Source organism: Calonectris borealis, chromosome 9 (assembly GCF_964195595.1).
Source record: "Calonectris borealis chromosome 9, bCalBor7.hap1.2, whole genome shotgun sequence".
Taxonomy (NCBI): domain Eukaryota; kingdom Metazoa; phylum Chordata; class Aves; order Procellariiformes; family Procellariidae; genus Calonectris; species Calonectris borealis.
Window position 1 is genome coordinate 10951151 of NC_134320.1, and position 143996 is coordinate 11095146.

A 143996-nucleotide genomic window follows, 5' to 3' on the forward strand; every position below is an offset into this window, starting at 1 on the left:
CTCCTTTGAGATTATGTACCTTTTGACTTTTGCTACCATATGACAGAAAAAGTTTCTCCACCCACAACTTTTCTATCTAAAACACCCCTGTGTTAATCTGGACACAATTTTGTTCACTTGGAACACTGGTTAACCTTTCATTGGGCTGTCATATCTCAGGCAAGCTTTCATACTCACTTTCCCTGAAAGCCAAACAGGCAGGTCAACACAGCTTTAGGACACTTGAGAGAGAGCGATTGCTAGTTGTGGTTCTGCCCTAACGGTCCTCTCAGTCAAGAGGTCTCCTCAGGCCATGGTGGCCACTTATAACCAGGATTTGACTTCAGTCAAAATTATGCAAGTCACTTAAATTTTGCGAAGAAAGCCAAAAAAATCACCAATGCTTCAGCACAGCTTCCAGCGAAAAGACACGATATCGTTGCAGCATGAGAACAGTGAGAAAAGCTCCTTGTCAGCAGTACAGAGGTGGGGAACAGCATCCCTGCCAGGGCAAAGGCCTCCACACCTCTGGCATCTTCCCTCAGAGAAAATGTGCTGTAAACTGCAATTTCAGAACTGACACATCCCACCCTTTGTGGTCCTTCACCATTTTGCTGGCTACCTCATTTCAATGTCATACTAGCTACGTGCCAGCAAGTAGGGTTGAAAGTACCCTTTGACCACTGAGAACTGCTATTCCACACAGACTTTACACCAACACAGTCCTTGATAGAAGCTGCTACTGCAAACTGAAGATAGCTCCTCCAGAGATAATAAGGAAGAAAAGCTACATGAAAAGCAGTGTGCAGTTTCTGTTTTTATAACGAACAAACAACAGGTTTGATTAGATATTTTTTGAAGAGACTTGCAGTCTTTTCTGCATGCTTTCCTACTCTTCAAGCAAACAGACTCTATGGCTGTAGAGGAAAACCCCTGAAAACTGCAAGCTATGATCTCCTACCCTTACGAAATAACAGAACATCAGAGCATTGCATGGTCCCTGTGTTTTCATAAGCACAGTTGTACAGTTGATTTACAAAATGTCAAATTAAGCTCCGTTGGGATTTCTTTGTTTTTAAATGACAGAATTTCCTTTGCAAGTAACTCTAGAATAATCAAGCTTCCAGAGCTTAGAAATGGCAATTCTTCTGCCAGTTTTTTCACCCTCCAAGACAGTCTCTCTTCAGATGATCAGGAGGACTGTGTACTCATTCCTGGACAATGTTATCTTTTGGGACACTGACCTGTTTTGGTCCTCTGGGCAAGATTGAATCTTCTATGCTGTAAGAAACAATCCAAGCCCCTGAATGTGTTGCAAGGCAGACAGGTATTTCTGAAACTGTTTAGAAAATTCTTCCATCCTGTACATATTTTCCTAAGCAAATATTTATTTAACTTACTAATGTATTAGAGATAATCACTATAATTTTCTTTAAAGACATAATTTCAATTTCCATTTAAAACCACTTTATTAGTTCACCATTTAAGACATACTCAGCTGAAGCATCACATAAAATTGCTAGTGTAAATGCAAATGTCTTCTTCTAAAAATTGCCAGATAGCACTGATTTATAATACAGATACATCAAATAAAGAGTGGAAGTTAGTAGTTTCAAAGTCTTTTTTAGCATGCTTTCTTAGCAACAAAATTTGTTTTATTCTGAAAACTAAAAAATGTCAAGTATTTAGTCTTGGTACAGTGGCTTTTGTTTTTATTTTTCACACTTTTTGCATGTATGAAAGAGATCTGTTACATAGTATTTCAAAACATTAATAATATCTCTTCCACAAATATCAATAGCACTGCACAAGAAAATCAACCTTTCCTCTGAATTGTATTCACAGAAGTTGTACAAACCTAGTAGGAAACCTACTGATCTGTCTGAGACTGAGTGGCTTTTCCAACATTTCCTAGGACACCAACAGTTAGTACAACAGAACTAGAAGGCTATTATTTTTCAGGAGATATTCAAATACAAAAGAGGTAACATGCTGTAACTGCACTAAGTCTGAAGGATTCAAAGAATAGAAAAAGCAAGTGAGAAGCAAGCGAAGGCAACTGATTCCTATCATCAACCCAAGAAAAAAGCCAATTACAACATACAGTATTCATTGCACTATTCACAGATCTGTTCAGTTAGAGAAAAGAAAACAGCATCACAGAAACAAGCATTTTCCAAGGGAGTTTTAAGTCATACAGAAGCCAATGATATGTGGTAGCAAGAAAAGGCTCCAAAACTACAGGAGGACCTGCTGCTGATTATATTAACAAGGAGTTAATTTAAAATGTGAGAACAGCAGACAAGTTATTTATCCAAGATCTTTTAACTCAGTACCATAAGGAATAGGAACATAGAGTACTCTGTCAGGAGATGTATTAGGTCCAGCAAGGAATTTGTTAGTATTTTACATCTAAAGCCTCAATTTGGAGGATTGCTCTCTTTGGCATCTAGTAAAGTCATGAATACAATAAAGTTCAGAACTTTACTGAAAAATCAATTTACAAAATCGCAACAAGAAAATCCATTACGCGGTTTAAAAAAGAGCTAAGCACCTCCGCTGCAAGCATGTGATAAACAGCAAGGTATCAAATTGGGTCTACTGAGATTGCCAAAGTAGCAATAAAATAGTTCAAGTCTCCTTTAACTCTCATCTCTCTCAAAGAGAATATGAGGCATCTCTTAACATTTGCAGTGGGTAAAAGGCAGGGATTGCAAACAACAACAAAATCTGGCCTTGTAGTAAACCTTCTTAGGAAACACTGGCCCTTTTTCTCAGAAAAGCATCATGATAGTTTAGTCTCTGTTCTTCTAATGTTCTGTTTCCCAAAGCTAAAACAAGGAAGAGAAGGCCCAAACTGTCCATGAGGACCAGCTTCTTAAAAAAACAATAAATATTCTAAGACCCAATATTTGGTTGAAAAAACAACCTTGATAGAAAGTGCTTAATCTACCTCATAATACTACTGAGGCACTCAATTTCACTCAGAGGTACAGTTGTGCAAAACCTGAGGAAAAGCTGAACCAATCACACTCAGTGGAAATACTCAGTGAGAGTCCCAAAGCCTGCAGTGCCTAAAGATGCTGCACATGCAGTATGAGCTAAAACCACAGATTAATTTGCTCTCGTAATGTTGACGCTACACACACACCTTTGCCATGTGAGAGGATCAGCTGAACTGGAGTAAACACGCATTCATTCCAGGAAGATGGACTGGATGGTCTAGCCTTTAGCGCATGTCAGTCTGCAGCATGGTAATGTGGAAACATTGCTCCCCTGTCAGTGAAATATTTTTTTCTTAAAAACGTTCAACACAAATGTTGATAACACCACCTACATCGCCAATAAGCTCATTCAGAACTGTTGGAATAGCTGTCCATAAAACAGGACAAAATCACCCCCAGCAGAAGCAGATGGAACTTTACTGAAATGGTGGCAAGTGCATCTTACACAGTAGTTACAGAACTGATTGCCTCAGGGATTATACATTTGCTCACACAAATCCTACCATAAACATATGAATGGGTTGTAAAGATCCAAGGCGAACTAGATCATTTCATTTCAATCATGCTAATCTTCCCCTGCCTAAGTTTGGCTCCTTTCTCTCAAGTTTGCCAAATTCAGGCATTTTCTAATAACTGTAGAATATAAGCAAGCCTTTTGGTAAGAGGTGTGTTCTTCAAATCCCAATCTCAATGTTTGAAACTGTACAATCCTAAAGCTTCAATCCTACAAAGGACTCCATGCTGTATGCTTCAAGAATTCTACTGCTTCTTAAGGAGTCCTTAAAAATGTCTTCATTGTTTAAAACACCTTTCCTTGTATTCTAATTTCTTTACCATGCTACTGCTGTCTCTACATTCCAGTAGAAAACTGCTCTCTATATTCCTCTTCCAGTGGTGTGGAACCTATAACAATTAGCAGTTTCTGCTTGTCTCTGCTCTGCCTCATTTTTTTCTCCCCTGCCAGCTGCTGCTTATAAAGTAGATACCTGTCCAATGCTTAAATCAGTTACTCAAAAATAAATTAAGTGCTATTTTTTAATGGGCATTCATTTGATGAAAAAAATCATTGCATTGTAGTATGTTTCATTTGATGCAAAGCAAGAGTATTTTAATAAATAATTCATATTAACAGAACACAAAATTTATTGGCCTAATACTTTTAGAAACATGAATACAATGAGATAGGATGTACGCACACACACATGTACTCAGCTGTATTGTATTTTCAGATTCCCATTATTACAATATTCCTTATCATCTCTGATTTATGAAAGTTCCTGCCTGCACCAGGATAGAAGAGAGATTTCTTGCTAATGTATCTCTCAGTAAATTAGATAAGGAAAAGCAGAAAAGAGCGCACTATATACTCCTCACTCTGTAATTTGGTCAGTTATGCAAATACACCAAAACGTAAAGACTTATGAAAAATTACCATCTGCAGTTCTGTTTCTTTTTAATTTACCCTGAAAAAAATTAGGATCCATGGAGACAGAACTGCAGGAATGGGTCTATATTGGGTATATATGTCCAAACAAAACCTGCAAGTTTTCTATATGACTACAGTTCCAAAGCACTGTCCAAGAGAGAAGGCTGAAATACAGGCAGTCCACAAACGCTCCTAGCACAAGCAAGGATCCTTGCAACCTACAAAATACATAAGCATTTTATAGCATTTAAAAATCATAGTGATAAATTCAGTATTTGTGGAAGTATAAGTCAGTTCCTGGGTACCACTTGAATTCTGATATTGGGCAACAAGATAAGTAAGGCCCACAGGCAGAACAAGCGTGCAGAGAAGAGCATCAGTGAACATGGGCCTGGAAACAGGCTCTGCAAATGAACATGGTGCTTTGAAATCCTCAAGATGCTGCTGAGTTGTGAAGCACATGCACTCTCCTCCCTACCCCCAAAACATAAAATGCATCACTCATTTCTAGTACTCATTTGGCCAATGACCTCAGTGAAAAGAGCGTTAAGTCCCTGTTGAAAATGCAGATTTGCTACAGAAACTCTATAAAAAGTAAATTAAATTAAAAAAAAAAAAGGAAAGAAAATCTGTAAAAAGCAAATGTTTCTTTCATCTGTTCCTGTCTTCCTTATTATTTCAGTGTTGGATGTAGAAGAGTAAATAAATCTCATTTTATATCTGTGACACAATTCCCAGCTGTGGTTTCCTCAAGTCCTTCCAAAGCAGCTTTTTGGCAACTTAAAATGATTTGGCACCATCATAGTCACAGAAAATATATTTTATTCCTGAAAGGATTATTCAAAGTTTAACTGGCTGTAAGAGCGCCACATCTGCTGAGACTCTTAGAAATTGAACCCTGAGAGAACTGATTCTCTACTGCCTGATGCACACCCCTCACACACATTACGGAAATTTCCTCCAGTATCCTCAGTTTGGAAACTGTCAGCTTTTTAAATTTTCTTCCACCCTACAAAGCAATTATCTCAGTGAGAGAGAGAGCTGGAAACCAATAGCTTGTCCAAGTCACTTGATGAAATGACGGAGAAGGTATGGGATTTCTGCAATGGCTGTGGAGCACAGGCTTTGCCCTGCCAAAAAACAAAGGTACAGCGATAGGTATTGTGGCAGTTTTCACGACTGGGACGCTTGTTCATGGGAACCGTACTGAAACTCCATTTTTAAGTCTCACTTAGGCTCAACAGCTATAATTCAGCTCCGAGTCTGGATCCTCCTACAACTGAGCCCAAACCACTGCTATGGGGTGAAATCCATTAAAATCCTCAAACAGCTTTTCCATTGAGACTGTGACACAAAAGTGTTTCCATTTCAGTATCTCCTGAATAAGTACCATTTATTTTTACAGTGCACCTCCAGCATGTCCCACACATTTACCAGCTGAAGAGAGAAATCCTCAACCCCATCCTGAATTCATCATCACAACACCTGCTCTCTGTCAAAGCTCACTGAGGACCCCAAACAAACCATTGTCAATGGGCCTCCAACCACTTTGCAATTTTGTGTTGCTTTTCAGCATGCCAGGCATACCCCAAACAGTCTAACCCACAACCAGATGGTCAATACACAGGGGAAGACACCCACAGACTTTAAAAACAAACAAACAAACAAACAAATAAATCAGAATTACCAGTATTTAGCGTCTGGTTGTGTTGCAGCATTTAGGCCAGGACCTTAAAAAAAAGCCTGAGAACACATTCCCAATGTAGGAACCCGTTCCCAACCTAGAGTTTATTTCTGCCAACAGGTTAAGTGGGGGGCGGAGGGGGGGATAAATCTAAAAAGCACTTCCTCCCCCCCTGCTCCACAAATGCATTATTCATAAAAGACGAGGATTTTTTTTATTACCTGGGGATTTCATTTTTATTATGTTCAAAGGATTGTTTCAGTGAGCACTCAACTCCCCTGCAGGCAAATATGCAGGCTTTTTTTACACTGCAGTATAAATTACAGTGAATATCTAAATAATACCGGCAAAACCTCAACAAAATCAAATAGCCAAAAACATTAGGGACAAATTGCCCTTGCACAATTTATTCCATTGTTTGCTGGAACTCCACAGAGAATCTGGGGCCCCTGGTATACTGGATCTAAATTGATTTATTTTTACTATCACAGGGGAAGTCCATAAACTACTCCTTTGCAAAAGTTATACCTAAATTAAAAAAAAATCCTAACAGGCTACAGAAATGGGTATTTTTCCTTAACTCCTGAACAGAACAACTTCTACAAAAAGGTGAGGGGCATTAAGATATATGTAGTTATTCTCATAAATCTGATTAGTGAAGACAAGGAATAACCACAGTTTAAAACAGAGAGAGAGAGAAAACAATGCTTTTTTTTTACTCTCAACAGAACATATTTCTGATGCTACCTCTGCTTGTTGTAATCACAGTTCCAGTCTGAATCACAAATACTCCAGTAATCTATCTTGTTCTGAACAGCCAAAATATTTATTTTTATTTGACCTCCTACTAGGTGCATTCATGGGAAAACAAATGGATTCTACTTGGGGCATGTCCATTTGTGCCTGTATCCCAGAAACCTGAAACCAAGCCAGCATTCTTCTGATTGAATAAAGCTGAGTTGTCTGGGTTAAATCTGTTGTCAATATGCCTCGCTTATACAGTGAAATAGTTTCTTGTTAAGCGAGACAGAGATTTACTGTAGGCAAGATACAGACTTCAAATGCATCAGCATGGAAGGGAAGGATAGAAATGTATTATTCTTCAAGAAACACCGGATAAAAATACTGTATACCTTAGCAGGAAGGCCTTTTTCTATGAATAATCATGGTCTTGAGTCAACAGAGTTTGCCTACTTAAGCTATCTCTCACATCAGAATCCAATTATAGCAAAGCCTACAGAAAACAGGTTTGGCACACTTTAATATTTTGGTATTGATCTAATTTAGCTCTGGTTTCAATTACAACAGGGAGCATTTTATTAAGAGATAGACTTTGTTTGTTGGACTTTAAATTGCTTTTTTCCTTATTGTCTCTGATCTCACTATCTGAGTATTTTTGCCACGCTTATTGCTGCAGTTTTAGAGGTTTCATCCATTTTACTATGAACTTCTTTACAGGAAAGAAATCAAATCCAGCTTCTCTAAGTAAAAAGGAGTGAACTCAATACATTTAAAAACTGGGCTGGGGTTTCTGTAGCAACCATTCCACAGTGATGCAACTGAATTTGACATCAAAGAACAAATGTACCAAGTCATCCTGACAAGTGAAATACTTGCTGTAAGAAGAATGCATACGTATGTCTGGAACAAAGATGGATTATCCTAAGTAAAATGAGCATTTTATTTAATAATATATGTATACCATATCATCGTGCTTGAGGCATCTTTTCTCCCATCAACGTGCATAACTGCCACAAAAATTAGCTGAAGTTATCCACAGACACTGAGAGGAGAATAGACCTCTTTATTTAGTTTTCAGATGTACGGAAGAATTATCTCATTTTCCACTTAATGACATACAGAAGATATATGGAAGTAATTTTCTTTCTTCCTGCTGAATTTGGCTTTAAACTCTGCAGCTTTACTTCTTACATTCATTGAAGGGAATGTCATCTCTACAACCCAAAATACTTACATATATGTATAAACTATATCTAAGAACTTACCCCTGGTTAACAAAATGCACCTTTCAGCTACGAAACCTAAAAGACAACAGGAAAATTTTGTTGCACTGTGCTCTTCCAAAATACAAATTGCATATGTTGATAATCTGGAATGTTTGCTGAATTAAAGGGGGATTATGAAATCATAGCAGTGATTAGAATCATACACTGCTGAAGGCAGATAGCTGGAGTGTTGAAATTTCTAAAAAGGAAGCTGTCAAATAGTAGGAAGCAATTTGCAATGATCCATAGCTTTGTGAATAAAATCACAAACCTAGTGCTCTGTTAAGCTCCAAGAAGTGATAAAATTTGAATTCAGAGTTTATAACTCCAAAACGAAGTCCATTTCATGGGCTGCCACAACTTCTAGGAAAACTAAGACTTCACAGAGATAAAGAAACATTACAAACTCACTGTAACTGAAACACAGTTGCTAGTGTTTCTTCAAATATGATAAGGCGTGACACTCAGGGGAGACTGCTTTTTAAAACTCCCTGTTGGTATTGCTACATGTGAGATACAACTGCTCTGCCCAAAAGAGAAACATGCAGTGCATCCCTCTCCAGTCGGAACAGCAACAAGAACTGTTCAATTTTTTTGCTCAAGGTAGCATATATCTGCCACTTGCCTCTGATGTGGAAGAAGAAAACTGCACCTGAAAATTGCAGCTTGTGCTCTTGGGACTATTTGTTGACAATTTTTCCAGGTAAATTTTCAAGACCCTCCCCCACCGGAATAGTCTTGAAACACAAAATAATTCAATTGCTAGCATTAAAGAAAAAAGCAACGAATACTCATTTTGCAGACACAGGGAACAGCCCAAAGGCCTCACACAAACTATTCATGTTTAAAGATCACCTGAATTTGGGGTGTATGTAAAAAAGAAAAAATAACATTTAGAATGCACTTAGAAAGAAACCCAGTTCAAAATAGTTCAAGTGCTTTTCAAATGTCATTAAAATAAAAATAAAAATTTCCTTAGGCTGCAATATGCCAAAGGCCTTGTCAACTACATGGGAAAAATGGATGCTCTCCTGTATAATCAGTGCACCTGACCTTAAGGCTACGGTCCTTCCAACACAAATAATAAGATGTCAGGTGAGCATTAGCCCAAAAGAAAAAGCTTATTCTATTCACAATGGTCATTTGTGCACAACCCAATCCTAACAGGCTTCTGATGAGAGACATCACTTAACGATTCAAATTTACAGTTTTAGTATTCCTGCCTCCTGAACAAGGAAACACCTTTAAATTTGACCCCCAAACTGAAGAACTTGAGCTGCAACAACAGTGAGAGTGCCACGTCAGCACGTGCAAGGCTTCACCCAACAAGCAATTATTTCCCTAGAGCAAGATAGCAGGCACTAGCTATAGTGGGGGGAGCTAGAAAGAGGCCAGAAAACATGCTGCAGCCAAGGTTTCTGACTCCAGTTTTTACTATTATATATCAGCCCAGGCAGCTGCTTCTTTCCCGGCTGCCTAGCTTCTCTGGATTGTACTGAGTCAAGGTGGGCACCCCTCCCTGTGACATTAGCGGGGGCTGATGAACCCCTCTGGAGCCTCTCCTGGTCCACATGGAATTACCCTGCCATCAGGAACATGCTGTAGTGTGTTTGTGCCTGATTTGGCCCACAAGCTCACATCTGCAAGGAAGCTCAGGACAGACCTATCTCATTCCTCCTAAAGTCCTAAAGGATAAAAATCTCAGTGACTCCCCAACTGCATGCTCCTCAACAAACTCACATGCATTGAAACACAATTCATCTTGCTCACCTGAGGCTCTGAATTGCATGAACTCTGCCACCTAAGGTATTGATTCACTTTGTGAAGTCTGTTTGTTTTGAAAGGCATGGGTCTAGACAAGGCCTAAATGACCTGCGGGGAAAAAAAAAGTAAGGTCACTGTAATAAAAAATGCTCTGTAGAGTTAGGACACCTAAAAGTTTAGTTGAACAAGCTTCACACAGGTGATCACAAAGCCTTCTAGTCCTCCGCCCTACACAATTCCCTCCTACCACTGATTATCCCCTTCTGCTTTAGCTACAGCTTTGGCTGCTAGTGCCTTAGCTGGCAGGGTGACTGGGTTGCAGACAATCCCCTCGCTCCTCCCATCATCTAAATCATGGATGGCTGACTTTTGCAGAGAGAAAAACTTCTGTGTCCAGCTAAAGAGTCAGTAGGCAAGAACACCAGAGGACATGTCTGGGCTATACTACAGTGGATGAAAACCGTCATGCTGCCAGTGTGCTTATCTTTAAAAAGAGGTAGAACATGACACATCACCTCCTGAGCCCCTTGAAGCATTCATGTGAACTGGCCAGCATTCCCAAGAGCCAGAAAAAAACACGCTGTGGCCTGGTTCAATTCCTGGACCACCAGTTGGCCATCCCAGATGTGAAACATCAGACTCTTAGATCCTGTCATCCGTCCAGGATTTGCTGACCTCACTTTCCACTAACTCCATCAGCACAAGGCCACCAGGTGCTTTCTGTATGAGATTTGTCCTGTCACAGATCCACCAGGGACTACTTTCCAGCAGTGAACCAGCGCTATTCCCAAGTATAAACATGGCCTTGATAGGGTTGTCCCAATTTACGTAAGGACGTCAAGCCGCTCTCCCTAAGTCGGTGGTGTTTTAATACTTCAGCAAGTGCTGGATGCTAAGAGCCAGGATCCTGCAAGGTCTCAGGCAGTCTCAGAGCTTCCCTGAGCTGTGAAGGGGCATTCCCAGCACCTGGCTGGCTCTCTTACACTTGGTGTGGTTGTACACGTACAAGGAGGGAGAGACTTGCCAAGCTTCCCTTGAGTTCACGTTTATTGCTGCCATGCCCCAGGTAATGCAAACGGCATGTAATTTGAGCATTTCTGTCCTTATTAGTTTATGTTCCATATGATTTCCTTTGCACAGCTGACATCTTGGGTAGCCTGAGGCCTGCTTCATGCACCGGCTTTATACCCCTATAACTAACAGTGTGAGGTGCGTGGCTTTTTTATTTTAAAGCAATTCATTCAACACTGCCTCTCAGACGGACCCAGCTACAAGGGTGCCTTGTAGCACTGCAATGCATTCCTCCTCCCACAGAGGAGAACCACGCCATCACCTTCACGGGGCTGCAGCTGCGCGTGCTGGGGGTGCGCGGCCCCTGCTATCTCCGCACTTTAAAAAGCCACAGCTCTTGCATCGATAAATCCTTTTAAACTGCACGCCCATAACCCCACACCAAAATACGGCTGTGACATTTCCTTTTGTTTGCCGGGAGAAATCCCGTTGTGCCTTGAGGGGTGGGAGAAACAGCTTTCAAAAGGCGGCTCCCCCAGAGCCGGCCAGGCCTGCCGCGGGGCCGAGCGTGGCCCCAGGCCCCACGCCGCCCCCAGGCCAGGCAGGGTCCCCGCGGCCCGGGCTCTGCTCGCCGGAGGCACGCACGCCGCCGGAACGGGAAGGCCCTCATTGCACTCAATTGTTTTCCTGAATGCCTTTATGAACAACAGCGAAAGGAACTATTACAGCCTGGCAGGCAGCCAGGGGCCTTCTCGGTGCTGCAGCGTGGGGCTCGGAGCAGCCAAGGCAAACATGCTCCCAGCGCCGCCGCGATTTTCGCCTGTGTTTCAAATTAACCGCTGCCTTTCACAGAGCGCTCTCCGGCCCCTGCCTCCAGGCTGGGGAGGACGCGGCCCTTTTGTTTCTAACGCGGCCAGTTACTTACAGCACTGCTGCTGGCGCACCTTGGCCGCCCAGGCACCCACCGCCGGGCCTCTGTGCTGGGCTGGCCCGGGCCCCACTGTCCCTCCGCGCCACACTCAAGGGTGGGCATGCAGAGCTCAGCCCCAGCGCGGCAGGGCCATAGCAACCAGCCGGGGCAGGGGGCAATGGGGGGAAAGTATTTGCCCCTCAGACCTGCCACAGTGCTTTCTGCCCGGCTATGCGTTGTTTCACTTTGAACAAAAACCTCTCCGCAGTCCGGGAGGTAGAAAAATAAAAGCAGTTTCCCCTCCCGTAAGTGCAGTGGGGCTGTGGAGCTGTGAGAGGGAGCACCCCAGGGCACACCGAGCCGTGCCTGGGGAGCCACCATGAACCCTATTGCCCAGCTCCAGCAGGATCAGGTCCTGGGAAAGCCAGGCAGCAAGTGTGGCCTCCCGCAGAGGCCACTGGTTCTTAGTGCCGGGGGAGAGGAGGACGAGAGCAAGCCAGAGGTCCCACCGTCGCCTGGGCTGCCTCTGCCCGCTCGCCCTCTGCCCCACTCCCAGGGAGTTGTAAAGAGCAAGGCTCCAGGGTGCCCCATCCGACCGCCAGGACCCCCCGGTGTCCTGGTCACCGGCCGGCTGCCCATGGGGCGAAGCTGGGCTAGGATTTCGCCTTTTGAGATGGGCACGGTGGGAGCACATGTGAAAGCAGTTAACTGTGCAGCTATTTGGTCACAGGAATTTACATGCTCAGCTGCTGAAGCAGGAGGTTGTATGGTTAACTGGAGATGTTTAATAGATTTGTAGCAATGGGTGGTGGGGCTTTTAAGAGCGGCAATCTGTTTAGCTCCAGACCAAGAAACGCACAGCAAGTTTGTATCGCTAAACCCGTTAACTTCAGAGCAAGGGCAATGGGGTGAAATCCGGCGTAGGGCAGAGGCAGAACCAGCCCTGCTTTACTCTCAAATCCAGTCATCGGTGGGATCGGAGCAGCACACAGGACTGCAGCTGACATGTTGCCAGGAGATCGGTTCCTCCCACCACCATTTTCCAAGCTCCACAGGCAAAGTTTGGGAATCACCATTTTACAAGCGTCAATAACTTGCAAGAAATCTTCCAAGCTCTACTAGCAACATGTTTTGAGTTTGCAAGAGGCTCCGTCACAGAGAGAGCTCTTTAAAAAGTAAAAATTAGGGGGATCAAGATAAGAAAATAAATACTGCTGACCTAGCATTCCATTCCCGGGGTGAAACACAGGCAAATCAGGCATTTCCTACAGCTCTTTGCTAACGTTGCTTCTTTGGAGGCAGGATGGATGGAGCAGTGGACTGGGGCTGAGCACACCTGGACTTCATTCCCAGCTGAATCACTTATCTGCTGAGTAACCTTAGGATATCACTGTAAAATGACACTGAAGTCCTCAAAATCTATGAATGAGAAGTGCGCAGGAACTAGGCTCTTTCGCCATCTTCCCACAGCACTGACATGCAATCCTATGTCACAGCTGGCATTTCTGTCACAGCTTGCTTACAGTCTTAACCCTACAAAGGGAACCCTCTGTGGAAGGGGTTCTAATAGAGCAGTTCTGTTTGCCAGAAATGAGTCCAAGAGAGGTATGTGAAGCCAAAAGCATACTTCTACCTGGATTTTTTATAAAGTTAAGATCCATGTTACAAATTAAAATCCACAGGACCAGGATAGCATTCCAATTTCAGACATATACTCTGTGGCATTGACATTATTGCCTCTATTTCTAAAGTCCCATTCAAAACTGCAGCAAAAGAATAACGACAGGTGATAACTAGATCTGTTCAGTCAGACAAAAGTACCAGTCAGATTCAATTTCTGTAGACCCCTAGGATTTTTATGCCATTGAGAACAGTATCCATATGGCTGTAACACCAGTTTTCCGTATTCTCAGGTAAAAGCTTCACAGAAACCAAAATACAGGAGAATCTGTTCAATCCTGCCATGTGTTATGTGCTAGAGGACACCTGTTTTCAAGTAAATCCTTAGCTGAAGCCAGTGAGTCGATGTGCCTTATACTGTAGGGCTGAGGCCTACATTTTAAAATCTCTAAGGGATACTTAAGTGAACTTTATCATCAGGAGAGGATCAGTTTAACATCTGAATCTCCCAGGAGCCATATACATGATTTATCTGTCTGAAGGCTTGGAATCCCATCCAGCCTAGGAAATGGAACCTTGGACAGGCCACAGGACATATATCTTGCCTTAAGGTTTGTAAAGTGCCCATCGCCAAGCTCTCTAAATATTGAGCTTCAAAAAGATCACTCAGAAAAACCTAAGAATCACACGTATCTAACCCAGCAATATCAAATCCTTCATGATGTCTACCAGAGCGGAATAATCAAACGCTTTTGTGACAAAACCTTTTTTTCTCTTCTGAAACTAATTCAAGTTTTTCATAGGTTTAGAAACTGCGGTTCTGGCCAAGGTAGATAAGTGACCAAAACAGCAATGAGGGGCTATGTATACAAATACATTGCATTGCAGATAATTTTATCTATTTGCACAAAGTTATTTATTATCTGAACATCACTGGCATGTACAGACTAGATCCAACTAAATCATTTGACGATTTTTTTTCCACGTCTTCAAGTTGTCCGCACATTGCAAAATTCTCAGATGTATCATGAAAGACCATATAGGTCTACATCTCAAACAGCAAAAAGTCAAAATGAATGTCAGGTATGTGTCTTCAGCTGCAACTCCTTCACTGTAAGAGAGGACGGGTGCATCACTCATATTGTGTTGGTAAATTAAATGAGCCTTTCATTCAAAAGCAAACTTTAAGACTGATATGGCTCACAGAACACAAATGCTGAAATATATATATTCACCAGTAAAATTATGGGTCACAATTACTTTTTATATAAATGTCTGTCCTGGTGGAACTTAAAGAAGCAAATACAAAGAAGATCACACACTGTAGGCATAGAAACGTGCTCAGTTCCTTGTTTGGGCACTGTACAGGGCTTTGCCAAAGAATATACTCACACATGTGAGGCTGACTACCTGGAACCTCTGAGATCTACAGCTCCGAAGCTGGAAACAGCACCAAACATAAGGAACCCGGCTTCCAGAGCACATCCCCTAGATGGGCCGCTCCTCTGCTGAGTTCCCTAAGTCTCCTGATGCAGGGCAGGCCACTACCGGTCAGCCTGAGATCTGAGGCTCCAAGAGGCATTGAGATCACGTTCCCAAGATAGCCATATGCCAGATGCAAGATTATATTCTTTAGCAAAGCTGCGGCAATTCAGCAAAAATGCATGTAATTCCAAACATTTCAGCCTCAACAGATCTGTGTTTGTAGACCCTGGCATCACTGGAACATTTCCAGACAGTTCCACTCCCATTGGCTGTGTTCGTCCCAAATCTCTGGATGGTACTACACCTCTGACACACAGGTACACACAAGATAAAGAGAGCACATTGAATGAGGTTACGGCCCAAAGCTTCAGCAGCATGAAAGACGGAGGCGAATGATTAGATCAGACCTGGATCCAGCTGCGATGTTCAACAGGTCCTGGCTGACACATTGTACTGAGAAGTGCTAATAAGCACAGGCAGGTGGAAGGGAGGGAGAAGAGGGAACTAATAGACTCCCTGGTGAGGTCATGAACAAATCACCAAGGCCATCCCTGTTTGTGGCATATCTGGAGACATCTAAAATAAGATTATATGAAAAAGGCTAAGATAGAAGGAGTTTATGTTTTATTTGGAGAGTAGTTACTTATAAAAACAAAATAAACAGGCAAAGGGCCTTGTGGATCTGCTGATCAGCTCTGCCTATCAAAATAAAAAGGAGCTGTGGATGTTTCAAGCTCAGATTAAGAAACATCTTTACCTTGAGGCATCAGTGCTCAGCCCCAACAGGGCATTTCAAGTCTCCCCTTAACTACCAGTATGAAAAGGAAGAGATATTGATGAGAACAGATGTTTTTCTGTTTTCACATCCCAATAATGGAGCAAACTATGTAATCTTTACTCAGGTGGGAGCACAGGCTTTAATTCTGCACATCATGGTAGAATGTGGTGCAGTAAAAGAAAATGCTCCTGCTTTATTCTGAAATGACAATCTGGACCTCATTTGAGAAGAGAGTAAAACATGATTAAAGAAATAAATTTTAAAAGATCATGAGGTAACCCTGCCTCTTGTCTACTGGAAGAAAAAAAGGCTGCATGTTACATTGCAGATAGTATTTCATCTAATAAAAAGCTTTGTTGTTAGCCCACAAATACAGAGAATGTCATGGAGAAACAATTTGTTTGGCTTGCCAAAACTGGTAGCAAGGAATAGAAGGAAGGAGAATGAGTTGTTAAGCAATTGGTTTGCTTCTGTCATTGCAGGAAGGGAAGAATTGCCCAAGTCAGGGATATTTCCTGGTACGGCACAGGGACTTTGATAGTCAGCTGGTAACATATTTACCAGCTATCTAGTTTTCCCAGAAGTGTCTTGACCTGAGCTGACTCATCTGTGTCCCAGGAGGATGACTAATCATTCTGATTTATTACGTTGTGGCCTGCTAGCCATTTCAGCTCTGTTTACACTGGTGCCAGTACAGTATTTTATACAGAGCAAACTAGGTTCTATGTAGGCATAGCTATTTAAACTAGATTCAAAACCAAGAATAATTCATCACCAAGCATCCACAAAATTGAAATAAGTATAAAATGACACTCTGGGCAACATTTGGAAAAAAGCTGAAACTTAAAAGGGCAGGCAGAGTTACAAGACAACCTAATAAGCTAATTAAGCCTGAAGTTAGTTGATAATTGTAGGCATCTTCCAATGAAATTACAAAATTCTGAGGACTGCATGTAACCTACAAAAAACCCACATGATTATTTTTTACAAGGAAGCAGTGGAGCACTGTGTTATGGGAAACAATCTCAATCCTATTAAATTAATAGCTCTTGGTGTTGAACGTATTAGAAACCATGCTGTGGTATCCAGCAAAAAAAAACTCTTGAAAAAGTTTGGAGAGTGTGAGCCCATATGCCTTCATTTGTGCCAAAACCTTGTTCTAAATGAAGCTCTACTGCAAAAAAACATACTTGGGATGGGCATCACTGCCCATATGTTGTTTTTGTGTGATACTGTTATCACCTGCAGGCAGCAATCAAGGAAACTTCCGTTCATGAGACTAAAGTAGACTAAGCAGAGGACTCAGCAAAGCATGAAAAAAGAAGTATACCATAGCTGACAAAGAGCATTTTCCAGAAGCAATCTAAAATCCACATGCTCAGATATACAGCAGTACCTCACTAACTACAATAGTTTGGCTATTCCCGCTAGAATTACACTTGAGTTTCCACACTGTTTGTATCTTACTGATTTCCACATAAATTGTGCTCATTTTATTTTATTTTGCTTGCTTTGGAATCTCAGCTTGGGATCTGAGAATCATTCTGGCAAATTTCTTTCTCCATCTCAACCCATAATAATAGTTTGTGGGACAAATAAAGACACTGATTACATCTCTGCACCGGAGTACCATACTGCCAAGTTTTGTGCCCCAGGATTTTGCCTAGAAATGGAAGGGAGAAGATGATTTTGCTTGCCCAGAACTCCTTACGTGCACAAAGTGTTCTTCTGAAATGGCTCTGGGCCCAAGGCGGAGGAATAACACGGTGTACTCCACTCCCTCCCCGGCCCACCAGGGTAAGAAGGGTTGTGGGAAGATGAACAGTGGGAAAGGGGCAGAGAAGAGCTTTGAGTTTCTGGTGCAGGTGGAGGCATAGTGGGAGGTGGGGATAGGGAGGTCTCTGGAGCAGGAAAAGTTGGAGGTCAACATGGGCAGTTTCTGTTGAGGCACTTCTAACCAACCATCTGGTTAGGTGATGGGCACATATGCACAAGACTGTCCAGCCAAGTCTTTTCACACATCACTGCGAGGCCCCTTCACACACCATGTCTGATTCTCTCTTCCCAGCATACCACATCCCATCAGAAATGTGCCGGCCGAGTGCCTCAACACCTGTATGCTACGCTCTCAGTAACATCCAAGCAATCTCAGGCCGACACTTGTGTAACTGGGTGAGACTTTGTGTACAGTTCTGTGCAAGTTGCACAAAATGGCACTGAATAGCACACTCTTTCTCAAAGCCAGGCTCTGAACACTTCCTATAGAATTAATAAGTAGTAGAAATGTCACTGTCATGAAAATCAGCAAGATTACAAATACAAAGATGAGGCATACTGGATTATCACTTCTCAGAGGAGAAGCAGAACTTAACCCAACAGTAAAAATTCCTTCAAACTGGTGGGAGATGTAACAAACACCACACAGAGAAAGGCACAGCACAGGCAAACACTGATTCCTCTGAGTGGCCATATATTTCAAATACAAGGTATTGTAGGGCTGACTCTTCTGCTCCCTTTGAACGTATGAGTCAGAAGTTCTCTCAAAATCATCTGAGTAGGAGTTCTTAAAGTCTGCTCTCTGAATTTGTCCTAGGGAAGAAAAAGAACTTCTGGGAATAAAAATCTTCCTTAAAAATTGGGACAATAAAGAGTAATAGCACCAAATCCTTACCCTAACCTCAAGCCAAAGGTTTTTATTTTATTTTGTACTTGTTTCTTTGAGGTCTGCAAGGAATTTCTTACCATTTTTTTTTTCCTGTTCATTTTTGTGTGCCTCTCCACTTTCTGGTTCTGGCTGACGGCTACTAACATACTTCTAGAAAGGCTTCCTTCCTCATCCTACCTCTTTATTTCTGGCCAAAATAGAAGCAAGAATTTTCAAGCCCAACAAATTCAGAATAAGAGTTTTTTTTCTTATACTGATCAACACTTCATGTTGTTCACACAATCAAACTTTTTACACAATGTTTATAGATACTTTGCATAGTCAAAAAACTTCACAAAAACATAGAGATTTTTCTTAGCAGATCTCATTTATAAATTAAAATTTAAAGAGAATAACAAATTGCTTATTTAAAGAATGTGCCCAAAATCTGTAACCTTACACTCATTTCTGAGAGAACTAGATTGCTTATAGTGGCTTCCATGTGAAAAAAAATTGATGCAAACAAATGTCTGCCAGCTGTGCATGAGAAACACTCCTTTTATTATACTGAACTTTGTATTATTAGTGGTGTTTCTAATAGACATCTTCAGCCACTGATAAAAAATATTTTGTATTTTCTCAACTCACTCTCATGAAATGGTCTTTTCAAGTGGATCTGTCATTGTGGTTTCCTGGATTTCTTCAGCCTTGTTGGAAAGCTTGTAAATTCCCATGGCTGATAGTACGCTAAGGAAGGAAATAAAAAATAGTAAATACCACTTCAGTGGTGTAAGCCCTTTTCTGCTCTTTTTTGGCTGAGAGTGCATTTTAGGAGATTATTATCGGCTTTTACACAAACTTCAAAACAGTTCCAGCTGGGAATCCATCCGTATGTCCACTTTGCACCCTCAATTAAACTCCCTTCCACCAAATCGGTCTTCACTGAAGATATATACTGGTGGACTAACGTTTGGCTGAATGAAGAGGGTCTGGGCAGCTAGTTTATTTTGCAGGAGTGCTTGGCAATATCAATACAATAAATGGATGAAGCAACAGGAAGGAAAATCAGTCTTTAATATCATATTACTTCCTACAGCTACAGAGCAGAAAGTGAGAAAGAAAGAATAAAATAAAACAGATGATCTATTTCCATGTGCAGTGACCGGATATTTAATATCTGATATCTTTTGTTGTTGTTGTTGTAGATGTTTTAAACACCGAAAACAAAATGCACATAGAATATTTTTACTACACAGACGAATGACTGCAGATCGGGAATACCAGAGCGCTAAATGCTTTCTCAAGTTATACCTCTTTTTGCACTCAGATCATGTACTAAAACTGCTTGTGCTACTTACTATTTGTATTGCTGCAGATGAGATCAGAATGCAGTCCAGCACAGTTGCAGAGAGCATGAAATACACAACAAGGACTATTAGTTCCTGAGTCCAGTTTTACTTTTCATAAAGCACCTAACTGTCTCATATGCTGTAAACAATCCCATGACTCCTGGAGAACATGAATAATAGTGGAAGGATCATGCCCTCTGAACAGAAGATCCCAGATTTTGCTGCAGTTGTTCCAAGAGAAGACGTAGGAAGAAATTCTGACTAGCATAATGCTGTTAGAGGAATATTGACACTGAGTTGACCCGGTAACAGCACTCAGAGCTGATGAAGAGATTTAAATGGTGCATTCTGGTGAGGGGTTCAAAAGTCAGAAGTCATAACCCAAAATAATTGTGTATACCGGAAATTCAAACTATTTCACTCAGGGTCAGAATAATGAACTCATGGAATTAGTTGCCAAGTAAGAACATGGAAACAAGTACTGCAGTCTAAGTGGCTTGGAGACATCTTGGCACTTTTATGAAGAGAGAAGGGATTAAAGGATATAGTGACAAAACAGAAAACTGGGGGTTAAGAGAAACTTAAGGGGGGACAAGCCTGTGAGGTCAAGTGGCATTTTTGTCTCCAGACGTTTCTTTTATGTCATTCTTCCCAAAGACATCATGTCAGATTGAATAAACAATCACTAAAGTTTAGATGAGGAATGGACTTCTACTGGATTGAAACAGGGATGAAGCAGCACTATCTTTTCCTCTGCTCCATAATAAAACTAACTGCTAACAAACAAGAATAGACTTCTTTACCCATATACAATACCATGCATTTGACCCACTCAATCTAATGTAGCACATAAGGTTTTCTCGTATCAGCCTCTTCCTGTAACCTTATCTTCTCCAGTCCCATCAGAATAACACAACTGACCAGATAAAAAAATTAAACTGAAATAGCTTAATGTCAGAACACAACACAGCTGTCTAATGTACACTTCATTGGTGACACACTTCTTAAAGACCAGTAGTATTTCTATACTATCCAAGACATCTGCAATATTAGCATGGGCACATCATATGCAATTGCAGGAAGCACATGGAGCTACTCCATCATTGTTTTAAGTGACGAAGCACTAATAAAGGCACTATTTTAGACATTTTTATCCTGCTCTCTTTTTAGAAGAAAACCTGTTCCCATTAAGAGGTTGCATCAGATATAAAACCATTTCAATTGGTTTGAAAAAAAGATATAATAATATCTTAAATATATCTAAAATATAAAAAAGATGTGTAAAACAAGGTGCATTTTTAACGTAACATGTCAGGTATTAAACCAAGACTGTACTAAAAGTTCTTACTATTTGACTTTTTCAGAAATTGTCCCTACAAGTGAATTAATTCTTTTACATTTTAGCTGCTTTCCTTTGCCTCTTGCATGAGTTGACACAAACTGCAATAGTTGAGGCGCATAAAGGCTTCTCTAACCAGCTTTGTACTGATCTGTCCCCAGGACATGTGGGATACTCAAATATTCTGTGACACTAGCTCACTGCATTGTGCTATGTCCCAGTTTGTTGAGTTGGGCTCTAACTTCTTGGTCTCCAATGTACCTGCAAAAATAAGGTCCAAGGTAGATTTTGTCAGGGGTGACGCTTATCATAGAATTATGAGTACCCTGATAAAACTCTGTTGGAACCTGACTTTTCTCAACACCATAAACCAAACATTTTCCAGAGACAGGTCCACCTGGATACATATCATCATATAGTCACCCAGCCACTTCTTTTCCAACAGGTGTGGGGCAGATATTCTGTGAAACACACGGTTGTGTCTCAGCAGACTCAATAATGCTTAACTGGGTTGTCTCCAAATCTTGCTTGCTGACAGGCAAGAGGCACTGAATAGATTTGGTACCTTTCTAATGCTGAGGAAAGTCCCTGAGTGTGCCTGATACGTGGCAGCAGCCTGTCAGACCAGACGGCAGAGATTCTTCAAGCAATACAGGAGCTTGAGTGGGAGCTGATTCAGATCAGGAATGAGTCAAAGCAAGAGAGCATGGGGCAGACTTGCATTCAGGCAAGGAGATTTGTCCAGAGATAAAAAAGAAAAATTTCCATGGTTTTCTGAATTGCAGGGGGTCTAACTGCAGCAAATCTTTGAACTTTTGGAGCATCGCAATCACTTTACCAGAGGTCCAGTCATTTTTCACAAAAGGCATAAAAAAGATTGTGTCTTATGCATTTTGCATAGAAACCAGCTTTGTCAGCTCAGATCCCGGGATGTGGCATTAAAGAACATTCCTCTGACTCTACCCACAGAGACAGCTCTGTAACAGCAATTTCCCAAACCCCTTCAGCTTTCAGTTACCACTAAAAACTGATGTCAAAATCTTTGCAGACTGTCTTATTAAAACAGGCAAACGTTTGTTTGTTTTTCCTCTCTCATCTTCTTAAAAACATTATAGAATCACGCTTTCTTGAAACATCTCTGAGTTGCCCTAGAATTTCAGCTAACCTACATTTGTTTCTATACAGTGTCAATCTGACATCCTTTACCTATCTCCTCTGAACCCCTATACTATTATAATGCCTTCAATAATACTATATAAAATGCCTTCAAAACTTATCTAGGTTTCATGTAATAGAGAAACTTGATATTTTGGGACTGATAAAAAGATAATTCAAATTATAATTATAACCATTTACCCCATGTAACGCTTACCCCTTAGAGCATAAAACCATTTTCTCAAATTTGAATTTTGTTTTGTTAAGCCTAATTTGGCTTCTAATTTAATCTGCAATTAATTACTTTCAATAGTCTGAGATCTTAGGACATGGAAGCTCCCCCTTAATTGAAAAGAACAATTAATTATAGCTTAGTATTCAATTAGAAGCTATGCATTAGTAATATTTTTTTATTCTGAGAGACAACAGTTATACATACAGAAACACATTTGTGGACGGATACTTCATAAAAGTAGATGCAAGACAGAGTTCACCTGTCTAGAACTCTACAGTCCTGATTCTAAAAAAAATTATACACGGACACCCAGACAGGGATTCAGCAAGTTGAAGAAGGCAAAGTAGGATTTTCATCTCCCTCTCCTTCCACTAGTGTGTTTAGGCGCAACACATGGGTCACAGACCCCACACCTCCCACAAGTTATCTATCTGACAGCCATAAGGCCAGCATAAGTGCAACACGCAGGACGCACAGCACATCGCTCCGTCCTCACCTTCCACGCACAGAGCCTGCCCAGCACCCAGGGTGCACGCGATTTCCTGTGCCTGGGTAGCCACATGGGCAGCATCTGCACAGGGCTCATTGCAGTGCAAGAAAACAGAAATATGGGATTTTGCTCTGATTTCACATGATGTGTTTGGTGTCTTACTGCTGCATTGGTTCGCTCCTACCCGCTCCATTTTGGTCCCAGATTTTGTCTGCTCTGTAGAGGTATGTCTTTAACGGAACAACTCTCATGAGCATTTGTCTACGTACAAGATCAGTGCTCAAGCAAAACAAGTTACTATCCTCTCTGAGTCCTCCCGTACCATTGCTATGTTAAAGTGATTTGTAACAGGATTTGAAGCTCATTATTCAATAATGGGTGTCATTCAGATTTCTAATTCTATCTGGTTCTGTTAATTACATGTCAATTTTTTTTTCCCTCCTTTTCCAACAGAAAAATAAGGTGCTGCCACTGGCAGTCTGCATGAAAGGTTCAAATGTCAGGGCAGTAATTTTGAATGGAATGAATTTGACTCAACCCATGCAAGATTAAAAATAGCTATTAGAGATTCCCTGACAAGTTGCTGTGAAGGAAAAAGCTTAGAACTGCTTTCACCCGCCTGCCTGTATGACTTTGGCTTTGTCCTGAACGGTACAGCACAAAATGCAACACCAGAAGAATAAAAAACCTCACCTAAAATCTCTGTAGCTTTTCCTGCGGCCAGGACTAATGGTTCCTCCTTTATTTTCTCAGGTAGGGATTGACAAGGGAGTATCACAGCCTTGCCTGCGAGGCCAAGCACTGAACACAATGCACACAGGGACTGGGTGCGGTGGGCCACAGCCAGCAGGACATGGTACTCCTGCATCAGGAAGGAAGCCCAGGAAGGGCAGTTCTGCAATTAGGAGGGAAGAACTGCAATTTAGATAGAGTCACTGCAGCAAAGCACGGGGGTCAGGACAGGGCTCCGATCATCTTCCATTGAGCAAGTTGTCCCTTGTAAGAGCACACAACAGCAACTCAAGCTTCTGACAACCCAGCTATTTATCTGACTTCAGTACCATATTGATGATTTAATGCACCTTCTATACTTATCTTCTACATGGTTTTTAACAGCTCTTTCTTGTCCAGGTTATATAAAAATAAATTTCAAACACAGGAATGATTCTGCACTGGATAGTTAACACTACTTCTGGTTTGCTACTTCTGGCTATCAATAAAGGTCTGAAGATGGCACTGCTTCTTATCCCTCCTGAAGGCTCAGGGACACACCAGGAAAGCAAGCAAAACCGCAAAAAATAAAAGACGACCAAAAAAACAGAAGAAAGAAAGAAACTTTAAATGCTGGAAATATGCAGAGACCAAAGAGAAGGCTTTAAGCGGCTGGATGTTATTTAGCCCAGACAATTCAATATCATACAACTTCAAGTCGTATAACTTCTCCCATACACAGAAATAAGTGTCCCATGGCATTTCACTATAACAGCATTCAAGAAAAGTACAGCAGATGAAGTATCCCCAGGGGGCCAGTTCCCTCTTAAACATGTTCACCTTTTTCAGCATCTCTTTTACCCAAAAATTTATAAGGACAACATTTAACCTGACCTGCCTCCAAAGAGACCACAGTTTGCAACATGTTAGGTGGCTACTTCTGATGAGCAGGAGAGAAGGGGTGAGGAAGCTTTCTCCCCAACTCTTCTGGTACGGTGGGCAGCCTCTGAAGACTTCCTAGCAGAAACCTCCACTCAGGTACAGCAGAGGGGCCAGAATGAATACGATCACAGGGTCAAGGCTATTTTGCCTCTTTGGACTGCACCTTCTATACTGTAAAATAAGAAGAGCCATCTTGACCTTCACTGTAAAGCGCTTAAAGAGCTACAAATTAGAAACAGTAAATAAGAATTAGCCATCATTAGTCAATGAGGATTCAAGGAAAAGGTGAAACTAGGGTCATAGAGATAAATGAGATGACTTTAAAATTCTTCGAGAAGACTGCCCCAGGAGAGGGATATTTGAAATAAGGGGCTCTGTATTCTCTCCTTCCTCCCTCGGGGACAATGGCATCAGGAGGTAGGAAAGATGCTGATTCCTCCTCAGACGTGCGTGTCTTCACTATAGCAACTGGTAACTAAATATTCTTGAATTAAAAACAGACTGGGACAGGTATGTCTCAATAAACACAATATAGTCATGCTGTTTGGTCATTTTGTCAGCCACTTCATATTTCCTTAATACCATTAATCGCAGGCTGCCTGAGATCTTTAAATAAGCAGCTGTGAAAAGCACCACAAAAATAAAAATAGGACATTTAAAGGTTTCCTGGGAAAAGTATGTAGCTGCGTGAGACCAGCTCATGTATCCAGAACTGTCACATGTGTAAAGAAGGTCCTTTAAATATTGAAACTCTGTGTCCTGCCTTCCTCCATTATGCGTTTTACTGACCTTTTATGGCTGCCTTCTTCTGTTTATATGAATCTGTTTTCCATCTACCATTATCAAAAATTCTTCCCCCATCAATGTTTTCAGTTGTCCTGCCATCTTTCAAGACTTTTGCTCTAGCCAAGCTGTCATGCTAACCTGGCTTCTCTGAAGGCACTGCCTGCAGCTAATTCTGTGCAGAAAAGCCACCAGCCTGGAAAAACAGCAGGGAAGGTTCAATTAAAGGCAGTACAGAGACATGCTTCATGTGCAACCTCTCTCCTGCTCTCCAATGACATATCAGCCTCCTTGATCATTCCTACAGATAACAGCAAAAACAACAAATGACACAAGAGAAAACGACTTGTCAAAATAGATGATGACCTGTGCCACCAATTTCCCTATTAAAGGGATATTTTTGTTTCTTACTGGAACATATTTTCTGCTAGGGACTTACCAAGGCTCAAAATTCTCAATCTGTTTCTGTTGTCAGGCAAGAGATCACTCTTTCAACTTTTATTTCTGTGGTGGGATACAAGATTAAACACAAAATTAATGACCAAAATCCTTTTGTCACTTGAAAGGACAAAATTTGCTGTTGAAGATTTCCAAGATCTTTGATTTACACCTTGTCCTCCCAAAATGTGGTTTCGCTTGCCTCATTTGGGTATCTTCAGGCTTTTCCAGGTTCTTTCTTTCTCTGCTGTTCTTTTTTTCCCCAGACATAACCATAATTACACAAAGAGAGCAGCATAACACTGTTCCCATAAAAATGAAAGCCCTAGAAAAGTGGTATGTTTAACACCTTTCAACCGATCTAAAGAGCTTGAGAAGATGGAGAGAGAATTCTCTGTCAATGCACATCGTTGCAGTATAAGGAAAATCACCTAATGACTGTCAATCTTCCAGCTTACTTGCTTTGGTTACAGGCTTATGCCACTAAGGTCAGAATCCTTCTGCACCCTTACATGGTCTTACTCTGCCGAAAGGGACAGCCTCTATCTACACGTCCATACACAGATTCCCTGTACTTGGCTCTGTACACAGAGTCCTAAGAAAGTCATTTCAGGAACAGTGTTCTAGATTTCTTAAACAAACAGTATACATTGGAATACTTACTGCCAAGGATTAAAATAATGCCAAAGTGATTTTTTCCAGGCACTCAACATCCAACAGCCTTTCATGTGACACTTTTATATAAAAATGTTTACAGGAAATAGCAAACTTTCCTTTTGTTCTTCAGGTTACATGTACCCCCATAAAATGCAAATGCTGAGTGAAGTCATTGAACTACCTGACACTTAAAAATGAACACATCTAAGTATCCTGCTCAAGATCAAATGGTGGCTCCCAGCAGCTAAACGGATATTTCAAACATTGGATAACTGATTTTCTTCTTAGCCTCCAACTGCCACTTTTAATGAGGAGTTACACAGTGAATCTTTATTAGCAAAGACCGTGGGCATTAGGGGGTCAAACAAAGGTGGTTTCCATTTGCACTTGCGCAGTGTGATGCTCAAGCCTTCATCTTTGTGCAGACTTTTAAAACTTGAAATGAGGACTGGGGACTGTCACAGAGACAAAACACATCAAAGAACACAGAGTCCTGCAGCACACCAGAGTCTGTGCGCTTTCTACCAGACCTGTAAGAAAGTTGGCAACAGCTGCTGGGGAGTGCCAGCCAAAAAATCCACTTCTGCAAGGGCTTTTCCAAAGAGATTAAAATGTTTCAAATCATCAGAGAACCTTCAGGATTCTCTCTCTCAGCTGAACAGTTCAATAATGATGTAAAAATGTCTATTGCATTCAGTTTTCCCTTTCTCCCATCCTCTCTCCAAAGTTTTAGGAGGGGTGTTTTTCCACAAAAGTGAAAACCAAAAAGCCAGAAAGTCTCAAAACCAATTCACAAGTAATGCCTTTACCAGCAGCACGTACAGAGAGGCACACTGAGCCTCTGGCACAACAAACGTGAAGTTCCCAAAGCTGAACTCAATGGACATTGGCTGGTGAGGCCTACAATTTCTGTGGTAGATGCTCTGATTTCCTCCTGTGCTGGGCAAAAGATAACACGAGGCCCTCCAGCTGAGTGGGAGCGACTCATAAGAAAGCAGCAAAGCTTTCCTAAAAAGCAGCCTTCCTAAAAAGGACCTATCATTTTCCTCTTTCATTCTTGGGGGAGAGGTGTCAGGGCTGTGCTTGCCCTCCCTCTGTCCTTCCTTGCATACGGGGCTTTTTTAATCAAGTGATTCTATCACAGTCTTCTTTCCTCTCATTAAAGAAAAATGTCCAACCCTTCAGCATACTGATTGCGATCATCTGCGAGAACAATGAGCAAGAGCAGTGCTACTTGGCCAACGGATGGGCTACTTGGGCTACGTTGGTTGCCCAAGGTGTGCTGAGTGTGCATTTTTGCTCATGGCTAAACCGCCAGCAGCCACAACGCTGCAGCTCACCATGCCAGGGACACAGGGATACCTAGAGGGATACAACTGCTTGTGGGGTAGCACGTGTACTGGCTCTGTGACATGATGCCAGCTAAAAACTTGGGGACAGGAACAATCTGTTGGGGCAGGAATTTCTTGTGTGTCCTTTGCTAGCGGAAGAAATCAATCACGAAGCTACACTTTGGGTACAAAGAAGCTTCAGGCTCTCTTCACATCTGCTCCCTCACTGCCCACTGCGGGAAGAGAGCCATTGCTGCTAAAGAAAAGGGGTTCCATATTTTGCCATGTTCCTTGTTATGTTTTTTCCCCCCTAAGCCATTATCCCAGTTACTACAGAAGTAAATTGGCAGTTAAGAAATGCTGGCAATTAGGAGTCCTATTGCCGTAGGACTGCTTTGTTTCTCAGTGTAAATAGACAGTATATTTTACGTTTACCATCAGAGCTGCAGTCAGCCACAAAAGCTACACTTGCAGCCTTGCAGCTGCAAGGGGAGATACCACAGCCTGTGCAGAGGTGACTTTCTGGAGGGGATGCTGAGGTGCCTTGAGTCTTCCTGAGCACACCCAGGGAAAAGACAAGGTTTCCAAACAGCTGGGGCAGAGTCTGGTCTTTTGCACAACAAATCCAATTGACCAGCAGTATGAAGTATTAGACATTTTAAATTGTCAGAATTTATCCAAAGAAAATGCTGTTAATTTGAAATACCTTGTTCCAAACCCTCTCCAGGTCAGAAGCCAGTTGAGCCAGGACCCAGCCTAGATTCCTGCTTCAAAGCTGATGATCCTAAAAATTGAGGTCCAAAACCAAATTAAAAACCACCAACAATAAAATTTTCTACAAACCAGAAACTCTGTTTTCCACCACCTTGGAATGTGTTTCATTGAATGCGAAAATGAGAATCTTGGCAAAGATACCAGAATTTTATCACTTACTTTTTCCAGAGGAGTCCTGCAATATTTATTACCTGCATAGGATGAGCATAACGGAATTCATTCTAACATTTCATCCAGAAGAGAGTTCATGAGAAAGTAAGAACGTGGTTTTTAATGAGTAGGACTAAGAGAAACGTGATTCAGACTTGGCCAATTCAACTTTCTTAAAAGCTTATCCATTTGCAGTCATTGTAAACTTCATTTCCTCACACTCAGGATGTGCACCTGACAATCTGACCACACAACCATACTGTACTTTGAAGTAAGGGTGGGCCTGCAATCACACAAGGGTGAGCCTGCAATCAGACAAACAAATTGCTTCAGCTTACATCTCTGGTTTTGGCATTTTTGTCCTTCTCCAAAAAACAAGTTGGATGAAAGCAAATCTCTTGAGGGGAAAAATATGTTTCTATTTAGTGAGGGACCATCACTTTATCCATCCTCAGACTGGCAAACGAGTAGCATTGAGCAGTAGGACAAGAAAAGGAAAGCACAAATGTTGAACTAGCTGATGAACAGCATTTCTATGGGAAGGCAGGAAGAGTCCCAAATTGCAAAAAAATAACCTCTGCAGCCCACATGAGGTGTAGTGCATGGGGTTTTCAAAGAAAGCACATCTTGGGTGTACAACAGGAAAATCATAATTCGTTTTGAAATAATTCCCAAGAAAACTGACAGCACTTTTAGAACCAAAAGTCCCACTGGGGGAGGAAGAAGCACCATGGGTTACAGGAGAGATTCAGAGAAGCCAGGTAGTAGAGGAAGGGACCCAGCAGACCTGTCTGGATTCTAGAAGGCACTGTCATATTTAGTCACATATAGTCACCTGCCCTTTCAGAATCAGCCCCCATTCCCAGCTAGAAATAGACCTCTGGGATGTAAGAGGGGAAGGGGCAGGCAGAAGAGGAGGAATTACCCTCCCCCTAGCCTGTGCTAGCTTCGTCTGCAGGCACAAGCAGGCCACAGGGGCTGTGAAGCAGGACGATACACGACTAGCTGATGACGTGGCATAGCTTAAAAATAACATTGCTGATTGGAAAATGTCAGTGCCCACTATGCAGGACACGCTCTTGGGGCTAACTGCTAAAAGCTTCAGAAGTTCTCTGTGGGGGGAGTCTAGATCTTGAAAGGTGGATAGCAACAGCAGATTACTTGGGGAAAAAAGACAATTCCCAGATTTATTCAGTCATCCTCAGGGTACTCTGAAACTGCCTGCTACATCAGAGCTGCAAAGGGAGAAAACGCTGAGGTCTCCAACATGTGCATTTCTACAGATAATTAGACCTTATTAAAGTGTTTAACTATACAACAAAGGAGCTCAGGAGAGCCAGAGTGTTCAGGATTAAAATTGTTCCAGAACTTGGGCATGGATATGGCTGAAGGAAAAGCCACTTCTACACAATCCAAAATAAGTTGTAATAAAATAGTTTAGGAAATATCTTTGCATGCACTGAATAATGGGTAATTTCACAACTTCCAATGCCCATACTTAAGAGAAGCTTTTACAAACCAAATTCAATGAGTTCTGCTCAAGGGACTCTCTTGCAACACTGTGGAACATGCAATATCCACAGGTATTGCAACATCTAATTGCAAAATAAAGGCTGTTTTCCTCCAAACCTCCTCACGCCCTCCTTTCAGCCAACGGTGACAATGTTACATGGGGATAGTTTTCTTTTGGGTTAGTGAGTTGAATCAGCTCAATAATCATCTGACAGGCGCTCAACACATCCAACTCAAGGGAAATAGCAGAATTGCAAGGCCAGGAGCTAAGAAGGGGAGTAAGACCTCTCCTGCCAGCAATACTGAGCTATTAGCATGCTATGTCTGACACTGCAGTGCTACTCACAAACTGCTCAGCTGTCCCCTGGGTTAAAGGAGAGAGTTCTGCGAGGCAGCACTGTGCCCAGGAGCTCCAGCATGGACAGGAAAGCCATGCTGCACTCACCACACGCATTGTGGCCACCAGTTATAAAGATCAGGGAGAGGCAAAGTTGTCATGAATGTACATTGGCCCAGAAAAAAACAATTATCTGTAAGTGACAAGCTGTGCTGGTTTTGGCTGGGATAGAGTTAATTTTCTTCATAATAGCTAGTATAGGGCTCTGTTTTGGATTTGTGCTGAAAACAGTGTTGATAACACAGGGATGTTTCAGTTCCTGCTGAGCAGGGCTTACACAGAGTCAAGGCCTTTTCTGCTCCTCACCCCACCCCACCAGCGAGCAGGCTGGGGGTGCACAAGGAGTTGGGAGGGGACACAGCTGGGACAGCTGACCCCACCTGACCCAAGGGATATCCCATGCCATATGACGTCATGCTCAGCACATAAAGCTCGGGGAAGAAGGGGGAAGAGGGGACATTTGGAGTGATGGCAGTTTTTCTTCCCAAGTAACTGTTACATGTGATGGAGCCCTGCTTTCCTGGAGATGGCTGAACACCTGCCTGCCGATGGGAAGGAGTGAATGAATTCCTTGTTTTGCTTTGCTTGCACGCACATGGCTTTTGCTTTACCTATGAAACTGCCTTTACCTCGACCCACGAGTTTTCTCACTTTTACTCTTCTGATTCTCTCCCCATCCCACTGTGGGGGAGTGAGCGAGCGGCTGGGCGGGGATTAGTTGCTGGCTGGGGTTAAACTACATCACAAGCTAACAAAGGGAGCTTTTAAATACACAAGCTCGGAGATCAAGCACAGCAGTTCATGACCGCTGACCAAAGAACAGTGACCATCTTGAAACAACTTACACAATGCAAGATTTGCTGGTACCTCTTCCCTTTCCTCCATGTTCTTAGTTGGTCTCTGTGCTCTGATCACCTTTTCAATGCACACTCCCTATTTTTCCCCTATATACTTTAGCCAACTTCTACCTCTTCCTCCAACTTCCATGTCAGAATCACTGGGAATGAAGCATCACTGTACCTTGTTATAGGAAGACAAAATGTGGCACGGAAACAGTTTATGTGATAAAGTGAACTTAGCTCCTGGTGCTCATAGGAGAAAAACAGTATCTTCCAGAAGAGTTCAGAGCAGGACCCACTGAAGGTCAAAGGGCTCTGGGGGACCCCCCCAGTCCATGGGTCAGTGACGCAGCCAGGCTGACCTGCCGGCTGGCAGCTGCAGATGGAAGACTCCTGTTCCCCCATGCTGTCATTCCCCTCTCCCCTGTGCCTCCCACTGGTGCCACCTGTGCACCCCAGCCCCTTCTGTGGCAGGAGCCCTACTAATTATCCAGTTCAGTTCATTGGCATGGCAGAAAACTTAACTTCAGTTAAGTCTTACAAACTAAGCAGGTTGAGCAAGCCGTTGCGGTGCACCAGAGCTGATGCAGGGAAAGCAGCAGGAGAATGCAGTGGGGGACAGGAAGGTGGCAGGAGCAGGATTGCACCCTCTCATCTGATAAACTGAGCAACATCATCAAACCGTACGTGACTTCTACCGGTGGAGCATGTACCGAGTCTCTCTTTATATCTCTGCATAATTCTGTCATTGGGCACTCAGGCACTCTCAAATAAGAGTGAGAGGAAGAGGTTACCTGATCAATCAAGTATTTCCTTCAGCTGCAGTTCTTTTTCCTACAGGAAGCCCTGGCTTGTATAAGCCACTTAAGAAGCAAACATCAAAGGACTCCGCTATCACTTAGTCAGGGTAATAGACTGTACTTGAACTCTACTCAGTGAAATGAAACTTCTTAAGCTGAGAGCTGAAGTTAAATTTGTTATTCCTGGCAAACTGCCCAAGAGGAAATGGATCCAGGGCAGAAGTTTGTTTGTTAGATAGCAGTGAGGGATTGACACTTTTATAATAAGCCACAAAAGCAGGGAGAATAGAAAGAGTTGCTGAAACTACTGATTGTTCTAAGATCTACTCTTAATGCTGTATTTGTTACAAGACCTCCTTTTAGTAATTGGCAAATAATGGAAAGCAGAAAGTGTGAAACATCAGTAAGAAGGAGTTTGAGCAAAGATTCTGCACATGAGGCTGATTCAAAAGAACAGGAGGAAAAAGCACATAATCAGCCACATTATGTCCTTTGCATACAGTAGTTTTTACTTCACAAACAGATTTGGATTAAAGATGCTCCTTCACTAAAGACACAAGGTACTGACTGCCAGTTCTGTTCACACTTAGCATTTCAGATCATTGTGTGCCCATACCCTGCCCACCAGTGTAAAAAAGGTGGTGCAAGGAGCTCTCAGTTGTTTGATAACACACACTACAACATACAGCTAGGATCCCACTCCAGTGTGCTGTCCTGCAGATCTGCTTGCCTATGTGCCTAGAGATACGTAAGCTCACGGACCCTCTGCCATACTGTGGCAGATAGCCTCAGTCAAGCTAAGCTCTAGAAAGCTAACAGAAAACTCGGGCTTTGGTGAAGAGGCAGCAAAAATGGTCTCACTGCACTGAAATTCCTTGCTATGTTTCTCAAAACAACCAATTGCACCTAACTGACAGCCACACCTTATGCAAAAACATCACATGAACTTTACCCAGTCATCTCCCAAGTGGAGCTCTTCTAAATAAGAAATCCAAAGTTGCATTTTGACTTTTGGATTAATGAGGGTTACCTCTTTATTATATATTAACAGTAAAAATATTCCATGCTAACATGCCATGTTGGAATCTCCTTTACTGTCAATAACTTATAAGCTGCATTAAGACAGACAATTCAAACTAATGAAACCCCCCAACAAGAGCAAAAGCAGCACATTTACCGAAAATACCAAGAGACTTGATCTCTGTGGGCATTTTTTTAATATTTCTTTCCACTTCACTATGCCTGGAGCATAGTTTAAAGAGCTGATTAGGTATATAGGTTTAAGAACAACTCCAAATATGAAGAAGTGCTACTGTGCACGTTTGGTAATGATTCATCCAAAGTTTATTGAACAGATTTTGCAACATGGAGGAATTCTAAATATTGTTATATCCCATTCCTTGGTATTTTGTTCTTTTGGTAAAACATTTTATTTGGAAAGACTTTGTCTAAAGGTTAAGCAGTCCCCATGTAATCTATGAATGAAACAGAAAAGCATGCTTAGATGTCTGGTCCCAACTGCCAGTGTGCCATACCTGCCACAACTCCCAGGCTGCATGGACACTGGCAGCTCCCAGAGTACATTTGCCACCTAGTCCTTTCCTTCCACGTGGACAAGGCAGACTGGGATCCAACCATCAGATCCTCCACAGACACAGAAAAGAGTTTTCAGTTGTTTGGACCATGAGTGCTGACTACAGACATTCCTGATCTTTCAAAAAAAAAAAAGCAAAGCACATGGAAGCATCCTATGGATCAATCTGAGGCCATGAGCTGCCAAACTGACCCATATGGCTCTGCCATACACCACAAGAAGAGATGCAACTTGAACACTGTCCAAATACATTTCCTGTAGTTTCTGCCTGGGCCTTGGAGAGATTGTCTCTTGGGAAGGAAAGATTCATCAGTAAGCATTTATCCATAATTAAGTAAATAGGCTATTGGACAAATTTAACAGCAAATAGCTAATGAATGATTTTTATATCATAAGACGACAAAAAAAGAAAAAGAAAAAAAAAGAAAAAAGAAAAAGCACCCTAAAGAGAAACAGGAAAGCATGAAATCATATTTTGGCTTTCTGCACAAGAACTACAGAATAAATCATATGCTGTTGATACATTGCTTTTGGATTCTCACCCAATAGCTATTATGATCAAATCTACAGCAACTCTGTATGTAAACACAGAGGAACAGGGCTGGTGGAAACTGTTTTGTTCTTCAAAGCCAAGATAGCTGTAAACAGGTAACATCTTTACCTTTAAATTAACAGTTTTAGCTAATTGGGCTGTCACTTTTCCAGCTGCAAATCACTAAAGCATTTGCCTCCTAAGCTCAGGGAAAAAGCCTCCAGAGACCGTGAGTCAGTGAATGAAAACTGTTTTGGGTCCCATGGCAAAGAAAGTACTTTGCACTCAAAAATAGATACATTTCTTGTGGGAAAAAACAGCCCAGCTCCTTCCTCTCCCATAGATAATAATGCAAAATGTCAGACACCTCCCAGGCTCCATTCCCAGGAGATCAATAACATTGCAAGGATTACTTTGGTGGGTTTTTTCCTTAAAGGTTAACTTGTATCTAATCACAAATCATGACCCAACAGCCACCAAATACAGCTCAGTGCTCATGGGAGGATGAGGTGTGGAACGTAAGGTTGCCGCTCGTGTTGAACTGCTGCAGCTGCAAAGAGCAGCAGGATTCGGGCACTTGAAAGACACAAAGCTGGGAAGACAAGGCCAGGGGTGGGAAGGCAAGGCCAGGAGACAGGGAAAGGTTGGGTGCAGGGCAGTGAGCAGTGCCTGCGTTCAGTGCACAACAGCGAGGGGCTCCAAAACAATGTGGAGGAGCTCGCGTGCAGGGAAAACCTACCTGCACGCTTGTTTTGCAATTACGCAGCAGAAAGCCCATGGGATTCATTTACTGTGTTGACAGTATGTCCTATAGGTTGGGGGCTGTACAGAGTGACAGTGGATTTCTGCGCTGCTAAATCTGGTTGGCTGAATTTGGGCTGAAACAGTAGAGTAACATAGAGTGAAACCCCTTTACTCAAAGATAATATTCAAGGGTAAAAAGTATGCCACGTACACCTTTTTAATTCAAAGGCTTTCAAGCAGTGGGTTCAGTGACTCTAGCACAAGAGCACTTGCGACCCTTGCACCGTAACAGCTCTGACAGTGCCACCAAGCCACAAGACCTACGGTGCTGCTGGCCTTCCTATCTGCTGCAGCGCAAAGCAGCACAGGTTAGCCTGAGCCCGCTGGAAAACAGCGGTCCCAGCACAGCCAAGCAGAGGGTCTGAGATCATCGCACAGTGTCGTTGCAACACATTGCATAGGGCCACGGTTAATCAGGAGTCGCTACTCACCCTCAACTCTTCTGGAGCCCTCGGCACTGCACGTTACACCTGTATTAACTTTGTGGTGAGTCTGCAGACAGTGATCTCTGGGCCAGGGACAGAAGCATGGACAGACGCAAGTACGCTCCCCAGAAGTTATTCTGGTCCATTGTTCTCATTTCACTGAATAATTCCTACATCAAATAACCCCCCAAAAAAGAAAAAAAATCCCAGACAGGCAGTTAAAGTGAACTCCAGGCTGTGTGCTACCGCAGCAGGCTCTGCAAAGCTCTTGCAGTCCCAGGGGAGTTAGGAAAAGGGGGAGGAAATAACACCAGAGATGCCTTTGCTTACTCACATCATTGGCGCAGACACACTTGTTTACATTTGATTGGCCTCATCTAAACTTTGCTGGAGGTTGACCATAATATTTACAAGCTAAAAGAACAATTATGTAGCTGAGAGCAGCTAAATGGAACAAAACAAAACCAGAGAGGCAGAAATCATGCCATTTGCGAAAGTCAAAAAAACAAACTGAGCCATCGGACCACACATCTTCCCCACGCTATATAAATTTACACCATGGCACTATTTGTGCTGCTTTACTGCAGTATGGATGTTCTTTGAGTTTATAAACACTTATGGTGCTTATGGGCTCCATGTACTGATTTGTACCATAAAAATTTATATGAAAGGATATTTCCTATGCCTCATCTGTTTGTTTACAGAGTCCACCTTTAAAAGACCAATATTCTTTCCTCTGGGGCCTGTTTACAATCTGCACCTGTGATGGTTTCTTCAGTTTGAATCTCATGGGCTGTATTTATTACATAACTGTTTTCCCTCTTTTAGACACCATTAATCACCCCTCTGCCAAGATCTTCTTCCCACACCAGGCTTTACTGTACATTCCTTGCATTTTCTTACCATGATGTCAGTCCAGAAGTGGAACAAAGATAAGAATGGCTCAACATTTTCCTTCAAATGATCCCTTTTCTACAAAGCTATATATAAAACAAAAACCTAATACTCACCATGGAATTCAGAAAGGACCAGGTTTGAGAATTTGTGACCCTCTCATATTCCATATCCTTACTTCCTGAAAACTAAGAGAAGATATGCAAAATGATTTTGGAAAAATGACTGCAGAAATACAGAGACCAAAGCAAGCGCAACATGGCTTTCTAATCAATGGTAAAGCAACTAGGCAAGTATGTAAATTACACCCGCAAATGTTTTGAAAATAGTGTGTCAACTATGCTTGAAAAATTATGAAATTTTTTCACACTTTTCAATGTTTGGGAAAGTGAGATTGTTGCATATATTTAACACTTTTTTGCCACTATAAATGACTTTTTTATGTTTCAGAATAGCAAGAAGAAAAGAATGCTGAGACATAATTTCCATTCATTTGCATGTTTCAGAGATAGGATGGACTCCAAATTTTTAATTATGATCTTCAGTTTATGAAAGAAATAAAACCCTAATAATCTGGCAAATCACTATTCTTGGGCAAACACTCATCCTGCTGTGGTTTTATTTGACTCAAGTACTCAAAGTAGGTAGCTTCCAACTAAGTAAAGATCCCTGCCTTATTTTGTTATAACACGAACATCATCAAGAGTATAGACTCCACATAACATCATAGCTACGTATCAGAAGAGCAGTGCTGTAACATGTCTGGCTGTCTGATATCAGCCTATAAAAATACCTAGGCAGCTCTGTTCTCTTGGAGTAAAGAAGAGAGCTGTTCAGGCAGAACAATATTTGTTTTATTGACAGATTTTGCTGTTATCTGTTACCCACCAGTGGGTTCCATTTGCAGTTTTCATCATAGAGTAATTGCTTATTAGAGACATTAGCAGGTTGTTTATTTGAAAACTATTATGCTAATAAGGAGCAATCATATTAGCAAGGTGTGCTCTTTACAACTTTATTTGTTTATCCTCAGGGACTAAACTTCTGAAACCCCAAACCTTTTGTTACATACTGAAAAATTTGAAAGTAAAATGTCTGAAGTTTTTTTTCGTGTCTGAGAAATTTGTCCAATAATAATCAGTAGTTTTATTGCCGTCATAAATAACAGGAGCTGTCTCTGACAGAAAGATATTCATAGCATTGAAGGCCATTCTGTACACAAGCATTTACTTGCTAAGCAGCCTGGAAAAATTATGTTGCTGCTGCATTTGCATATTTTCTTATTATAAATGTTACCATAGCTATAATATATACCAACTTTAGTATATTATTAAGCCCAAAGGAAAGGAAGAAACTAATTGTAGCATAACTTCTAAGGCTCCAGGAAAGCACCTGTTTCCCTTATCCTTTGAACCTTAGGAGGTTTCTGACCTCGGACTCACCAATAAACTCCCTTTACGATAATATAGATGGGATTAGTTATATTTACACATCCCAAGATGTCTAACAAACCAAGAAGTGCTTACAGCACATCTGCACTCTTGCAAGAAAATGCTTTCACCATTGGCACAGCTTAAAGTTTTTGCTATGCTGTTGCTGTGGGTTATTTGTGCCGTACACAGCGTAACTTTCAGGCAAAATTTAAGAAAACAGTCCTGCAATGGGTAGTGCCCATAGCATAGTAGAGCTGCAGTGATTCCAACCTGACTGCATGCCAACGCAGCAATGCTTATTGTTATTTATATAGCAGTAGCACACAGACCCAAATTTGGGATCAGAGCCCAATACTACTAGGTGCAATGTAAACACGTAGCTGAAGAACCTCCTGACCCAAGAAGCTCATAATCTAAAATGATGACCAAAAAAACCCGCAAACCTATCAGAAAAAAAGAAAGCAAGCAAAAAAGAAAGAAGAGCAAGCAAACAGCAGTGCAGGGGAAGAAAAGAAGGAAAGAGCAACTTGCATGGGGACTAACCAAACACAACTCAGCTCACCTCCTGCCTGCTGGCTTGCCTCAGCAGTAACGAGTGTAGGATGAGGCTTTGGATTAAGAAATCAGACAAGTCTGTGTGAAAATGGAAACAGAATAGGCTGGATTTTGTTATGCAAATATATAGATATTAAGCACTGTAAGTATCATAGTGTATTTCCTATCTCCCTGTTTCCATGTACATACAGATCTGCGTGTGTGCTCATGTATGACTCATGTCATAGTCAAGCTTAATTCAATCTTATTGCAGTACAACCAAAACACTGAAAAAGGAGGTAACAATGCAGAGAATCAGACATGTTGTATCAGAATCGCATACGTCTGTGGGCTGGAGTCCAACACCAGCAATCCTGGTGTATTTTGGAAACTCAGACCAGAAATTGAGTAAGCACACCTGGATAACTACCTGAACTTTCACTTCACTGACTTCAGATGAGGAACAAAGGGCAAAAGCAGATGAATTTTTACAGCAAAACTAAAACTCTTCTTCCAGTAGTCTTTATAACAGTAACAGCAAAGGAAAGAGAAATACATAAAAGGCACAATCCTTTGTTCTGAAGCCTCAGCCACTCTTCAGGAAAGAGACCGATCACTCTACATAACACTTCACGAATCAATGTTTGCTTCAAAACACGTCTATTATAAACAGTGAAACTTGCAGATCTGGCAGTCTCCCAGTCCTAGTGCTGCTTTCGTGCCAGAGAAGTCTCTCTGAGTAAAGGTTGCTTTACTTCATAGTGAGTCCAAAGAGTTCCTGGGGCTGAAAGCTCAGCTAAATATCTGTGTGCTGGGTGCCCTTCCAGCCAGCCCCCTGCTCTGCCAGGTACTCAGCCCCCCTCGGCTATGCCGGGGGATCCCCTTCTGTGCCAAAGGACTACCCTGCATCTGGAGCGTCAGGACAAAAGCCAGTTTTAGACAGCTGAGAACACACAAGAGCATGCAATGTAGTCCCGTATTTTGGGAGGTAATTTCAGGAACCTCTTAAAACAGGTCTGTGCCCATTAAGGTTCATCCTTTAAGTCTTTACTGTACATTGTGTGCCTGTACATACACTTCTTGCATGTACTTCAGGAGGACATGTGGCTCACAACACATGATCCAGCAGAATCGGGAGCAGGACAGTCCTCTCTGCTTATCCTCCCCTGCCCCGGATTTTGCAGGCTGCTGTTTCGCCCTGCCAACACACAAGGGTGGCAGCCTAGGGGCGACAGCTTTCCAAAGTCTTCCTAAGATACTTACATCAGCCAGCAGAAATTCTTCAGAGATGGCAAGAGGGCTAGATATTTACAAGTGGTGTTTATTTTTCAGCTGCATGTTCTCTTCATCAAAAAGTCTTGTGATCTGAATATCCTTAAGCTGGTCTCCTGTGTCTCTTGTCCCTCTTGATCATATTGGGAAAAAAAAAAAAAGAACAAAAAAAAAAGAACACTGCCACTTTATGGTGTGCTCTTACAAGCACAGTCTTGTTTGTTAGCACATAGTGGGAGTACGGGATGGCTTTGTGAAGAGCTATCTGTTCCAGCAGGTTTATATTTGAAGGTGACAGTAATGAATGGGATCAGCCTGTTCCATGCTAACAAGAGGCAAGTCTCAGGCTGAGACAGCCAGTGCAGTGAGGCAGATTTGTGTCCACTTGCGCTCCAGCACTGCAACTTCAAAGCCCTTCTCTTGGACTCATCCTGGCTCCAGGTTGTTGCTAAGGGAACTAGCACGTCGGGGGTTGTTTGGTTTTTCCATCTATAACCTACCGATTGTAGCTCTGGTCAAAGCCTAACTTTGGAGGAGAGCTGTACTGGTCTCATGCACAAATAACTACAAGTGAAAAAATATCAGCGATGCCACAGTAGACAGGAACAAATGAGCTGAGACTTCATAACGCACTCAGAAACACCTATCTGAGGGAAGCGAAGCCAAATTCAGGCAGCTCCAAAGACCCATGTTCCGCATGCCTGCCACCACCTCTTGCGACCAGGGTGCCCGGGCCCTGCTGCTCTTGCACAGGGCATGACAGAATGGGAACACCTCCCCACATCACACAACAGAGCCGGGCATGCTCTGCAACCATCTGCAAAAGCAGCTACTGGCTCCTCTGCTTCATATCTGTGCAGCTGTTGGATGGAAAGGCAATGCCCCACCAGAGGCATTGTTAGTCTGACTGGGAAATTCAAGGTGTGGAGGGAAATGGGAGCACGGCATATCTGAACAACTGCAACGAGCCATCGTGGCATACCTCAGAAGTTCAAAATCACCATTTTAATTTTTCCCCAGTAAAGTAAAACTTCCACAGCATACACTGCTGAAAATAACACTTTCTCTTTTTCCTCCATGCTTTCCAATTTCTTTTTTCTTCCAGTTTTGCTTGGGTTTTTTTTAGGTCAGTTTTAGAGTGCAGCAAGAACACTAGAGGAGCGGAGAAGGTGGCGATTTTTCTAGCCATTAGACTGGACCAACCTCCGTAGGGCAGCCCCCAACCCCTCAACTCTGGCTTTGCTTTACTGCCCTGCCTTCCTCTTGGGCATCAACTCAGTGGCAGTGTTTGGGTTATGCGCTGGATATAGAATCCGTTCTCCTCCATTCTTCTGTTCTTGCAACTCCATTAAATTTCCACTGGGTATTTGAAAATAACATCATATATGTATATACATACATACACGCATACACATAAAACAGAGTTCTTAAGAGTTAGTGTCCTGGGAGGAAGCCAGCATTGATTTGTTTAAACTCAGAGTGACTCCTGACTTATGAAGGAGTTCATGTGTCTGAGAAGCAGCAGTGGAAATTTGTCTTTCAGTGTTTCCTCTTATCACTCATCAAGGTTCTGGAGTACATTCACATCTCTGTAAGGGCCCTGAAGAGGCTTTACTGAAAAGCCTTGTTCCCATTAGCAAATCTGTGAAATTGTCTGAGAGACTGACATATGGGAATACAGATAGATGTATCACGTTCGTTGATCCTTGCTACCCAGCTTCCTAGCTGCAGTGTTTAGCTCCCATACAGCATCACTAGGTGTTAAAGCTTTGATATTTTATCCACTCTTTCACTTGCCACAATGCAGAATGAGTCTGTGAAGTATTGATCTTTTTAAGCAAACACATGAGCTCCAAGGACTGAGGAGGAATCTGGTAAAGGTGAGACATGACAGTTTGGGTGATGGCCTGATCTACCGAAGTGGTGGGGAGCTCAGGTAGCACACACACAGCAAACCCGCAAATGTGCTGCTAATGTCCAAGAAAGAAAGGCTGCTGCCATAAATCACCTTGTCTGTGAAATATTCTGAAATGACATCATCATTCTCTATATTTGGGAGAGACTATCCAGTTTCTTCAGCCTCCCTCAAACTTTATCACAGACACAAAGAAAAAGGAAAGAGAACGAAAAATCTATCCGAGAAGCCACCTATTTTTATCTGCCTGGACCTCTGGGACACAGTTCATGCAATTTCTCCTCAGCACCACTCCCCTTCTTGGAGGCATCACATTTAGGCAGTAAAGTATCTAGTTTAAGTGAGTGTCGAAAAATTGGCAACTCCTACATTTCTGAAAGAGTTGAATATGGTGTTAGGGCTAAGCCACAAATTGGCACCCAGGTTAAAGTTTTTTTTTCAAGGTCAGAATTGATTAAAGGGGGCCCCTAGAGATGGAACACAGAGATACTTGACCCAAAGAAACTAGGATTCAAAGAAATATATTCAAAATATACCTGGATGAGGCTTGGTTGATAAACTCCCAGAACAGAAATGTCCTTTGCTCTTTGCATTGAGAACAAAAGGGCAGCAATAGGGAACAGGGACGTTTACATTCAGTGAGCGATGGCACACAAAAGCAATTAGAAAGGTTGGCTTCCCCTTTACTTGCTTCTACTACTGCCTTTAAATGTCAAAGTTTCAGAGGAGATAGATCCTTGTCCTGTTGTCCCAAACATCTGGGGCTCACGAGTAAGAATCTGCATTTTGTCCTGGGCAGCAGAGTGGTTTTCAATGTGAAACACCGAATGCTCCCTGGGGCAACCTCTGGTCACCAGTTCTGCCGGCACCTGCCAGAAATGTACTGGCCCCTGCAGAAACTTCTGCAAACAAAACCTCTCAAACAGCGACAGCCAAAAGTGAGCGTATTATAAACGGTAAAGAAACACTGAAAGGTTCTTTTCTAACCAGAAAAAGGCTGTTGTCAAGTGATTTAATTTCCCTGCTAAATTGTATAGTAAAAAATAAATTGCATGTAAAGACCACGTGACTGGGAACGAAAAGAAGCCTCTCGTTGAAAGCTCCCGTTTGCCCTTTATCACACTGTTTTGCTTCATATTCCATAAATAGCTCATGTGCACTGTTTTTCCTTTTGGTCTCGTAACACTGAACTTGTTCCTTACTGGCTTTAGGGAGTCTGAAGAAAATCTCCAGAGAATGCTGTAAGCGTATTTGATAGAAGCTCACAAGTGGATTAATTTCAAAACAGGGCTCAGTTGGCACATTTTAAAATTTGTAATAATCAGAGCTCTTTGTAATAGATTCATCTCCTTCTGCAGTAGAAATCAGGAATCAGGGTAGCTTGGTTTCTGCAATCTGATTTTAGTTACAGTTAGGCTGCAATTTATTTTTAGTAACAAACTGTTTCCCTGAGACAGATTTGGCTGCTCGTTAGCATTGGGAGTCTTCTCTACAAAAAATATATTGTGAAATTTCCTTTTAGCTCTGACGAGACCTACCCATTAAAACACAAACTTAGTTCTGCAAAGAAATAGAAGATTTTACTATCCATCTTGTCATTGATGGAAGATAAAGACCCTGGAAATAAATTGTCCCTCTTCCCTAAATTTTTTGCTTAGTATCAGCACACAGTTTCCTTTTAAAAAGGCGGGAAAATCTGTTAATCTGATACATGCATCAAGAGCTTAAGGAAAAGAAGCATAATTGAAAAAAGGTTTGAATGAAAAACAGTAAAATACCAGTTGTGTTGAATTTGTGATTTTATACCACTTATCTACTTCATCAAAACAGAGGCTGGGGGAATCCTCTGCAGCGACTCCTCTAGATGGGTTAATAGGCAGGTTGGGATCCAAATCATCACCTTTACCAATTGTTCTTTCCAGAGTGACTTTAATCTGCTTTGCTTCCCATTTCACCACTGGTACCAGCCCCCGCTGCTGCAACAGCAGCCTGTTTTTACATATTAATCAGTATTTTCCAGGCCTTTTTTTTTTTGCAAAACCCGTTCAGGTAACCTCCAGGCACCCAGAGTTCTAACACTCTGATTTCCAGCACCAGAAGGGCCAGCATGGGTCAGGCCAAGGGCCCCTCTAGCCACCCTCCAACAGGAGGAGAGCTTGTAATCAGCCAAGACCATGGTGTTTAATAGCTATGAACGCCTACTCTACAGATGTGCTGAGTCGTGCGTATTAGCTCTTAAAAGTTACCCACAGCAAGCAGAAGAGATTTACTTTAGCGCACCCCTATGGGTGCTGAAAAATACCTCCCCTACGGCACACTGACAAACATCAGCAGATGGTGATCCTGGCACAGAGCAACCTCTTGAGTCATGGTCCTGCAAAACGCAGCTCCTTATTGTGCCCCAAGTTCTGGGGTAAAAAATAAACTTGCTTCTGCAAAATACTTGCTTTACTGAAGATGAACTCTGCCAGCTGCTCAAAGGAGCTAATCCCAAAAGTGCCAAGCGTCAGAGTTCAGATGTGCCATTTGGCAGATTTGGTGCTCTGTGGGTTTGGGGTTTTATTAATTCTCTAGCTACTTTAGCTACTACTAATGATGCATCATGTTAGAAATTTTGCTCATTTAAATTATTTTCAAGGGAGTCAACCTATTGGAATGCATTCTAATCTACGCCTGCCTAAAGCTAAAATGTCCTGACAGTTCAAGTATTAGAGAGAAGTTGTAAAATTTAAAGAAAGTTACTCTTAACTTTTTTGAATTCCCAAAGGAATGAATACATTTCCATACAATTTTCCAGAAAGATAAACTTTTTCCCTAAGAGCAGTGTTTACTTTGGTTATGTTCAACCACTATTTTCATACTCAACAACAAGAAATAAACCCCACTTTACTTTAAAGTATGAATGCAATATTAACTGTTAATTGTGGTCGTGTTACAAAAATACCACTGAAACGGGTATGAAAATTGCTCAGAGCAATTGCTAGAGCCTTTTCACAAGCCAGTGCAACAACTCCTCCAATTCATACATATTTACACACAGAACTTTCACAAATATGGCTATGTTTGATTTTGGAAATGATGTCGACTGGAAAAACATCATTTCCTGATGTAAGGGATGCAGCCTTCATAGATTTTTCACTGAAATCACACTAGCTGATTCAAAAATTCTTAACCCCCTTCTTGTAACTAACCTCGACCCTTCGACCCTGAAAGGTTTCACAGCTAATTGCCTTAGCCAATGCACTGGCTTGAGGGAGAGGTCTGCAAATGATGGATTTCAAAGAAAAACAGAGATCATTTTATATCAAACATCAGTGTACTTGCAGGCAAGCATCCTTCTGCTTTGGATTTGCCTTATTTTTGTTGCCTTCATCTTAACTGCAATGTTATTTCAACAGGAATTTGGGTGCTTAGCTTTCCGGTGATGGTATCTGTAGTAGCACCACAAACGGCCCTGCATTCTTTGCATATTTGGTGGCATGCATCAGCCCAGTTTGAAACAAAAGCTCTTGTTTTGGACATATGACTGCAGACTGTTGCCTGATCCAAACTGTCTGCTTCCTTCTGAACTTCTAAACAGAAATGACAGATCATTTTGTAGTTTTTAACAGATCTAGCCTCAAAAAACTTATCTGACATTGCCTAAATGTGAGCTACATTTTGCATCCAGGTTTGTTTTTTTTTAATTTACACCACATTCTCCAACAGCTTAGTACCCAAAAGACAAAATTAAGACAAAAGCCCTAGCTTTGGGAGGATTTTACTTGCAACAGAATCTAAATATATGCAATTAATGCAAGTCTAGGTGTTATCTGAAGAACCACTTCAAATGCTAATTAGGAATCCACATACACAACAACTGTATAAAACAGTTTCATTTGCAATGTCTGGATATTCAGGATGGCCCACCTGTGCACAGCTTGTAGTATCTCATGCAAAGAAACAGCATCTCTTTCTTCCCATACACAAGCTGCAATGCTGGCTGCAGTGGGGTAGAGGACAGGTTATCTTCCACATATTCCTCGTCACTGACAAACAGGGAACAGAAAGGTGAAAACCTTAGATGCAGTCCTGGCTACTTTCCCTACTTGCTAGGCAGACAATTTTGGTAGGAACAGAGAGTAACAATTCTATTTTGAAAAGTAAAGGAACAAATTTAATCCCCAAGTACCTCAAGTATCAAGGCAAAGCATTCCTCCTCAGGAGAAAAAAGATCTTTGAAAAAGAAATCAGAAGGGGACATTGAAGGAACATGCAGTTCATTCCAGGTCCCAAAGTAGGAACAGCTATCTCCACGTCCTTTCTGAGAGGTATTTTTCTAACCTGCTTTTTAAGTTCATCACAGATTTCATAATCACCCAAGCAGTCTTTTCCAGTGCATTGCTATCCCTGCTTTGGATAGTTGGGGTTCCCCCCCCGCCTTTTTTTTTTAATGCCTTCTTTGAATCTTTTCTGCTGCAATTTAGTTGTATTAATTCTTGTTCCATCTACTGCAGAGCTTTTACTCTCTGCAGAAAACATACTGCTCTTCTTTACAGCAGCTTTTTATGTATTTGAAGACTCTCGTAATGTTTCCTCTGGTCTTTTATTCTCTACACAATGCAAATTGTTTCAGTCCGCCTTCTAGGTTTGTTTGATCATTCACACTTTGGAGCCTCTCCAATAAGTCCACATCATTCTTGAATCTACCATTCATCTTGGGATGTCCCCTTGGGACATTATTACCACATATGAAACCACGTTTTTCCAGCCAGGTTTTAAAATGACATCTATTAAGCTGAGGGTTGTGTCTTCAGTGCACAGTTAACTTGAGTTATTTGCATTTGAGTTAATATCTCCCCAGTTAGCCTTACGTCACAGAGTCACAGGAACAGAGAAGTGGAAGGAATCGCAGGAAATCATCTAGTCCATATCCCACCTCTGAGGCACAATCAAGTGCCATATATCTACACTGTTTTTAAAAGACTCCAGCAGCAAAGTCATCGTGACCTCCCTGGGCAGTCTTCAGATTAGAAATTCTAAATCCCCATTTGCCTGTTCATCTCAGGATGTCTCAGTCCGTTGTGTGCCTACCTTACCATATTTTTACGATAGATAAAACCAGCCTAATTTGCTTACAAGAATGTCGTGTGGGACTGTGTCCCACCTTGTCTTTGCAAAAAGGTTCCACCAAACCTACTAGACCAGTAGCACCAGTACGTGCTGGCACCATGATAGTTATTTATCATACTTGTAAGGACAAGAAAGATTTTTAAAGTATCATCTAATGATTTATGTCATTACTCATTTTCAATACTGAATAAGCATTAGCCTTCTCTAAATTCTCCATGGCTTCCTTCCCCTTAGCTGCCCTCGCGTTTTCAAACATAGGTAATGCATTTGCCTTCTTGACGTCATCAGGAGATTCCACATTTCTTAAAGAGAATGGCAGATAGCTTAGCATTTGCAAATTTTTCATATTATAGGATATCATATCAAGACTTGCATAATCTCTCTTATCTATCAAGTACACCTGACCTGTTCCTCTTCAGTCCTATTTTTATTAAAATTAACTGTTTTAAGCATCTGGTCATAATTCACCTTTTCTGTGGTCGTTGAAAGGAGACATCAAATAGATCATCTATTATTTTTTATTTCCACATTAAGTAATAAACTTCTACTTTCCTCCACCTTGATTACTCAAGTATTTCCTTGCTATTCTTCCTTCCGTGGCAGTTGCAATTCAGTTTTAGCCTGAGCTTTCTGACTTTTCCCTACATGTCCATGAAATCTGTCATACCAGTCCTCAGCAAGTAGAAATGCACCTTTTCCATCTGTTCTTTCCCCCCAGTGTAGTAATCAATGCTCATCTCTCACTGCGTGCCCTCTTTGGGATCTTTAGCTGAGAGCAGCCGCACTGCAAAATAACCCTTGCATTGCACTGAGGGGTTGGATTACTGCACAGAATAACCGCGTTAGCAGCTGACAAACTGCATTAACTTGAGCTGTAGCCTATGTAACCAGACAAGCCCGTCAGTTCAAGTAAAAACACCACCATCCTCATCTTGAAGGTTTCTGCATTTGGACAAGACTTGAGCTGGGGCGAAACTGAAGTTATGACTCAAACAAACTGCATAGTCAAGACAAGCCCAGAGAGCACCACGAAAAGACGTAAGTGGATGCTCTCCTTCAACTCTGTTGAAATAAAACAAAAGCAACAGGCTGCACAGCAGAAATGCACAGGAGGCCTCGCTCTCTGCTCACATTTGAGCTCCAATGAGAATGAAAAGTATAAGAAAGTTTGACTCTTTCAAGATTCGGTTGCTCCCGGGGTTGCTCCTTCTCTGCTTTTACACGAGATCCTCTGTCGCAGAGGGTGCACAGGAACGCTCTGAGCCCACAGAAAATCTTCAACTGACCTGCTAATGAGACAAAAGGTTTCAGGCAAACCCAGATGAAACACGACAAAGCACGGTAATAAAGGCAGAGGGATCCTATTTATCTGTTTTACAAATGGAAAATATTGAGAAACTAATGTAAATAGGAATAAGCTGCAAGAAATGTTCTGCAACTTTAAATTAACTATCTAAGAGCATGGCAGGCATCTTGCTGGTAGTTCTGCACTTCTCTTAGCTCCTACAGTCATACAATCCTAAGAGCTTCAGTCGAAAAGAAAATAAAATCCTCCAATCCTTAGGGAAAAGTCACAGTTTATCTCTAGAAAGCATGAAGCCGCAAATCTGAAAAGATGCCAAAGTTGACAGTTAACTGCCACATACTACTGAAGTATTTTTTTTCCCTTTTTCTTAAACTCTTTTTTCCCATTCCCAGGCCAGACTCACGTTTGGAAGTCAGTGAATGAATTCCACAAGTACTACAGTTTGTACTTTCACAAACAGCTTAAAAGCGGAGGTATCAGATTTCACAGCTCTGTGAGGAGGTTGGCACAACTTCAAAGCACTTCTGAAATATCTATTACTTTATTCTGAAGGACAATAGCCTCTCCATAGTGAAGGCTGAAACAGTCCTTCCCTTCGAAAGCTGATTTTGACACATACAGCCTCAGCTTCAGCAAAGTAACACCAACATGTCTGAAATTTCAAGACCTTATGCCAAAGCAAAACTTACCTGTAAAGCCTGAAGCAAAGCATTTGAGATCCCAAAATTTTTAGAGAGATCTTGGGCCTGTCACAACTCAAAAATGGGTTGGATTCAAATCCCGTATTTGCTTCGATGTGCCAGTCCTGGTGGAAAGCAGGTGCTTTTGACAAGCTTTTTTAGTTACTAAAAATAGCTCTGTATTATATTGTCAAAACAACATAATCTTTAATTTTTCTCTTGACTGTAGTTAAATTTTAAAGACACAAATACATCAATCCCAGAATTATAAAGACAGGTATATTATAAAATTAATTATTAATTGTATATTATAAAATTAATTAATTAATTATATATTAATTATAAGTTAATTATAAAACATTCCTACCCCGAATTATTTCAGATACAGCCATTTTAAAAAGACATCATTTTCTCCTTTCTCCTTTGCTATTAAGAAAAGTCAACTTTCATAACTTTCTGCATAGATAAAACACACAGGATTCTGTATACTTTTTGCCAATCAGTTTACAATCAAGACCTTTCATCCAATCTCAAGAATGGTTGCACACGTCACCTCCCATAAAGGCAAGGGCATGCCAGAGAAATGGATTTTTACTGGGAATAGCAAAATAAAATAAGAAATAGGAATAAAAAAACCCCAGATATAGATACAGCAAGAGCAGCAAAACTGACTAAGCAAATACTGTACTGAGAATACCCTTCTAAGCTCCAGGTCAATGGAAAATTTTAATTTACAACTGTATCAGTATCATGTGCAACAGAGCTGCTACAATTCCAAACATGACAACTGGGTGATATATGTCATTTCCCATGTTCTTATATGTCCTAGTATTTCAGTTATTAAATGACAAGCTGAGAAACAGTAATACAGAGACAAGTGACAATAAAGCCGGTGAAAGGATAGTCAAAATTTGTCAAAGTGTGATGGAAACTATGGGAAGAGCAAAACATGAGCTGCATTGATGCTTGGGGAAAAAAAAAACCACAAACCACTTGAGAATTTGAACCAAGGACAAAATGAAACACTAGATGCATTCATGAGGCGAGATGGCATATATTTGGATGATCCTTAATAGAAAAGCTTAAGTGAAAAGGAGAGGAAAGGCCAGCTGAAAGCATGGCACTCTAATGCTTCATCATCCTCTCTCCCTCTTCAGAACCTACTGGAACAAACTCCATACAGGGGAGAAACAATCTCAGCATTGCTGTTTAATCACAGCTCTCCTTGCTAAAGAACACAGGGAAACAACAGCAAAGTTTCCACGGAGTTTATCAGGAAAAGGAACTTACCCTGATTAATCTAATCCCTTTTTATCCTCTTGATCTGGTGCTTTGCATCTGTACTACTGCAGTCCAGTCCCTGGGTGACAAACCGTTCACATGGCTTTCCCGCTGCCACCGTTCTCCTCACAGCACTTGTCTCACCTGAGTGTTTCATTTACATAAGGGAAAAGACTTTTCAACTAAATTAGCAGCTGGCTTTATCAACTTGTGCTGGTTTTCCTCTGTGGGGCTGGGTAAAGTTTGGATGCTAAGGAACCTACCCTGCCTGTCGTTCCCACCCATGACCGACATAACTCTATTAACAAACTTCAGGTAGATTACGGAAAGTGTGGAAACTGCCCCTCGGAGCCTCAGCCTTTAAGCCACTTAAAAGGTATGAGCTGTTCTTAGATGATGCTACTAAATTTGGGAATCTGACTCCAGTACTGAATGCAAAGCTGATAAGCCCAACATCCCATCTCTTCCCCTTCCTTTCCAATAATCTCATCATGTAACCTTTATTTTTCCTAATGTCAAATGCTGCAATGATGCTTAAAGCTAAACTCCCCAAACACTGTAAAGGCCAAGAATCAGCTCTATATTCTGTGAGGCATCCTATAGTCACAAAAATCAAAGGCAAAATGGAAGAAGAGGTTTTTTTATGGAATTATAGTTTGCTTTCTCTAATGAATCCTCAAAAAAACCCACAGGGAAACAAGTTTGAAAAAGAAAAAAAAAAGCGGGAGAGGGAATTGTCTTGAGATAATATTTAAAAATAAAAGAAGTAGAATCTGAAAAGACAGCAGGTAATAAAGATCAGCCACAAATGATCGTACTGGCTGCAGTTTAAACTTATTTAAATTAGGTATGCTGTCTCTTCTCCAAATGTCGGGTCTATGAGCCCGTAATATTGTTGAGTAAACTTTTTCCTATGAAACCATTCCCACTCCAGTTCAGAGATAGGCATTATGGCCGAGCCATGTTTCTAATGACAATGTTTGGTTTGGCAAGTTTTAGTGTGGTTATCTTGGCAAACAGATACTTTAGCCTATGCCATTTATTTGGTCCCAGTACATTGCAAATTATTTTGATGAAACTTCAAGTGTGATATGAAGAGAAAGTCATAGCTAGTAAATCACCTGGAAAGTCCCATAAAGGATAGATCTTGATGGCTTCACCCTGCCAAAGAAACAACACTGGGTTGCTGATCTGTTACAAATTGGAAATGCTTACAATAAAAGCAGGGGTTCTTTTTATTGCAAGGAGGCAAGAAAATATATACAGCACAAAGAATAGTAATATGACCCTACAGCAATGCTCACCATAGAACAGAAGGATCGTAACTCTTAAGAGCAGTCAGCACATAAGTTCATAAAGTTATTGAAGCAGTTCTCACAGCCCTTACCTCTCTTTTTAAAAATTGTTATTTATGTGCATGCACATGTATATGCACAGACCCACACTTTTAAATATGTGGATTATTAACTTAAAGGCAAGAGTTCACACCAAGCAGGAGGAGGAGTTGTTTCTTTATCAGCACTATCTCCTTTCAACAGAACATAACAGAAAAAGCACTGCAAATCGTAATAAAATAAAAAGAACACAGATTTAAATCCCCAAACGATGCATGCTAGCTCACGCAAACATCAATTATATTTTTTTTTTTTAGGTCTGTTACTCTTTAATGGCGCTGTAAGAATTGCAGTATTTTTCCTGAAAATACAATTTTTTTGCAAATAATTCACAATATCCAGGGATGATATAAATCACTTTTTATAGTCCTGAATACCTTAAGTTGTTAGTTTTAGAAGTGCCGAAGTAGCAATGAACGGCTTGGTTCTCAGAAATGTGCCATAACCTCAGAGCCCAATGTAAAAGATAGATAGCATCTGTCATTACCTTGCACTTGTGGAAATCAGGCCGATTCTAAAAGCTGGAAATAAAAAATAAAGGTACTTTCTATGTCTGTCATGTTAAAATAATTCCTAATTACTTTATAAAAATCTCACCTGTTTTAAAAACAAGAAATGGAAAATTCATAGTGCTTAGTTCTGATTTGTATTCACATAGTTTTTCCCACAAATGTTCAGATGCACCTCTCCAGCTTTTAAGCTTTCCTCAATAAGAAACACAGACATGAAATACCTACTTTTCATCTTCCTCCAACCCAAATGCTGACTGCTCAGAAGTTAAGAATAGCAGCAGCAAGCTCATAGAAAACTAGGAAGAGGAGAGCATTTGAAAATTAATGCTCAGATTCATAGCATTACCAGAATAGTAATAGCTGACCGACAGCTATGATAATCTTACATATATCTACAGGAAATTTCATTATTTCTTTAATTGTACATAGTATATAAATATGAACAGGAATTAATATGCAATGACTACAGTTAAATGTAAATATTTGGTCTCTTAATTTCACAGACATTCTTCAGATATCATCTGAACGGGTAGGCAGATTTATCTGTATTTGTCTTTTCCAGAATAGATATCCCTCAAATCAAACAGCAAGAGAAGAGGATTATCTAATTTACTAAGCAGCCTGCTACAGAAGCTAGAATCATACACTGACCTCTTTTACACTGATAAAGATCCAGGATGAGTATCACCTGCAGGAAGGTAACTCCAAACTTTCAACAGAAACTGCTGAAGTGTGCCCCACCTCACAGAAACAGGTCTATTACTGAAATTGAGTCCAGGGTGAATATTTAACATACTCTGAAACACAAATAATTCAACATTTCCTCCAACAGTTATCCATCTTTAAATACATCCCATAGAATATGTGCATCACAACTACAACATAAAGCAAACCACAACTTGAACCCCATACAAAAAACATCACTTCATGTAATTCACTAATGAATAAATGTCTACTAAATATAGATGTTAAGGCTGTTGTGGGATAAAAATAGAACTGAGTTTTCAAGGGTGATTTGTGACTTTTGGTTACCTTGCAGTCAGTGCTGTTGGAGCATTTGTTGGTTTTGCACACATACATTCATACACCCCCCCTTTGTTAGACACAGTCACTCTCTGATCCTTTTCCCGTTTCCTCTTTCCTTTTCTACAGTTCCACCTAATTCCCTTCTTCCTTCTTTTTATTTTCTTTTGAATAACCTTAGTGTATTTTAGGTCCTTAGAGAAAGAAGAAAATAAATACAAATAATTTACACTAACCTCTGCATAGAGAAAACAACACTGCTATGGACACTGGCTTTTCCTTCCAGCAAGTCAGTGTCTTTAAACAAGCTGCACTCCACCAAGGGACTGAAAAAATGCATCTTAAAAACAAATTAATTAGCTTCCTACAAATTCAATTTTTTCTTTCTGTACCCTTAAAGCTTTTATCTACGTTTTCCTCTTTTACTCTAACAATAAAATTGATTAAAGTCAAATTACATTTCTGTAGGCATTGAATTGCTAAAGCTTTTGATACAGCCCATTCCGGACGCATTAGCCGATATGATGGATCCCGCCTGGGAAGCTGCCACGGACTCCAGACAGCGTTTGCAGTACAGTTGTGCAACGAATGCCACAATGCCTGGGTAGTCAAATCATCCGGTCTCTACAGCTGAGCTTTTTGGTAGATGGGCAATTCGCACAGATCTGTGCTGGTGTCTGCATATAGAAACTGCATAACTCTTTGGACAAGGCACAGTTGAATATGTGCTCACAAGTTACTATATACCGACCACAGAAGTGGTCATTGGGAGTAGTTCAAAATGTTTTACAAGAATGCTTTGATGCTATCCAGAGCAGTACTACTGGCCAGTAGCTAAACTATAATTATGCTAGCTGGATCTGAAAGTCAGGGTTGAGTTGCAAGAATTCCCTTCTCGTCTCACCCGTTCCAGACCTTGATCAAGGCCAATGTACTTTTGGGAAAGTTCAGTTCCAGTGAAAATGTAAGCCTACAGCTGAAAACCTCTTGGGTTCAGTTTTTGTTTTAAAATCTAGGCCACGTCACTCTAGGAGCAGTGGCAGATTTTCCACGCAGGTGCAGAGGATGTGGGGATATTCTATACATGAGAAGGTACAAACAAAGAAAGGTTTACAAAAAATCTAATTGTACGTGTTAAAAAAAATATTAACATCAATTCATTATAAGCTTTGTCTCTGGCCTGGCTACCATCTGTGATGGGGATTTTGCTATGCAGTGAAACAAGAGCAAGATAGACCTTTAAACACTGCCTGGAGCACACAAGCCCTACGTTTATTCCCAGCAGCATATTCATAAATTATAAAACCGAAAGAGGACCACTTCGACTGTGTGGGCTGCAGGAATTTACTTAGTCACGACATGTTGCTACTGCAACCAAGGCAGGCATTCAGAAGCTTGCAGCCAAATTCCCGTTTGTTTTATTCAGGTACATTACCACTGTACACCTGAACGGTGGCCCCTAACTCCACGCATCAGGGATGAGCAGTCATAGCCCTCCGATGGTTGCCCACTAGAGCAGGGCTGGGTGCAGCCACTGCCTGGCCTTTGGCAGCAGACCCGTCACGTCACCCTTGCAAGCACACGTGTTCCACGGGGACGGCCAACAGCACGGTCACAGACAGCAGTGACCGCTGGCTGAGCCCTCCGATGACGTGGTGCACCTTGCTCCTGAGGTCACTTCTGCTGAGGGGAGATCAGATAAGGCCAGTCAGGAGAGGATCATCCCTCTGGCGAGAGCGGGGTTAAGTTCAGCATCCCAGCTCCACTTCGATCATGCCATTTCCATGGGCAAAGATCACAATTGTGGATTTTGTTAGGCTTTTCCCAATCTTTTTTGGCTACATTTTTTAACCCACTGCTTCCCTGCATAAACACATGGCCAAGCTTCAGCCTATCGCCTAGCTTTCAGCTCCTTCAAATTTTGCTGGTGTGAGGAAGGGTTACCTCTATTCTCCGCTCTCTAAACTGGCTCTAAAACAGGGGATCAGCTAAACAATAATTATGATCTGGAAGGTCTTTATTTGCTGTGTGCCTCATGACGATGGTGTATGGATGCCTGCGCGCAGCATACTCCCACACCAACGCGTGTACGGTTCCCATTATCGTATAAAAAAACTGGCAGGGAACCATGATTTTTTCCCCTCGCCCCCGAACAAAGAATCCTTATGACACTGAACTCCCTTTAAGGAGCCTCTTTTTAAGCCTCACTGTTTAAACAAAACACAACACAAAACAACACACTAGTATCTTATGGACTACTTTGTATGGTAGAGAATTATCTTCTGTTAATTCAGCTCCCTCTCAGAAATGAACGCTTTGTTTTCCTGTCTTAGGAAGTCAGGATACCGTACTCTGTGTGTGTATTTCAGTTCACTCTGCCATACATTCCCCCAATTAATTTTGGCAGCAACAAAGTTGGAGAAGTAATTTAAAATTATGATCATACGGAAGCATTGTATTTTACTGCAGCAAAATCAGCACTCCTGTTTTAACTCTCCGGACCTTTCATTTCCTGTGAAGGAGTGCAGGAGGTAAAATCTGTTTCTGAAGGCACGGCCTTAAGAGTTCTCACAATTTTGTTTTTCAATTATTTTCCTTCATAATAAATGAAAATGTATACAGTGTTACACTTAGACAGCGTTGCAGTACCACAATAGCACCAAATAGGTATATTAAAGGTGAATTAGACTAGAACACTAAGGCTGTTAGATCAAAGAAAGTCAATCTAAATTTATCTTTGTCCACCTTAGAAAACAACAGAGAAGAAAGCAAGGAATGCAAATGATAGGCATGAGAAATCTGACTCTTGCTTCAAAAAAGAATATGCAGAAATACTGAAAACAACAAAATGTGCAAAGATGACGAAGGGAGAATTTGAGCACATTGGACTTGTAATTTATTTCCTTTGCATTTCATTTCTCGTTTCCTTCTCATTATAGCTATTGAAATATTTTTTAGGGAAGCATTATAATATAATGACAGTTATCTGTGTGAATTGTAAGTCATTCATGGCTTAACTCCTCTTTTTAAGAACTGGCCTTAACTATTTTCAGCCTAAGCATGTACTTCCTGTAATTTCCTAAAATTACTTCTGGCGATCATGGGAGCTAGAAGAGCTGCTGATTGCTGGAAAGCGACACTTGAAGTGTCTACACAAAGATCAAATATGAATTTATTAGAGAGCACCTATATGAATGTCTATTGTGATGCGATCAATCATTGATTCTTCACTGACAAGCCTCTGAAAGTAGTTTCTACTCTGCACGCACACGGACATAGTAAGCAGCAAAAAAACCTACAAGCAAGCAAACAAACAAAAACCACCCAAAAAGCCATTCAATTCATAGAGATGTTGATCACAGCTCTCCTTAAAAGATCTAATGTATTTGGCATCAATTTATATTACTGTTACATACGACAAACATCCTGCTTAAATAACAACACTGTTAAGAAAATGGACTGACAAACCCACGTCACATTATGACAATGTTATTTGCTTAGCAAGGGTATGCGATTATTTTACAGTGATGGAAGTTTCATTAGGAAACAATTTCACTGCACTGCCAGCTAGCAAGGTGTGTAACAAACACATTGGGCGAAAAAGACTCTGATCCGAACACTACGTTCATTTTGGATCCCATCAAAAAGAAAGTAGCATGTTCTCTGAGCTGTTAGTCTTCCGGTTTCTTGCTTCTCTTCTTCTAAAGCCAGAATAAGTTTAATAGGTTGCTATGTCTCATGCTGGAAGGTTCCACCTCTTGAGTAGTGTTGTTACCTGTGTAGTCATGTTCTAAATTGTATTTATTAAATTATGGGGTTTTTTAAAAAAAAAAAAGTGAGCTCACTTTTTATTTTGGAGGTCTTTCTTCCAGTGAAATCATTCCACATATCTAGTCAGGAACAAAATTACTTAATAAGGTAAAACCACCCAGTATTCCACCAGGCCATCATTTCCAGCCGAAGATACCAGAGAGGACAGAGCCTTTTAAAACCAAAATAATTCTGTAATGTGGAAAACGAGTCTTATTTCCCAAATAAATTTAATGCTACAAGTCCACCTACTCACAGTAAAATTGGAGAGGCTGTAGTTTCAGGATCCACTGCCTTCAGCGGCAATTTCAAGTCAAGGATTTCACACTTTCCCCTATTCTTGGATCCCTTAAGTCCAAGTCAATTCAGTGATACGGCACACAGTACGTCTCCAGAAAGTTTTGCTGGCATGTTGTGGTAGTGTAGTAGCAGCAACTGTGTAGAGGGCAAGGTCTCACTAAGCCAGCACTGTCCCCCAAGTCAGCATACAGCAGCCAAAGAACATTCAGGTGCTGAAAGTGCTTCACAGAAAAGAGGGAAGCAAAGAAAGTAGTTCCAGGAAGGCATGAGGAGCTCACCAGAAAGGTGAAGAGATGAAGAGCTCAACAATAGAAGCTCCCTCCTTGAAACGTCCATGGGAAGAGGTGTTAAGAGGAGCAAGACTAGCTCACTGTGACTAGAAGAAGCTTCTGTTTTGACAGAGCACAAAGTCAAGACATTAGTGGAGAAGAGCATCATATCTTCAAGAAAGCTTTAAAGACCTTCATTTCATAGAGCTCCTAGCTCTCACAATGAAACTGTGGAAAAACAAACACAGACACCCCAAAGCACTTACACATGTGTATAGAGCCATTCTTGGTGTAAGGATATACTTGCTTTAAGCTTCTGCATTTAGTTTATAGGCTTTGTTTAGTTAAGATCACTTTAATGAATCTTCAGCAGGCATTGCACTGGTCTTCCTGAATAGCAGTGGTCTCCTGAGCCAGGGTCAAGTGCGACTTCCATATAGATTACAAAGAAGTTTTTTTGAGAAGAACCGCAGACCTGACTTAAAACTCTTATCTTCTGGTGAGAACACCTTGCCTTTGCAACAGTTATAATGCAACTCAAGAGTGGAAGGGACTGCCGGACTAAACACAGCATGAAACCTTCCAGCAACCAAGTTATCCAACTGAGCAAGATGATATTAAAAAGAACAGAGGAAGCATTGAAGTGGATGCCGAAATCTGGAGAGATAAGAAGGGCTGGATAGTACTACTATTCTGCAACAACAAAGTTTACGTATTTTCTTTACAAGCATCTCTATGTTGCCCAACACTGCAGGAGTCGAGTACTTCTTATTCTTTACTTCATCTTCCTAACAAGAAGGTAAAAATAATTTTCATTTTGCATACACAAACTGCGGCAATAACGTTAAGTGATTTATCCATATTCATACAATGTTTTGGAAGAGGTAAGAACAAACAGCTCACTCATATCTCATGGTTAGCTCTAATTTTAAAAATAGCACAGCAGGCAGAAGTCTCTTCATCTTTCACATACATGTGTCATGTTCAGGCCCTTCTCCTTATCTTTCACCTCAGATGACAACCTCAGGATTAGCCACATAACTGGGAGACAGGTGATGAGCCAACAGATTACCAGGCCACTTCACACAGAGAAAGCCTGACAAGGAAGAAGCCCAGGCAAATTGTTTCCCGGCAGATTTAGGAAAGAACATTTCAGCTTACCTTTTCCTGTGGGATCCTGCTGAGGTGGCACCGACAGTGTGGATGAAGGAGACGGACTGCATGATTAAGGGAAGCTGGCAAGAACTCCCCCAGCAGGCTGCATTTCGGCAGTCACAGACGCACTGCGAAGAGGCTGAAATTAATGCAAAACACGCTGCTGATAAAGGCACGCTGACAGTAGGAGCTAGATTACTCTGCCATGCAGCTGAGGAAAGCCAGATGTTGTGGTAAAATGGCAGGCTGGGCAGGACAGCAACGACGTCCTCCTCTGAGGAGGTGAAAGCATGCAGATTCAGTGCACAAGGCCTCCAGGCTGCTCTGAAGAAAAGATAATCAAATTCTAGTTATTGAAACAGCAGGAGTATCTAAAGGTTGTTAGATGACACCCTTTTTTCTCTAAGTTAGTCATATCTGTATTTGAAGGACAAATAACCACTTTTTGGTCCTTCATGGGCTCAATCCATGTTTTGGATTGAGACAGCGACCACAGGAACCGGACACTCACCTTATTTCCATCCGCCTTTTAAAAACAAAAGCCAACCACCTGTTGTTGATTTCAGAAGATACGGCCTGAGGAAAAAACCAATGACCAGTTGGCCTGGCACCCCTCTCAGCTGACTGCAGAGAGAATCAGGAGATGCGAGAGATTTTGCTGTTCTCAAACTCCTGCCTTAATCAAATTTCCAAACAACAAAGAAAAATGAAATGCTGTTCTAAATTCACCAGCTGAAGGTGAAACAGTAAATTGATAAATGGTTATAGTTATGATTTCTTCTTTCAGTTAATGTTCATAGAAGTGGGAAAACAGAGCACTACCACTGCAGCGAGGAAACCTAACAGGGCGGTAACACTGCCCACAATAAACTGAGGAGAAAACCCCTGACATGTCAACTTTATTGTATTTTATTGACAATAAATAATTCATGGCATAACTGACATTTTATTCAGTCTAATTAATAATTAGTTATTAAACCAAAAAACCCCGAACAAACAAGAGAACGAGAGACAGCAGCTGCCGCTTCCTAGTTGAGCAGGAGGGCCCCTCAGAAAGTCGCCCCCCGGGCCCTGTACAGCACAGCCACGCGCAGCTTCCATACCGGGAAGGTTCAACCGTGACATCGAACGGCCAAACCGTGCCAGACTGATTCTGAAAATAAAAAATAAAAGTAAAAAGAAAGGCAGAGGTTGTGATGCTGCATACAATATCCTGCAATGCCACAAGCCTCTGGATAGTCAGACAGGAACAGAGCTGTAAGCAGAACTTTTCCTTTTCAAAAATTACTGGCAAAAATATCAAAGCCATTATCTGGTATTTTTAATTTTCTATCAATTCCGTAGCAGCATTGCTGCTTTAATGGTTTTTACTTGCAACACTCTACCCTCTACAAACATAGCAGGTGAGTTCTCCAGTTGGGTCTCTTTCCTCTAAACAATCAGTGCTTCAATTTCTATAGATAGAAGCAGGGCCTAACAGTAGTTGAAAAAGCATAACCATTTTTTTCAAGACACAGAATAACTCCTCTTCTGTTGTTCTGATTCAATATAGCTTACCTGCTTACAGATAACTTGATTTCTCTGAGATGTATTCAATTGGTTTAATCTACAGAAGGCATATAGGTTTTATTTTATTCTTTTACTGTCCATCTCCAAATATAACTGTCAAGTATCCTAATACAGCAGAAATGGGAGTTCTGGAGATCCTTGCAGCCAGAGGGATACCCACCAAAGAGAGCCTTTCTAAGGTTGTGCAGTGTTAAGGGGATTTCCCAGCAGTTACTTTTCCATGGCCCTTGGGTAATGCAAAGTACCACTTTTCAAACCTCCTGCCAATTCAGATCAGGAGTTCAGAATGGCACAGAACCTTTTACAGAAAACGTGTTCCCAGTGAGCTTCGCGAGGCACAGGGTGTTCAAGTTCCACCCCCCACCCCCACGAGGCCTCGCACCCAGCCTTACTCTGTCTTACAGTACAGACGCAGAGTTCTTGGGTTGTTTTCTGTAACATCTGAGCCTGCCCACTGCAGGCATACACTAACGTTTGATTATCCCGTTACTGCTAGTCCAAATGTAGAATACAAAACTTCCAACCTGAAAGTATTTAAATACAGAATTTAGAAAAACGCCTGCTTTCTCAAGTAGTCATTGATTAGCCTCCACCTTTTCCTCTTAGATATAAATGTTCCTTTAGAACATATATTTGGAAAGAAGTGAGTATATGACAGATCGTAGTCCTCCCCATCTCAGATTCCCCATTCCATCTTTTTTGAGAATAGTACCACCTTAGAGGTACAAAGACAAAAAAGAGCGAGCTTTTCTACAAACTGAAAGTCCTGATTTTTTTCCATTTCCACTCTTTTCCATTCTCCATCCTACAGCCTGAAGACTTTCATATGGGCATCCGCTAAGTTCACAAACAACTTATTTACGGTATCTTCAAAGTCACAGCTTAATGAAATTACTTACAAGCAGGTAAATTCAAGGTGAACTGGACAAGGGTGAATACCGTCACTTTACACGAGTGAACTAGCCTCAAGGCTTGCAGGCTATAAAAAACCAAAGAAACCAAAAAACCATCAGCTGCACCCAAAGATGGGTTGGAGGTCACACAAGAGATGGGCAAAAGATTCACCCTAACTTCACTATTTTCAGTATTGCTTCTTTAAACTAAGGTAGCTTAGGTGAATTAAGTTGCAGAACAAAGCACTCAAACATCTGTCCAGATTGATTCAATTAACAGTTGACATGCTGTACTTGAGCTCCTACCAAGTATTAGCTTCAGCTAATAATTTCAAAAGCAAACGTTAAGGCTGTTCATATTGCTGAATGAATCTGTTGCTGCAAAGTTGAGTTATGTAACTGAAATAATGGCGCACGCTAAGTTGATAGGACCCATTTAAGCTCATACTACTCATTACACAGCCCTTGAGTGTAATAGAGGGCATGAATAATAGCTTCAGCTAAGTCAGCTGGTAGGAAGATGGACACGGATGCTTAGGTCTTAAATATGCAGAGAGTAAGGCTACAGCACTAGAATATGCTTATAAAGGTAGCCTGAGTTTCTTTTTTGTTTTCTGAATTTGTACTTTTGCTGGGAAAAAAAAAATAAACACTATAGGAGACATATGACATTTTAAATACTAAGTGAAGAGGTTAATATCAAAGACTAGAAGGACAAAAATTCATTTAGAGTTCCACAACATACATGCCAACTCAGCATCAAATTAAGCTTGAACACAGCAATCCTTGCAAAAACCCAAGTGTATAAGTGTTGCTTGTGCTCCTGGAGACTGCTTCAAATGGTTTTTCCAACCCCATTCATTTTCAACCAATAGCACTAATAAATGTATTCGGTACAGAGGTTTTGAAAACTGAAGCTGTTCCATCAATGGAGCCAGAAAGGAACTCAATAACCAGCAACTTCCACTTGAAAAAAATTCAAAGCAAAATAAACTCCTGAGCATCTGAGTTTTACCAGCTACTATAGGACTGATCCCATTTGTTCATTTTCAAACTTGAAGAAATTATAATCTGTTCTGTGGCAGACAGAACAAAAGAATTCATAAAAGGATAAGATAGTATAGTACCATATTTTTGAGGCATTTATGTTTTAATTTAAAAGGGTTCAGTTCATAATGGTCTATTTATTAAAGTTTGCAATTTATAAGAATAAAAATCTATGCAAGAAAAGAAGAGTTTCAGGTTTGGTTATGAATGCATTTTGCTTCAAAAGCCTTTTTAAAACATTTGCTAAACACGCATGTTTAATTTTACTAGGAAAAAATAACAATTAACATAAAAACAATGCACATTAACATCATTAACAAGCTGTTTCTCTGGCCGTACGTTACTATTAACATGAATGGAAACCCACCAGATCAGCACTATCCTCCCCCCCACCACTCCCTTCCATAATGACCATTGCCCATTCCTACAGTTTTTTTAAATTCATATTTTATGAACAAAATTTGCTCATAGATGCATCACTGTGAAATACTTCTACCAGGATTAAATGTACTCACTAATGCCTTTTAAAACTTAACAGTAGCTTCCAGTACCTACAAACCTATTATTTCAGTAATTGCTAGAGCATGCAAATTATCTGAAAGAATGCAAAGCACAATGGCCATAAAATACCGTTCTATCCAAGGCACTTACACGGGCTAATATTTAGCAACCAAATCAACACAGTGAACATTTATGTTAATTCATTAAGCTGGAGAAGGCTGTGGGCAAAGGGGTTGGGGGTGAGTTGTTTTTACGTTTTTACTTCAGAACATATGCAAGTTTTCATTGCAACTAAACCCCATTAGAAAAACAAACAAACAAACAAACAAAAAAAGAAGGATCTTAAGATAAAATGAAAATGGGTAACTTACAAATTTAAATACTGGTCTGATGCACGTGGCTTTCTTTTTAAAGCAAGTGCTGCCTTCTTGATTCTTTCGGAAAATACACACCAACGCTCATCAAGAGTAATAGGCAAACTACTGCGGATCGGCTTGCCCCTTCCTACATAAAAAAGAAGCAAAGCCTTGTGTTTTTTACCGATTGGTATCAGCCTCTTTGGGAGGAGACTGTTCTGTAAGCAAAGGCCAAGATTTCCAAAGGCAGCACCCTGGGCAGTCACAGGTCCTTCTCAGGCTGCAGCCTCACCATGCAACATCATCCTCAAATCTGCCAGCACCATCATTCATGCAATTGTTCCCAGTGATCTGGAATGATTTAAGTATTCTTAAGCTGCGAGTCCTTTCTTAAGTGAATATTTTACTTGACAGGGTCGAAGTGCTTATATATGTGCAATAATACCAGCAGATCTAAGGGAACGGTAAACCTCCAGCAAAAGGAGAGGTGAAAAATAGCTGTGCAATGGCCCCTCCATCTATACTGCAGTCAGAAGAGGACATTGCATTAACCATAGCCTAACCCCAGACATCATAAACATCTCCCGGGAAAGAAACCCCTTCTTTGAGGATTTGACAGGCTTCCTGCAGGGAGAGCTGGTGCTTTGAGTGCCTGCCTTTTCCTGAAAACAAGAATCCTGTCGAATGTGCACTGGTCCATGGAGTTGCTTCGCAGAAGCAGGACGAGGGACCAACAGGGACCTGACATGGCTTCAAGTTCAATTATCACTTCAACAATGTTTTACTTGGAAATCCATGATCTCAATATTTTTCCAGTCCCAAAAAGAATTAAGGCTCTGCAAATGCTACACACAAAAGAATTTCTATCTGCATAGAACCAGAGTGGAACACAGGAGAGTCGCAGAAGAATTCTTCCTCATCCTTCCTCTTGCACTGATTTCCAGGCAACCATCTGGGCCGTTCTTTTTAAATTTTATGCTGAAGTCTTGCTATTGCTTCCAGTGATTTCACTTGCTGTGAACTCTTCCACCGGCTTAAGTGGAAGGAGGGCTGTATCCTGAAGATTCTCCAGAAAACTGAAACAAGAGCTTTAGTGAAATAATTCAAGGAAGCATACTCCCTACTACACCTAATCACACTTGACTTTATTCTTAAGCTATGGCGATCCACAGCCATTCTCAATTACACACAATGGAAACATGAAAGAAACCTGGTAGGACAATTTGAGATATTTGAGACAGCTTACCAAGAAAACAAAAAAACCCAAAAAACACTACAGCAGATAAAACAGTATCTAGTTTATTACATATAGAAAGAGATTTCCAGAATTTACAAACACCCACATTTTCATTCCAGGGAAAGAGTCAATTTGAAAAGTTCACCCTTTTTTGTTTTTATTTTGTTTTGTGGTTTTCTGTTGGTTGTTTTTTTTTGCTTTACAATATATACAATGGAAGACACTGATTTCTTTTTTCTGATTTTTTTTGTCAGTTCCTGTGCAATTGATGAATTCAAGTTGACACTTGTAAATGCCATGTACAGTAATGTTTGTCTTCATTGTAGTTAATACAGACTATTATTTTACAAGGAGTACAAAATTATTTTTCTTTTGGAAAGAACTCAACTCAACATCAGGGTTATCTTACAACTGATAGTATCAGTAAATATGACTGTACAATCAAGGCCCAGGGACCAATGACTCATATTATATTATTTTCTGAATTACAATCTTAAAACAAGAATAGTACCCTACTCTATTCTTAGAAGCCTTGTTTTAAGCAGGTTTCCCACTCTGTTTACAACAGAATATAGTATACCTCAGTTCCACATCAAAAAAGATGTGCTGTAGGAAAAGTTACATTTTAATTAAAAAAGTACATGTATAAATCAAAACCTATGTTAAATATTTAATACTCTTCAACCAACATTAAGTTTTGTATGTAATAATTTACAATGATGATTTGTCATACAGGTTTTCAGCAGCAAATGAAGATGTGTAAATGTGCTAGTAAGATACCCATTCTCACCATGACATAGTGGTGGGCACATCAGTTCATTGTGGCCAGCTAAGTCCTTATGGTAGAGGATGAAGTAAGAGAGACTCATTGTCCAGGTGTCACAGTGCTTCTGCTTGGCACAACACAGGATGTGCAGCTCAGTCAACTAACTCCTGAGGTTTGTGTAAAGTAAACAAACTGAACTGGATGCATCGTACCCATTTACAGAGGAAGAGGAGGAGGAGGAGGAGGAGGAGGAGGTGAGGTCCTAGTTGTGATAGCATGAAACAATTATAGTCTTGATACCCATGAGTTAAAAGAAGGATTTGCTGAGGTTGTATAGGTCATCATTCTGAAATTGAAAGAGAAAGAAAATTAGCATCATAGGAACTTTAAAAGCTTTTCTGTAATTACTTCCCTCCCCCTCCTTCTTTTTTTTTCCCTTCAAAAGAGTTATCATCCAAACTGAAAATGTTAGCACCTTGAAAAATTATGGCATACACAGTTGAACTGTACTCAAGCATCTGAATCCCAAAAGCATTTAAAACAGATGTTGGCAATAAAATTCAAAGCAGTCAGAAATACATTTAACACTTGCATGAGATTCACCTAAGCAGAAACAATTTAAGTGTCCATACTGATTAACTCTGACAAGCTCCTGTGACAAGAGAAAGAAAAGCTCAAACCATTAGCCTGCTGTTGGCGTTTTTACCCACTACAAGAAAGATTCATTAGATATCAGGCCTCCTTGTAGGGCTTCCTGGCCACCTGCAAATGCTACGGCTTGTATGAGAAGGATGACCAAGGAATGCAGCATTAGGGGTGCTGCATTACCATTCCCTCTTGACACACAGGTTACAAAAAAAATTGTATCCAGAAAGCCCATACATTTATCTACATTCTGCTTCTCTCTCTGAGAGAGGACTGGGTGAATAACAAGGTCCTGCAACCCCAATAATGCGCAGCACAGGTTTACTGGGGAATGACCGTCAGAAGCTGCCTTGGACCCTGTCCCACCAGTCCTCCTCATCTCTTGGCTCCAGCCTTCCTGATCTAGCACATAGTGCAACTGTCTCTGTCAACAAGTCCTCTCAGCTCTGCTTTTCGCACAGGCAGGTCAGCAGCACAAGGGCTCTGATCACGAGCGACGTAGTGCACAGTGAGGCGCTCTCGGTGCCGATCTGCCTCGTGTCCTGCCAGCAATCCCGCGGCAGATGCTTCAGCCCCAGCAGGGAATGGTGTCCCTGCTGCAGGACGCAGGGTTGAGGTCGCATGCTGGGGCGCCATGGGGTGCCTCTGCACTCGAGGTCCTGCCGCAATGGCTGGCCACGCGCATGCACAGCGCGCGCCTCCCGCCAGCCGCTGGTGTCAGCCCTGCTGCCTGCGGCGGCCGCGCAGGCATGCGATCCCCGAGCCACCGCAGACCACAGCCCCGTCCTCCTTTCTTCGCGCTACAGTCGCATGCAGCCTCGCCCGCTGGGGACTGAACAACGCACCAGTGAAATGAACACTATTTTTGTTTTAACTGGGCTTACAGGACTACCATCATTTACATTTCAGGAGTTTCACCTAAAATCTGATGAAGCAAGACTTAGATTTTACATAAAAGTGTGCCTATTTCTATATTCAATATTAACTATGCTTCTGAAAAGATAGGTAAACACTGCATTTTCCTCAGTACAAATAAAGACTTCCCATAGACACGCTGAAGTAAAAAAACTGAAAAGACCTCCTGTCCTATATTCATTAATTGCTCAAGAAACAGAATTTACTTTGTGTGGTCCTTCAAGTGAAAGGAAAGCCTATCCCTGCAAATGATGTGTGGTATGCTGTGAAAACCCCCTGGAGAATTATCTCACAGATCTCTTATTTACTTTCAACTTTCTCCTGCACTCACATTGCGATCTACTGGAATGTGCCTACCCAAATATCTATATACAGCATCACATAGCTTTGCAGCTTTCAACTATGTTGGACCTAAAATTAGCCAGTAATGCCATACTTTATTAATAAAGATGAGCAACAAAGGAGAAATGGCTTCATTTAAACGGAGGAGGAAAGTGTACGTGATTTGCGTGCTGCAAATCTGAGGCGGGTGTTTCACACCCCGCTCCTGTCCAGCAGGGCCAGAGGAACCAGTTGGGTGCCCACCAGCAGGGCCCCACAGCCCGACCTGCCCTGCACGTACAGGGCAAGCGGAAGGAAAGCGAGTAACGGCTTTTCTACATCGCTAGACCTTATTCTGCTACGAGATTTTAAGTACATAAATAATAATTTGCAGTATCAGGGCCAACTATTACGCCTCTTCACTAGTATTCAGTTCATCTAAATTCAAATACATCATGTATTGAACAAAATGGCCTGTCCGATCCAATTCCTCACCAGTTCAACCAATATGGGGAAGAAGTCATTGCAACCGCTACTAGTGGGCATTCATTCCTGGATTCAGAAGTCAGAAGCGCAAAGGAAGAAAGAGTAACAAGTCTATTTGAAAAACAAAACACTTCCTAGGGGAATTCACTAAGAAAATAATACTGAGGAAACCCACAGTTACAGAAACCCAGACGCTCACATACTGAAGTCCTGCACCTGTGTAAAAAGAGTGAAAAAACACAGCAGGCTGAAACATCAAAGAGTTTGAGACTTGGAATGGAGAGCCAGAATCATGTAGGACACGAACTGGTACAGGCTGCATTTCATACAAACTTCAGCTGCAGGTATGACAGGACGCAGGGGCATGGAGCAGTTTCAAGCTTGTAATTACACCTCCAGGACCTTCAGCAGTACAACATCAGTCTATCTATCAGTCACCCTTTGGTAAAAAAATGTATCGGTAGCTTTTGTTTTCTTCTGATTTTCTGAAGGAAAAAAAATTTAGACTCTTCGCTATGGACCATCTGAAATTATTGACTGCAATTATTTGTTTTCACATCTCCAATTCCTCTGACAAATCTCTTTCCACAAAACAAAAATTGTAACTGAGAATGACACCCTGTGCTACTATTACAGGACAGCGGTGCCTGTTCTGTCTGAATGCACAAATATGCCTAGAAAACAACCATTTTTTGTTTGTTTTGTTTTTTTGAGCAGCAAAGCTGCTCCTCCAAGGTCACTGGAAATACAGTCAACCTACAAAGCCTTGAATCCAGGGAATTCTTGTTTGTGTGTAACTTACAGCCAAAAGCCCCATCCTCAATTTTAGCATACAAATGCTCTTTGCTGGACTTAAAAAAATATTTCTTAAATTTTTGACAGAACAGTCTGAATCACCTCTCTCCTCATTGAACAATTACAGTATGTTTCAAGGCAGAAGTACCTTATTCGGAATTGAAGTCATCAGCTGGATACCTCATTGTTTCTTATCAACAGCCATCAGCATTTCCTTAACAACATATAAAAACAGTGCAGAAGACAAGTGTTTTAATAGAGAGTGCTAGGACTGCAGCGAGCTGAGGTAAGGATCATTAAAACTACTGACATCACTGTTGGCAACCAGAGAAAAGGGAAAACCTGTGTTTAATCTATTTCCTATTCACCACAAGTTTCAGCTGGAGTCCCCAATAATGCCGTTTGTGGTTGACTTTATGGAAAAAATTAGTGATGCAAGAAAAACATACTGAAACAAACAAGCATCTTTAAAAGTTACTACAAGGTACCTTTGACAAGTACTCTCTGCTCAACATCTGTTACAACACACATGCAGATAACACTCACGCACGTTCCAGCTGGCAACGCTTTCTTCTCAAATCTATTAGTCCAGGCTAACTGTAGTTCCTATTACAGCTGAAGTCCCATTCTTAAATCCAGTAACTAAAAGTAAGTTGATACTTCATTTTATTTCCATTATTGTGGAGATGGAGAAGGAGTGGAGTACTTAAAATTTGAACTCTCTAAGAGCAGAGTGTCTAGACAATTTAATAATGTATCTTTCCTGAAGCTAACAGAAATTTCATACATAAAATAGATGTGTTGTTAAAATACACCTGAAGTGTAATCCTTACTCCTTCCTTACAATCCATTCTCTTTGAAAAGTAACCAAGGAGGAACAAATATATCAAAAGAAACGAAAGTGAAAACTCAAGCGATCTTCAAGCAAAAGACTTTCCAGTCAGCAATTTAAACTTCTATTTGCTATTAAGGGCCAATAATGTGTCTTGTCCCTAAAACAGCAATAGAAATGCCCTTCTAAAGGGTCGTTTCATTTCAAAACAAGTAAAATAATGCTGTTGAAGCTCTGCGATCATTTCAGCAAATAAATGCAACTACTTTGTCACTGATTAATATGCCAGGGCAAAATGCGGCTCCCAAACATCAGACCTGCTTAGTACACGGTGACGCCTGTCCAGTGTTAGCTGGATGTCTGTTTAGGAAACAACTCTACAGGTAACAGAGCCAGGTCAACGAAAAGATGATTTCTGACTGAAGAAAACGCAGATTTTTCCAGACCTACCGAAGAATGATCATTTCCCAACTCTGTCATCAACCTTGCTGAACTAAATGTATTCTCCAAAACTGTACCTATCCCACCAGCATCTCATTCCAAACAATGAACGACTGGTTGAAGACTCCCTGTCAAAGTTACTAGTTATAAATAAAAGGTTTTAAAAGTAAATGCATTTGTTGTTTACTTTAGGATCATACAGAGTATCCTATTCTGTGTAAATTAAACAGTGATTTAGTGCATAATGAACACATCTACTTAGCAAAAAATAAAAAGCTCGGGAACCAAAGCTCAAAATAGATAGCCATTATGAAAACACACCAGCAGACTCCTGCAGAATTTCGCAAGTCGAGGTGTGCATGCAGCCTGGGCACCCTTTGCCTGGGCAGGTATAACCAAGTGTCTTTAGAAATCTGACACAAAGTAAACATATTAAGTAGTCCTGAAAAGCTCATTTACAGCTCTTGTCTTGGTGACATTTGCATGAGTCATCACCTAATTATAATGAAACGGTGCACACCTACTTAAAAGCTGAATTTATCCACGTTTTTGTGTTCACCATACTGATGATCATAAGTAGTGTCTGTTTACATTTTTCTTGGCATTACTAATGTGCGCACAGATATGGGAAATATCCCATTCGGATAAATTAAAAACATCAACCAAAATTTAAGCTAGCTCAAAGAACTTCTTTTCAAAGAGATGCAAATATGTTGTACAGTTTCCCCAATCTCACATGGACCGTTGAAAGAGTAAAGGAATGCAAGAAGAAACAATGGTTGCTCTAGTATGTTAATTGCAGCCTGAGTACTAACAAAAGGAATTCAAAATAGAACTAAACAAGGTAATTACAACATTGCTATTTAACTTGACAGGCTATAATCTACATTTAATAAGCCTAGATAAGCTTTTCTTCATTGTACCCCAAAATGCCTATTTCAGCTTTCTTGTGAATGTCCTAAGTGGGGAATTACTGACGATTCGGTTTCACCAAGTCCTTTCCTATCAGGCCAAGTAACTGGATTTGGTGTTTTCATCCCCTTCTTCTTCCTCATATAGGTAATCATTCACTGATGGAGGAACCTAAGGACTAGTAATAGATGGTACAGTCTTTCTGCTAGGAGCTCAGACAAAATTCACTCCCTTCATGTACAGCAGTGAAAAAAAGTCATCCTCACCACAGAGGAATATTTTCCTCTTTTCCCCAGAAAGAGAAGGTGGGAAAAATCCAAAAACTAAGAGACTTTGAGCAGAACCAGTTCTTACATTTAAGAACCCATTTCCTGGGGTGTAAGTACAGTGGGAAAACACAAACAAAACCACACACATTCTTTGCATGAGCTTCTGCCCAGCAAAGAATTCATATGTTTGATTCCAACTTCACAGCGTGTCAACCTGATTTAAACTCACTCAAGACAAAACTAAACCCATCCCTGAGGTCAGCAAGAAATGCTGCCACTGCCAGGAAGGCAAGGACTGCCTGCCCCAAGCACCTAGCAGAGAGTGACACTGCCAGAGGTCAGGTTTGCCTGTTTCCACCTGTAAAGAGGAGGAAACGAGCCAGCTCTCCGCACTGGTATATAAAGATACTGGGAAAAGGAATTCACCAAGTTTGTACGTAGAAAAAATATTTAAGCGATCTCCTGCTCTATTACACAAAATCAGCAGCAGCTAGTGGTTTGGACAAAACTGACTTGTCCCAAGTCCTGAATTTCTGATTAAATGTTTCATCTTTTCGATTTTGGAAAAAAAGTTACTGAGTCTCTGTTTTTCTTGAAGACTAAAAGAAACAAGATATGACTAAGTCTAGAAAGAAAGAACTTAAATTCAATAGTTTGTTTTGTAAAGAAATTCTACAACTTTTCTTGCAGTGATACAGCTAAGCGATAAAGCAAAACAACTGTCCAACAGTTGCAAGTTACAAAAAACCAAGATGCAGCCCATAGATTTTTGTTTGTTTGTTTTTTATGAAATGGAAAATATGGGAAGAGTATCCCTCATTAAAAAGTGCTACATTGTAAGTGGGATTCTCATGTTTGTTTCTTCCAATTTTGTAAGGACTGAAGGTCTGGATCTTTCCCCTTCCTTTACTAATAGTCCAGCTGAGTAATTAGCTAAAAGTTGAGTCCAGCTTACATGAAGAGAAATTCCCGTTGTTTCAGGACTGAAAATAATGATGCTACTATGACGCCAGGGAATGCAGGATCTCACGAGATCAGTACTCCAAGTTCATCCCAAATCTTCTCATAATGCTTGTCTAATACTCTTGGCAGCATTGTTTTTGTTTTATTTCCCTCAGATAAACCCATGGCTGGCCCAGTCTCCCCTCCCCAAGACTGCAATAATGAGAAGGGATATCAAAACCTAAATGTGTATCATCTAGTTAGCCTTCACAGGACAACATTGCTTCTGTTTTTAAGATTCAAAGAAACTTGCAAATTCAATGACTGGGGTCATTCATTATTTTGGAATTTGTACTGTTCAGCACTCTCGTAACCCTGAAGAATCTGGGGCATTCACGCTTCCCCTGGCGACCCAACTCCCAGTTCAAGAAAGCAATGGTGAAGTGCACTTTGTATTGTTGTATCCTTGAAAGAGGAAAAAACTGCTCAGTATTTATCTTTATCAAACATATAACCATATATCAACCATACTAATAAGGGGAATCCAGAAACACGACTTCATTATGCAATTTGTTTCTCAAAGGAGTCGTCTTAGCACAATTTTTTTTTAATTACTTTTATGGTAGTTTGGAATTCAATAAAATTCACCAATGCTGGGAATTATTACAACTGCTCTCCCTATGGGGAAGCAGATGACCTGTGTGCCTTTAGCTGCACTCACACACCCTCAGCTTGTTAGCAATTTAAACGTACACAATTAAATTTGACCAAACTGGAGTGCACTGAAGCTGTGCTCATATTATATCAACTAAATTACACCAGCAGTGGAGCTCAGCAACACGTAACACCCAGTGTAGCTATCACATAATCAGAATAGATCTCAGCTGCTGAATTTTCATTTTCATTATCCTTCTGTGAATTTGTATTTCACATGCCTTTCTGGCATTGTGGTCTGGTTCCCCATTTCTGCAGCCAAATGTTGCCACTTTCTCCTGTGCTTTTCTGACCCGACTTTATAATGCTCATTTTCTGCTAGATTTACTTTTCTCTGGCAACATGTTAAAAACCCCTACATAAATAGTCTCAACTACCTTGAAACTATTCTCATGATACATGCTAAATTGTGAGAGTTCCACCTTAAAGCAAGGATTCACACCATTCGGCTTAGCTGGAGCCATTTTCCTCCCAATGGACAAGTAAGGGGAAAAAGTAGAACAGACAGAAGAAAAATGGCATTTAAAAGGAAGACATACAGAAGCCCCGCAGGGGGATAACCTGGCCAGCTGACCTTCCCTTTGAAATCTTGCCAGTGCAAATTAAGTAGCTAGTCTGCAGCACTTCTGGCAGCAGCGTGGGAAGGAAGTTCAGCAGTGATTTTGGATGAAACACTTCCTCAATTCCCAACAACGGTGCATTAAATATCAAAAAAGGATAATAAGGAGGTGCCGGAAAACACATTCTGAAAACACACGCCAAGAAAACAGAGGAGGGGATAAGAACAAACAAAATGTCATAAAGTTGAAAAAATTGTAACAAGAAGTTTGGAAAGCCAAGGTAGAGGCAAAGCATCCATTCTTTTGACTGTTTGCTATGCCTTAACACAAAAACTACCATACAGCAGAAATAACAGTTGAAAACAAATTAGAGGTAGTGCTTTAATAAAGTAAAAGAAGGCCTTTGGTAAAAGGCAAAAAGCAATAGTAAAGTTTCTTACAACTTGAAGCTGGACTAGAAAACAATTATTTAACCACAGATCTGCTTTTTACCAAGATACCTGTCTGACATCAAATGAATTACATTAACTGCTTTGACCCATTGTTTTCTCCTTTGTAGACCAAGAAGATAACAAATCTTACAAGTCTATGATATCTGGCATAAATTTGTTTCAGTAAGAATGTATTTTCATGTACATCCACATACATTCACAATTTATTTCTAGTTTCTAGTAATTTGCACTCATTTGACCTGACCTTTTTACCTTCTCTCTCTCTGCCATAAATTGCAAAAGTTCTCTAGGTGGAGTCATATGGCATCTTCCTCTTCCCAGCACTTCAAACCTGATGTTCAGAATCCTTTGACACTTAAGCTGACAACTGAAATCCAAAGCATCAAACATACTCAAAAGCTCTTCAACAATGAAGTGCTGTGTTTGGGGTACACAACCTAGAGGCAGGTGGACAAGCACACAACTGGATGCAGAAAGACCTGAAATCTAATTCTGCTTCTTCATTTGGTTTGCTATATAGTTTTACTTCAGTTACTTTGTCAAGGTCTCACGTAAAAGAGATAAAACATCTACGCCATCTATTTTCTACATGAAATTTTCTTGTCAGGAGGAGGAAGTCATGATGCCTCAAACACACACAATCACTACAACACGTAGGGAATTAGGTTTGTGCCTTAATCTTCCCACATCTCAGTGTCTTGACCGTGAGATGAGAATTGCTACCTGACAGAAGAGTTCAGACTGTGCCAGAGGCCAGACAGCAGGGTGGTAAGTGTCTTGACAGTGCCCACGTGATGACAGATGCAGGGCAGCATTGGGACAAAGCGCTATAAATAAAACATCGGGCCAGCCATACATTGATGAGAATAAAAAGAACTAAAAAATGCTTCATTCCCTGAACTCTGCCTACAAACTGAAGAAGAATATGTCATATGTGGGAAATACTAAGTTTCTTACTACATGGTCTTGAACTACGAGAACATATATGCATGAAGGTGGGGGCAAAAGTATCAATGCTTAAGAAAATAAATAACATTTGAGAATTTTGTGACTGTATATTTTGCCAAGCATTATTCCACATCAAAACAGATTTATAAAATTAAGTAAACTTTACATGCAAACAGAATTTTTAGCTGGAAAAAGAAACAAAATTCCAACATAAGAAAATAAGCCTTTACTGGTAGAGCAAGAGCTCTACCCTTCTAATCCCACTGATTTAGCAATCAAGATACTCTGGACTGCAATGGGATTAACCTCAAAAGCAATGCTGAGCACTTTAATGAGCTCTGAGGTAGTTCATGGCTAAACTGTTCACTGTACCATTTAAACATTGAAATACTTGTTTGTATATATAGATTAGGTTTTCAAAACATTGTCATCCAATTTATTTCCAGAAACCATAGTAACAAGAAAATAGTAAATATATGGTGATGAAAGGGCACAAAGAAAATGTAATTCTGATTCAAAACAACAGAGCTATCTCAAGTTTGAAGCATATGGACAGAAGAAGCAGCACCTGGCAGGCTCTCGGGGAGGGGGGAGCCCTGTTTGGATACAGCTGTGAATTAAATCCAAATTACAAAGACCAATCAGACAAACCAAGTCTTTCACTGCTGTTTCTTTAGAGTTTCATTCAGTGAAATCCTAAAAGCCTGAATGACTGCCAATATTATATTCTAAAGTTACTAACATCTTAAATGGACTAATTTTCACTTGTTCAGTTGCCATGATTTCAAATGGGAAACTAATCAACAGTCGCATTAATTATCTGATATAATTTTAACACCATTCTAGCATTATGAAACTGTATAATTACACAAGCAAAAGTCAAAATAGGTAAAAGTTTTTCTCATCTCAGAATTTGCAGTCAGACATTTTAATTCAATAATTCTTACTTAAATTCTTTTAAAAAAAACATGCTAAGTGGAATTTTTCCCATATAATGAAAGTTGTTCACAACAGTATCAGTAAGAATCTCACTACATGATAGATGCTGTATTATTGTGACACGTCAATCTTCCATCAGTTGTCAAATCTAGTATTAAGCTATTAGAAGCTATTAGTATAAGTCAATTGAAAATTGAAAGCATATAGAAGGCTTAATATGCACACAAAAGGATCTGTACATGATATCACATCTCATTAAGATGTCTTGGTTAAGCAATGATTGAAAACATCCACTAAACATTAATCTTGACAAAATATATAAAAATTCAGCCTTATTACACTGTACAACTGCACTATATAATCTCATGAAATGGAAAGTTCTCCATGTTCTCATAACCTACGACACAAACTTGTACCATCGGCCACCCAGTCGTCTTAACCAAGAGAGGAATTTTTAACTATCTTGGACTGCTGATAGTCTCAGTGATTTCAAAAGTAACTGATGCTACATTTAAACCTCTCCCCAACATAAATTATATTAATCATCCTTTAATATCAACTTAATTAAAAAAGTTACTCAAAACACACATTACACAGAACAAGGTCTCTTCCTGAAACACGAAGTTTAACATTATACTAGTTAAGCACCAATAACGGTTTTAGAAATGGTTTGACAAAATAGCATCTGACAAGTAGTTCGTGAAACTGCTAGTCTTACTGACTATAGTACTGTTTAAATTAGTGTTGACGATGGAGCATAGTTTCCTTGATGTCCAAAACTAGGCATACTTTTGGCATTTAGCAGTTCAAAAACTAAAATGTGCTAGAAGGAGAAGCAAGCAGGATTAGGAAAAAGGATGAACTTTGGCATACAGAAGTAAAGGTCCTCAAGACAAATTACTGAGTTGGACATTACCTTGTGCTTCCTTTCACCATCAGGTCTTCTAACAACTGAAGTCTATGATATAGCTCAGCCATACCACAAAAAAGCCATTGACTAAAATACCCTGAAAATAACTATTCTAGGCACATAAATATTTTCTTTCCCTTCAGAGTGACTGCTCAGTGGATTGCCCAATGGCAGCTAAACATAAGCCAGTCAAGGGGCAAAGACGTTAATCTGCCGCAAAGTAGAAACACAGTCAGCACAAAACCCGAAGAGAGTGAAGTGGCAGGAGAGGAAAGGAGGGCACAGACAGCACAAGTAACACCGTCACCAAGAAGACAAGATAGTCGTGCCATACTCAAGAAACCTTAGCTTGCGCTGGTTTCTTTGGTCTGGTTCCCTGAAGAAATGGAACTTACGTATTTGGTAGAACAGAGAGCAGACCTTCTAAACAGGATGTAAAATTCAGTTTGACAGAGACGTAAAATTTCAGATACACTAAGCTGCTGTACGTTTTGTAAAAACCCATGGCTGAGTAAAGGATTCCTTTTCTGAGGCACAGTTGCAACCCGCGTGTTCCACAAAGAGCAGGCTGGTCAGCACCCACCATCAGCCCCCCGCACCCATCTCCTCAACAGCCCCAGCGCTGTCCAGCAGATACTGCAGAGGAAAAGCGGCAGAGGGTGTACTGCGGGCACAGAAGGGCCAGTTAATATGTATAAGACAAATCTATAGGAAACAGGGCTTCATTAGTTCCACTGCTCACAGATCATCTGTTTGTACAAGCAGTTTTGCTTGGAGCAGTGTTTTGTCAGTACTATTACTGTTACGTTATGCAAAGAATGTATTAAATTCTTAAATATTACATGAGATTTAATGGATCATGTATCACGTGGGAGGTCAAACAAGGAGGGTAATGTTCCATTCAGCCTTATAGATATAACTTAAAAAACAGAAGGCTGCATTATACTTCGAGGAGCAAGTGCAGATCAAACATATGCCTGAGATGAGAGAAGGCAGCTTGAAAAGCAGAGATAGTAAAAGAAGATTAAAAAAATAATAAAAAAATACCAGTGGTTGGGACAAGCAACAGTGCCATTTTCAAGAAAGTTCTCATGACTCTGATCTTTGTTTTAAAGGTAACCCAAACCACAGTAAGACTGCAACCAAGCAGCTATGCCAGTGATGATACCTAGTACTAAGTTACTTCCAAAGCCAATGCTCCACAGTAAGGAAGTTTTACAGCACGGTCCCTTTTAAAACCTTTTCTGCTTTCCGAAGCTATCTATTTGAAATTCTCCCCGTATCCCTCCCCTTATCCAACAGAATATTGCATTTGTTTTTTAAGTTCTTGTATATGTTTGGAAACTCCCTGTAGCTCCAGTGGTAGGGACTCTGAATGTCCCTGCTACAAGTAAGGAGAACATATGAAGAATGGCAGAAAGTACCTTGACTTCTACTTTCCAGCCGTATCTTCATGACAGAGCCAAAAATACTCTAAGTCTAATTTTAGGTCCAGTTCTCTTAAACAAAGGCTTTAATTAAGATAAAGCTAGTATTTTTGTTATAAAACTTTCATTTCCATGGCCTTTTGGGAAAAAATAAAACCAACGTACACAGCACAGCAACTGAAGAGATCTCAGTCTATGTTATTTTGTCCATCTGTTTTCCAATAACAGTAGATTTATCGTATTATTAAAAGGGTTTTTTTGAAGGTACATTTCATCATTTTAAATCACATAAGGAACAAAAGAAAACAACTTTGCAGCTATGTTGTCATACTGAAAAGATATGTATCTTGCAGTTTAGAATTTTATCAGAAGGTATATTGCTTATCACACTTTTCTGCAATGTCAGTTTTCTACTTCTCACATGCATTGTACAAAATGTACAAAAAATAACGCCACTGTCTATAAGTATCCATATATACAAGAAGGAGCCGAAGTAGGCTATAGTAGGCTATAGTATAGCATGAAAAAAAATCGTTCAATTGCACTACTGGAAAAAACAAAAAACTCCAAAACCAGGACAGCTCCCTGCCTCAGTTAAAAACCAAAACCACTTACCCACCCCCAAACCTCCATCTTGTCAGACACAATTTATGATTCCTTGTTCAAATTCCGAGGACTCTTAGAAATAAGAATCATCTTGGAAGAAAGAGAATGGAAAAACAAAGAATACTTACTTTCTACAGATAAATACATCCTATATCGGTAATGATTGTTTTCTATTACATTTTCTCCAGTCTCAATAATTGCATATTCATCTCTCTTTAAAAGCATTCCTTTCAATTTTTCAATCTTACTTCATTTCTAGTTACCAACTGTGCATAATGCTTAATGCAATGTTTAATTTTAATTAAGAATCGTGACAATTAGAATTCAGAGTTTCTGCAGCATCTGTAGGCATCTTGTTCTACAGAGACAATATGATGAAATACAAACACGGGAACCTTTTCTTTCTATAAGTCGGAGTCCTGGTATTTCAGCAAGGTAAAACAACCTTTCAAACCTTCTTTTTTGTCTGTGATTCTCTTCTAGCTAAAAGTCCTAATTGCTAGGAAAAGATGCATCAGGGTCTGTGGAAGCACACACAGTGGGAGCTACAGCTTTTACAAGTAATAACTGAAGGGTGTAGCAAGTTCTATTGTAAATGCAACTTGGCATTTTTCAGTTACTTAGAGTATTGCCATAACAAAGCATGGCTTTCAAACAATACACCACCTGAAACATAGCGATTACTTCCTTCCAAACTTCAAGGTCACTTCAAAACGTGCAAAGAGCTGTCCGAACTATTGGTTGGAAGGGTTGAAAGGTTGAAAAATGAATGAAAAATGAATAGTGTTCTCATCTCATTGGGGATGGTTAAATTCTTTTGGATAAAGCTTTCCAATGAATTTCAACTGGAGGGGACTGGTAACAAGCATGGGAAATTTCAGCCTTAAGCACTGAAAGTTGTCAAAAAATATGAGCAAATTAGATGTTCTGATATTTTACCATCTAAAATATAGACAATACAAACACTCACGTGAATTTTAAGTGAAAATCTTCTTGTAATATACATTTTCAAAAGAATAAGCAACTTAGCTAAAATACCCTAAACTCCCTTACAGGGCACAATGTAATCATTATTTTAAAGATAGCTCATTTTAGACAATCAGATTTTTGCTAGCACAATCTTTGCATAACTGTAAACACAGCTTTTTATTAAAAACCCCCACAAAACTCCCTCTTTCGCTACTATTATTTGTCAAGCGTCTTCCAGATGGGCTTAAGAATACGTTCACACATGCTTCCATACTCTTATTTCCTTTTCTGTGCTCAGATACCTCCTTGCTGCTGCTATATTATTTCTCAGCTTAAACATTCAAGAGAAAAGTAAACCACCAAATTTTTCTGCATTGTTCTTTCAGTCAGAGCAATCTTATGACAACAAAAAGTAATAATATATTCAGACATGCGTAAGATTTCAAAGCTGTGTATTTTAAATGTTGAACTGGCCACTTCAGTTATATTATGTATATGAAATATAGAAAATATTAACCCACTTCACTAAACAAAGCCATGCTTGATTGAAAGTGAGATCACAAAATTAACAGAAATATGAGAAAGGAGAACAGGGTTTTGGAAACATCCCACAGTTGCAATTTAGATGTAGTGATTAAACCAGGGATGAACACAGATGTCAACTGACATTTTGCTTTAAAAGCTTTAAAGAAGACTTCCCCCTTCACTTAAGGGTTTACAAACCAGATTGTTACAGGAAAACAATGCTGCCATCTTCATTTACAACAAACCCTACATTTAGGAAGCAAAAGTCATCAGCAGTAACAAACGGATTTGAGCATAAAGAGAGCCGGTACCTGAGCGACGGGAAGGGCAGCCCACCAGGCACAGACTCCTCCCGCTCCCATCCTTGTATACCAGCTGCTTCTTTGACTTCAATGCAAGTCTTAGTGCAAGTATTTCTATAAGCCAGTACCACTTTTCTTTCTTTTACTTTGGAAACCAATATGCAACTATAAACAATATGCTTATAAAATTATAATCCATATTCTGTAATATGTGAACAAGTACCCGTTACTTAGAGGCCACAGATGAGCGTAACGTTAAATAGCAATAGAAAACAGCTGCATTTTCCTGTTCCAGTTGTTTATATTTCTAAAGCAGCCACTCTCTAAAATTTTCTCCACACAAATCAAAACATGTTGTGCCTGAATGAAGGACAAAACAACAACAGTAATTTTAAAACATTGCATTTCCTGCAATATTATGCAAATTAAACTTCAGTCTGCAGTCTGACTAGAGAGGGTACTTCAAAGGGTGGCAACTAGAAAGGTTACTGCTGTCAGGTGGCAGGGAGAAAAAGGCACGCTTCACTCTACTGCACAGATTACCCGTACACCACCCAAGCAACCTCGCTATTGCAATCTTTTATACATGTGTGTTTTTATGTGAGCTAGCCCACTTTTTGCCTTCATTTGCCACAAAACAGTTTTTACCTCTCTCCCCCTCTCTCTATACACATGAAGGTACACACACACACACACACTGATACATATAAATATATACATATACACACACAACTCAGCATATCCAAGCACTCTTACTTTGTTAATACAGGTATTTCCTGAAGTATTTCCTTCCAATGTCTACATCTTCCATGTCAGTACCAACTACAGGTAAAAATTATGTGCACAGATTTATCAATCGTTAGAAAATAATGCACTCGGAACAGATGATCCAGAAGCTTTCAAAGCTCTCACCACTCTTGTCCTGAAGCAGCTTACAGGCTAACCTTTTGAGAGATAAAACAGAAACACTAAAATCCCTTAACAGTTGAGGTCAGACAGTCTGTGTGTGATCAACAGTGCTTCAAAATATATTAAGTACTTTGAGCTACCTTACCTTTTGCCTTCATCTGCCACAAAACAGTGTTCAAATATAATTCTGTAACCTACACCATAGCAGCACCCAGAAGAAGCTAGGTTAGGCAAGAACCTATTTTTCCCCAAAAGGGGAAAACAGACGTAGTTACAAACCCACAGATACAATCTTCTGTGTGTCTGCAGACTCTCATAAATAAATCCACACAGAACTTGCAGCTGGGATTTCAGGTGTTTCATAAATATCAATTCACTGTTTGCAAACCTACCTGAAGTCAACAGGAATTGATGATTTTCTTTCCCATGTATCCCAAAATCACCTGTAGCTGCCAAATGATATCTCAGCTACCACCTTACAAAATAAGCCGCTACTAGCAACTAACTGAGTTAGCAACTCACTTGCAAACAATGTTTCTAGTAGTTTTGTTGATTTCAATTACTCAGTATAGTTTTTATTTTAACTTAATAAAAAGATAGCTTCTATAGGGGCTCAGGTCTTTTGTGAGAAAATAACTTGACTTTTACTTTCCGTGATTTTAACCTTTATCAGAAAAAAAGCTTAGAAGAGGCCCTGGTATACACAATACTAAAATCAAACTATGTTAACAAGCAATATTTGACCTTCCTATAGTTTTAAACCATTCTCTGCAGTTGGTGGCGATTGTTTCTGTGAAGATCAAATAAAGTGTTAGTACCCATATATGCCAACATAAAATAAAATATAAAAAATTAATCTAGTGTATACACACATTAAAAAAAAAAATTTCAAGGCTCTCCACCTTACAGGCTGTAAAGACAACGTGAAAACAGCAGCCATTTATAAATTGGTGTAACACTGGTATACCAGGAGGGAACTTACTACTTGCTTTGACTTTGAAAAGAATTTATCTGTTCTTCGGATTCAGCTACAACAGAGAGGCCCCGCCAGCCCCTCTTCACCTTCTATGGATTTGGCCCCTTTCCAGCTCGGGAAACTAACTGTCCTCCTGCTCCACAACGTACAGCAGCTCCTTGTGCAGCAGCTACTTTATTTTTAAACTTATCAGTTGGGTGGTGGGAAGTCAAAATATTGAAATGGATTACTTAGTTTTTAATTATATTATCGTTTGTGAAAAATACTGATTATAATTTTGAAAGGCCATTACTAAACACGTCCTATTCACAGTGCAGGACAACAACTCTACCAAGTCCTCCGCTTCACATTTTTTTTCCATCATTTCATGTATACCTTTCTTCGGGAAAAAGCAGGCACTCAGGTTCAAACCACACGACAAGCACCAAGCCAGAGGCTATAGTACCAAGTTAAACTGGGGTGCGTGGGCGCACGTGCCTATGTGCGCACTTCCGCAGCCGGTGAACATCCAGACATATTAACCGCTGCACAGCAGCTGTAGCAAATCGAATTCAGAAACCTTGCTGCACCTCCTGGATGTTTTGGTATGCACTAACAATTATTTCTACACTACAACTGATCAAAGATCATATGAACAGATTGTAACTAAGCCAAATAGCTCTTCCAAAGGAAGAATTACATTAATATCAGAAACCCACAGCATCGGGTTTTCCAATACAGTGCATAATCATCAAATGAGGGAGATTTTTTTTTAAAAAGTGAAAAGATGGTGTTAGTTCTGTTTCATGTACAGCAAGATATTTATAGTAACCACATATAATAAAGAACAAGAAAGAGTATCATACATGTCACTAATACGATTATTATGCTGCAATTTTTCTAGTTACCACAAACATGCAAACATTTGCATGAAGTCAGATAAGAGCTCTAAGTTATACTAAGAAGAAACATGAGTTCACCTCACTACAAAACAAGGTATCAAATAAGATTCACACCGGATGAGTACCTGACACCCACGTATCTTAACTTCCCTGAGCAGTGCTTCTTCCCAGCATTCTCCTCCATCCTTTAACTGTTCATTAACTGTTCCATGATATAGCTACACACATTTGCCAATATCCTTCCATAAGTGTGCTTATAAACTGAATGCAACTCTTCAGAGAGACAGCTATAATTGCATCAGATTTCAAAGCATATCTAACAGCCTGCTGGCTCTTCTGCATGTCCCTGCACATCAGTTGGGAATGATCATTCTAGATGTATCTATTTTTGTAATTTTGGAAAGACTACAACTAACCTTGGGATAGTGCAACTGAACTGCAAGTTAATAAAAAACATTTATTGGGAGGAAAAAAAAAAGACAGAAACTTCTGACTTTCACTGTATTTTGATTTCACACCATTCACAGAATATTTTGAAGGAATTAATCAACTTAATTTTTCTTACCATATCACCCAACAGCCCTAACAAGGCATTAAGAACAACTATGAATATAAAACATCACGGCCATACAGATATTTTCATTTGGCTTAAAAAGTCAAAGTCAAGCAGCTATGTAATTACATGGCTTTCTTCTATAATTAGAAGATACGGTATGTTGGGGAAAAGACTACCATCAAGTCAACACGCTGCCACAGCACAGCGTAAGGGTGTACTCTGCGACACAGCTGTGCATGTCTCTTTCGGCAGAGCTTCCATGTTTGCTGGAATTTTCCTATCTGCTTCAATGAAAACCAATACCTCTAGGTTTCACTGCTGGCTGTTTACGTGAAACTAAAGTTAGAAGCCAAGCTGAGCACCATCGGCGGGGTGGGGTGTCAGGACAAGTGTGTAGCCAAGCAAGAAGATGCAGGGGGAGCCTGATCTCATTCTTACTCAAGTAAGGAAATAAAGGAAGTAAATTAAAGAGTTATGCCAATAAATCTTACTCTGCAAAGCAGATTTTGAGATGACAAAAAGACAGATGCATGTTTTTAAGTAACATGAAATACAAGTGCATTTCATGGGGAGCCAGCTACCCTTCTACAACTAGTCTAAATGCCAATTATAGCAGACAATTTGAGCTAAATATAAAAAGCCACAAAACTCACAGTTTGAGATAACTTCCAAGGAGGTGTTAAAGTTAACTTTGAAACTATACAACAAGACTTCAACCTTCTCATAATGAATGTTATTGCAGAACACCCAGGAAAGAAGAATCATGGCCGTCAAAGCACCCCGTGATTTGTGGGAACAGAGAGGCTGAAGAGATTATGTGGATACTTCACATATTTCTCCAAGAGTAACAGCAGGAATTTTCTGCTCACAGAACTTCAGGGATGAGAACCTGACTGTGCAAAATATCAATGGCAAGACTTTAGCTAGTAGCTTCAGTAATCTCTGCATGTGACCGGGCTACAGTCACTCCTAACTGCGGCAGCTGGATTAGCAAGGCTGCCATGGGAATACCGCGATGTTTGACGTTCTGCAGCATTAGTAACCTGCGACAAGGAGAGGACAGGGATCCAGCCTGCAGAGAGAGGCTTGTACCCTTCAGCACTTCATCTTTTTATGAAAATAATTCCTCCATTCTAACCTCAAATGCAACAGATAGGCTGCCATCCCCACGCTAGTCAGAACTCAGAATACAGCTTATCTGACAGTTTATCAGATGGTTTTCTCCCTTTCTAACAGGCTCCTTTTACATTTGGTACAACCAAGCTGCACCTTTTCTGTTTGTGGTAACATACTGCAGCCTGCAGCAGCAGCTGGGGACGGTAGATCTGCCTGTCCCCTCTTTCCGGCTGGTTTGGAGCTGCGTGTTTTCCACCGCCTCTATGCCTCTAGCTGCTTGTAGGATGCAGCTGCCCAAGAAGCCTCCCCGACATGCTGCACTACGGTCAGTTACCTCATTGTTAGAGCAGAGTATTTCGGACAGCTTCTGCCAACCTCTCAAAGCTAAATAACCAAGCAAAGTTTCAAATCCAACTGCCAACAGGAATACATAGATATAGGGAAGTTGGATTGGATTTCAGTTTCTGCTCTACAAATATAGTTGGGAAAAAAGCCAAACTGCCATAGAAACAGAGAAACTGAACGAAGTTGCTACAATTTTCCAGGCTGCGAGCTCTAGCTCTCTTCTTTCAGTAGTGATCACGCTGTAACGTTATCTGTAAGCATCCATCCGCAGAATAGTAATACCTATGCTTTAAGTAGCAAGGCCACTTGAACGGCTATTGAGACCACCGAATTCACCACTGCTGGTATGCAGTTTACAGCTTTACTTAGCCACAGAGAGAATCTCAGCATCTTGCACCTCCGCTTATGCTGCATTTGTTAAATGCTCTCTCCGTCAAAAGCATACTCAGGCTTGTACTTTCAGCTCCCCTTGATCAAAAGATGTTGGCACTTATCCCTGAGGACTTGTATGCAATACACAGATCAGGTGGGCCTCCGCACACTTCCCTGTGCCACTGAGGTGGCCTCCACGCTACCCTCAGAGGTTGGCCAGCCGTCACCAGGACCCTGTCCCTGTGTAGACCAAACTGTAGCAATACAGTATTTCAAGGAGTGGTAGGGCTACCAATGGACCAGCAAAGCAATCTAAGGAGCTTTATACTGTGGCCTTCCATAACAAACCAAGCAGGTTTGAGGAAGACTTCATTCCCGCCCACTTCCTTCACTCCTTACAGCTGATAATTTCTAGGGAGCAAAAAGAAGTCACAAAACAATCTACATCACCATCATCCTCCTTCCCCATCACTAGAGCAATAACATGGTAATAGAGTGGCGAAAGTCAAGTTCTCCAGAGTCGCTCAGGCAGACACGTCCTACAAAGGGACAAAAAGCAAAGGAGGTTTTCTCCATACTTTTTGTTTTCCCCTGTTGCATGCCGTGACTGGAACCAAACCAACCAAAATCCTAACGCTTCTAAGCTCGGTCTCCAGTGTCAGCACTCATCATGTTACCAACCACTCTGTATTCTTCTAGTGCTTTTTTCCCACCCATCAAGAATGGCTTTTAAATAACTTCATCAACTCAGATGCAAATTAAATTAATGCAAATTAAAAGATTATTTTGATCACTAAATACAGTATCTACATTTAAGAGTATTTTCATTGCATTGGGTGGAAACAGTAGACACCCTCAAAAATTAACGAGAAAAGGTACTGAGCTGGCTCAAACAGTAAATATTAAAGACCGTTCACAGAATAGTAAATATTGACATTTTTAATGTAAGTATTTCATAATTTAATAAGAAAGTATTCTCTTGGCCAAAGAAGAAAAGCTGGGGTTTTTTTTTTCTTTGTTTGGTTCTGAAATTATTAAGCAAGCTTTACTTTAAACACTTCTATTCAGTATTTAAAAAAAAAAAAAAAATCAAAAATCAACCCATCCCCTCCTCCCTTCCCCAAACAGAGGCTCTTTTTCTGTATTCCAAGAAGTAGAAGTGTACTGCTGAGATTTATGGTCTCTTTCAAGGAAAGACTTTTATATAACTTAGGATTAATTTACACTTTGAGCTAACAAATTTTACTTCAAAGTTATGGAAAGAGAAAGAGGGGACAGGGAAGGCAGGAAGAAAGCAGGACAAGCTCTCACAGGGCTCATACTCAGTGTTCTTCCAAGACAACTACGCCCCAGCAAGAAAATTCAGATGGATATATCCACATGAATAATAACTATTGCTAGCATAGCCTTCTTAGTGATGGTTCTAGAGTAGCTTGACACTATAGTAAGATGAAGCCTGTGTCCAGATTTAACCTAGCTCTTTTCATTAATGAAGTTTTCCTGCAGGATAAACACATTGTAGAACATTACATTAAAAATAGGACATTTATTTCTCTGTTGTAAGAATCTGAAGTTAAAAATAAAACAAAAAACCACCACTTTTGAAAGGAATGCCCTCATTATTTTTTCTATTTTTCTTTTTACGCCATTTTTAGCATTTGTTCAAATTGCTATTTTTCAGCCTTGCAGTCTCTCTAGCCTTAAAATTATGCAAAAACTCCCAGTTCTCTTTATTAATCTGTCTTTTAGATTATTTCCACCCAAATTAATTCTAAAAATATAACAAAGAAAACCACTAACAGCACTAGGCTCACTGTCTTCCAGTTACCAGTGGTTACCACCCTACAAGCCACTGCTATACTGAAGTTAACTTTGTGAGGATTTTAAAAAACCACATTTACTTGAAAATAGTTTAATATACTATCCTAGGCTCTAACAAAAGAACTACTCGCATTCTTCAGATTATAATTCAATGCCTTCTAGCTGTGGGTTTTACTCTCGCTCATGAGCACGGCCCACCCACTTATCTGCATCAATATGCAGTGTTGGTAACTTCGAGATGAGGCAGGGGATGAAGAACGCGCATTTCTCAAAGCACACTGGGACATAACCAAATACCAAGGAATACGTCACACCGATGGAGTGATTAAAAGTGTGTTTGGAGTCTTGTTGCATAAACAGCAGTGTACCTGCTTACCACCACAAACTGAAGGCAGCTGAGTCTAAATAAAATCTTATCGCTAGTAGCTGAGCGCTATCCCGAACCTCTCCTTGTAATCTGAAAGGAAAATGGTGAATGTGACCCAGATGAATCACATTCCCAGATGGACTTCCCAGTATTTTTTTCCTGGCTAGAAAGAAGGAAATTTTTTCCAGCTTACTATGAAACAATAGCCATCTCAGCTTGCAGTACCGATGAATTTAAGCAAGCAGATCAAGAGTCTCCCTTGGAGGTGCAGCTTACAGAATGTGAAAAAAAGGCAGAAGCTTCATGCCTCCCACCTAACCCTGCCGTGAATGAGAATATAATTTCGAGTGAATGGCAAAAAGATCCCACTAAGTCTGAGAGCTCAGGAATATACGAAATGCCCAGCTGGGTCAGACCGATGGTTCATCTAGTCCAGAACGCGTCTCCAACAGGGCAGAAAAGGTGCTATGGAGAGAGAACCCATAAACCACGTTCCGTGGTCCACTCCCCTCATGCTTTACCTGCTGACCATGAACTCTCCTAACCCTGTTTTGAACCTGCCTACATGGCCTGTTTTCAAAACATCCTCTGGCTGCAAGTTGCATAAATTGACTACCTGTTGTGTAAACAAATACTTTCTTTAATCTGTCTTAAACTGATTCCCAACCAGTTTCACCAAATGCCCTGTAATTCTGGTACTGCAAGGTTTCTGTCAACAAGAGTTCTGTGTTCACCTTACCCACCACCTTCATGATTTTGTAAATCTCGATCATATTGCCCCTCTCAGCCTCTCATCTTCTAAATCAAGCCTTTTAAATGACAACTCCAGACAAGGCAGCAATACTATCCCTTTGGCTTGAGAACCGCCCTTCTCTGTACCTTCCCCAGACTAAGAGTACTAACGGTACCTTCTTAAGATGTGGATACCAAAACTGCGTCCAGTGCTCAAAATGTGGTGGGCACACCAATGTTTTAAATACCAACAAAATGACACCTTTTTCTTGTCCTCAGCACCTTTTTCTGATGATGGCAAAAGGCACTGCCAATGGTTTTCGGGCTTTTTTTTTGGCTGCTGCTGCTCTACATTGCAGACAATGATTCTGGAAAACTGTCAATGACAACCACAAGGCCTCTTTTCCAAGTTGCAACCCTCAGTTCTGAGTTCAGCATCACACAAGCATGGTTTAGTATAATTTTTTCCTTACTGGAAAAAACTTATGTTTAAAAACCTATGTTTACCTATGCTGACATTCATCTACTGCATTTTTGCCCACTTAGTTACATGATGGCCTTCTGGAATTCCTCAGCACTGACACAGCATCTAACTACCCAAAAGTAAGAGTAATACTGTTTTTCATCAGAACTGGAATTATTTTAAGGCTGGTGCAAGCTAACAAATCGAGCTGTTGATTTGAGTGATGTCTAGAAGCCACAGTGAAGGCAACTGAGATCAGTCAAGACCACTAGAGCTAGTTTTATCATTGTGGGAAGATTACAAGAGACAGAAGATTTATTAAGCAGGACAGAAATCAGGTGCAAAATTTAACCAAAACAAAAAATCTCCCCCCCACATCACACCACCATGACTGATGATGGAGAACAGCACAAAACCTGCAATGGATTGTTCATAGAATTGTAGATTGTTCATGGATGTAGCCACCTGACCACTATTATGGAGGAAATCAGATCTCTTGTAACACCAGCTCTGGTGATACTCTAGCATGACAACCAGACAGCAGGGTTCCTAATGTCGTTTTGTATCTGTCAGCTATCAGTCCTCACTTTTACCTTACAACGAAAAATGACTGTCAAGGAGATCTTCAAAACCACCTTTTAAAAAGTTAATGTAAGAATCCAAGTAACATTGGAGAGAAAAAATTATTCTATCATATTGAAGATTGAAGCAGGATTCTTCTGCTAAAGAATTCTGTATTTCGGCAAAGCTGAATCACCACAATACCAACAGAGATTAAACAAAAACTTACTCAAATTAGAGGGCTACAACAGTTTATCACACAAGATAATTAACCAGCAACTGTAAACAAAAGCCTTAAGAACTCCTGTGATTAATGTAAGATCTTCTTAAGAAAGTAAGTATTTTGGCTCAGCTGCAACCTGAACATTGTTACACCATAATAGGAATCATCATCTATCATGTGCAGCATTGCCAAGGGCTGTCCCCTAAAACATATCACAGAAACTTCATGTGGTAAAAGTAGCAGATCTAAAGTTAAAAAACCTGGTAATTTCCACTTCTGGGTATGATTGCAGTTTGCTCTGTGAAAGAAAAGAAAAAAAATCAAAACCACAACACCTTTACTCAGACTCAAAAGTTAATTTAAATTAACTATCAAAACTAGATTCCCACTTTTCTCAGTCAAAGGAATCAAAGAATTTTATGGCTGTTCTCTTGAGCATCAAATAATTTCAGACAAAAAAAAATCCTTAATTTTAAAAATTAGTTTCATCAGATTCTGTTGACTAGACAGTGATTTTACAAGAGAAAGCTATTTTTTTAGCCATACCTAGTAGACCTGGGAGTCTGTTTCAGGTTTGTTGGCACAGACCGCTTCCTAACAAATATAAATATCACATTCATTTTGTATTTTTCATCTTCAAAGATGCTTATACATTGCACGTAACAATTAGCATATACCGTACTTACCGAAAAAATGCCCTAACCTCCTCCCCCCCAAACCAAAAGAAGCCCACTAACTTCCAGATTCCAGAGTGCAAATGAATTTCTGATTTCAACAGATTTGAAATCTGCTTTCTCCGACCTCCCCCTAATCTGTGTGTTGGGATTTTCTGAATGCTCTGCTCCGCAGATCTGTTTTCAGAAACCCCTATTCTGTAAGAATCTTCCGTTTGGGATCAGGTGAGGGACAGGTACTGACTTTCTTTTCTTGACATTTTAAATGCTAAGAAACCTTGTAGCAGCCCAGAACAAGTGCTTCTGGAGTAGCCAGAAGGGGTACCAATGGGGTGTTATCTTCTGCAACTGAATGTTGTTGAAAGCACTGCACTTTCGTCGAGGGTGATGAAGCCTAGTCTGCCATTTGTCCTCTAGAGTAGTTTCCATCATCTTAACTCTATCTTCCCCAGTATAAATGTAAAGCGGGACATAATGAATAATAAAAGGAGAAAACCTATAAAAGAATAAAACCTACTTTTGGTTCTCAAATGAAAAACCTTATAAACTTTTGTGCGCTGTCTCTTAAATAGAAGTTTTTTGTTTTGTTTTCCTACAAGTCAGCCAGTCAGAAGTAACAAAACATGCCCAGTAATGGCTACAGCAAGGTCACACTAAATACACAGAAGCTTTTGAATCTGATGAGCAATGACCGCAGCAAGCCCTCCCTTCAATACCAAGACTGTCCAGTGCAGAGTTCGGAAGTTGAGAGTATGCAGACAGCTATGCAAAGCGACGTCACTCTTCTTCTCAGCTCTTTTCAACCTGCTGCTCTGCTGAATAAACTACTGGCATATTCTCCACGCATCTGTCACCAAATTGCTGGATGTTAAAAAACACTCTGGAGAAAGAAACAAAACTAAAAAACGCTTCCACTCTTAAATGGAAAGAAAAGCATAAGTGACTTTGCTATTAGTAACCTACTTCCACAGAACAAGAAAGAAATCTCTTTCCTGCCTGAAAGCTGAAGTGGGAGTTACATTTCAACTTCTCTCCTCTTCCTCCACCAGCATTAGTAGCCAGAGGGTTTTTCTGAAGGAGTCAGAGCTGCCTTTCAGTTTCCCAAGCGGATGAAAAACGCAAACTAGCCTGTGGAAGGAGCAGGAGAGTTCAGAACAGGAGCAAATTAAAGGCTATCGAACATGGAAAGCATCAGTAAGTTTGGGGAAGAATAAAAAAAAACAGGAAGGATTTGTGTAATAAGGAATTTTACAAAGTAGATTTTAATGCTGTTGCAGTGCATACTTAAGTAGGAGAACAGCTTGAAGCATTAAGCTGCATGGTGCTACGTGTTGCAGCCTCTCAATCTTGACCACAGAATCAGCAGCTCCAAATTCCTCTGGTGAGTATCAGGAAAGAGCAGTTCAGCTGCATCACTGTTTCTTCACATAATGCGCTTTTATTTTTCGCTTCTAAATAGGGAACGGTGTTTGCCTCAACAATTAAGTAAAAACAATTTTTAACATTATTAAAGGATACAGTTCTCTTGGGGAAAAAAACAAACATTCCTACCTATATAAATTTCTGTCTTCCACTTTCCGTACAATTTAATTTAAATAAATAAGCTTTGCACTCAGAATAAGTCTGTTTCCATTTTTAAACGAAAGGTACAAACAGCTAGTTCATTAAAATTAAGCCATTATCAAATACTGTTCCTTTCATTTTACAAATTCTTTCCTATCTTGTCCAACTCTAGATGTTCTGTGCACTTTGATCACAGAAGACATCAGAAAACCTTAGATGCAATTTCATAAACTGAAGAAAACACTAAAATTCCACTGCTAACTTCACATTATGTCTGCTGTCTTTTCCTTATGAACAGTGTAAGTCTTAAGAGACAAGTCTCTTACTTTGAAACCTTAACATAGCTTCTATTTCAGTTCTTCAAGTTTTATTTTCCTTACAACCTTTGTGTGGAGAATCTGTTTTCAAAACATTTTGAAACTTGTATATGCAACAACAACTTGTTAGCAAGTAAGTTGCCAGTATAGACACATTTGCGATACTAGCACATGCTAAATCAGATTTTTGGTTCTTTACCCTGCACATCCTGAGTTTGTTTAATTTAGTAAAGCAGAAAAAGACTACTACTATCATGTTTACCTTGGCATGTATATCTAGTCCTCCCCTAAAAAGCAATCCACCCCACAGAAGTGAGAGGCAATAAATAATATCATTTATAATATGTTTAAGACAGGCGAAGGCTATGTGTCAAACATTACAGCTCATCTCTCTCCTCTTTCCAATTCTCTGCTCTATTCATTAGATCAAATCTTTTGGTTTCTCTAATCTGCATTTGCCGTTAAAAAACATCAGATTTAAACTCCCTTTAAAACATACAGTACTTAGTAAGAGAAAACTGAGGAGCTGACAAATGATATTTAGATACTGCCTTAAAGCTGCGCTTATAACTTTGATACTTCTTGTTTTATACCTCTATCCACAGTGGCAAAGAAACATTCACAGTTATTTTAAAGGCTGCCCCAGGATTTCAGCTGAACACAGTCCATCCCGCCCACCTTCAGAGGTCACTTTTCAGTGGCCAGTCTTGTCTCAAATCACACACTGAACGTCAGAATGGAAGATGTATTTACCTTCAGTTGACTATAGTGTTTATGTGTTTTCACTTTTATCTCTTCTATTCCAATTATTAATTTGAGGTTCCCTGGAGTGGGACTTTCATCTATTAAGGCATTAAGGAAGATGAGGCACATGATGATGACAGGTTAGGGCATCTAAGATGATTATCTGTTATCCTACATCTTTTATGAACTGGTCATGCTTGACTACAAGGTAATGGATGCAGTATAGAGGAGTTTCATTCAAGAATCTTCAGCAAGATCAAACTACACCATTCTGTCAATCCTTTAAGAGTATCTCTTAGGTAAATGATAATGGGTTTTGCTGGTGGATCAGTACATCCTAGTTATCAAGCCTCAGGAAATCTATAAAACGTTTAGTGAGACTGCATAATAGAGATGTGCCAGCACACGTTGCTGAAAAGACGCTTCTGCAACTGAAACAATACAAACCCTTAGCATTACAGGCATAGCTTGGACTACACATGCAAGTGGCACAGATCCTGTCATGAATTATGCTCACAGAGGTGGAGCACTTAAGTCTCCTACTACAGATAACCCTGTCACTTGCTCTACTGAAATGTAAGCCATGTGATTTGCACAGAACAAATGCAAGATTTGATGGTTTAAGGAAGTGGCATTTTGTAGCATGGGATAGGAATTCTAGTACTAATTTAAAAGTCTGAAGAAAAAAAGAATTACAATGTAAAACAAATTGCCAAGTTGCAAAAGAAACAGCATACATACTGCCAGTGATAATTAAGAAGAATATTGCACATGCACTTTTAAAAAGAAAAGTTAATTTAGTGCTTATGAGCACTGCGCTCACTCGAGTCTGTGCTGACTCAGGAGAACGCAATCCCCCGTTTATCCATGGAACAGGTTTTCCTCCAACAGCTGATCCCTCTTACGTGCTCAAAACTCTTTCTGGCCTCTCCAGCAGCAGCAAAAACAAAGCTGTCAGTTGTCCTGGCAGCCAGCTTTAGCATGTAATAATGTTTTTAAAATAATAACAACTTCGAATATTAACAGCATACACCTTAATAAACAGGCTCAGGAGCAGAAATCGCGATCCAGCTCTGCCCAGGCGGCAGCTGGATTGCATTTGGCGGGAGGGCGCAGACGCAGCGAGCACCAGCGAGCTCGGGGCGAGGGACTGAACTTTGCCCCATTTAGTGCGCTCACGTACCGCAGCTTCGGGAGAGGGACTGGAACAAAACGGCCCCGCCGCTCACAGTCAACAAGGTATTTTCTTCACATTTAACGCTTGTAAGTGACACGTTTCCAGCTTAGGATCAAAACCAGTGGAGTAAGTAGCACCAAAAGGAGGATTTTTGTTCTGCCTCTCAGCGAGCCACCTTAGTCCTTCGTTAAAGATATCCGTGAAGGAAAAGCAAAGCCAGGCAGCAAATAAACCTCATTTAACAGCTCTCCTGTGCTTCCCGCTGTGTCTGTGACACTACGGTTCTTGACTTGAGGCATTTAAAAGTGTTTAACACTGCAACAACAAAATATATCTAAAAGTAAATACTTGATTTCTAAACCACAAAAAAAGTTAAAAGGTTGATCTAGAAATATTTTTAAATTAACTCACAAAGGCAAGAAATGGGGACCACAGCTGAAGTGAAAGAAAAAGGAAAGCTGCATGGAAAACTAAGTCTCCATTAATTCCCAGCCTTAAATTGCCCCACACAAGTGTAACACTTAGATTCCCTGTTAGTTCCTCTAAAATGGTTTATCAGACTGATACAGGCTAGGAAAGCTGACATGTACCCTCCAGCCCCCCAGGTCACCCACTCACAAGATACAAAATATCCTTCTACTGCTTCTCACAACACTCTGAAATATTTTTCCGTCATTTACATGACCTCATCCTTAAGGACACTTTTGAAAACAACGTTCGATGCCTTCTGACTCACAGCCAGTGGTTTCACTGGCAGCCAAACATGTGCGCTCCAAAACACTCTCTACAATCTAAATTGCAAATACAGTACAAGTATATCAAGTTCCCTTTACAGTTTATGGCTTCATATCTGAGGGGAAAAACCACTCGAAAATAAACAGAATCACAGCTATACTCTACCTTACGGAAACGACTTCAGTTATAGAAGGACTGTGAATGTTTTGTCCAAAAAGATAGCCCAACTGTCTATTTGCGCTTCAATAAAGCTAAGCAAACAGCCTTCAGTGAGAAACAGAGGGGATCTTTTACTGGCAGTGGGTAAAAAAAGCTAGTAAAAATTCAAAGTAAAAGGAAACACAGAGGGGAGGGAAAAAACCCCAAACCTTCTTATCCCCTGAAGTACAAGATGGAATAAAAAAAAACAATCTTCTGTTTCAGAATGATGGGTTTGGCATCAAAATTCGTAATTACCCTCGTATCTTCTCTCTCCCTTTCGCCTTTCTGAAATTCTAAGCTAATTTCAGAGCTCTCTGAACTTCTTCCCCACGGCAAACACACAAAGCAAACTTCCACTGGAAAACTACCCTGTCTCTTCTGCGTGGCAGAGCACAGCTGTGGAAGGAAAGGGTGTGCTCTCTTTGAAGTCTCTTTATTAGCACTTGTGTATGTTAAATATAGCTCTCCCTCCTGCACGGCTCGAGTAATCGCACTGTGCGTTTCAATGCCTTTTGCTTGCCTGTACCAGTTGTCTGGCTGGTGCTCTCTCTCAGGTGCCCCCAAAAGAGGAACCTCCCAAGCTATCTGGTTTCATCATCCCTGAAATCACTGGAGATTTAAATTTAGATGACTGGGGTCATAAAATTAAAGAGTTAGAAGCTTTCCTCCTTCTTCAAAATGCTACAGTTCCAGGTTGGTTTAGGGAGAGCGGCCACATCTGTCTCGGCTCCGCTGCACCGAGAAGCTGCACGTGTAGCTCACACAAGGTATACGGAGCACACTACACAAGCCGTGTAACGATCGTGGGGAGGGAAAGAGGGCAGACCATCTGTCATTTGCTTTTTAACAAAATATCACTCGACTTTAAAAAGGATCCAATTCTTATTAAACAATGAAAGATGTGCTTTTTAAGAAGATTACTGTTATTCTTAAATACCAGTCAGCAAGCAGAGACAGCAAGACAGATTACAGGCCAATGAAAGCAATCACTCGTGCGATTCAAAGTTAAATACAGAGGAAAAGAAGCTGGCATATACATCATACTCCTGGTTACAACCTTTATGATGCAGGGTTGAAAAAAATCCTAGTGCCAGCACTTCTGGACAAGTTTCGGCAGAAACAGCTGCCAGGATGGAGGAGGGGGAGAAAGCTTGACAACTCGAGTTTTGCGAACAAGGTGAGGCTTATCGATTTAGGGTTTATGAAGACTTTGAATCTCGGCAGCGGCAGAATGTTACGTATTTGGACAACAGCCAGTGCTGTACAGGAACTGAAGTGATAACCATTGATAATGATTATTCATATTGTTTGCACTGCAACAGCATACAGGAGCCTCAGTCACAGTTGAAGGCCTCACTTTACTGGCCGCTGAATAAACAAAATAAAACGACAGTCCCTGCCCCAGCAGACCTATAGAGAAAGAAAAAAGAGACAAGATACATCAGAGCACAGGGAAATAACAGCATAATATTTCTCAACATGTCGTGAGCCGCATGTACAACTCACCAAAGGCCACAGCCAGGCTATTTCTCATTGATTAATGAACATACGGCTGCAATTGCATAACTATTCAACGTCCTTCCTACATCCACATCAGAGAACTTCCATCCGAACAGTGAGGCTTCTTACCTTTAACTATGCTTAGCAGACTAGTGCAGGACACACAACATTAAAAGAGAGAGTGCCTGGAGTTGGGCTAGGGTGTTTTCATTCCCCCACTTCTCTTTAAAGTGACCATCATCTAAAGCTTTAGAACTACATCCTCACTATTATGAGTGCACCAGATTAGCATTTGGATGGTCAGAAGATGAGCAATGGGTTACACTGGCATGGCTTCTATTAATTCCTTCATGGCCAGAGGCTTAGATGACGTGGTTATTGCTTCCAGACTCAGCCCACTGAGCCCACTGCAGAGGTCACCCACCAGGTATCCTATACACGAATTTCTAGGTTTCTCCTTTTTAAGTAAAAATTTAATTAACTAATTTTGGTCTTTGGGACCTGCTCTTTATTTGGCATTTCTGAAAAGATCCAGAAAGTTGTTCTTTGAAGTTCATTATTTTCTCCTCCTCTATCTTTCTAGTCCTGAAACATGAGGAAAATCTTTATTTCTCCTTCTTTGAAAGCATGCCTTGAGTTTTAATCATTTAATCCTTGTTACAAAAACAATTAAGCACACATCTGTTCCTAACTCTCAAATAAGTAGTAAGATGGTAAGAAGTCCAAATCAAAATACTTGCTTGTAGATCTGAGAAACAAAACCTAGAATCTGCCTTGTGGCACAAAAAAGTGCGTCCGCTTCTAGGGCTTAACAGCAAAGTAAATCACTGATCTACTCCCCGCATGTCAAAGTCATATGTTAGGCAAGGTAAACTACCAGTTCATCTCTCGTTGATAATGACAGGCTTACAGAATAAGCCTCAAACATTGTATTTGTTCTAGTAGCTAACTGTTAGAGAGAGTTTAGTGCGATACATTTCCCAAGGAGCAAGAGATTGTATGCTTCCACAAGCACAGAGAGAGAAGACAGATATCCTTTCAGGATAGCTATTCAAGAGAAAACAAACCAAAACCACAACAACAACCCCCTCATCTCATTACATAATTCAGCACAATCACTCCCATTTCTATTAATAACGGGAATTCTTAAAAAAAAAAATCAACCCACAAAACTCTCCATAGCTGAAAGATAGAAAAATCACTAGAGTAATTAACACTCCTAAGCAGAAATTCAGGTTTCTAACCAGGGGTGCCCAGTGCCATTTCGGTATCCCTGACCTAGCAGGTATGAGACAGGACCATGTAAGGAGATGCAAACCCTTCTGGAGCAGGGGCTGAAAGCTAAACAGGAAACCCGGGAGCTTCTAAAAAACGCACTAGACTAACCATAAACTATGAGATTTGGCTGCTTAACATCAAATGGGTTTATACAAAAACAAAACAAAAGAACCTTTATGCGTAAGGCTCACTTCCAGCCATTAGACTTAGAAAGTTTCTATGATCCTAACGCAGGAAAAGACCAAGCCCCTTCTGCTTCACACCATCAGTATAATGCCTCAAGGGACAGTTACCGTCCTGCCTCTATGAAATAAGCCCTCTGAAAAATGAACGAAAATGTTGCAAGGAGATGACGATCACAGTTTCATGTCTGCTTGAAGCCAGTACAAGCCTGTCCTGCTATTGCTTTAAGTGTTCCCACCTACTTTACATAGCCCCACCACACACAGCATCCCCTCCTTTGCCCAGGCACAAGGGACTGCGTAGCAGCATGATGAATTGGATCTGAATTAAAAATTGATTTCTCTCCTCCCCAAGCGAGGTTACTTTTAGGCTGGATGAGGACCCTGACGTAGCTGCCTGCTCAGCTACAGGAATGCTTGTACTTGGACGAAGGAGGTGGCAGCATGAGGACAGGCGTACGTATACTTCTTCAAAACAACAGTCTAAGTAGCAGCGAAAGGATGGTGTACAAGCACGCCCAAAGCCTCGCGCAGGTACTCGTGTACAAGTCCCGTCCATGCTCTGAACTGACAGGGCACAAACTCTCCCTTGTCCAGAAGCTGTTCAGAGACACGTCTGTAACCGCACCTGCTCCAGTAAGCCTTTCTTCTTCCCGGGAAAGAGGAGGTCCAAATCAGACAGCATGCTCAGCTCAGCAGCCTGATTCAGCCCAGGAATATAATGTCATACACTGCCATCAAAACCGTAAAGGACTTACAGGGAGGGGGGGAAATCTGGTTTAGTCAGATGGAACTTGAGCTGATGACTGAACCTTGAATAGCCGTTCATACCTGTGGTCCACATAAGTAAACAAAGTCACTGAACTTACCCTGGTTAAAATTATACTCGGTTGTAAAAAAAAAAAACCACCACCCTGATCTGCTATGAAATGTCTCTGTGTCTTTCCCAAAGGTCTAAATGAATCTTTCACTTTATGCCATCGTTTTCTTTTGCCCAGACCAGTCACTGTTATGCATGGTATTAAAGCATTTGTATTAAAATGCTAACTTTCTTAATTCACACTTTTTGTTTCTCTGTGTGAGTTTGTACATAGGCCAGCCTTTAATATCGTAACATTTTTTTCTTGCTTAATCAAAGCCTTGTGTGTGAGGACACTGACGCACAATAACTTGGTATTATTCAGCCAAATCAGAACACCCTATGTTCAACAAACAGAAGTATAAAACAGATTTTACAAATCTATTACATACATGTCAGAAATATTTCAGAAGTGATTTTCATTTCAAATCTTTGATTACCCTTTTTCTCTGGAAAACACCACTCTTGGGCAGATTGGCTTGAACAGCACAAAGCACAGAACTCTCACTCTAGGGCACACATACAGTTCCGCAGAAAGAAAGAACTAGAGAAAATAAGAGTTCAATAGCATTCACTATCAGCTTTTAAATACTGATAAAGAACCCTTGGAAAAGAGCATTTCTGAACATACAGCAGCACTACTGCACTGCAAACCCTACCTACTTCTTTCTACTCTGTCTATGCGACGGAGGAAACTCCGCTCCAGTGAAGTCACTAGACGTTTTGTTACCAATTCTTAAATGACAAAATACCTCCAACAGTGTGCAAACACATTAGCAAAGTCATCTCTTCCTGCTGCCTTCAGGATAATGGTACAATAATGGTACTGGCTTAAAAATTTAACTGTGGTACAGAGAAATCAAAACTAACCCTATTTTTCTAAGGCACTGCAATTCAAACTGCAAACAGATCCAAAGGCATACGTGGATGCAAGGAAGAAAACCCGGGGAGATGTGTCTCGAACAGAAGGTGAAGCTGCTTCAAATGCCAAATCGCTGGGCTGGACAGCCCTTGGAAAGGAGATGCCACCACACAGCGTAGGTGAACTGAGCTTGCACTGAACATCTGAAACAATACATTTAATGTTTTGGTCCAGCTTTTCTTATTTCTGGTTTCCATACCATTGTTAATAATAAACTGCCAGATGGCAACTGAAGAGTGTGTTGTGTGACCTTCGGTTGCTGAAGCAGAATGAACTTGGGGGAATCCTGTCACTGACAGACAAATACACCCACTAGAAGATGCCAAATATTTGCATTGCCAGAGCTGCTTAAGGTGGAAGAAAACTACTCATCCATCTGGATCGGTGGATTTAGATGAGTCTATGAAGAGGAGGAACATAACCTGAACACAGTAAGTCAAGCTCATGCAACACAAAATTTGAAGTTCTTTTTCCAAAGAAGTAAGAAACCCATGTCTGTGTTCTCTTCCATGTTTTTTTGGAAACACTCAAGACACACCTTTACATTAAAAAAAAGGGGAAAGAACTAAAATTCCCTCACTTCCTTGCTCAGAAAATACTCATTGTTTGGATGAGCCACGAAATTAACTTCAGCTGTAGAGAAAATGACTCATTAACAGAACAATCAAAAATTTCGCTGGAGAGAGGCAGAGGAGGTAAGGAGAAATTTTAAACCTCCTCCCTCTCCTGCCAAATAGATGACACGGTAGTTTGCAAAAACAAACAGAATGCAATAAAACACTTCTTAATAAATAAGGCTTAAAACAGAAAGCTACAGAAAATTGAGGCAAAGAAAAAAAAAAGCCAACCTACAGATGACTGTAATAGCTCTTGGAGCATTTTAATCCTCCAACTGTACTCAAACACATCTGGAAACGTTGCACAGAGCAGCAGAAAGGCAGAGCTACCTTTAAGAGGTTACTTCCTAACGTAGACCGTAATGTTAGATGTTCAACAAATAGTTAAAAGCAAGTTTTGTTTTTACAATCACACATCTGCTGGACAACATGCATTCAGTTTTGTGCCACACCACAGGGGACAACATGCAAAAGATTTTTTAATAAAAGGACAAAAATTTTCTTCCCCAGACTCACCCGAGTTGCTACAAGATCAGTAGGAAATGTTTCAGGGAGACTGATGTTTCCTTCTCTCGGAGTCACTTACTTATTGAATCCTCTTATAATCACTAAATTTGAACAAGAATTGGGGGCAGAAAGGTGGGAACCCTGCCTGTTTCTCATATGACATCTTGAGTAACTGTATCAGAAGTCTGAAAGACAGCTGTCTGAAGTCATTACATATATTTTTCATTTTCACCTGAAAATGTTTTCCACGTACATATGACCTTATCTAAACTAGAAAGGCTAATTTGTCAGTGTGGATTTTGGTTTTTGTGGTAAAGGTTTGTTTGAGAAGATGACTAACATAGACAGCTAAACTAGTATGAATACTAAAGCAGCAGGTGCAGGTTTGCCAGTGAAAGATGCCTTTTCTCGGATACAGCTTACTATTTTTTACCTGAACCGAAACAAGCCATAATGGAGTAGTTTTTTTTCAACACCATAAATACACCTATACTGCATTCCCACCTAAAAGTAGTACCTCCAGGGCGAGTGAAGAAGCAAATCTGTTTCAATAAAACCACTCTGATTCTAATGCAGCACACCTGCAAAGGCTTCTGGGGCTGAGGTACCGGTGGTACAGCAGGTTCTGGCCATCTCGCGGCTGGTCGGGATCATACCTCACTAAAGGCAGAGTTTTACAACAACTGTGCAGGCAGGCAATTTCAAAGACGCTTTTTGCAGTTGGCAAAAGCAGAACCGAGGCCAGAAGCAGCAGTAATGTAGGCCAAGACAAGGAGAGTATAAGGTACTAATCACATAATCATGTTCTACTTGAAGTTTTAAATAACACAAGTCCAGACTGGGAGGAAAAAAGAAGTTTGAATGATGCCTGAAAGAATATTGCAGATGAGCTTTCACAATTGGTTTTAGCCAAACTAGGAACAAGCTGCTGCCTGGAGAAATGGTCCAGTACTCCCTCCTAAATACATTTCCAAGTGCTCCCCCACACCATCACCTGTGAGCAGTCACGGGTGATGCCAAAACCAACTCTCCAGAGGAATACGTGGTCAAGGAGACAGCAACAATAGGGTGGCCTTCAATTACTTTAAGCTGATGGCAAAGCTGCGCCCTGCATTCTGCTTCTAAAGTGGAACAATTACCCGTACTCATCACAGCTCTTTCTGGCCTTAAATCTGTCATACGCACCTGCATGAACCGAGCCTAAAGACTCAGAACAGAGAAAGTCACAACAATGGTAGAAGTTGTAAGTATGACTATAGGATATGCAGATAAAGTCAGAGATGTGAAAACAGATTCCAGGTAGTGATTTGTATCACTCCTGACTTCACAAAATCAAAACAAAAACCTTCAAAAAGTTATAATGAAGATCAGTAAGAAGCTACTGTGTAAGAGCGTATCAGTTAAAAACACAAACAGATTGCAAAGCTCTAGAAACCATAGCAGTCCTATAATGCAAAGGCTATCATTAAGTGTTCTGTAGGCATGTTTATTCTAAGCATATAGCAGGCTTGCTAATAGTCTTCTGCTTTTACCTGTTCCTTCAACCTAAATGCAAATGCTGAAATGTGACCCAAATCCATAAAGCACAATTAACATCACAGGAGTTATTTGATAAAGGAATACTCTAACAAACATAGAAGTAAACAAGCTTCCATCAAGACAGATCAAACGTCTCACCAATCTTCAGGAGAAGAATTTTTGGAAAAGATGAAATATCCAAGGTAGGAGATAAATTAGACATTGAATTACAAATCATTTTGTAGCACTTTGTAACTAACTCATTACTGTAGCTAATTAAAATTAATGGGGACTTGCTGTTAATTCAAACAGAACAGTGTAGCAACAGCTTACAGGAAAAAAAAGGAAAAAAAGTTCAAGGGACACATTCTAAAATGAGGCATGTTGCTCTAGTCCTACCAACTTCAAGTAGGTACAGCAATTTCCATCAATTGAAGATTCCTCCCCTTCCCTGCCAAGATGAGAAATACTTCATAGCACACTCATGCAGAAGGATCCATCATTCAAACCTTCCTCCAAAATATGTTTACACAACTGTTACCAACATCTTATACAATTTTTTTCCTCTAACAATTCTTGGTATATCAATGCTTTCCACTACTGCAATCCCACAATGTTATCAGCGTTAAGTAACTTCATTCATACTTATGTTTAAAATTTTATAACAGCCTATCAAGCTAAGAGATAATGAATCATTCAAGCCATTAAAGCCCAATTACATCAACTGAAATCTGAGCTTCCCAGCATTATTCCCATTTCTCCTTCTGCTCACTCAGCCCCTTACCCCTTCCTACACAACTTTGCCTTCTCTAATCTTGTGAAACTTCTCTTACAGAAGACCCACTAACTGGCCAGCCAATTTACACAGCCTGCCTGTCACTCTTATCCTTCAATACATTTAACTGCCATTTCTCTGTACTTGTGGTTTTGCCCTCTCCGCTCAGCCTCCCAACCTCCCACCATTTCGTGTATTGGCTGCTCCTCCTCTGGATCAGACGAGGTCCTGTAACCAGGTCTCTTCTGTGCCTACACTTCATTTCTGCACGATCATATCCGTTCAAATATATTTAATTATCATGTATGTACTGACACTTGGCTTCATGGTGGATTAATTCAAATTAAAGTGATTAAAATAATCAAATTTAGATTAGCAAATGAGGAAACTTATCTTTTTATGTTCTTAATGGTCATTCTCAAAGAGCGATAACCACTAAATCATGCCAATCTGCAATATAACCTTGTAATTTGGCATTTGGTATAGTCCCTAGTTAGACAATACTGTTAGTACATATTTATGCAGATTCTTCACATAAAATTAATGACCAATACAGGTCACTATTTACTAGCTGGTTAAATTTTATATTTATGACTTTTCAAGCTGTGTTTGAATGAAAATCCAGATAAAACTGTAAAATAGTATGCCCTGTGTTTAGTTATCAGTTAACTAAAAACTAACAAAATATCCCGAACATATAAGGAAGTTGCTTAACAAAATAAAACTTGCATTTAGAAACAATTCCTTTTTTTTTTTTAAAGCCTCTTCTTTATTTAGGTGAAATTGAGTGGGCTTGGCTACTATGGACTTCAAAATTTCAGATTTAGTAGAGTTCAATTTTTTTTTTAAACTAAAACACTTCAGAAAGGAAATTCATTTTCCTATCTTTTCAGTTTCTGTTGATCTTACTCAACTTTGAATAAACAACTCACGTAATTAGGCTAGTCATACACTAAAATGAAAATAAATTTCTCTAGATATCTACTGAAGCAGCTGCTGTTCTCAAAAATTAGTTTTTAGCACTTCAAACCCCGATTCTGGATACTTCACCAATCATGTTCACTAGAGCAATGGTTTTATTTCCTCTAAACACTTTATAGTTACGTTGATTGGAAAGTCTCTCTTAATTTAGGTAGTATTAGTGTATTACAGCACATTTAGTCCTCAACACAGGTTTATTTTTGAAAAAGCATTACAAAAATTAATTCAACCAGAACCACCCCACTTTCTCAACCTCAGCTTGCCTTCTCCAGGGATGTGCTACCACCACCTCAGGGTCAAAACAGAATTTAAAAGAAATGTAAATATTTGCTCTCTTCCTGGGAAAGCACTACATAGAGTGGAGGGGAAAAGAGGGGATGTGCATATGGGGAATTGCATCGGTATAATTAGATAGTTTTATCAAGCTGGTAAACGCCTGTGTAGGCAATCCCTTCGCTCTAAAGGGTATTTCCTAATTAAAAATATGCACCCCATCTTCCAGAGCCTTCCTACTGAAGAAACATCTCACCACCACCGCCCAATTAGATCAAATTGGGTGGCTGGCTGTTTTTGTTTTGTGCATGATAATACAAAGACTCTCCAAGTTCCTGCTCAACAAAGACTCGTGTGAAACAGACTTTGAAGACACAATAACATTCCTCTTGCGAGTTTCAAGCCCGGAGGCTAAAAGCACCAAGTAACTATTCATTCTTCCATCTTGAGACACATTCCTAACCTAGTTCAAAGGCCTGAAAAAACATGCCCTAGCTACATGCCTGCACACCTTCAGAAGGGCTTTTCCCTTGTATCAGAGCTTGCTAGGGAAAGAAGTTTCATACAGAAAAGAATTAAATTTATTTGAGAGTTTTGTTTCATTTTTAAGAACCCTTAAATTGTTTGAAGTATTCAAGACTGTCTTGAATATAAATTGATCAGCTATGTTAATCCATTTAAGAATAAAGTTTCACCATTTACATGTTTAAAGTACAATGTTCATGCACAGTGCACCGATGCTAGCAGATACCAGTTTTTTAACCTCTGCTCCAAGAAGCAGCCGCGGGAGGAAGGAGTGCGCACAGCAGTTGTATAAGGAAAAGGGATGATTTGGAGCTGTTTGGTTTCCACCACTGCTCTTCAATTTAGTTTCATCTGCCTCTGTTTTCATCTCGAACTGGTAAGATAGATGTAAATCACACATGGCTATCCACCCATATCAAGACATTCAAGGAATTCAAGAACATTCTGCATCATGTTCACCAGATGATGATAAAGTCAACAAAATACAAGATTATTTCCAAAATACTGACACTAGAACAAATATTAACTTTCAGTGAGAAAAATATTTACTGCTTTCAACCTACAGCTTCCTAAACAAACTAAATTCCTCTTTATACATTTTATTTTGCTGTTTCTAAGAAATCTGAATGCCATTATGTGCAAAATGAGGAAATAGAAACAGTTACTAAATAATACATCAGCCTAACTATAGTTGCCATTTACTTGTATGGAACCAGCACAGAGAAACAGTGGGAGCACGCAGATGAGAGTAAAGGCGGGTGAGGTGAGACCACTCTTTTCAGTAAAGCAAGCTGTTTAAATCTGCCCAAACATCTTGCGAGACCACACCCTAGATGTGCCAGCCAGTCTGCTTTTTGAGATTCCTGAACAACATACAGCAGATAGCAAGTTCCCTTTGTTTGCAATCGTTTTCAGTACACCTAGGCTTTAGAAATACTAGCATCTCCTTACCTGTATTTCATTTTATGTATGTGATCAAGCAATCAACTATTTCATACTTGTGCACTTCCCTTTGTTTTTCAAAGGGCAACAATATTTATTATTCTGCAGTTTAGTTGCCACTAGTTTTTAAAAAAAAAAAAAAAAAAAAATCAATCAACTTTGTTCTGCAATATAGAAAATCAAACGTAGATCAAGTGCTAAAAATACCATAACACAGCAAAGCATGAAGGGATGGTATACTGTGCCTGTGCTTTGCAAGCAAAGAAGTCCAAAAGAGAAATAGGGTAAATGTAGCAGGTTAAAGAGAGGCACTTTTTTCATTTTTAACAAAGCAGTTCCTACCTGTCCAAAATATGTTTTCATCCTTCTAAGGATTTCAATTAGTTGCTTTCATTTTCACCAGATGAAAATGGTTCAGTTTGAATTTACCATCACTGCAAAAAGGGGAGTATTGCTCATTTTTTCCTTCATGCAGCCATCGTACAGATCTTTGTTCCCACCAAAACAAGCAATACATTACCCTACCGACATCTACGAGTCATTTCAAATCCTCTGGGCAAGCCGAGCTGTCCTACCTCTTTCAAGGACTGTGCAGCTGGGCTACCTGCTGTCGGTCACTTCCATGAAATACAACTGTACTCTGAAAGGAAAATCCTCATGGGTATATTCAAAAGTAGAAAAAAAAAAAGTAAGAGAATATGTTAACTGACTAAACAACTTGTTAGTTTATTTCCTCATTATTCCATAACATTCTGCTCCATAATACTACGTTTTGCTATTTTGAAGTAACAAGTAATTCAGAATTTGTGATCAGGAATTATGGGAGAGGAATCAGTAATTATGACAGCACAAACTTTTCTGAGGAAATGAAAATTAATCCCATCTTTCAGAGACCATTCAGCCAACTTCTCCATCATTTACCTACAGTGCCTGCAAGAGTCAGAAATGGAACAGCCGCCATCATTTGAGCAGAAATGCCCAAACTTTATTTCTCTGGGTATCACCATTGGAGAATGAGTACCATGAAAAAGCACATTGTACCATGCCAGCGAAGGCAGCAGACATTACCAGCCCTATGTCACGGTAGGCGCAGGCACAGCAAAAGACATTCTGTTGCACCTCTATCTTCTCCAGGAAAGAGAAGACCTTTTTTTTCCTTTTTTAATATCAGTATGAAGGCTCTTGCATACCACATGCATCACTGCTCACACTGACTCCCAAACACCTTGTCGATCACTTGCATAGGAATCATCAAACTAAACTGGGAAGTTACTGGAAGACCATAGTCTCCTTGCACAAGTGATTTTCAAGGTATTTCAGCGAAATGACTGAACGTTACTTACGTCTAGGCACCAGCACTCCCCTGGTGTGCAGGGCATACAGAGGGCTTCTGAGCTCCCAGTTTGTCTCTGCAGCTGAGACATCTCCCCTGTTGCTTGTTCCCTGTTCTCTAGGGGTAAACATAGCAATCTTCTCTTCAAAATGAAGGCCAGCTATGCTGAAGATGAATTACCATCCGGTGTTTTAATCTACAAGATTCCCTCACTGATACACATCAGTTGTCGCTCTAGATGTCTTTTTGCATCTCTCGTACACAGCACAGGGTGCGGGAAGCTCGAGTCAGAACTGAAGCAAGCACGTCACAGCTTCAGCCATGGCGTATTGAAGTTCCCACCTCCCTTCCACTCCTCTACGGTCACTTAAAAACTGATAAATGGTGAGACCCCAGTTGAGATATGCCATATGACGAGCAATGAACTCAGTCTTCTACCTCCACCTACACTTCCTGAGGTTCTTTGAGTCTCTAAACCAAGACACGTGCCTTCTCCACAGCTCTGGGCACAGCGTTTAAACATGGATGTTCCTAGTGAGGTAAAGACGTCCAGGATCTTGTGAGGAGAATGAAGGGCAGCTTTGGGTTGGGTTTGGTTTTGTTTTTTTTTTTTGTTTTTTTTTTTTTTTTTTTTTTAAGTCTACAAATTCACTGAAGTAAGAGCAGAAGGAACCCATACAATCACTGGCTTAGTCTCCTCCACTCCATGTGTTAGAGCTTTTTACTCCTTCAGGGAACTGTTCCATTGAAGGAAAGCTCCCGTTCACAGACTAGTTACGTATTTTATTGACTGGCAAAGCCAGCTTATGGAGTTCCTGCCCCATAGTTACGTCTTAACAAATATTTGTGCACCACACTGAAAGCCAGTCCGCTGGAACTGGACAAGAACCAAGGCTGATAGATAATTCACATTTTTTCTATTTACATAGATTCTATATTTCAAAGAAAGCTTGCCCAATGCTTAGGTGCCCTAGTGGGTTACAAATATCCAACCTACACAGACTGGAGGGGGGAAAAATAAAAAAAAGAAGAAACACAGTAAATTAAAGTTGTAGAAGTTCCCAGACTACTAGCTTCCTGCATTTTATAACATGTATCATCAGACAGTTCAAATGTACAAGTACACCTCAACAGCTTTACTAGCTGTAAAGTGTACAACGTTAACACCATTCTTCCTGAAGCGCATCTTATTTGAAAATTTAACAGGTCATTTCTTCCACGTCCCCAGCTTCCAAAAAAATGGAATTTTACAACAGTTGACAAAACGTACACAGACAAATCTTCTGTGACACACCACGGGAATGGTGTGTTTCACCTTACAGCTCAGGTGACTGACACCAGATCTTTTAACTAGATTCCCAAATTATTACAAGCAGTTGAACACACACAAGCTTTCACTGTCTCACCTACTTGATCAAAAACTACTCTGAAGAAAATACACTTTGCAATTACACAAGGTTAAATCTCTAATAATAGTCTTCAGAGAACATGACCTAGATATGTCAAACATGATCAGAGAGATATATATCAAGACATCTTTTAGTTAGTTAAGAGTGCCAGGCTTATTTAAATCTCCTTTATCTGTTCGCACCTTGGCTTTTGTTATATTTCCCATTCTGTAAGAGGAGAGTAAAGCTGTTAAATTTCGGAATATTTTTTTTTTTAAACTTACCAACACCTCTCCTTTACTACCTCTATCTCATGTATTCAGAATAATAATCATCACAATGACCATTTATCAAAAACTCAGAATGATGTAAAAATAGAATAATGCTATTCACTTTTATGAATATGTACTCTAACATACCAGATTACGTACAGATGACCAAAAGACAGCTTTTAGCATTCTGACAAATTGGGAATTCAGATGTATTTGTTAATATTAATATATTTGTGTTGCAGCTCTTACCACAAAATGAAAAACACAAGATCTCCTGTAACAAGTGACAATAATTTTGCATTTTGAAATTTTCTTTTACAAGATATTCTTTAAACTAAACAATTTTACAGGAATCTATACTTACTAATCCGTAAGTCAAACTATGAAACTAATGAAACTAATTTTTAATCAAATTTATAACTGTCCAAGTAGTAGAGTGTAAAGAACAAAATACTGCAGTTAAAAAAACCTGTATGAATATAGTTCTCCTTTCATTATGTGCATTTTATAAAAGCAAGGTTTTCTGATGTTAAAATTTACTCATTCTTATTTATCTTGTACTTAATTCAGATTCCTACCTGTGGTTTACTGCTGTGGTTGTGACAGGGATGCTAGAAGACAAAGAATTCAGGAAAGAAGAGCTGGAGGCAAATTCTACTTACCTTACCATGCACATCATCCTGTTAAGGTCAGCAGAATATCCAAATAATATTAAAAAAAAAAAAAAATCTAATCACAAGTAAGGAACACATGCGCTTTCTAAACAGTCTATCCCAGTAATAAGATCAAAAGAAAAATATAGAAGTAAAAACACCTTCAGAAAACTGCAGTACCATGCAAAATGAGCGCCTCTAGAATAAACTCCCCGTATATATCGAGGCCCTCCGCATTTCTCTGTATTCATCCTCAAACTTTCACATACCACCATCCCAATTCCCTTCAGATCATGAACACCTTGCAATTCTCTCCACCAACATCATCATACCACAGTTTCTCTGTGTCCCCTAAGTAATTTCTATGTCTCATTTCCATCTCCCTCCCATGCGAGTTTCTACAACTATGGCCCGGCCTGTACCTCTAATTCCCCATTATCTTACGTCAGCATCCCATAGTCTCTCTTCTAGCCACAGCATGGGCCGCGCCTTCTCCCTCCTATCTCTTAAGAGTACTGTATTTCATAACACTGTCAATCAAATGCAATAATTAGTTTTCAATGAAACTTGGCACAGAGGTTAAATTTAGTATCAAATTAGTTTTGGAAAAAGAATATCTATTTCTCTTCCATATCACTGGACATCAAAATTTTTTTTTTTTAAGTTTATGTTCACTAGTGACTTTATTTGCACAATAATCAGTACTGAACAGATCCACTTTCAATAAACTGGAAAGAAACACTCCTCTTTCTTCACAAACAAGCTATTATACAGTTACTGCACCTTGTTCAAAAGAATATTCAAGTACATTTTACTTTCAGTACTTGCATTCATGCATTTATAGAGTCATGAAAACTGTATAGTCCTAATGAATATAAAAATTTCAGCTATTATAAAGCACTCCTGAAACAATGCAATATACTGAAGATATTGGCCAAATAACATTCCTACTCCACAGCTGCTTGCTGCATTTTATTTAAGAGTTGTAATTCTCTATTTACGAGTGTTATCTAAGGAAGCATATGACCTCTCACAGTTGCTAGTTAAAAATGAGCATCATCCTTGTCCTGCAACGTCCTGTTTCATTTTCAAATTTAAACCACATAAACCAGTTTAAACATTGACTAAATATGAAACCTATGTGCTAAAGAAGTCCAGATATTACTTCATAATCAACTGAATCAGTTTATAAATCATACAGTTCCAATTTTTAAGCCAGGAAAACAAAAAAAAGTCCCAAGAAACTTGTCATTAAAATCAAGGTGGGGGTGGGGAAATAATCAATACTACAATTTAATGTAGCTAGATTAAAGGAACTGATCTACTGTCTAAATTACAAAAAAAAAACCCCAACAAACCCTCAAAAGAACCAAAAACATTAATTATAAGCTTGTGGTCTTGTTAAACACGAGAACGGCAAATACGCAAGTATGTGGAGACAGGCTCAATTTTGGCAAATAATTAGGTATGGGGAAAAACTGGTGTGTGCATACAGTAAGAAATGCACTGTTTTGTCTACAGTAATACCCATAAAGCATGGAAAACTTTCATAACTTACTGGTATTTACCTTGGTGCTGACCCAAAACTACAAAAACTTCTGTTCTTTCAGTTCTAGAAACAACTTCCCCCAAAAAAGTTATTTTAATTGTACACGTCTTGTTTTGGCATTTGCTGTGTTTCAGTCATTCCACCTTAAGTTTTTAACTTGAGGAAACAAAACCAACTATTGAAAACTATTAAAGAAATAAAATAAAAAAGCAAGCAATGTCCCAACAAAAAAATCCAGGTATATTACACAAGAACTACATGAGTAATTTTCTGTTTACCATCATGTGTATTTTCATGAGACCCAAACAAATGTTTAGCTCTTCCCCTTAGTAGTGCTTTGCTTTAACTGGAACGAGACAAAAGGCATAACAACCGTACAAATGCCATTGTACTGTATTCCATTTTCTTACATCACCAAAAAAACCCAAACCACCCATGCACTGGGTAAAATAGGCATCATTAAAGCTGCAAGTGAGCCAAGTTACCACTTGCTCACACTACACATATTCTATTCGGTGTTATTAGCACTCATTTTCACGAGTTCTCAGACTCATCAGCAAAATGGAAATGAGGGGAATAATGGCTTTGCTTTGAAGCTCCGGAGATCAAAGCCACATACCTGGATTCATGCTACTATCCTACTACAGCCTTTCCTGTTTCTCTGGAGCCAACATCTAATGGTTTCCTTTTTGGAATATTTTTTGACTGTATACTCAGAACACAAACTATCAGCGGTTCATCTTCAAAACCCCTGCTCATTCTAGGAGCCTTCTCTTCTCACAGCAATCCCAAAAGCAGGATCCACAGCATATCCACAATACCTGCTCATCTGTGCACGCAAAACTCTAAGCAGGAGGAGAACAGCAACGCCGCTCTCCCCTCTCCCTAGCTCTCGCCTCGCTCTCCGTGTCATAGGCTGGTGTTTCCCAGCATGATTTGGCCGCTGCAGCAATGTGGCCTTCCAGCTACAAGCACAACAGTCCACTTATCAGAGGATCCAAGCACCGAACAGTCACCGGCTTGGCTAGGCACACACACCAGTACCCAATTCTCTGTAGCAGAGGGAAGCGTTTGGGCAGGGCAGCATGCAGGACTGCATGGAAACTGCTGCACTTTTAACAGGATGAGAGAAGAGCGCGAGAAAGGCTACGGCAGGGCCAGCTGTTAGGAAACGGGCAAGAATGGGATTGGAGAGTGCAGAAGAATGCTGTGGGTACGACAGAAATGTTTTTTAATTAAATTTGGAAAACAATGTGATTATTTCAGCCAGTATCTTTAATGTTAGGAGAAATAAGTACACTTGAAAGAGGTTAAAAATACTTGAGAATGTAATGCCTAAGCAACTTGGAGGCGGCTGGGGGGGGGGAGGATGGGAGCAGGGAAGAGGAGAGGAGTTAGGTAGCTTGCAGCAAAGCAGCAACAATCTTTTTACCTATTAGGAAATGTACGGCCAACATTTGGGGTCCTTGTCTTGTAGTCTGGAACAACAGAAAATTCCAGAATGGATAAAATAAGAGTTATCCAGATAGTTATGGCCTTTGGGGTAGGGTGGAAGGCTGCTCTATGGAGAGGAGAAAAAAAAAGAAAGAGCACGTGCAGTCCCTTTGGCACTTCTGAGATTAAAAGTGTAAATAATAACCCACGAAAGAGATGGAGAGCAAAGTAAGGGTACTTAATGCAGCCTTCCCCATCCCTTGTTCTGACACCTGCAGCTTCACCTCTCCCCTCCCAGGTCCGGATGTTCTCTCCTCTCTGCCATCCCTGCAAACGTACCAACTAGCTTTTCCTTCCCCTTCCACATTGCTCCAACACCAACAGGGGAAACAACAACCGCAGCCTCCCCACTCTGAGCCAAGCCTGAACAGCCTCACCTGCCAGGAGGAACACGGGGGGAAGCTGGCCGAGGCAGCACAGCCTGCTCGGCTGCTCGTTGGAAAGGGCAAACAAAACTTCAGGGAACTGGAGCACCCTCACTGCACATGGAGTTTTCAGGAGAACGGTTTAGCTGAAGGTGCCCAACAACTTTTTCAGGCATGTGCAAACAGACTGTTTGCAGGCCTGTAAATCACTCACCTCCAGGCAGATTTTCTCAAGAATGGCATAAGGTATAACCTACATGGGCTGATTCCCCCGCCAAACCTAAGTTCCACCTCCAAAGCAAAAAAGGTACACGGACATGTCAAAAAACAGCTGTAAAAACAGTTTAACACAGACAAGATGGTGTTGGGTTTTTTTCCTTAACACACTCAACAAATGAGCTAGTTGGGCTGAATTTTGCAACGAAAGTTTCAGCTGATGGCAAGAAATCTAGCCTGGGAAATAAGAGTCCAGAGGGTTAATATCTGAGAAAGCTACAAGCAACTAACACAGCTTTATAGTGGGAAGGGAAAGGGAAGAGCCATGGCTACAAACTCCCCATATAATTATAGAGTGACTCTTCCCCTGCCTCCCAGAAGAAGCTGTGCTTGCTCAGTCCAATCCTAATTTTGGGAAATAAGAACCAACTTCAAACAGCAATTACTCTATTAGACACTACCTTTCACAATGCTGCTCTGAAAAACATCTGCATAATATTTTTCAGCATGTTCTTATATCAAGTCTTCCACGTCCTGATCCTCCACCGAACAGCATAATCACAGCAGGTATCTACCTACCACCATGATAGAGAACATTGCCACAGCTTTTATGTTAAAGATGACACACAGGATCAATTAAATAACTTGTCTACAGCAAAAGTAAACGGTGCATTTGGAAAAAAACTGTGTAAGTAAACAGTTATGACACTGCTCCCCCCCAGAACTGTATTCTCATACTCTTGCACATATTTTTAGTTATCCACATGCTGACAGAGGATTTTCTCTCACACTTGCTCCCCCAGTCTTAGCACACAACGGGGGGGGAGGGGGAAGTGATCCTCCTAGCAAAATGACTTACAGCACAAGATGCTGCATCCTCTGGCAAAAATTCCCTCCTGAAGAGTTCGTAACACCAGCACTGCCCTAGGCAGATACAGATTCCCAGGGTAAGGAGAGGCATCTCGAAGACAGTCTAGACAGGCTCTTGCAAGCACATCCCAGAACAGAGAAAGGGTGTGGCAGCGCAAGTCTGGTCACAGACAATGTCTTGTGACAGCCAGCACGCTCCTGTCAGATATCCACAAAAATAATCATTTCCTACTAGTTACCATTTGAACCAGACCAGCAATATCTGTGCTGATCCTAAACCTTACCTCGAACTTTGAAATTAACCTGGTATTCATAGGTCACGTAAGACTAATACCTAATATTGCATTGCTCTAACAGGCAACGGCAAGTGCTAAGTAGCAAATACAAAGAGATTGTTTTGCTTTTGTTCAGGTTATAAAGATAGAAAACACAGTAGTTTAAGCAGTTATTATGAATATGTGCAATGACATTAGGGGATGAATCTCATACCACTGTTTACATTGTAAGTGTAATAAACTTACTATGATTACTGCTGCTCAAGTCTGTAGAAAACTGCTAAAATTGAGTGTCTCAACAAGATTAACTGGGTAGCTATCCGCTAGTGCTTGTCTGCAGCAAAACGGTCTTCACCTTTCATGAAAGGACTCACACAGGTGCACTGTACTTCATGAGCTCTAAACAAGATACATTTGTCATGAGCTGCATGAAGCTCCCACATCGCAGAAACATCACACTGCTTGCAACAATGCTCCTACTCATCCTACACACCTGTAATCAATGTGCAACAGCCTGGCAGAAGTTTTTCCCAAATTAAAAATCAAAAGTTTCAAGGAAAAATAGAACACGTCAGTCAACGCCAAAGACACAGTTCATATGGCCCATTTCTTATGCAGTTTGTAACACTCTTGTGAGCATGGGACAGTCACGCTTAGTATCAGTTGAAACACAAGTGACAGATATAATGCTTTCAAGTCTTTTTCAAGTTCAAAGTACCTTCCAAACAAAACTGAATTAACACTCATGACAGCCCTAAGAGGTACATGCCGTTAGCTGTGTTTTGCACATGGGAAAGCAATCACGCACATGGCATGGTTGACTGCTTTACCCTTGGCCACAAGAGCTATTACTGACCAAACCAGGATTATAACGGGAGTTTCCTGTTTCCAGCCCCATGCTATAGTCAATTCACTTTTTTTCCCCTCCTATGCACACTGTTCTGAAGCACACCGAATTCTGAAAAGTAAAGAAACGTGGCAACACGTATCGCATCCCCCCTGGCGCATCCAGCGTGCTTTGGAAGCAACCCCCCCGGCCCGTGCAGGTGAGAGCCTGCGGCTGGGGCTCCCGCAGGGATGCTGTACTCCCGCATGCTTTTGCCACTAAAACAGGCTGCAGACGCTAAAGGCAAAACGCACAAGGAAACTGACCCAGCGTGTCACAGCCACCGCTGCTCGGGCTGCGGCATCTCCCAAAGCCCCCCCCGGGGGAGGATGCCGCAGGCCGCCAGCCCGCCCTGCCGTACCACGCTCTGCGAGCTGCCAGTCCCCACGGGCAGAAATGACAATGAGCGGCCTCGGGCCGCCGCCCCTCGGCGCCCACCTCGGCCCTCTCCCCTCACAGAAACGCCCGGGGCCGTCCAACTCCTCCCGCCCCGCCCCCGGCTCACCTTCCCCGGCGGGCGCCCGGCTCCTACATCTCCTCCCGCTTCTGGAAGCTGATGCTGGCGTACGCGCTCAAGTCGTCGCTGGAGTGGCCGCTCCCGCGAGGCTGGCCCGGGGCTTTCGGCGGCGGCGGCTGCTTCCCCCCCGGCAGAGCGGCGCCCTCGGCGGGGGGGTGGAGGTGGTGGTGGCGGCGGCGGTGACTGAAGTCCTTCACCAAGTCCAGGTCGATGTAGTTGAGCCCGTTCTCCAGGGCGGGCGCGGCCCCCGGCTCCCGGCGGGCGGCGGGGGCGCCGGCCGCCTCCCCCGCGGCGGGCCGCAGCCAGACGTTCTCGAAGGAGGCCGAGCTGTGGCGCTTCACCTCCTCGGCGCCCCCCGCGCCGCCGCAGGGGAAGGGCGCCCCGACCCCGCCGCCCGCCGCCCCGCGGGCGGCGCTCGGCGTGGACGAGAAGGTCTCGGAGCTGTGCCGCCGCCGGCCGCCCTGCGGGTCGGCACGGATCACCTTGGCGCTCTGGTTGCGGCCGGGGCTGAGGCTGACGCGGGTGAAGGCGCTGCCCGCGCCGGGGCCCCCGAGCAGGGAGGAGGAGCGCGGCGGTGCCGCCGACAGCTCGGCCGGCGGACGCGGCAGCTCCGGGGAAGCCGTCGCCGCCGCCGCCGGCGGGGGCTTCTCGGCGGCGGAGCGGCCCGCCCGCACGTCGGCGTAGCTGAGCAGGAGGGCGGGCGAGCAGGGGGAAGGGCTGTCGGCGCAGTCCGAGCAGGAGCCCCCGGCGGCGGCGCCCCCCAGCTGCATCGCCACGTAGTCCCGGCCGCCGGGGGCCGCGCCTCGGCCGGGCCGGGCCGCGGGGGCCGCCCGCGCGGCGGCGAAGCCGGCGGGGCAGGGGGCCCGCGGCGGGCCCAGCTCCATGTTCATGTACTCCTCGGCGCCCTCGTTGCCCGGCGGCGGCGGCAAGCCCAGCCCCAGGGCGGCGGAGGGGAAAGCCGGCTTCTCGCCGGCGATGAACTCGATGTTGACGTACTCGCCGGGGCTCTTGGGCTCCGGGGGCAGGAGGAGCGGGGGCTGCTCCCGGGCCCGCGGCAGGGTGCTGGCCTTGGGGCCGCCCAGCGACAGGCGCGTGGGTCGCGCCAGGCGGCCCTTGGTCTGCACGGCCGTGTCCACCTTGCGCGGGGGCTGCGCTTGCGGCGGGGGGCCGCCCTCGGTGCCGCCACCGCCGCCGCCGCCCAGGCTGTCGCTGCTGGTGGAGGAGGATGAGTCCTCGGCGGCGTAGAGGAGGCGGCCAGAGCCGAGAGCGATGCGGAGCTGGGGGCTGCCCTCCTCGCCCGCCACTGCCGGCCCGCTGCCGCCCCGCCGGTGCACGTGCTTGAAGGAGCGTGGCAGCGAGAAGTAGGAGTAGATGGGTTTGTGGTGGGCCGCGGTGGCAGCCTCCTCAACGCCCGGCTGCCCTGCGCCCCCGAAGTAGCAGTCAGGCGGGGTGCTGGTGGTGGAGCCGCTGGCTGGGGACATGTTGATGTAGTCGCTGCCACTGCAGGGGAGCTTCCCTTCGTTGCTCTCCACTGAGAGTTTCGGGTGGTGGCCGGCGCCATTCGTCCAGATCTTGCCATAGCCCGCAGAGCCGCTGTCGGGGGAGTAGCTGCCACTGGGGGACATCATCATGTAGCCATTGGAGTCCACTGTGGCTGGAGGGTGGCGGCCCCCCCTGCCAGGGTTGATGATCTGCTGCGGGGCCGACACACTCTTAGGACTCATGGGCATGTAGTCACCACCCTTGGGGGGCCCCCCGCCGCTGGGGACAGGGGCTACGCCGGGTGACATGGGCATGTAGCCATCATCCGTGTGCGGGGCAGAGTTGGTCCGATGATGGCCGCTGTCCAGGTGGTGCATCTCCAGACACTCCTCCGGGTAGGAGTGAGTGGGCACAAAGGCTGAGTGCCTGTAGGAGGGCAGCCGGCTGCCGCCACAGGGGTAAGAAGGCAGCATCTCCGTGTACTCCTCAATGGAGGCCACCGAAGACTGTGAGGGTGTCTTCTGGTGGGAGATGGTGGGCGAAGTGCCTGCAGAGTGAGTCCGCTTCCTGAACGCCTTCTCCAAGTCGGCAACCTCCTCGCCTCGAGGACAGCACGGCGTACCAGGGTAGCGGGGCTGCTGCTGCGGGTGGCAGGTGCGTGGGATGAAGTGGCCATTGGGGGCTGCCAGGCTGCAGCAAGAGGAGGTGGTCTTCCCCCCCATGCAGATGTAGTTGAGCTCTTCATCGCCCCGAGCTGGTGGGGTGTGTCCCAATGAATCTGGGGTCACACTGCGAAAAGAGCTGCGAAAGTCACACGGGCTGGAACCGTACTCATCAGAAGAAATAAATCCACCATCGCTAGGGGAGCCAGAAACCGAAGCACTAGACCTTCGTGGAAACAGGCAGTCTGAGGTGGAGCCATGGCCACTAGTGCTGCTGGATGACAGGCTGACTGGACTGGTGGCTGAAGGAGAGCAGCGTGAGGAAGGCATTGGGATGGACCGGCTGTGGTTGAGCGGAGGATGGAGCCTGGAGTTGCCACGGTGTCTATGCGAATGGGTCCGGTTGGCACTGGGACTAACTGGGCTACCATCCACAGAGGCAGGCCTCGACATTGTGCCTTCCCCATCACTCGATGCTCGAACCCGGAAAGAGCTGGGTTTGCCACCTGTACCTCCACCCCCACCACCAGCAGGAGAGGTGGCCGTGACACTCTCAGTCCTGGACCGGCGACTGAGCCCCACTTGGCTGGGTGGAGGGTTGTTGACGTGGTGCCTGCTGCGAAGGGGCACAGAGATGGGGTTGGAACAGTTTGAGGAGGACTGGCTCTTGCTGCGGGGCCGGAATTCCTCGCTCATGGCTCGCATGGCCTCCAGGATGGTTTCATGCATGTTCTGTGCCACCACAGAGTCATCCACCTGCATCCAGAACTCACCGGGCCCAGTGACAGCTGAGCGCCCCACCTCAATGAAGAAGAAGTTCTCAGAGTGACCACAGCGGCGGATATTGAGCAGCTGCAGCACCACAGCAGCCGCATCTGAATTCAGCTTCACAAAGCTGATGGTCTTGTTAGTCAGGCACAGGCGGTAGATGCCAATCAGGTTCTTTGTCTGGCCTAGGCCCTTAGGCTTCAGAATTACTTGCCAAACTTCTTTAAAAGCTGGGCCAGGGGCTACCTCACCATAGCTGTCCTCACCTGCTTCCCCCAGTCCCGCGTTGCTGCCTCCAAAGGTGACGTCGCTGTGGTGGTGGTGGTGATGGTGATGGAGGTGGTGGTGGCCCTTGGCCCTGTTGTGCAACTGCAGTAGCGCTTGGTACCAGCTCTCCTGTTCAGGCTCGCTGTCAGCTGCAATGGCAAAGTGCTCGTCCTTGGTGTAGAGGGCCACCAGGTGCTTGTTCTTGGAGTCAGCCCGTTTGTTGATGTTGAAGCAGCTTTCTAGTGGGATGGAGCGCTTGGGGGCCCCTGACTTGTGTCTCCATTTCTTCTCATTCTCGTAATACTCCAGCCGGGCGGGTCCAGACTCGCTGGCTGCCCTCAGCACGAAAAAGCGTTTATGCATGCTCTTGGGTTTGCGCAAGTAACCCACCTTTCTGACATCTGAGAAGAAGCCCTCATTATTATCTGTGGGGCTAGCCATGATGAGAGGCGGTGGAGCTGTTACTGCGGCTAGCAGTCCGCAAGACCCCAAAACAGCCAAGCCAGCCGGAAAAGACAACCACCTAAAGTAAAATTCATGCAACAACAATTAAAAAAAAAATTAAAAAGAAGCAAAATAGCTCAGGATCCTCTTTTGAGAACTGGACGGGGGAGGGACAGAAGCAGGGTGAGAGCAGCTGTTCAGTGGCAGAGGCAGCTTCCAGCACCAAATCAGAGTTTGCGTTGCTGTTTATGCCCAAATCGCCCTTAGATGGGTAAGCGCGTCCTTAAAAAGTCCAGTCCCGATCAGTCCAGACGAAAGTCTCGTCCCGAGAGCAGCCGCCGGGAAAGAGAAACGCATCTTCCTCGCAGCGGTCGGGCTCCGCTGGGGCCGGGAGCGGGGCGCGGGTCCCCTTCCTCCGCTCGCTGCACCCCTTCCCCGTCTCAAGTTTGCCTCCGCGAGTAGCGATTTCTGTGGCAGATTAAATATCCTCTTGGGGGCGGAGATTGTTTTGCAAAGTCGGGGGGTTTGCACCCAAAAATACACGCTGCTTTCCCCCCTTCTCCCCCCCTCCCCCAAAAAAGAGAAAACCAAAAAAAAGCCGCCCACAACACAACCCCCCCTCCCCCAAATATCAGCGCTGAGGTTGCTGCTGCTTCTCCCGCTCGTGCGTGCGGAGGAGGCTGGCGACCCCATTCAGTCCCATCTCGTTAGGCAGCGAAAGTGCCATTTCCACACACGGCGCAGCCCGGCAGCGGCGGGAGGGGAGGCAGCCCGAGTGCCGAAGGAACATCCTCTCTTCCTCCTCCTCTTCATTCCAGTCGGCAGCGCCTCAGCGGCCGGCGGCGCGGCCCCCTCCCGTGCCCCAGGCTGGCGGGGGAGCGGGCACCGCCGCGGCGACTCCCTCACCGCCGGCTTCTTCGCGGAGTTTCCCGGCGCCCCGCACCAAAACAGGCGGCGGGGGCCGCGCTCGCCAGTCCAGCCCCCTCCGCCCGCCGCCGCCGCGGCTCCGGCTCACTCCAAGGAGAACAACACGTGACGGCGCCAGTGCGTGGACCATCCCCGGAGCCGCCGCCGCCGCCGCCAGGCTCCCGGCCAGCCCAGCGCCGCGGCCCCGCGGCCCGCCCCGGCGCTCCCCGCCCTCCCTCCCTGCCCTCATTCAGCGCGGCCGCGGGGGCCGCCACCGCCGGGCCCGGCCCCGCGCCGCACCGCCCGCCGGGGGCCGCGCCCCCATTGGTGCCGCCGCCTGTCCGTCACGGCGGCGGCGGGGGGCGGCGCCCGGCCAGGCTGAGGCGCGGCGCGTAGTAAGGAGGCGTAGACGCCATTCAGCGGCGTGTTATTTATAACCGCCGCCGGCAGCCTCTGCAGTGTGGCGGCTTTCGCCGCGGCGGGCCCGGCCAGGCGGAAAGCCTCCTCCCGCCTTCCTTTCCGCAGCCCTTGTCGCCGGCTCCGCGCGGCGGGGCAGGCCCAAGCGCGGAGCCGCGGCCGTTAACCGCCGCTTCTCAGGGCGGGGCAGCCGCGCGCTCGCCGCCGGAGCGGGCCGCCGTGAGCGGGGCGGGGGAGCCGCGGCTGCCGGCGATGGGGTGGTTCCCGCCGCCCGGGCCAGCGGGGAGCGGCGGGGCTCGGCCGGCGGCGGCAGGCCGCTGGGCGTGCTTGCCCTCCCCGCCCCGCCGGTGCTCGTTCCGCTCCGCGGGAGCCGCTTCCGGCTAATACGTGGCCCGAAGCGGCGCGTCCCCTGCCCTGCCAGTGCGGTCGTTCCCCGAATAAAGACCCGGCGAGGAGCGGGAGGTTTGGCGCTGCCTCCATGGCGCGCGGCAGCGCGGCCGAGGAGAGGTCCCCGGAAGAGTTTTTCCTGTGTAGTGTCAAGCAGTTAACTGTATTTCCCCGAATCATTATATGCTAAATTAAACTGAATATTCAACGTGATCTGCTGTTTACAGGGCTGAAATGTACCGTACGCATAACTTCTACCTCTGAAGTAGGAAACAAGTGTTGCAAGCCAAGTCGAAAAAATAAATTGCTCAATGCTGCCATCTCCAGGGCAATTCAAGTCGTCCCAGTTCATCTCGTCTGCATTCAGGAGGGAGGACCTGCTTGCAGGTTTTACCTTCTGGTTTGTTCGATTGATTGTTTTTCTCTAGGGCCATTTCTCTTGATAGGTGGCTCTGGGCATCCCATGCAGTGCCGGGGATCTTTAATCGCCCTTTGCTGGCGCTGCCCTGCGGAGCAGGCTGTTCCCCAGCTGGTCGGGGTGAAAGCGTGATAGCAATGCTCTTACGGTTGAAATGCAATACGAAATGATACTTTTGTTTGGATTTATGTAGGACCAAACATGGAACAAATAAGTTAGAGGCTTCTCTAATGCATCTGCATTACAAAGTTTGTTGTCAGGGAGATCATGGTCGTACAATTATTTGAGATAAGAAGTTAGCTGGTCAGAAGGCAAAAAATTCCCCTGAAACGGTTGCAGAAAAACACAGAGAACCCAGAGAGGACAACAGGCAGCACTGCAAGCCACCCTCTCATGTTATCCTATAGATAAAACACAGCATTGTTTAAAGGTGTTTACCAAATGCAGGATGACAATTTGTAATGTAGGAGCAGAGTCTAGCTAGTAAGACACAAGGAATGAGAAGGAAAACTAATAATAATCCATGCTGTAACAATAACCTATACCGTCGTCTCATTCTTTCCTCCACACTGTAGTTCATCATGACAAAATCAAATATTTGTATTGAAAATAAATCTGTTATACATACCTTGAGATAAAGCTTACTACAAACCAAACGTATTTCCATCTTCAACAAGTAGAAGGACAGGAAATTGTTCCCCCAGCCCAGGCCAGAATGGGACAGCATTGTAGCCTCAAGGCATGTTAAGATCAACTATCATAGCTGTCATTAATGACAAGGTATGTTTTGTGGGCAGAGGGCACCATCGCCGTACACACGTTGCACTGTACATGCTAAAAAGGCAGTAGGTCCTATGGCAAGAGGATAGCTCCTACACCTCCTCTCCCTATCCCTCCACAAGCACGGCAATGCATGTTTGTGCACAGAATATATGTAGCACTGTTTTTTAATGAAACATTTGGCACATAGTAGGTAGGGTTATTAATATTAAACAATAATTTGTATTTGCTCTGCCCCTTGGCAAGTGATACACTGATATGCACGTACAAGTGGAATGATCTCTTGATGGAGGATAATAAGCACTGATTTGCACACGGGAACATGGATTTGAGTGTAAAAGCAGGAGATAGTCCTAGAATCATGGAATATCTTGAGTTGGAAGAGATTTATATGGATCGAGTCGAACTCCCTGCTCCTTGCAGGACTACCTAAAACTAAACCATATGACTAAGAGCACTCCTTGAACTCTGACAGGCTTGCTGCTGTGACCACTTCCCTGGGGAGCCTGTTCCATTAACTGACCACCCTCTCAGGGAAGAGCCTTTTCCTAATGTCCAATCTGAACTTCCCCTGACACAGCTTCATTCTGTTCATACCATGTCCTGTCCACAGTATGTGGGCGGACAGTGTATTTAAGTGTGCTCCATTCATCTTGGGAGCATTCTCTTCAATAATAACTGATTTTGCAGATACAATGAAATTTGCTTGTTCTTATCTAGTTTTCAAGGGGATTCAGTAAATATCCCCGAAGTGTTTTCAAACTTTATATACAGATTCATGTCCTTCATCCAGCAGAAATAACAGGCAATAACTAATACTTTCAGCATATTTTGAAAACTATTTTTTAAGAGATAGTTTGCATCATACCAGACTACATCTTGGAATTGTTTTCTTGTTCTTTGAGTTCCAAAGCTCTGAAGTACTGCAATTCTCTGTAAGGTACACAAGTGTGCACACCAAAGAGAAGAACGTACCCTTGCTCTTTCTATTTAAATACTCCCCCTGCTTTGACAGTGAGCTATTGAGAATTCAGGCTGTGCAATTAATTGCAAAGGGGTTCACATACTAGAATATCCTGGCAGAAAATCAAGACATTTCATTCCCTGTATAAATACCCATGGCTATCACACTACATAGTTGTCTCTCTATACAAGAAATTCAGCTTCAATAAACATGAACGAAATGGAGGTTGCTATTTTAGTATCTGTGTTCAAACCCTAAATTCCATACAACTGAGTTTCTGCAGTACCCTTCATCCCCATGTTCAGATCACACACCTCAGAATATATTGGAACTAACCATTCTTTTGAAGACAATGTAATTATTTGATGTAGAGAAGGGAAAGGACTATAATAGAACAGATAAAGATCAAAGCTCCCATTTTTTATCTGCCTTAGTAAGTGGTTGAAGATGAATTTAGCATAGGAAAATCCATGAGGCATAAAGTGCTTGAAACAATTAGTTCCTACTGTGTCACTGCTGAACCTGGCAGAGCAGATAGGTAAGGGCCATGAGATAATCAAAACTTGTGTTTTGGTAATGCTGAGTTGGTGGAATGGCATCTCATGAAGGCCACTGTGAACATCCAAAAGTAATTAAAGACGTAGTGCTGCTCTAGATTACAACGAAGACTAGTTGCTCTTGAAGCCACCTTTACCTGTTCACATATAGACTCTCAGCTGGCTGCCAAAAAGAGGGTTTGGGTAAATTATATTTCTAGCTCCTTGTGGGTTTTTTTAACATTTGAATGAAAAATGGAGTGAAAGTAGGAGTTAAGAATAAACATGCACCCTTAATGCAGTAAGAAAAAAAAAACACTTTTCATTTATCTTTTCAGGTGACTGTCATAGGCTGTTGGCCTTTTTTTCTTCTGCTGTCACCTGCTTTTATTGCTCTTTTTTTCCAGCCTTTCTCTCCTCTGACACATCTCTATGCACTTTGCTCTCTTTTCTATGTACCTGACTGTTCTGTTAAAAGGGTGTTAATCGTCTTATTATTTTCTTCTAGACTTTTAGGGTCCACTGAAAGTCTCACTCACAAGGACAAAAACCAAAAGAAACATTTCCCAAAGGTGAAGTTACATCACTGTAAGCCTGTAAGAAAAGCAGCATGACTCTTGTTCATCAACTTTGTCAACTCACCTTCCAGACCCAACTGACTGACAAGTTGCTTACTCTAACGCCTCACTCCCAGCTGCTCCTAAGACACTCGATCTAACCTTCCACATCCAACTCTTCAGTTAAAACAGTTGCAAAAAAACTCTAGTTCTGGGCAGAATCTCATGAAAATATAACAGGTCAGGAAATCAAAACTTTCTGAACATTATTTTCTTCCATTTCCTTCCGAGTTTGAATCCAGTTGTTCAGGAGCAGGAAGAATGAGTTGCTCTGCAAGGGAAGGGGAGCTGGGTGCCAAGGGGCAGTGACCTCCCCAATAGCAGCCCACTCCTATTGCACCCAAAAAAGGTGAGCAGGGCAAGCTGGTAACAGAAACCAAAATCACAGAATAGGTGAGGTTGGGAGAGACCTCTGGAGATTGTCTAGTCCAGCCCCTGCCCCCATTTTAAGCAGGATAAAGCACAGCAAGTTGCTCAGGTCCCTGTCCTGTTGGGTTTTTAGTATTTCCACAAATGGAGATCCCACAGCCTCTCTGGGCAACCTGCTTCAGTGTTTGACCACCCTCACAGCAAGAAAGATTTTTCTTACATTTAAACAGAATTCCCTGTATTTCAGTTTGTGTCCATTGCCTTTTGTCCTAACACTGGGCACCACGAGAAGAGCCCAGCATTTTGTCCCTCCCATCACATTGACACAGTTATGTTCTGGCTCTCGTTCCAAGGTTAATTTGATTGCACATTTTATTTGTTTAAGCTTATTTGTAGTATTTACTTTTCTACATTCAACAGTAAGGATGAAACTTGCATAACTCCTCCTTCAAAAATAGTGTGGTTGACTCTAAACTAGTTAAATCATTACTTAAGTAAACAAGTTGTTTAATTTCTCTGTTAAAGGAATGGTAGTAATATCATGATTACAGTGGAAATGCAAAACAACAGATCTTACATCCCCAACTTCTACTGTCATCTCTTTGAGGCAAATCAAGAACACATATGGAATGACTAATTAGAATCTTCAAATGTATTACATTATGAACAGTAAGCATATCTGATTGTTAGCAGCTGTATTCCACTGTATCTCAGTAACGAGAACTAGAAAAGCCTAAGTTTCCATACCTCACTTATTAGGATTGTTTCTATAGTGTATTCTCCAGCTCATATGTAAAACAGTTTTACTTGTATCAGCATTTAGACAGAGCACATAACTTGAAATATTTCATGTAATTAATGTATGTTCTAGTGATCAATTAACCAGCTTTCATCTTAAAAAACACACTATTAATTCATACAGATCATATTTTTCTACCTCCCTGTGTACCTTCGTATGTCTCTGTTTAAAGAAGCCAGAAAAGATAAAACATCGTTCCTATGCTTTCCATTGGGGAATATGGATATCCCCCTGAAGTATCACTAAACTAACAGGAAGCTAAGCAATACTTCTGGATAATTCCCAGACTGCACTGATCAACCTTCAGCTCTGCATCTATTACCTTTAGATTTCCATCTTGTAATATGTTCAGAAAAGGTTTCAATGCTTCGCAGGCTTTTTTTTTTTTTTTGGCTTTAATTCTGTCTCCTTCGCCACAGACAAAATTGCCTGAAGCATGAATTTCAAAAGGGAAGTTACAGAATCTTTTATCCAATTTATAATATTTTTTGTCTGTGCATGGCTTAAAGCAGTGGTCTCAAGCAGTTTTTGACTGAGGAAGGGAGTTGCATAAGTCCATGGAGTTTTGCTTTGTTTTTTACTACTGTGGCAAAGTCCGCAGAGGTATGAAAATGAAAGCCAAATAGAAGTTTTTGCCCACGGTTACTTGGTGATAGCAGCAAGTCTTGGTCTTGCTCATCTTTTAGGTGTCACAGCGTTTAACCATGAATGATAGATAAATGCAGAAGGTAATGTGCGTGTTATTGCCCGCAGTAGTATTTAGCAATTATAGAAGAAAAGGAGAAAAGGGGTTGGTCCCTACAGGATCCCATGAGTAAGGGCCTTCTGAGGCAAGAATCAGCTACCTGTCTGCTCGCTCTGCTGGAGTGGAGTGAATGGAGCCAGGCTGACCCATCTGCTCCTACTACCTGCCACCGAGGTGGGTTAACTGTACTTTGGGGTCCGCTGTATCAGAAGCTGCATGGGAAGCATGCAGCATGAAGTCGGAGATCCCTCCCTTGGCCATAAGGAAGCTGCCTGTGACCGGCTGTCTTTGCTGCTAGTCCTTGCATTGCAGTCTGCTCTCAGGGCTGATTCCTTCCAAGCAGGATGTGCTCCTGGTGTTTGATCATTACTGATTTCTCAGTTGCATTAATCAGGAGTGGGGGACTGAAAATGGGATAACAGAGCAAAAGAGTAAGTGATGGTTTCTAGAGAAAAAGGAGTATTACTGTGTTTTTCAAAGAGTTTAGCAGTTGAGCTTATCTAAAGACCCGACTTAGGTCCAGTGATAGTGGAAAAAATTTATTGATTTTTATCAACATAGGAAGGCATGGACTTATTTCACAGGCTCCAGCTGTGATTCAGGGTTCCTTGAGCTTTCACTTTTGTGATAGGATCAAGCTTAATCATGGCCTGCTGATGATAAATGGAACATACTTTCTTGGTCTCTGCTCTTTCAAAGAATTACTAAGGGTTCAAATTGTTGCAGAAATGCCTCATGACACTATGTGATGCTGGGCAATAAAATTGTAAGCGTAAGCACAAGCAGGAAAAAGCATTTCTGACTTTACATATTCAGTGACAAGCTCCAAGTTAATTACGGCTACTTTTGAAGAAGCTCTCGGAATTGTAAGAGGTAGCTCTATGAAAACATCAGCTCAATACTATTATGCAGTCAAAAAGCAAACAGAATATTAGGAATTATCATGTAAAGGAGACAAAACAAGTTTTTTAGATGTATAATCCATTGTCCTTGCCCACTGTGGAAAAATTCTACTTTCTGGTCTTGAAAACAATATTAAAGAAGTGGAAAAAGGTAAGAGTAGATGATCAAAGATAGCTCAAACTGAGCTAGCAGACTGAGATTTTTCAGGCTGGAAAAAGAGTGCCTGAGAAGGGATGTGACAGATATCCAGAAATACTATTACTGGCATGGAGAAGGTGAAAAAAGATTGATTGTTCCAATACAAAAGATAAAGGACATGGACTAAAACTAGAAGGTTCAAAGCAAATATAAAGTTACTTCTTCAGACAATGTCAATGAATCTGTGAAATCATTGCCACAGGATGCTGTGACTTGAAAAATCAGTGGACAATACTTGGGGAGAGTCTGTCCATGCAATAAAGACACCCCAGCCAGCTCCAGAACTGCATGAGGTATAGATCTGCAGAAGCTGGGAGTGCGTTCTGGGTAAGTGCCACTATTTATGGGTCTTACTCTTGTACGTGCCTCTGTCATCAAATAGCAGCCTCGATGGACCTTGGTATGATGCAGCACACACACACGCGGATGCTTTTAAGATTAATTTCACTTGATCCTGTAAGAGTTCTTTGATAACTCTTCACACTTTCCATGTTTGAATCCATAGCCTAGGCTGTGCACAGCCTCCTATAGTATGACAAAGTTCTGTAAGAACTACCGTAATTTGTAAGCCATTATTTGACTCAAAATTTGCATTACAAAATTGCACCATCAGTTGAAGGGGACTGAAGAACTAGATTTTGGACTTAGTTTAATGAAAAGTCATATTCATGGCACACAATGGGGATTAGTAATCTAAGTGTATTCCAAATTTAAATTTTTATTATTCCAATGCTTCAGCTTCTTCTTGGTCAGGAAGCACAATCTACTAACCTTCACTTCCTAGCCAGTAAGAACCAAAATAAGTCCATCCCAAAAACTTCATGATTTGCAAATAGTTAATTACAGTATTAGATTATGCAGGTAATGTCTTCTGAGATCACACTGGCAATACTTGCTTTTCATTGGACAACTTTTGGAACTTACTTTCTGTTAAATCCCTATTATCCTTTTGTATATACTGCTTTTTTTTTTGTTGTTGTTATGAGAGATGGTCAGTGGAGTCCAACTTTCAGAATGTTTTGTCAGACTAAAGAAATGTTGAGATTTCAAAGCACAAGCTCAACAGGATGTATCTCAGTAATCCTCTGGACACAACATGGCATAGCGTAAGAGAGGTAGCACCAAGCCCAGACTCTGCATAGGCTCCAGAGTTAGAGCATAACAAATAATGAAACAGTGCAGATGAGGACATCCCCTTCCATCTTTCAACAGCTACTGCATTGTACCATTTTAATATACCAAAGAAAAAAAGACAAAAGAGTTTCCTTCATCCAGAGAAATTCATATGCACATTTGTAAAATAAAGTCTGCTAAGTTTAAGAAACACACAGCTGTAGACAGTGATATTAATTCTACATTAGTTAAACAGGAACATTTAGGAACCTGCCAAATATCCTTTTAAGTTACTGCAGTAAGGAATTCACTGACTGTTTAAAAAGAGCTATTGGACAGGGAATGATTCAAAGTACAAGTTAAATGACTTTTTTAGAATCCCATACCTCTCCTAAACCATACTATCTCAGCAGTTTCTGGGATGAGACCCAAAAAATATCCATATGCTAGTGTGTGATGCAAGCAGCACTAATGTAGTAATTTCACTATTTATACACTGGTTTTCACTACACCTTTCACACAAGAAGCCTTTGCGTATGGGAATCAATACCCCTGAAAATGTAATCATGATGCCTTCCATAGCAAATGGCCTTCCTAGGATGATCTGAACTGGACTCATCTTGGAATCACCTTAACTGGATGCAGTTGTTACCAGGCTCACCTGCTACCTCTTCCTATTTGCAGATTTATCCTGAACATTTTAACCGTCACCCCCATAAGAAGGCCTTACATCAGGGATCAAGAAGTTGTATGGTAGAAGGCTCAGGCAGAAGTTGTCATCCAAAGTCCGTTTTTCCCTTGATTTCTAGATGCACCTGTAGCCGATTCAAGTGCAGGCCATTAGCTGCAGTTTTTCAGAGAGCCCTCTTTAAACTTTAAATGTGAAAATATGGCATAAGCACATTTATGCATGTTAATTACTATGCTTTATGTTTTAGTTTGCCCCAGTTGCCAAAAGGTTTTATCTGCATTTGGGAAGGATTTGCAGCGTGGGTGGGGCCGGGGGGTGTATCAAGCACCAAAAAAATTTACTTTTATATATGCCAACTGATGAGTAAGTATGCCTGCAAGCTCATACATTTTATCGTGCAAAGGAAGGCACTGGAAGAATTTAAATTTCCCATTATTCAGTTTTCTTTGTAATTTCAGGACTCAATTTTCATAACTGATCTCAGACAAAAAGCCAATTTAGAAAATCTTAGACAAAATCTGGTCAATTTTTTTGAGTTCTGTCTGCATGAAAAAATAACCCAAACTACATTTTTCTTTTTTACCACTATTCAAATATTTCCTTTTCTAACCTGCTCTGAATAGTCTAGTCAAAATCCATTAATTTTGCTCAACTCATACTTCTACTTAGTGCAGGTTTGCTGTATAAAATGAAAGGCACCGCATGCATTTAAAATGTTACCACAGTAATTACCACTTAAATGATACATGCCAAATTAGAACAGTCATTTTTGGGGACATCGCTGAAGAAACTGGTTTCAGCCTAATGGAAGTTAATAACTGCTACTTACTTGGAACATCATTACTATTATTGCTTAAATAAGGTCAAATTTAATTAATAGGACACGAGCAAGAATATTTTCAAAAATGCCTGCTGATCCTGGTTCCTGCAAATATTTTATAGACTCAGCTGAAGGTGCAGAGAGGAACCACTGCCGGTACTCCTCCGGAAGGACCAAGGTCCTGCATGGACCATGGATGACGTCCACCAGCCCTGTGCAAACACTTCAGATATGCTGAGCACCTGAAATGGCACCAGTCACTCAGGACTGGGCACCTGCCCCTAAGCATTTAAATGTCTTGGTCGCCCCAAAGAGGTGATTAGTAATACTGATTTCTGAGATTAGAAATACTGATCTGATTCAAGAGCATAGAATAGCTAATTGGGTGTGAAGTAATGGGGTTTGCGGTTTTGAAGTTCAGGAATGCCAAACAATATGGATTATGTTTCCAGAAACACACACATCAATGGGACTCCAATCAATGGAAACTGCTCTCTTCGATGGAGGATTTAGTAATGGTAATAGCAACTTCTTTTTTTTTTTTTAAATACAAATGAGCAAGAAAATCAAATGTTAAGTTTATCTGCCTTCTTAAAACATTATTTCTCTGTTTATATTTTAGTATGTCAAATGTTTTAGAATTGAGCAAGAAAATCAAACACTGGTCCCAGAAAGCCAGCAGTTTTGCCCTGTGGGCTAAAATTTCTAAGATATTTTTTCTATTATTGTAGAATTGTGAATAGCTTAAATTACTGACATACTCAGAGTTGGTTTATTATGTGTCTAAGATCTACCAGGTTCAAAAAAGACTGTGATAAAATAATGGGGTTTGTTTTTCATCTTCAATCCTCCATCTGAGGTGGTTTGAATTAGAGATGACTTTAGGACTATCATAAAAAAGTCCAATTTTTGTCTTTTATGAGCAAGGTAGGCAACTTGAACGTATGCAATTAAAAGCTGTTTACCAAACCAGTATGTACGTTTATCCCTAAATAAATCTGTCAAACAGTGCTGCTACATAATTTGTTTCTCCAGTACTTTGAAGAATTGCTATTTAACAGACACTGGGACTTCCTTCCAAAAATTGTCTTTTGAGATTTTTGGGAACTTAATAATAGAGAAATCATAGAATCATAAAGGTTGGAAAAGACCTCTAAGATCATCGAGTCCAACCGTCAACCCAACACACCATGCCCACTACACCATGGCCCTAAGCGCCTCATCTACACATCTTTTAAATACTTCCAGGGATGATGACTCAACCACTTCCCTGGGCAGCCTGGTCCAAGGCCTGATCACTCTTTCAGTAAAGAAATTTCTCCTAATATCCAATCTAAACCTCCCCTGGCGCAACTTGAGGCCATTTCCTCTCGTCCTATCGGTAGTTACTTGGGAGAAGAGACCAACACTCACCTCGCTACAACCTCCTTTCAGGTAGTTGTAGAGCGCGATGACATCTCCCCTCAGCCGCCTCTTCTCCGGGCTAAACAACCCCAGTTCCCTCAGCCACTCCTCGTAAGACTTGTTCTCCAGACCCTTCACCAGCTTCGTTGCCCTCCTCTGGACACGCTCCAGCACCTCTATGTCCTTCTTGTAGTGAGGGGCCCAGAACTGAACACAGTATTCGAGGTGCGGCCTCACCAGTGCCCAGTACAGGGGCACGATCACCTCCCTAGTCCTGCTGGCCACACTATTTCTGATACAGGCCAGGATGCCATTGGCCTTCTTGGCCACCTGAGCACACTGCCGGCTCATGTTCAGCCGGCTGTCAGCCAGCACCCCCAGGTCCTTTTCCTCTGGGCAGCTTTCCAGCCACTCTTCCCCAAGCCTGTAGTGTTGCCTGGGGTTGTTGTGGCCCAAGTGCAGGACCCGGCACTTGGCCTTGTTAAACCTCATACAATTGGCCTCGGCCCATCGATCCAGCCTGTCCAGGTCCCTCTGCAGAGCCTTCCTACCCTCCAGCAGATCAACACTCCCGCCCGATTTGGTGTCATCTGCAAACTTACTGAGGGAGCACTCGATCCCCTCATCCAGATCATTGATAAAGATATTGAACAGAACCAGCCCCAGTACTGAGCCCTGGGGAACACCGCTCATGACCGGCCACCAGCTGGATTTAACTCCGTTGACCACAACTCTCTGGGCTCGGCCGTCCAGCCAGTTTTTTACCCAGCGAAGAGTGCACCTGTCTAGGCCATGAGCCGCCAGCTTCTCTAGGAGAATGCTGTGGGAGACAGTGTCAAAGGCTTTACTGAAGTCCAGGCAGACCACATCCACTGCCTTTCCCTCATCCACGAGGCGGGTCACCTGGTCATAGAAGGAGATCAGGTTGGTCAAGCAGGACCTGCCTTCCATGAACCCGTGCTGGCTGGGCCTGATCCCCTGGCTGTCCCAGACATGGCTCGTGAGCGCCCTCAAAACGAACCGCTCCATGATCTTCCCCGGCACCGAGGTCAGACTGACAGGCTTGTAGTTCCCCAGATCCTCCTTCCGGCCCTTCTTATAGATGGGCGTCACATTGGCGAGCCTCCAGTCGTCCAGGACCTCCCCAGTTAACCAGGACTGCTGGTAAATGATGGAGAGCGGCTCGGCAAGCTCCTCTGCCAGCTCCCTCAGTACCCTTGGGAGGGTCCCATCCGGCCCCATAGACTTGTGAACGTCCAGGTCGCGTAGCAGGTCATTAACTTCTTCCTCTTGAATTATGGGGGGTTTATCCTGCTCGTCGTCCCTGTCTTCCAGCTCAGGGGGCTGAGTACCCTGAGGATAACCGCTCTGACTATTAAAGACTGAGGCAAAGAAGGCATTGAGTACCTCAGCCTTATCCTCGTCCTCGGTGGCAACGTTCCCCCCTGCATCCAATAGAGGATGGAGATTCTCCTTGGCTCTCCTTTTGTCATTAATATACTTGTAAAAGCATTTTTTGTTGTCTCTCATGACAGTGGCCAGGTTGAGTTCTAGCTGGGCTTTTGCCTTTCTAATTTCCTCTCTGCACGACCTAACGCGATCCCTGTACTCTTCTTGAGTTGCCTGCCCCTTCTTCCACAAGTGATAAACTCTCCTTTTTTTCCTGAGTCCCAGACAGAGCTCCCCGTTCAGCCAGGCCGGTCGCCTTCCCCGCCCGTTCTTCTTGCGGCACATGGGGACAGCCCGCTCCTGCCCCTTTAAGACTTCCTTCTTGAAGAACGTCCAGCCTTCCTGGACCCCTTTGCCCTTCAGGACTGTCCCCCAAGGGACCCTCTCGACCAGTGTCCTGAGCAGGCCAAAGTCCGCCCTCCGGAAGTCCATGGTAGCGGTTTTGCTGGCCCCCCTCTTTACTTCACCAAGAATCGAGAATTCTACCAGTTCACGGTCGCTAAGCCCAAGCCGGCCTCCAACCACCACATCTCCCACCAGTCCTTCTCTGTTTGTGAACAGGAGGTCAAGCGATGCACCTGCCCTGGTAGGCTTGCTTACCAGCTGCGTCAGGAAGTTATCCTCCACACACTCCAGGAACCTCCTCGACTGTTTCCTCTCTGCCGTGTGGTATTTCCAGCAGACGTCCAGAAAGTTGAAGACCCCCACGAGAACAAGGGCTAGCGACTGGGAGACTTCTGCCAGCCTCTGGTAGAATATTTCGTCTGCCTCCTCATCCTGGCTAGGTGGTCTATAACAGACTCCCAGCAGGATATCTGCCTTGTTGGCCTTCCCCCTCATCCTCACCCACAAGCACTCGACCTCGTCATCACTACCATTGAGCTCTAGACAGTCGAAGCGCTCCCTAACATACAGGGCTACCCCACCGCCTCTCCTTCCTCGCCTGTCCCTTCTGAAGAGCTTATAGCCATCCATTGCAGCACTCCAATCCTGAGACTCATCCCACCATGTTTCCATGATGGCGACTAAGTCATAGCTACCCTGCTGCACAATGGCTTCCAGCTCCTCCTGTTCGCCGCCCATGCTGCGTGCATTGGTAAAGATGCACTTGAGCTGGGCTGCCGATTTCTCCCCCGACATTGGCATGCGGTCCCTAGGCTCTTCTCTAGTGAGCCTGGTTTTATCCCCTTCCCGCTTCGAATCTAGTTTAAAGCCCTCTCGATGAGCCCAGCCAACCTCATACGCGAGAATCCTTTTCCCCCTGCGAGACAGCTGAACTCTGTCCGTCGCCAGCAGGCCCAGTGCCGTGTAAACCTCCTCGTGGTCAAAGAAGCCAAAATTCTGCCGATAGCACCAGCCCCTGAGCCACGTGTTGATCCGATAAGTTTTCCTGTTCCCTTCAGTATTCCTCCCCGCCACTAAAGGGATCGAGGAAAACAGTACCTGTGCTCCCGATCCTCCCACCAGTCGCCCCAGTGCCCTGAAGTCCCTTTTGATCCCTTCGGGACTTCTCCCTGCAACCTCCTCACTGCCAGCCTGTATAACCAGTAGCGGGTACTGATCGGAGGCCTGCACGAGACTAGGGAGCTTCCTAGTAATGTCCTTCACCCGGGCCCCAGGGAGGCAGCAGACTTCCCTGTGGGATGGGTCTGGCTGACAAATTGGGCCCTTGGTCCCCCTCAGAAGGGAATCACCTATGACAATTACCCTCCTTTTTTTCTTAGCGGAGGCAGTCGTAATTTGTGGGGCTGGCTGCCTCGCCTCGGGCATCCCCCTGGATGGGCCTTCATCTGCGTCCTCGTTTGTCTGGCCCTCAAGTTCCAGAGCCCCATATCTGTTGTGTAGGGGCAACTGGAAAGGTGGAGGTGAGGGAGGCCGGCCGGGGGTTCGCCTGGCGCCCCAAGCAGGCACCTGTGTCCATTCCCCTCCATCGCCTGGGTCCCCTCCTTCTGCCTGGCAGCAAGAGGGCAGAGGTTCTTCCGCTTCTTGCGGAGCCTCCGTGTGCTGCCCTTGCCTCAGGGACGGCAGGGTGCAGCTCCACCAATCTATCTCCCTCTCGCACTCCCTGATACTCCTTAGCCTCTCCACTTCCTCCTTCAGCTCTGCCACCAGGCTGAGCAGATCATCCACCTGGTCGCAGCGCACACAGGCATCGTCTCTGCTGCCCTCCTGTACAAGGGACAGCCTCAGGCACTCCCTGCAGCCGGAGGCCTGGACAGATGTGTGTTTGCGTAGGGGCTCCGTCTGGGTCGCCACGTTTCTCCTAGCGATGGCTTTTGGCCAAGTGGAAACCATGGCCAGGTCCTCTTCTGGGAGGGCGACGACCACGAGTTGAGCCTCTGGAGCCTGGAGGGGGGCTGCGCCCTGCCCGCGCAAACTGCCGCGCAAACTGCCGCGCAAACTGCCGCGCCACGCCCTTCTGACGCGCCACGCCCTGTTCGCCGCGCGCCGGGTCGCTCGCGCTCCCTGGGGGCTGCTCTTGTATCTGGGGGGGGTTTGGCCGCCGTCCCGCCTGTCCCCGCCCGCGCTGAGTCAGAGCCGCCGCCCGTCAGGAGCTCGCTCCTCCGGCTCGGGGGAGGGGGGCTGGGGCGCCCTCTCGCTCCCTGCGCTTTTGCCTTCGCGGTTTTTGCCGCGGTTTTGCCGCTTCAGGAAGGGTCCCCCGGCGCGATCCTCCGCTCCGGAGCCCTTCGCCTCGGTGGCTTCAGAATATCAGAAACAAGAAGATAGGAAACAGCTTGTCATCCAAGTACCGTGTTGATCTAGCCATAAAACAATTACTGACCTCATTTTTTAATATAAAAAATATTTTTTGTATATCAGTTCAAACTCTGTTTCATTAGTAAACTGAGGAGATCCAAGTTACTGTTAATTCCAGGGCCAAGGTAAACTGTTTCTGTTTACAGTGAAAATATTCCAGCAGAAAGGAAAGTGTAGCATATATATAAAGAAAAGGAAATACTAATTTATGGATATATGTTTATCTGGAAAAGCTGTATTAGTTGAATTAAGGAAAATCTCATTGAGTAGAATGAGACAAAGAGACCATTAACTGAGTCAAACATTACAAATCAAACATTCACCTAAGAGTTTAATTTTTTTAAATTCTGATAGCTCTTTTAGAAGACCTATACCATGTCATGTCCAATTTACAGAGCCTCTGAAGTTACACAATTAGGATAACGGGCTCTGCTGTTTCTGTATGGGAGTTCTCGGGCTCTTCCATTCTCACCTGTTTCTCAGCCAGGATCTGTACTCACCCTAAGACCTGCATCTTAACAAACTCTACAGCTATAATTATAAATAAAAAAAATTCTGACTATCCGCTATTACTGTCAACACCAATTGCTTTTCTCAAAAATTAAGCCAAGTTATCTAAACGAAATGGCATCTGGTCTCCTTAGTGTGTATGCTAAAATTAGAAAAATCTACTTGCTGCCCTAATAATGTATTCAGCATGACGTAGGTAATACAAACAGAGCAGGATTTCCACCTCTTTCGCAGACTGTTCCTATAAATTTAAATAAAAAATTGAGCTGACAAATCCATTTTCTTAAAACAAAACAACATTTTCTGTTAACTTTGGACACCGAAAGCCAGCTCTTTAAAGACATCCAGGTGCCTAATTCTCATTAATTTCAATGAGAACAGAGAAAGTTTGTTGCAAGAAAGATTGCCCATGAAAATGCTAATAAGCAATTTGTAATGCTAATAAGTAAAATAAGTAAATTTCTTATTTCTTTCGCTATGCATTCACATACAACCACACACACAAGTATTTTATAATAGTATTTATACATACAACAAGTTAAATACATAAATACAACATATTCCTCTAGAGTTATTGCTATCAGGTGATTTCCTAGTGCTGAAAAATTATTTTGCATCTATTTGGCATGCACGGTGCTACAGCAGCTTCAACCATTTAACAGCCTTTGCTGACAAACAGGAGAAGGTCTCCATGCCTATTATCCTCTGCTAGCTTTTCTAACCACTTTAATACATTAATTCTTCACGATGTTTTAGTTAATTTACATAAATACATTCTCCCCTCCTATTATGTTATTACATGCATTAGATTATTTTTCACAAAGCATTACTGGGGATTATTAGTAGCCAACAGATTCAGAGAACACACTGTCTTTGCCATACAGTCCAGAAAAACAGAGAGTCTAAGAGCACCCTGTTTCCATGGTCTCCTTATACAGATTTACATGCTAGTGTTTACACTGAAAGTACAGCGAGTAGCTGTTTTTCACCCAGGACATGAGACCAGCGATGGAGAGGAGGGCCTCAAAGTGGGCAACATCTGCATTTTTTTCACTGATGTAGACAGGAAGAAAACATTTATCAATTTATGGATTTAAGTAGACTGAAAGGAGCCAGCAGAGCCCAACTGGGCTGGGAAAATCAGGATGATTACAAAATGGAAGGGCAGGGGGGGAGCAAGGTGTAAAATAGGCTGCTTATATTTATTTGACTTTCAGGGCTCCCCTTCACGTAACTACAACATGATGACAAGAGGCGCTGCTCAGCCCAGTGCACAGACTGGCAGGACCACGCTCTTGACTTTGCATCCTATATTTGAAGAAAGCCAGAGCTAAAGGTCTGAAACCTTTGTGTTGCAGAACACAAAGCTGAGGTTTCCTCATTCTATATAGCTTTTACATATGAGGCTACTCCCTGCAGGAATCCTATCTTTGTTCTCCTTTTCTTTGAGGGCTCTTAGTTCAAGGACCAGATTTCAAGTAAATATAGAGCAGTTTCACTTATTTTCTCACCCAAGATCTCCTCAGGTTTGCACCATTTCAATTTATCTAGCTGTTTGGATCACTTCTGTATTTATTGTTTCATGTTACAAGTGCAAAACTAGTGTAAATACTGTGAAGTAAAATATTTGACTTTATTCAGTATATTTTGCACCCTATCATTTCCTTGTTGTTACTGTCAGCATTCACAGGGGCTGCCTCCAGATACCCCTTCTGCATGCATTTACAGTTTCTCTGCTTGCTTTCTCAGAGAGAAATCCTTAAGGATCACACAATTTTCCAATTTTAATATTTTTACCAAAAATAAAACCTGAACATGCTACTAAGGATATTCTGATTCCTGCAGATGACTACAGTTGCCTTACTTCTCCCCCCTTTCATAGGATTAAACTAATAACATGAATATAGTTGCTAGACTGATTTGTCTGTTTCTTCTGCTATTTCTAAAAACAGCACCCAGGAGGCAGGAACAAATGAATTTTGAATTCATACAGGGAGAGAATACCTCTTGGGCTTTTTAGCCTTTAAAAATTATTTAGCAGTGATGACAGATGCAAGACTGACATCTCAATACATGAAACCCTCAACTTATCCATGCTATCAGCAAGGCTCCAGTTATTGCATGATTCTATAGCTATGCAGTTTGTTACTGAATTAATTCCTTCCTAAAGAACAGTGATTAATAATCTCAGCTTCTGTTGTTTAAAACAGATGTTTCTGGCCACGCAATGACAAAGATCAACTTAAATACATGAACAGAGTACAAATAACATCTTCCTGAGTCTGCAGAACAATCCAAAAAAAAGCTAATGGAGAGGTCTGCTTCCCCCTAATCGTCTGAAAGGGTTGTCAAGTCTGGAACTGAAAGATAAGTTAAAATGTTGCCCTCAGTAATTATTTCTATATGGAGAATTTCAGCAGAAGCATCCAGCTTTTGTTCTTAACCTCCAGTCCAAAGCTGTCCATGTGGTGGGAAAAGTAATAAAAAATTAATATCCCAGAGGAATTATTCTCATTATGAAATACTTTCATATTTAAGTAACTTCAAATGTCTTCTTTTAACTTTAATTAAGCTACTGTAGAATATCCAGTTTCTTATGTTACATTAGAGTGCTATAGCAAACTTGGTATAAAACGTAAGTCGAGCTTGCTAAACAGCATTAGTGTCCTAAACACATGTGCACCAAGGTCCTGCGTGTATGTGCTACAGCAGAGTACAGCTTCACCAATCACTCACAGTCTTGTTCTGGTTTTGGTAGGAATTACTTTCACTACCTTTCTTTTTCTGCCAGAGAGAACTCTAAAAACCAAGGGATGAAAAGATATTAGTCATGTCCTCCCTCTCAGCTGAACTTGGTGGCTCCGATACCGGCATCAGTCACTTAATGAGAACAAACCCATCAGTTCCTTTATAGGTGTCCTCTTTATGAGGATTACAGCTGATGAATTGGATTGCAATGTCTACCTCTGCCATCCAGTTGGAGGTTCACACAGTGCTTCTTGCCCCAACAGAGTAGCAATACAGCATGGATGCCTACCCCATGGTTTGTGAGTCCTGTATTTTATATCTATGACTTTTGCACATCAGACTTCAAAGAGAAAGCATGCCTACATGAAATAGGTATATACTCTGGAGTCTTAAGACTTGCAAGTGAAATATATCTCTTTAGAAGTGCAAAGCCTTCACCAAAGAGTAGAGGCTTTGTTAGGGGAACTAGAGAACTGCAGTTGGCTCTATGGAAGCAGCCTTATATAGCCAAGGCTTTTTTTTTAATCTGTGATGACAGTCCTCCTTGACAGCTGCATTCCTCAAAAATGAAGTGACCAACGTCCTGGATGAAACTCCTGAGCGCAGAAAACAAAACCACCAAAACCTTTTGGCTTGAAATTCCTCGTTCAGATGAAATCAGAAGGACCACAAATTCAAGTTTAAGTGTTAAAATAACTTCACTGTGCTTTCCCACAGCAACAGTTAATAGGAACAAAGGATCGAATACAAAAGTAAGAGTGAAATAGGAGCTAAGAAACACAGGAAATGGACTCTAAAATCAGACATGGGAAAAGCCTGGCCCATACACATGCCTCCCCTTGCCTTGCGAACAGGAGAGATCAGACCATTGAGTTCTGCGGTTTCAGTATCCGAGAACTGGGATACTATGCTAATAGCTGTGATTATAACATTTTATGTGGGTTTCCAGGTCATTATGACACCATCAATGTCTTTGACTGTAGGAGCACACAATTCCCACTGAAGTCACCTCACTGGGAAGAGGGTCAGATATTACTCAATCTAAGAAACATGCCATGTCTTTCACATACCTGCCTTGCTCACTATTTGAGTTGGACTATGCACAATGAAGACTGCAAAGGGCATAAGCCCACTGGCCAACTCCTGGCTAAATGCTTTCCTACAGGCATGAAAGGAAAGTAATTTCAGTGGAATCAGCAATGAGTTTGATTCTACACCGGTGCACTATTCAGTAAATGTCTTCTGTAGTGCACAGTGTGAGAGACAGATCTGTTGCCATGGACCTTAATTCTACCGATTACTATGCAGTTTGTTGAGTAAGTGCTGTGTAAGTGAGCAAGTCAGAAGCATATCCTTTGAATAAAGATAACACTACATCAATATATCATTATTTTAAGCTTACATTAACAACCCAAAAATATTTGTTAAACTAGTAGAAATTGCACCACATGAAGCCCTCTTTCACTTCAGTTCTAAGGCAAAAATTCTCTGCAGAATGATCTCGCAAGCAAAGACTGCAGAATCATATAGAAGCAACAAGGAACAGTTAGGGTTTGCATATATAATCTTAACTTTGTCATCTCCTGACCTTTATGAAAATGTAATTTTTTTCTAAGAGATTTCAATCCTTCAAAGATTTCTGACCATGCTTAATTTCAGTCCACTGAGTAAAACCTATGCCTTTGCTGGACTACTGTCTCCAAGAATGTTTTCCCTGCAAAGCCAAAGATTTTGCACCAGTACATGAGCAGATGACTTTCATCATAACGTAGTGCCGAGTTAAATAGCTCTAAGTAATCTTGCAAGAAAAAAAGAAAAACATTTCTGCACATTACTATTCCCAGGTTTAATTTGTATATGCAAAACTAATGATCCAACATGACCTAAATGGGGAGTGCCACTTTCTGTTCGTTGAAAATGCAAATAGTTAAGGACCTTGAAAACTAGTGCTTGCAGAGGTCACCTCACTGATCTGTTATCATAGCTTGCATAATTAAGTGGATGACACAGCCATTAACTTGCATATGGGTTTATATATGTCAAAGCAGACCAGCTTAATCTAAAGGTGAATTCAATAATGTTATGCTGAACTGCAGTCCCAAAAAGCCTGCAAAAGCCTATGATTAAGGGACAGCACATCTGGCTTCTGATTTGGTGTCAGCTGCTAACCTTTCTTTGACCTTATCCCCTGCAGACTTTGTAACTGACTATTACTAAGGATATTTTACAATGTCATCTTGCTGACTCTCACTGTGCAGTGAGAAATACCATGTAGCTTCACCTTTGCTAAGTTAATTTCAAAACCTCTTCAGTGCACCTGGAAAACTAACATTTTATTTTAATTTCCTAAACCTGTAGTAAATTGTCATCTCACATTGGGAGGAATGGAAGTTATAGGAAAGCTTATTTTTCCTTTCAAAATAACCATTCTATCCATTAGCCAGTGTGATCTCTGGAATTTGCATGCTTTTCATAACAGCACTGGTGACAAATTTATTCATCCTTAGTGTAGCTGTGTGAAACAAACAGCAGAAAATTTTGCTTATGCTATATGAGAAATCATCCACACTGCATGAGATTTCCTAATTTACTGACTTTTATTGTTCTTCCGTTTATTCATTTCCCTGTGTTTGGCAGGTTAGTGTCCCATTTCTGTTGTTGATAGGCTGAGGCTTGTTTATGCCTTTGAGTAGGGCAGTCCTAATCTGCCAAAAAATAAGGACAAAGTCTGTTGAGAGGCTGTATCCTTCTGCATAAAAAAAGAAAAATCTCTCTCAACTTGACTTTCCATTTCCTTGGCTTTCACAAAACAATCTATTCATTAGAAACAGTTCGTAATATTCAATGGTTCTCTAAGCTCCATACCAACTGATTCTCGTAAAAAATAAACAAAAATTACAATTTACAAAAGTGAAAGGTAGATAATTACACTAGTACACCAAGTTATTATATCATTTCCAAGTATACAAAAGGAAGGAAATTAATGGTTTGTCAACACCCATATGCAATAGCACACTTTTCTTAGTGACAATAAATGAACAAGGTTTTCAGCACAGTGAGTGCCCCAAGGCACTACAAGGATTTACTTCATGATAGAAAAAGGTACATGGAGAATTTGATACCTAAATATTTTAGGAACACTGATCAGTTAGAACACACCTTGGAATTGTTTGCAAAATACTCAATTGGTTTTTTTGAGAATGATGTGCTATAGGCTGATGTACAGGAAAAAAAGAATCACACTATTTTGAATAAAATGCTAGCATTCATACTTTTTTTTTTTTGATCTGTTTAGATTTGTAAAAGCCTCACCAAAACTTGATTTATTATATGCATTAAGATACATAACATAAAAGGTATTTCTTTTAGAATTTTACCAATTATCAGCAATTCCCACTTATTTCACCTTTCCTGCCACATTTAGGGAAAATGGGGCTTAATTATGGAAGCTAGCAGCTGTTGTAGCTCCATAATACATATCAATAATACACCAAAAGACTGTGGGGCCTTTTGGAGTTACTATTTTAATGAAGCAGTATCACAGTTCTAGCTTGTTCCACCATTTCCACTGTACATATCAGCAGTAAATCTAATCAACTACATGCTGCATCACTGAATAACAGACAGAACCCACTGGGATGTAGTTGAAACCAATGTGAATTTAGAGCTATACCATCCGTAGCAGGAGCTGCAAGTCCTGAGCAGGGACTGGGCTTGTTGTCTGCATCACAGCCATTTCAAAGTATCAATTAAATAAATATCAAGCAAATAATAAACAAAAAATAAAGTTCAATAACTTAGTTATCAATATGACTAAATACAGCTTTCATAAACATATCAGGTCCATGCCTGCAAAGCCTAATAGTCACTTTTCTCTTTATTACTCTCAGCCAAAAAGCAAACCTTCATTATCACTTAAAGTCCACCTGGTTCTCAAAACAGGGCTTACAACACCTGTGCTGCCATTCCACAATAGAGCAAATTTAGTCCCACTTCATAGTTATTTCTGCTAGATTGTAACTGCCACCCAGTCTATCTGCCTCTCATTAGCAAAGCCTACCCTGTTAATAAGCAAAAGGACTTTTCATATGTGGCAGAAAAAAGCTGAAGACATTTGCTGGATGTCATGCTGTCACTGACTCCTACGTCCATCTCAGTAATGCAAGCCTTCTATAAGCACCAGTAACTGTGTATGCACAAAATACATGTTTTACTTGCTTCCCCTGCAGGCTCTGGTTGGCACATACAGCAGACTCATTCTGTTTGTGTGAAAGTTTCATATTTTTCCCCCATTATGAGTCCCCACAGCCCAGATTGATAGTAGACCCAGCTGTCCTTTATAATTACATTTTAATGACTTAGGATGGTTGTTTGCATTTTGGCAACTTGTTTAATAGTGATGACATTTAAATTGTCACAGCTAGGCTTCAAAGTTATCAATTTATTAGATGATCAGGAAACTTCACACCTATGGTGGTGCAGTTTTTTGGCTGCAAACTCAGTAATCCATCAGCACACTGATTTATATAATGAAGGTTATTTCATAGGGATATGCTTTAGTTAATTCAGCCCTGAAAGGGATTAACTTGCACGAATTAAAAAGGTTCTGTTTACTTATTTATTATTACTTTAGATTGACAGATACTCTAAAAACACACAGATTGTGTTTTGTCTTCTGTTGCTTTCTTCATTTCAGTGTATTGACTTTTTTTGTGCACACATCCATCTATTTCTTCTCCTTCTGCAAATGAACCTGGGATTTGCAGAATCACATATGATTTCTTCAGAGAAACACTTTTCTCTGATACACCAACAGAAGTACTCAAATACTGCATAGATTATATACTTGGTAGATTTTTTTGCTAAGTATTGCAACACCACCACCCCACTGCTGCATCAAAACAGGTATTCAACTTCTTATATAAATGTAGAAGTCATGAATAGCAGAAAAATTAACCCTGATTTCCTGTTCTGAATATCAGGTTCAATCATAATACTGTCACAGCTGCCCCACATGTTCCCTACATACTGCTTGTTTACCTCTCTCCCTCCCTGCTTCCCATTTCCAACCCAATGGTTTCAAGTCTCTCTAAAGTCTCCTACCCATCTCTGACCTGCTGTCTGGAAAAGAAACACCACATGGTACAGGCAGATAAAGCTGTGTGGGCTTACTCACAAATCCACCAATGCACAGCCCCACAGCTGCCAAAAGGGCACAGCTAAAAACAATCAGCACTGGACAGGCCTGTTAGACAAACTTGGTATCTTTTGCTATGTCTCCAGTATGTGAGCTCAGCTCCAGGATTTGCATGCGCACCCTTGGCCATTCCCATCATGGGGCACAGAGCGGCTCCCCTCACCAAAAAGACGGACCATGAGTGGCAGCTGCAAGAAGTGGTGGACCTGCAGCCCGTGAGCAACCCACACTTCTGGCAGATGAGACTGAAACTGGTCAATTGATTCAGAAGTTACTGGGGGAGGCCAGCATGTTGGTAAAACTGCCACACATTCATTTTTTCAGGAAATCAACTAAAACCATGCTCATAGATGTGGCTGGTGATCAATATCAACTCCTCCTCACTGAGGAAAGCAGCTCTGGCAAGGGCAGGAGGGAGACTACTGCTCCCTGCCAAGTCCCTGATGTCACAATGCCGCTGCTGAAAGGCACCATGTA

At 41.9% G+C, this 143996-nt stretch overlaps 1 protein-coding gene across 1 annotated transcript; it reads right to left on the minus strand.

Annotated features, from left to right (window-relative positions):
* Nucleotides 1–63587: 63587 nt before the first annotated feature.
* IRS1 (insulin receptor substrate 1) lies at nucleotides 63588–119874 on the minus strand. Its single transcript, XM_075158205.1, has 2 exons — nucleotides 115157–119874; nucleotides 63588–65174 (listed from the first exon to the last, which is right to left on the minus strand). Exon 1 carries the CDS (start codon nucleotides 118786–118788, stop codon nucleotides 115180–115182), a length of 3609 nt encoding a protein of 1202 aa, XP_075014306.1. The 5' UTR covers nucleotides 118789–119874; the 3' UTR covers nucleotides 63588–65174; nucleotides 115157–115179.
* Nucleotides 119875–143996: the final 24122 nt, after the last annotated feature.

Bases quoted from the DNA above. Each gene is read 5' to 3' on its own strand.
- IRS1 (XM_075158205.1), bottom strand. From the start codon at position 118,788: ATGGCTAGCCCCACAGATAATAATGAGGGCTTCTTCTCAGATGTCAGA.